Genomic DNA, 135,846 nt, shown 5'->3' with positions numbered 1-135,846 from the left:
CAGGACGACCAGGACAGGGACAGTCTAGCCGGAGCCCGGCGCTGCTGCGTCCCCGAGCCGGTCCCCGAGGGACAGCGCGCACAGGGAGGAGGGGAGGGCGCCCCGCGGCCGCTCACCAGGAAGGCGCACAGCATGTAGAAGCTGATGAAGTAGTAGTAGGCGAAGCTGGTGCCGCACGTGTGCTCCTCCCCGGGGGCGTAGTCCGACTCGGGGTCGCACAGCTTGCCGTAGCTGCAGGCCAGCAGGATCTCCTGCCACGCCTCGCCCGTGGCGCACCTGGGGGACAAGAGCTCCATGGGCCTCTCACTCCCGGCGGCCCCCCGGGAGGCGGCCGGGGTGAGCACAGGCGGGCGGTGCGGGCAGGCTGCCCCTCCAGAGTGGGGGCTCCCCCGCAGCTCTGTGTGAGCTGCCCCCCCACCACCACTCTCGGGACCCAACTGGCAGGAGCTGACTGGGGAAAGGCAGTTTCCTGGATGGAGGGGCAAGATGGGTCCAGGACTCCAGCCAATGGTGGGGAAGCAAGAGGGAAAGGGTGCTGAGCCAGGGAGGCGGGGTCAGAGGTCACTGAGGCCTCACCCTCCAGGTCGACCTATCTCCTGCCTGGGTGAGAGGAGAGGAGGGATCCACAGGACCCTGCTCAGCGCTGGCTGCCTCATTCCGGGCACAGTGCACACGAAGGCAGGGACCACGTGTGCAAAAATGACTTAGAAAGCAGCCCTGGCTGTACGGCGGGGAGCGGCGCTCCCATCGGAAAAGGACAGCAGAGCCTCGGCCCTTCCAGGTGCGGGGCCCCCACGCAGGAAGCCAGCCTGCCTCCCGCAGACTGGAGCAGAGTAAGCCAGGTCAGGAGTCAGGGGTCACAGGTCGCGGTTGGGGCGGTGGGGCCTCCTGCCTGAAGAGCAGCAGCACAGCCTGGGGGAAGGTCTGGAAGTTGTTGTTTCGGTTGATCTGGGTCCCGTCCACCATGGCGATCTTCCCAAACATCTGCAAATCCCAGAGGGCTCTGCTCCGGTACCTGGAAGCGTCTCCCAGCTGACCTCCTCCCCACCGGTGCCCCTATCTCCTCCAAACCCTCCCCAGTTCGGGCCACGTCAGACCCGAAGCCAGATAAATCAGGCTGCAGTCGACCCTTGAGGAATGCTGGGTTAGCGATGCCGACCGCCACGCAGTCGAGACCCCAGTGTAACTTTGGAGCCAGTCCTCGGGCCCTCCATATCCACGGTTCCACAGCCGTGGGTTCAACTGCGCAGCATGGTGGTGCGTATTTATGGAAAAAAGTCACATACCAGCAGACCTGCGCAGTTCAGACCCCTGTTGTTCAAGGGTCAGCTATGGGGAGTGGACCAGTTTTCCTAGCCGCAGGCTGACTTAGGGACTCAGTGTAGGGGGTGGGTGGGCTCCAGGCGAGGGTGGTCTGAGATCCCCCAGCCTCTAGTGGGGGCCTTGGAGAGCAGTCTGGCCCTGATCTGTCTGTCTGCAGGGTCCCTCCTGGGCTGCTTCCCCTAACGCCATCTCCCTCCATTTTGAGCTGAGCCCTGGTCTGCCAGGAGGTACAAGGCAGGGGCCTGGTGGGTGGAGGGTCCAGTCTGCACACTGGCTAGACCTCCCCAGTCGCCCCTCCTGCCCTCTATTCTCCGGAGATCCAGATGCCCCTCCGGCCAGGGCTCACTTGCCCCCCTCCCCGCCCCTCACCTGCATGCCGATGACAGCGTAGATGAAAAAGAGCATGACGATGAGCAGAGCCACGTAGGGCAGGGCCTGTGGGTGAGGGCAGAGCTCAGGGCACGCGCTCCACCTGCCCCGCAGCCCCGCCTCCCAGAGCTCGGCGGGGACCCCACTCCCCGGCACCACCCTGGGCAGCCCCTGCAGGCCCTCCGCCCGCACACCTGGAAGGACTTGATGAAGGTCCAGAGCAACGTGCGCACGCCCTCCGCACGGCTCAGCAGCTTGATCAGCCTCATGACGCGGAACAGGCGGAAAAAGGCGCTGGAGATGCGGGCGCTCTCGTCGGGGTCCTGCGGGGCGCAGCCCCGGGTCAGTCTGGGGCGGGGAGGAAGGGCGTGGCGGGCGGGAGGGGCAGTGTGTGCGGGACTTGTCGCGGTGGGGGGACTTTCAGCCCACCTGGTGGCCCTGCTGGGCACTCGTACTGACCCTCCCTGGGCTCAGGGCCCAGGGCTGGCTCAGCTGGAGGTGGGGTGGGCGGGGCGCCAAGCAGTGCAGTGAGGGGACGGGGATTCGGCCCCTGGGACTGGGCGGCCGGGCCCAGCTCCTGCCCTCCTGGGGCTCCTGCCTCATCTCACCTCCCCACAAGCTGCCCCTGAGCCCAGGACCCTGGCAGCTCTCCTGGCCCTTCCCCTAGTGTCCTCCCAGGGCAAAGTCTTCCAGAAGCTCAGCTCCTCTGTGGCCATCAATTCAGTGGCCACGCCCCACCCTGCCCTGCACACGGCTGTCCTAAGCCAGGAGGCCTCTGCCCATGTGCCAGCGTTAGACACCGGATGACTCTGGCCGGGGAGAGCCCCCTGCCCGGCTTCTGTGCCCCCACACGCTTGGTGCTGGTGGCCTGTCACTAAGGTTCTGTGCCATCCAGTCCTCTCTGGATGTTCCCATCAGCCAGATGCCCCGTCTCCCAGGGCTCCACGAAAGCCACTGCATCCATGCACACTCCAGCACAGAGCCCCCACCCCACCCCAACCCGGACCCTCCGGGGCCTGCTCGAGGAAGGGGCCCTGAGTGCACCCGCCCCATGCAGTCCAGCGGCCAGGCCGCGCATGCACGCTGCAGGGCAGAGCTGGCGGGCGAGCCGGGCAGGCTCATGCAGCCTGGAATTACAACGTTCCCGCAGCCGCCACCCAGGCAATACAGTCCCCCGCTGGAGGCCAGGAAAGTCTGTGGAGAGAGAGAGAGGAGGGGAAGGGAGGGAGGAGAGAGAGGAGGAGGGACACGGTGGGAGGGAGGTGAGGAGAGGCGTCAGAAAGGACAGACCACAGAAGAGTTAAAGAGAGAACAAGACAGAGAGGTGGGAGTAAAGACCCCAGGGGGCTGCAGTCAAGGTCGAGGGTGGGGGTGTGGGAACAGCGACAGGCTGGGGTCAAGGGAGCCAGAAGAGGAGGGGAGACTGGAAATGGGTGGGTCCCTTCTTGCCTCCAAGATGCAGCCCGTGTGTCTGGGGTCTATGACAGTGGGGCTGTTGCAGGGGCCGGGGGACATGGGGAAGTACCTGCTCGTGGTCACAAGGGGAGTCACACCCCATCGCCCTGAGTCCAGGGGTGCTGGCCAGCTCCCTTGTGCCGCTGAGGCCCTTATGGAGGTCCCATCCTCCAGGGGCAAGGCCCTCTGGGGGAGTCCGAGACCCCCCAGTAGATGTGTTTCTGCCCCCAACCTGGGAGCAGGACCAAGGCTTCTATCTCAGGGACCAGGCTCTTAAAGGGCAGGCGTGGGGTTTGTGGGAGCAGCTTTTTTCTCCTGTTTACTCTGAGCTTCTCCCTTGGGCCACGTGTCAGGAGAAGCCCTGGTTCTGGAGTCCTGGGAGGGCCAGTCATTGTTTTATCTTGATTACTTGTGGGGGGACTGGTTCCCACCAAGCAGCGTTCTCCAGGGCAGCTTTTACCTGGATCCCTGGTTCTCAGCCCAGGCTGCATGTCAGAATCACACAAGAGAACTTAAAAACATAGACCTTTGCTGACTCCCCAACGCTGGCCAACTAAGTCAGCTTCTCGGGGCTAGGCCTGGCTTTGCGAGGTGTAAATGCAGCCCGGGGGGTTTAATACGCAGTCAGGGATGACAAGCCGTGTTCCAGATCTGTGCTGCCCGCCTGGCACCAGCAGGCACACGTGGCTATTCGGACTACAGCGAAAATTACATAAACTTAGACATTCATCTCCTCAGCTGCACGGGCCACATTTCAAGTGACCAACAGACACACGTGGCTCGTGGCTACTGCTCTGGACCCAGCAGGACATTTGCATCACTGAAGAAAGTGCCAGCAGTCAGTGCTGCCCAAGCCTGTGCCCTGGTTTACACACAGGAACGAAAATCAGTTTTTAAATTCAAAGACTGAACATGACTTCAGCAAACATCTGCTGTCCCTAAAAATCAGATGGTGACCAACAACACCCTCCAGCCATCCTCCAGCAAAGAAACTGCTCTGATTTATCCCGGCCTCCCCAACACAGACTTCAAACTTCAAGAAGTAACTATTTATAATTTAGGCAGTGGCTGTGCTCTCAGACCCTGGGGCCTTGGGGTGCTGTTCCCCAGCAAAGCCGAGAGTAGTGGAAATGCACACACAGGCCCAGTGGGCACCCTCGTGTGTCCAGAACCCACCCTGCCTCATCGGCCCCGCCCCTCTGGATGGGCTTAGACACAGGTGGAGTTCTGTCTGTCCCCGCCTGTCCTGTGCACAGGGTGAACAGGACCCCAGGCCAGGCCTGCCCCTGACAGCCAGAAGGTGCCGCTCCTTCCGGGCTCAGCCTGTAGGAGCTGAGGGCCCCTTGCACATGGACCCAGTCCTGTACTCTGCTGCTCCCTCACCCCCTTCCTCTCCCACCCCCAAGAGGTTCAGTCCTGCGCTGGCAGAGTCTGAGGTGCTTATCGGTGGGCAGAGGGGAACCCTGACTTTGGGGCTGGGCCTCTCCTGATACCCCCTTGGGCAGACCCACTGGGGCAGGGGTCAGCCCCAGAGTCTGCCCCTCTTTATTGAAAAACACATTCTTTGAGATACGAAATGTGACTTAGCCTGAAGGAATCATGCAGTTGCAAGGTGATTATATTCACCGGAAATAGAAAAGTGAAATATTCAAAGAAGATGGCCACTAATTGTGAGGCCTGTCACTTTAACTTCCAGTGTTAATACCACCTACCAAAAAGACATGAAATAGAGCTGAAGGTTGGAAATTATAAATGGAAGAAAGAAAAAGCGACAATGTGCACATTTCTTCAATATTTCTAGGTGCTTTTGTGTGATTCTCCGTGTAGTTAGGAAAGCCACCGCTATTACTGTATTGCACGATCACTTCATTTTTTTTATTCTTTATTTTTTTTACTTTTGTTTCAAAATTTACTTGATTGTAAGTTTATATTTTTTCTTGTTTCATAATGGCTGTGTTTAACAATCAGCTTACAAAACCCCTTAGAACTCAGCCATTGGGGTACATCTCATCACTGAAGTGCACCTCCCTATCTCTGCCATATTCCTCGCAAATGGTAGCTTTTTTTCCCCCAGCTTTTCTTTTTTTGTAATTGAAATACAGTCAGTTTACAATGTTATCTCAGCTTTTGGTGTACAGCATAATAAAACGTTAGCCTTCTGATGAAAAAGAGTTCCTCTGCACAATCACTTAAAAAACAAGTTACTTGATATTGCTTTTGACTAATTGCACTATATTTTGTGTAACTAACTGATTATTTTAAAAATGAATGAGTAAACTTTGCACTCCCTCTAAGAGGGGAAGGAAAGAAGTCTCTCTAATACAGAGACTCCGTTCACCCCGCAGCACTGACGGCAAACTGGTCCCACACCCTGTGGCCTCGCTGGCTTGAATTCCAAGGGAATCTCAACTCCCAGGCAGTCGTCTGGTCCCCCCCAGGCTTTGGCCGTCACCTCCCTTTGTTTATGGAGCTGCTGCCAGTGCTGGAGACAGAGTGACCCTGGGCTCCGGGCCGAAGTGTCCAGAGACACGCATCCCTACTCTCCAGCGCCCAAACCCCAGCACAAGAGCAAAGTCAGGAGGCTGCCTCCTAGTTTTCCTTCTCTTTGAGACACTAAGTCCCCTTGGATGCCCTCCTTCCCCGTGGCCCTGGGCTGGCGCTCAGCTCATCCCGCCGCTCCCCCCAGAGCCCCTGAGCTCTCCTGCTCCTGCCCGAGTCCAGCCCCACGCTCAGGGTTCCTCCTGCTGCAGGGAGCCAGCCCTCCCCAGGGTGCTGGCTCTCACTCTCTCGCTCAAGGACTTTGCTCCTGCAGTTCCCCCCGCTGACCCCCCACTCCCCACTCCCGGCGCTGGATACTCCCATGAGCCCAGGATGTGCTGTAATTTACTTCTCATTGGCTCTGCACCCTCCCCAACTTCTAGGCTATTTCTCTTTGTGGCAAAACACCTCGAGAGAGCTGTCCGGGCCCACGCTCCGCACTGCCTCTCCTCAGCCCACTGCAGCCGGGCATCCCTTCTCGGGATTCCCGTGAAACTGTTGGTCCCGTGTTGCCGGAACCCAGTCGGTGCACAGCTCCCGCTTCCTCCATGTTCAACACAACCGTCACTCTGTCTCCTGCACGTGCTGGGCTCCTGACTCCGGGACGCCCCTCTCTCAGTCCCCCTGCCTCCATGGCCCATCCCTCCTCAGCCCCCAGTCACCAAACACCGGAGCCCACAGGGCTCAGCCCCTGGACCTCTGCTCTCTAAACACCTCCTTCCCGTAGGGGATCTTACCCACTCCCACGACTAAATGCCAGTTCATTCCTAGAGTCTCAGATTAGATCTCTAGTCTGACCCAGCCTCTGGGCTCCGGGCTCGGAAACCCAAGCCAACTCAGCGCCTCCATCTGGAAGCCTCGAGAGCATCCTAAGTGGTCGCATCCCAAGTGGGACCCTCGGTTTCCACCCCACCTGCACACACAGAAGCTCAGTTTCTTGGGCGAAATCCTTGTCGTCGCCGCTGATTTTTTTCCCCTCTCACCCTAAATCAAGCTCATCAGCAAATACTGTCAGCTCGATGTTCCAAGCAGACCCAGGTGATGACTGCCCCTCACCACTTCTGCTGCTCTGGTCACCTCCGTCCCTCAGCGGGGCCATCGTGGTACCCCCGACCACCCCCCGGGGCGCCCCTAGCGTCCCTACAGCTTGTGCTCAGCGCAGCAGCCAGAAGGGTCCGTTTAGAACTAAGCAAAGACCAGGTTTAAACACTTCCAAGGGCTCTCATCTCGCTCAGGACAAAACCCAAGATCCTAAGCACGGCTTCCAAGGACTGATGTGGTCCAGCCCTGGCCTCTTTCTCTGGGTTCACCTCCATCACTCTCCAGCCCGGCCACCAGGCCTCCTGGAATCCCCAAAGTCTGCCCTCACCCCCTACCTGCGGCAGGGTGGGGCCCAGCACCTGGCAGCCTGTGTCCTGCTTCACGCAGGGCTGAGCTTAAATATCACCTGGACACACCGGTGCATTCCCTTGCACTCTGTCTCCATCACACATACCGGTCGCACCAGCCACGTGTGTCCTTACAGTCTGTTTTTCTGTCCGGTCCCCCCAGACTTTTGCTCACGCGGTACCTCTAGCACAAGGGGGAGGTGCCCAGTAAACGTCTGAGGAGTAGACGGATGGCCGCCTGCCCAACGGGGCCGCCTACCTTGCGTAGGGCTCACCTCCTCCCTTTACCTCCAGAGTAACTTTTTAGAAGTGTAGGGTGTTCAGGGCCCCCCCACTGCCGGCTATGCACAATTCAACACCCCCACCCCCACTTGCCTCTCCAGCTGGACCCCCTTCTCTCCCCGGCACACTCACGTGCTTCTAACCGGAGGGACCTCCCGGCGAGCCCTGAACCTTCTGTTGACTGGGCTCCGGCCTGTGGTGCTTGCACCCTCTTCAGGTGGCGCCACCTCCTTGAAGCCTCCCCTGACCATCTGCCCAGAGAGGACCTCTCCCTTCTACGACGGTGCTGGCCGTGGGCTGCCTGGCCCCTCACTGTGTCCACCGGGAGTCTGAGGTGTCTGCTCTCAGGACCACAGCCCTGCCTTTTCCATCTTTATAACCAAGGGGCTGGGCTGCACGCACAGTGGGTTCCCCACAAGTGTCTGTGGCCTGAACAAGCTCCTCCCCCCGCCCCAGTGGTGGCCCCGCCACCCTGACTCACGTCGATCTCGCTGAGAATGACGTCGATGATGCTGCCGATGACAATCAGGAAGTCAAACACGTTCCAGGGGTCCCCAAAGTATCCCTGGGGGAGGGGACAAGGTGAGCTATGGGGGAAGGGGCTCGGCAGTCAGCAGGGGCAGTCGGCCCCATCTGAGGGATGCAAAACCCCAGGGCCAGGTGGGGTTGGGCCGTGACACCACTGCCCCGTGGCGTTGGGGCCTCACCCACCCCTGCACCTCTGCCCTTGCCTCTGGTCCTCCAGAGCATGAAGTGTTCCTAGGGCAGCATGGCCAGGAAATAGGGCCTGGGGTCCCGGTCCACATGGGGGGCTCTTTCTCCCCACACCCCCACTTGAAGCCCAGTCTGGGCTTGTGGTGCAGACCTGGTGAGGGAGGGGGTGGGAGTGGGCTTGGGAACCCAGGACACAGCAGGATACTTCCCAGCCCTGGGACTGCTCTTCAGAAGCTTAAAAGGAGGAGGGGACACAAAGACTCACAGAAGGGGCAGGGGAAGCGCAGCCTGAGTGGCCTGCAGGCAGGGGTGAGCAGGTGGGGGTGGAAGTGTGGGGTGGGAGGAGGGCCCCAGGGAAAGGCCCCACCCTGTGGGCCCAGGACGCACCCTGGCCTTGAACGCCATGAGCTTGAGGATCATCTCCAGGGTGAAGATGACGGTGAAGGCCACGTTGAGGATGTCTGAGATGTGGTTCATCTGCTCTGACTGGTTGTAGTGCTGGGGGGGCAGAGGGGAGGGGCTGGGGGCTGCTCCCCATCCTGCATGGTGGCTCCCAGAGCCCCCCACCCACCTCTCTTTAGTCTCAGAAAATGAGGAGCATGCTCTGGCTGTGTCGTGTCCAGAGTCCTAGCAGGTCTGACGGCCACGCCCCATCCCTGTGGGGGGTCCATGAGGGGAAGAGGAGACGGTTTCCACCCGATCCTGCAAGCAGGGTTATCCACACACAAGTCTGCTCTGGAAGGACAGGAGGGGCCCTGTAGCAAGGCTCTGTGACAGGCTTACCGAAGCCTTCGGGCACAGGACTAGGAGGGAAGACCCCTGGTTCTAGGCTGGGACCACCACCACCTGCAGGTGGGGCCCTGGCATCACCAGCCTCCTGTACCTGCGCACTGCCTTCATGATGGAGAGGCAGCTGGACCATGACCTTAGCCCCCTCGACCCACCACTCCGACCATCCTGACAACAATGTCCTATGACATCTCCCAGGAATCTCTCACCCTTTTTAAAAGAAAGTTGACAAAAATCCCACTTCTTCCACAGAACCTTCCCAGGCAGTTCAGAAGGATCTAACGCTGCCCCCGCCCCACCCTGTCTAGGCAGAGCTGCCTAATTCTGCTTCCTGGCTCGGCCCAAACTTGAGCTGTGGCTCGTGAGTCTCTGTCTGCTCCGGGCCTGTGGCTCCGTGACTCCCTGTCCAGACGGGGCAGTGCGTGGTCCTGCTGTTGGCTGTGTCTGGGCTCCTGGGCCATAGAGCTCACTGTGCGATTCTATTTATATGGCCCGTAAGGGATCAAATGCTTAATTAAGTCTTGATGACGATGCTTCCGCTCATGACACTGTGTATAAAGTGTGCTCGTCTCCGAAGAGACACCTGTTCTGTGAATAGTAAATCCATTTTTCTTGGGACTGGAGCCAAAATTCCAACCAGCTCCAACATCGAGATTTGCAGTAGCAGAAGGAAAACAGAGAGCACGTTCTACTTCCGACAGGGCCTTCCTCATAGCTGCCTCCTGCTTCCAGAACGTCCACAGTCATGCGTGAGCTTGCATGACCTCCTTAGTAACCTGTTGAGTGCCTGGCCACAGGGCCAGAGACTGCCTCTGCCGCGCACAGCCCCTCTGCCCCGCACAGCCCCTCACCACAGAGTCTGGCCCGTAGCAGGTGCAAGGAGAGTGTGCTGGGGCTACCAGCCTGGAACCTGGCCAGGCCCCGCCCAGGCCCCGCCCAGCCCATCATGTCCCGCCCAGAGCCCCCCACCACCCCCGCTAAGCCCATCATGTCCCGCCCAGGCCCTGCCCGGGCCCCGCCCCGCCCACCATGACCCGCCCCAGGCCCCCGCCCATCCCACCATGACCCGCCCCAGGCTCCGCCCGGGCCCCGCCCATCCCACCATGACCCGCCCCAGGCCCTGCCCGGGCCCCGCCCGTCCAGCGCCTGTCTCGGGTCCTCCCTCACCTGCATGCCCAGGCAGATGGTGTTGAGCATGATGAGGGCAAACATCAGGTACTCGAAGTAGGAGGAGGTGACGACGTACCACACCTGGTACTGGTATGGGTTTTTGGGGATGTAGCACCTCAGGGGGCGGGCCTTCAGGGCGTACTGCACACACTGGCGCTGAGACAGGACATGGCGCGCAGGTCAGCACCCGGAGCCCTTCCCTCCGCCCTCCCCATGCCCAGGTCCATGGGCTGGAGGACCCAGCATTCAGCAGGCCAAGGGCAGCTGTGGCTAAGGGCCCCTGCTGGGCTGTTCAGGGGAAGAGCCCCACCGAGCCACCCACAAGCCATCAGAGCCCATCCCTAGCACGGCTCCCCCGTCCCAGGGGCTCTGGGGATTGTGAAGGTTCCAAGAGGAAACCCCACCTGACCACTGCGTGCTGCTTCAGATGGGAGATGGGTTGGAGGTGGGGCTGGGCATCAGATGGAGGGTGTGGGGTCACCCTGCCCCCGCCTGAGGGCCCTCTTCCCTGCCCCAAGCCTCGGCTGGGCCGGCAGAGGCCTCTGGCAGGCAGTCCAGCAGCTACCTGGTTCTTGTCCAGCTCGCAGTTCTTGTACTCCGTCTCCCCCTGCTCCTGGAAGGTGACGATGACAAAGCCCACGAAGATGTTCATCATGAAGAAGGCAATGAGGATGATGTAGATGATGAAGAAGATGGCCATCTCCACGCGGTGGTTGTACACGGGGCCCTTGTCCTCCTCGTTAGCATCAATGGCCTTGTACAGCAGCCTGGGGAGGGCAGAGGGAAGGCTGGGCTGGGCTGGGTGTTGAGGCGGAGCTAGGCCAGGAAGGGTGGGCTTCATTCCACTGGACATGGAGACCCAAGCCGGCTTTCCAGGCAGTCACGCAATGGGGGAGGAGCTAGGACCCTGCCAGGAGGCTGGACCAGATCCTGGAATGGGACACACCGCGCCCCCCTCATCGCCCAGTCGGGCTCCCCTGCGGGCAGAGAGGCCCACTTCCACTTGAGTCCCCTGGTTGGGCTGTCTCTCGAGGGACCAGTCAGCACACCAGTCCTGCACGCACACCGTGTGGCTTGCTGAGCACCTGCCACATTTGGCAGAGTGTAAGATGGTGTGGGTGGCCCCCTGGTATGGCCCCGACCGAAGCTGGGTGGGCAGGGTCCCAGTCCCCACTCACTCCGGCCATCCCTCGAAGGTGGACACCGTGAAGAGTGACATCATGGCCGAGAGCACGTTGTCGAAGTGGAAGTCGTTGTGTATCCACTGGCGGGGACGCAACTCCACCTGCGTGGGGTCCCCATCCTTGTACACGTAGTAGTAGCCCCTGAGGTGGGGGGGCCCGGTCACCGCACTGTGCACATGGTTCCTCGCCCCACCTGCCCCCCATCCTCCAGGCCCTGAGGGTGAAGGTGCAGGAAAGAGGGGAGGTCTGGACCAGGGTCACCCAAGGGAGGGGTTTCTGTGAGGGTCCTTCCTGGGCCCAGGTTCCTCAGTCCCCCAGTGGGAAGACCACCCTGCCCCTCAGGCCAGCCCCTCCCCATGCAGGGGTCCCTCCGGCATGCACACCTGCACTCCTCCTCTGTCATCTTGGACACGTCATTGCAGCTGAAGAACTTCCCCTGCATCCGGGAGGGAGGAAGGGAGACAGGCTGTCATGGAAACAGGATTGAAAGATGCAGTGGAAGGGAGGAGGGAAGGCAGGGCCTGGGTCTTCCTCTTGGAGGGCGGAGGGCAGCCTGACCATCAAGGCAAGGCCCCAGGACAGCCCACTGGTCCCTCAGCCACCCTGAGGCCCCCGCCGGGCAGACAGCCGGGAGGCGGGGAGCCAGCTCCTTAGAGGACTGAGTGTTTGCTGGGTGCCCCAGGCTGGGCCTGAGGAAGGGAAATACACTGATTTCCAGGTGGAAGTGAAAAGACAAGGTCCCCCAGGAAAGTGAGAGCAGCAGGAGGGCAGCTTCCAGACGCGACACGGGTGACCCCACCCCTGGCAGCTCCCGGGAAGATGAAGGACGCCAGGCCCACTTGCAGGCGCAGAGGGCAGAGGCCCAGCTGCCTGAGGAGCCGGAGCTGCTGGGGCGGGGCGGGCGTGTGTCAGACAGCCCGGCGGGGTGAAGGGGTGGGGGGGAGTAGCAGGGAGGGTGGTGGCAGGGCCGGCAGGTGGGGCCTTCACCCGGGACAGCCAGGAGGACAGCAGGTACTGGTGGTGATGGTGGCCCGCAGAGCCTGGGGGTTGGGGAGGGACATCACCCAGGAGCCCAATTCAGACTCACGACAGCTTCGCCCTAAACCTGTGTGTGCTGGACCTCTGCCTTCACAGTGCAGGGCTCCTTTGCTTAGAAGGGAAATGGGCCAGCTCCTGCCTTGGCCCGAGAGCTGGCACCGGAGCTGGGGAAGTGAGGGCAGGCCAGGGCTCACCTTGAAGAGCTGGACACCGATGCAGGCGAACATGAACTGGAGCAGCGTGGTGACCAGGACGATGTTCCCGATGGTGCGGATGGCCACAAACACGCACTGCACCACGTGCTGCAGAGGGAGGCCAGTCAGCGTGGTCCCCGCCTCGTCACCAGTCCCAGCTTGTGGGGGGCAGAGAGGGGTCCGTGGGCGGCACGGCTGCCCAGCCTCCCCCTCACCCCTGGTGGCTGGGCTGAGATGTCCGGGGTCAGCCCTGGCAGCCCTGTCCCTGCCGGGGTCCTGCCGGGCCCTCTCTCACCTTCAGCCCTTTGGCTCTGTTGATGGCCCGGAGTGGTCGGAGCACTCTCAGTACCCTCAGGATTTTCACCACAGAGATGGTGCTGGACCTGGGGGAGCGGCAGGAGGGTGCTGAGGGCTGCCCTCTCCAGCCCTCCACCTGCCGCCTGCCCCCAGCTCTCCACACTCAGCCCTTCCCTCAAGCTGCCTGTGCTCCTGCCTGGGATAAAGGGGCCCTCCTCCCTGGGCTAGTCTTGCATCACTGTTGTAAGGGTTTCCTCCAGGGCTGCCCCAGACCCCGCCTCTCCCATCAGACGGGAGCGCCTGGACACAGGGGCCATGCTCCCCGTGGGGCAGGGCAGGACCACCTTCTCCCCTCTGCACCCCCTCCTGGTCTGCAGCACACGCCCTACCCACTAAGCCCTGTCACTTCAGTCCAGCTGGGGACAACCCAAGGGACCCTCGACCCCCATCAGTGGCCCCGAGAGACCCTCCCCTTGCGGCTCGGTGCCGACCAACCAGCATTGGTGGGCTCCCCCTCTGGGACCCCGGGCCGCCTCGCTCACTCAAGTCCCATGGAGATGAGGGACACGGCCACCACCAGCAGGTCCAGCATGTTGAAGTAGTTGCGGCAGAAGGAGCCCTTGTGCAGGAAGGCCCCGTAGGTGGTCATCTGGGGAGAGAGGCAGCACCCCGGGGGGGAGGAGACTGGGGACTCTCCTTGCTGGGTCCTCAGCGCACTGCCCCACCCTCTGCTCCTGGCTCTGGGGGCACGGGGACCTCTCCCAGGCAGCAAGGCCATGGGAGCCCTGGGGCTCCTTCCGCACGGAACCATGGCAGGGAGAGCCGCCCCACCCCCTGCAGAGCCGTACAACTGCTCCTCCGCCCCGGAAAGCGTCCTCAGGAGCCAGCTGCGCGCTGGGCATTGCTGGGTCAGGCTGAGCTGCTGTCAGGCGCTGGAAGCCTTGCTCAGGCCTCTGACCCCCTCCTCCTCCACATCCCTGGACCCGCCTTCTCACTCGCCTCTCAGCGTCTTTCACGTGGTCCCTAGTGATCTCCCACGCCCCCGCACAAACACGCAACGCCCTTAAATTCTGGCCAGCTGAAGCCTTTCCTGGCATTCAAGGCCCTGTATGATTTCATCTCAACTTCCCTTTCCAGCTGCTAAACCGAGACCCCCGACTCCCCTGCATGTATGCTATACACCAGCCCAGAGGGGCCACTTTCTCCTCTCTGAGCATGTCCCAAACATTGCTTTACAATGCATTTGTCATTGTCTTGTCCTCCTGAGCGGCCCCTCCTCTCTCTGATGGAGTCCTATCCAACTCCAAGGCCTAAAATCACCACCTTCAGGAAGTCCTCTTGGACCTCAGGGAAGCCACTATCTCCCTCTGATCAACCCTTAAAAATCAAGGCCCTGAAAGAACGGACTGTCCACCTTTCACACTGCAGCCTGCTCCGGGCCTGCTCCCCCTGCCCGGCTCGCCACTCCCCTCCTGGGTCATGGAGGTGAAAGCTGGGGCTACTGGGTCTCTGATCCCCAGTCCCCACCATCGTGGTGTGAACCTAGCGTGTCCACCTTGAGAAACAGGAGTGATGCGCTGTGGACAGGGAGTGGGAGGGTCGGGCGGAGCTGCCAGAAGCCCACCCAGGTCAGCGGTCACTTCTCTGGGGTCCTAGGAGAAGGTCTCTCAGTCACTGGTAACAAAGGCCTGTGAACAAACTGCTGCTCCCGAGTCTACTCCTAGGCTACTGTGCCTTCACTCTGGAGGAAAGTGCCCAACGCTTCACCGACACTGACAGTGCTTCGCTGAGGAGCTCATGGGCTGCAAGTTGACTGTGCTTCATGCCTGCACACGCACCTGCTGGCCCACTCACCTCGGACTATGAGCTGAAACCACTGGTCTCCTGGGCCCCACCAGTCTTTCCCTGCTGCCCTCAGCCATCTTCTTGCTTTTCCCTCCTCCCTGCAACCCAGCCCCTAAGTGAGCAAAGCCTGTGTAACTGGGAGCCACATGTGCTCTGGGTCCCGGCCTGGAGATGCCCCTCACCCAGCCTGTCCCACTGCCTTCACTCACCTTGAGGACAATCTCCACAGTGAAGACAGAGGTGAATGCGATATCAAAATACCCAAGGATCTGGTGGCCAGGCAGAAGTCAGTGAGAAGAAAGGAAGAGTGATGATCTCATCAGGGTCTTCACCCAACCACCATCACCACCATCACCACCACCACTATCATCACCTCCACAATCATCATCACTATCATCACCACCACCACCATCACCATCACAGTCATCATCACAATCATTATCACCACCATCACCACCACCATCATCACCTCCACAATCATCACTATCATCACTACCATCACCATCACCATCACAGTCATCATCACCATCATCATCACCACCATCACCACCACAATCACCTCCACAATCATCACTATCATCACTACCACCACCATCACCATCACAGTCATCATCACCATCATCATCACCACCACCATCACCTCCACAATCATCATCACTATCATCACCTCCACAATCATCATCACTATCATCACCACCACCACCATCACCACCACCATCATCACCTCCACAATCATCATCACTATCATCACCACCACCATCACCATCATCACCACCACCACCACAATCATCATTACCATCATCATCACCACCATCATCACCCCACCATCACCACCACAATCATCATCACCATCACCACCACCATCACCACCACCACAATCATCATCACCATCACCATCATCACCATCAGCAGCAGCAGCAGCATCACCACCACCATCCCCATCCCCACCATTATCACTGCTAAAACCCAGCAACAAGAGCCTGTCTATGCCACATGCTGTGACAACACTGTTCAGAAGGAGTGGGTTGGGCAGTCTTGGCCCTCCCAGGATTTAAACGCTAAACAACTCTGATGCCTACAGTTACACAGAGGATACCACTGAGCCCCGGGCATCAGAGTGAGGTGTGCAGGTGATGGAGGCTTGGAGCGGGGAGGGGTGCTGGGCTGGGTGCTTTCACCTGATTCCTCACGGACTCAGCCCTGATGGGGTCCTCAGCAGCCAGCGCTGCACTGCTGAGCAGGATGAAGAGCAGGATGAAGTTGGTGAACCAGGTGGCGTTGACAATGCGGTGACAGAGGATACGGATCCTGCAGGGATTGGGGGGGAGGGTCAGGGGAGCTGTGAACTGGGCGTTCAGGTCTCACCAGCTTCTGTCCTGCACAGGGACCCTGGAGCCCTCCCACCTGGGTCAGTGGAGAAGGAGAGCCTGCTTCTGGGTGGTCTCCAGCTGGACACGCAGGGCCCTGCCCCACATTCTGTTCCTGCAGCCCTGATCCCATCCCCTAACGAGCCGTCCCCCAACATTCCACTCTGTCCCACGGTTTTGCCACCAGAACAGGACAGGCTGATCGCCATCATGAGGCAGATGGATGGAGCTCCATGAAGACTGTAGTCTGTATTTTAAGGTGTGAACCTGTGAAGCCAGTAAGGCTACAGCCTCACCTGGCTCTCGCCTCCTTGTCCCATCTACAATTGCTCTTGGAAAGGAACCGATATGTGGGACCCCTCTTAGGTGTAAGTGAGGGAAAAGGTTTAAAGGGTTACTTCTCTCAGAGATGCTTGCGTTTTAAATGGGGCATAAGATCTTAAGCTAAAGAAATGACTTTCTCATAGTGTATTGTAGGCCCAGAGAGTAGGGAGAAGGGGGTCTTATCAGAGCAGGAAGCAGCGCTCTCCGACAGCCCCACCAGCCCCTTGCCCGGCAGCCGCGGGCCCACCCACCTGTTGGTGGGGCTGAAGATGAAGAAGGCGCTGGCATCTGGGATGGGCACGGCCTTCTCCTTCAGCTGCAGCTCGGCCAGCGGACGTGGCCGGGGGCTAATTGGGACCTCGGGCTCATCTTCTTCATCATCCCCTGTGGGGAGGGGGAGAGAAATTGGGGTGACTTTCCATGCTTTACTGCTACCCGGCTCCAGTGCTCTGAACCAACTGTGAACCCTCAGTGGCCAACAAGCTATGTGGGGTGCAAGGATGCCAGCAGAGTCCAGCCCAGGGACCTCCCTTCCCGCAGGACACCAGTCTGAGCTGTCCAGACAACTGTTAGGCTCAGGACCCCCCAGAGGTGGGGCCAGGAGCAAGGTGGGGGAGACTTCTGGTGCACCTTTGCTGCCTCAAATACTCACAAGCTGGGGGTGACATGGGGGCCTGGGTTCTGGGCCCAGCTCTGCCCCTGACTTGCACGCCAGGCGGGCCTCCGTCCCTCCCAAGTTCAGCTCCCCAGAATGTGAAATGGACGAGGGGCAGGAGGCTCGTTAAAATAAACAAACTCCAAGATTCTCTCCTGGGCTTGGGTTCTAAAGTCACCCCAAAAGTAGACCATCAGGGAGGAGCTGCCAGTGCCCGGTCTCGGGGAGAAGCAGGTAGGGGTGGGGAGGCAAGGGAGCCCCCAGCCTCGTCTGCTGGGTCTCTCAGGGCCCCGTGAGAGGGAGCTGCCCCAAGTCCTCAGCCCCCGGAAGAGGAGCCAGCGATAGATCGGGCTGGGGACGCTCTCGAGGGTTGGGGCGCCCTGGTCTCTCAGCGCTCACCGTCCCTTGCCTCCCCCCTCCCCCGGGCAGACCTCCGGCTCCCTCCATGAGGCGGCCTGCGCAGGGTCTCAGCTCCCCCAAGAACCCGTTTCTTCCTCACAACGAGCATCCTAATGTGACCCTTCCTGTCCCCCCTGGGCCACCAAGGGCCCAGAGACACAGTGGACGCTTAACTGCAGACACGCTTAATTCTCAGAAGCAGCCCGTCTGCCCTCTCTTTACCCATCATTCGGATTTCCTCTCTCCACACCCGTGTGTCAGCTTCATCGCACTTAGATTTTTTTTTAATTTTATTTTTTCTGTTTGTTTTGGAGGGAGAAGTAATTAAGTTTGTTTGTTTGTTTATTTATTTATTTAACGGAGGTGCTGGGGATCGAACCCAGGATCTCGAGCGTGATAAGCAGGCGCTCTACCGCTGAGCTCTACCTTCCCCTCACTGTGCTTTTATTTTGTCCTAAGCTGGGATTTTTGGAAAGGAGGATAAACATCTTCAGCCCCCTGGGTAAAAGGCTCCTCCACCTGCCCACCCCGCAGCCGCCCCCATCCTCCCCCTTCCCCTTCTCTCCAGCCCTGCCCCCACCCCAGGTCACCACCCTCCCACCTGCACCGCAGCCGCTCCTGCCCACTAGAAGACGCTTGTCAGATAAAAGAGACCAAGATGAACTATCCTGACACCAAACATTCCTTTCTGGCACAGATTCGAAGGAACACTACTGGTCTTGTCTGCAGCAGCTCCGCTCTCCCCAGACTTCACTTTGCAACGTCCTCATCCGTCTTCATGCATTCCACTTCCTGATTGCCTACTCAGTGCCAAACACCGTGCCACTCAGGGCACAAAAAGTCCCTCTGGTGCTTAGGGTCACTGGCACAAAGCCACGCTGCTCAGCCAGTCCCGCAGACAGAAGGGAAACTGCGCCGATGACCGTGGGCTCGGAGGACCCGGGAGTGAGCCCAGCAGGACGGGAGAGCTCTTTGGCACCAGCCTCTCCCAGGCGGCCTTCTAACCCTCACCCAGCCTGGGTGCTGTGCCAAGTGTTCCCTTCCGGGTGCCGACGAAGTGGATTTCTGCTGCGGCCACGGGCTGCGTGTCATTCACCCCCGGCTGTGTCTCCCTCCCGCCCCCAACCTTGTCTCCTTCATCTGGATTCTCCCACAGTGCAAGCCATGCTTCTGCTTATCCCAAATCAGCCCAGCCTCCAGCCCTGCCCATCCCTAGCCCCGCATGGGGGGACGCACTCCCTTCAGTGACCCACGCTGCGTGGCTGGTGGGGCTGTAACAGAAGACGTGTGAGTCTCTGTGCTCCTTGAAGCACACAGCGCGTTGAAGCACACAGCGCGTCACCTCTCGTCTGGGCCATTTCAGTACTCTTCCTACTGGCCTCCCACTGCTACTTTTGACCCAGTGTCTCTGGTCTCCAAGAGCAGCCACAGGAATCATCCTAGAATCACGATTCGGCTGGTGCTGCTATGCTACTTGAAACACTCCAGGGGGCAGGGTAGAGCTTGGTGGTAGAGTGTGCGCCTAGCACGCCCAAGGTTCAATCCCCAGCACCTCCATTAGAAATAAAACCTTATTACCTGCCCTAAAAATTAAAAAAAAAAATTTAAACCGCTCCAAACCCAGCTTTGCCCCAGGCCCTACAGCTCTTGTAAGACCCGCTCCGCACCCACTTCTCTGCCCTCATCTTGAACCACCCCCTCCACGCACACACACAGCCCCGTGCGCCATCAGTAATCACTATAAAATGACAAGCTCTTGTCCCACTCAGGAAATGCTGGCTGAATTACACGAAAATAAAGTACGTGCATTTTTCCATCGTGTGTTTGTGTAGGAGAGGCAGGCAGGCGGCCCATTCACCAGGTGAGGTACACAAAGGATGTCTCTGTGTCCTGATGTCCTCGTGGAGGGTCCAGGGAGGGGACACACGAGACACTTCATCCCGGGGGGAAGTGAACCCCAGCACGCCCTGCTGTGGTCCCAGGATGCTCACCTGGGAAGTCGGCCGAGGGGTAGGGGTCCTTCACCTCATTGACGTTGGACTCAAACTCGTCGATCTTCAGCTGCAGGAAGGAACACGACGAAGTGGAGATGAAAACCAGAGCTGCCGCCCCCAGTACTGAACACTGACTGGGGGCCTGGAGGTGCCGCTCACCTGAGCCTCCCTCCAGCCTGGGGTGGGGGCCGCTATGGTCATTCCCGTTTACAAAGGAGAAGCCAGGCTCTGAAAGGTCAGACAGGCTGCCGGAGCCACCAGGACCCCGGCCTGTCTGAGCCTGCGTGCTGCAGCCCGGACAGTTCTGAGAGGAGAGCCGAGTCCCGCCAGGACCCCCGCCCCCGCCCTCTGGCCGGGACCCCGCCCCTGGTCCGGCTCCTGCCCCTCTGAGCTCTGGTCCTGGAAGGCTGAGCAGGGCCAGGCCGGAACAGGGACAGGCAGGGCGGGGCTAGAAGTGAAGGGAGGCGGTCTGGGCCTCTCAGCGGAACAAGGGGTGTCAAGTGGGAGGGGGCGCCCTGACTGGGTGGGAGGCTGGGACTCACAGGAAGTCTGCGCCTGGACCGGGGCAGCTGTGGCGCTGTTCAAAGGATTCCCTGGGGGGCCGTTGACTTCCCCCAGCACAGCGGGGGAGCTGCCCTCGCCTGGCTGAGACCCAGGCAGACAGCCCCTCTCCTGCCTCCTGCCGCCCCCCAGCACCCTGGGACTCGGCTGCACGGGGGCCTTCCAGAGCCCCCGCCCTGTGCCCACCCTGGAGCGCCCCGCCCTGCCTGCGGCAGGGCTCACCTTGGCTGTGGTGGGGATGCCCTCCCCCTTGGGTTTCTGGTCCAGCTTCTTGGTCAACGTTGTCTTCTCCTCCTCTGACTTGTCCGGGAGCCCCCTGAGGTGGAAAACCAAGAAACCCCAAAGTGGAGGCCTATCCGTCAGGTTCTGGGGGACCCGCTCAGCTGGATGACACCCTCCGCAGACCCTGCCCACGAGGTGGGGGATTCTGTGGAGGGAGGAGCCTGGAGGGAGCAGGACAGCCAGCCTGGCGGGAGGAACAGCGAGGCTCAGCGGTCAGGCCGGCCACACCCCACGTCTGCTGGTCGGAGAGCTGAGTGAAGTTAGCTTTGACCTGGTTCATGGATGTCACCGCATGGGAGCGTGGTTTGGTCCAAGACAGGGCTCAACTCTTGGGAAATGTCTGGACTACAGTGCTGACCTCTCCCTCCCTTCCTCTCCCGTTTTGCCTCCACCAGGCCTGGGCACACCATGCTGGGGGAAGCAGGCGTGAGTCTCGACCCCTCAGTGGGGCTCCCCACTGGTACGGATGCCACCTGGAAGCTGGTTGGAAACGCAGACCCTCCCCCACCCCAGGCCCCCGAATCTGGGTCGGTATTTCCACCAGATCCCTGGTGGTTCCTTCACAGTTAGAGTCTGAGAAACACAGTCTAGACCATCAGTCCTGCGTCTGCTCCTGGGGAGGGTCCCAGGCTGCAGAGGGTTAAAAGGCAAACTCACGGCTGCCAGAGGCTGAGCAGAGGGACTGACACCCCCCAGGACGTACAGATCCTCAGGGGCAAGCCTGGTGGGAAGATTCCTGGACCCTTGACCAGGGAACCGGTCTAGCCTGCCTGGTTCTGCCCTCAGCCCATCTGAGGATCCACTGGCCTCTAGGCCTGTCCCCAGGGACACCTCAGGGGGCTCTGCCATCTGCGCCCTGGGGCAGGTGTCAGTGGCTTGGCGCCCCCCTCACCAGGCCCCAGGGAGGCCCCCGCCCAGAGCTGGACCCAGCCTGCAGGCCCCCCGACCCTGGTGCACCCCACTCACTTGGACATCTTCCTGCGCCTCCGCTCCTCGGCCTTGGCCTTCTGGGCAGAAGTCAGGCTCTCCGCCTCCGCCAGGTTGTCCACGGCGATGGCCAGGAAGACGTTGAGCAGGATGTCTGGGGCGTCCCGCTAAGGAGCTCGGGTGGTGGTGGGGGGAGCCTCTGGGGTGGGGTCCCTCCCTGCCCCCGCTCCGTGGTACAGTCATTGGGGTCCCTCTGCTAAGCAGGCATCGGCCCCCACAGGGCATGGCCAGGTCCCACCCCCGCCCCTCCTCCATCCACTCCTCTCACCTCCGTCTGTTTCCGGATCCTCTGTGCCCGACCCCAACCTCTGGGCCCAGCGGACCCCCATCTTCATGGCTCCCCAGCCGAGCCTGCCCCTCCTGCTCCAGGCTCCCCATCTCTCTGGGGCTGATTGCTCCCACCTGCCAGCAGCCACCCTGCGGGTCCCTAACCCTCCTGCGCCTGCGAGGGCTCGCCCTGCAGCTGTGCCTGTGCTCGCTGCCTGCTGGCCCGCCCCCTGCCCCGCGAGCCGGGGCGCCCCCCCAGCAGAGGGCCGGCCGGCAAGTGGGCACTTAGACCCCGCTTTAAGCCAAGGCCCCTCCTGAGGGGATACAGTTGCCGCAGACGAACAGGATGATGAAGTAGATGGACACGAGCACCCCGGGGTAGGTCGGCCCGCCGTAGGCCAGGATCCCGTTGTACATCACGGAGTTCCAGTCCTCGCCCGTCAGGACCTGGAGGGAGGCAGGAGCGCGGGGACATGGAGGGGCCGGAGAGTCTTCTGCGGGCACCACGTGGTCCAAAAGTCCCCCTGCAGCTCTGCCAGTGCCCCCAGACCTGTCCTCCCTTCCTCCAGGCCCAGGGTGAATGGTCCCTGCTCTCCTGTACCTCTCCCGGGATCAAAAACCCTATTGTTGGCTCTTTGGGGCCATGGAGTTGATCGTGGGGTCACAGCTTCCCTGCGCTCTGTTCCTAATGCTCCCCTGACCAGGCCTGCTGCCATTCCAGCCCCCAGCAAGAATGTGGAATGTCGAATTCCTTGAAAGACATGATGCCTGACCAGCCAGTGGGGTGAACGGAAGAAAGAGGGTGATGTTTCGTGTAGGACCAGCGGTTGCCACACTGCACACTGCCCTTCCCACTGGCCATACCGCCACGATGTCCCCACGAGTACCAGCTCCAGCAGAAAGGAGACTGTCCGCTCTACGCTAAGACGGCTCCGAGGCCCCTCGGGGAGGCCAGCGGGCTCCCTTTAGCAAGCGTGCGCTGAGCCACATCTCCGCGGTGGGAAATGCGTTGTACACCTCCGGGGCTTTTGCAGCCTCGGGGATGGAGAGCCCCCCTGTCTGACCTTGAGCTCAGAGATACCAGTAGCACTTGGGAGAGAAAGCAGGCACCTGGGCTCCCCGCCCACCCAACCCCTTCCTTCATCTCTCCTCCTGTGGGCCAGCACTCTGCTGGGCGCCAGGACAAAGGCAAATAAGACGCACTGGGCACAGCGCCCAGCTTCCGGAGCGTGGAGGAGACAGAAGCAACTATTGCCTGGAGAGGGACAGCGGATGCAAAGCAGCAGATCAGAGAAGGCTTCCTGGAGGAGGTGATGCCCACCCTGCTGTTGAAGGGCAGGAGGCGAATCCAGCGCCCGAGGCACAGCCTACCTGGAAGACGCTGATGAGGGCCTGCGGGAAGTTGTCGAAGTTGCTGCGCCGCACCTCGGTGTCCTCGAAGTCGAACCTGCCCCCAAAGAGCTGCATGCCCAGCAGGGCGAAGATGACGATGAAGAGGAAGAGCAGCAGCAGCAGGGAGGCGATGGAGCGGATGGAGTTGAGCAGGGAGGCCACCAGGTTGCTCAGGGACGTCCAGTACCTGGAGGGGGAGGGTCGCAGTGGAGGGGAGCCCACCTGCCGGGGTTCCTGAGATCTGGGCGGCTCAGGGGAAGGCTGGGGACTTGGGGGACGCAGGGGGAAGGGCCACCTGGATCCCCGCTTTCCTCGCCAGAGCATCTCAACTCCCCTTAATGGGGCAGCCATTTAGCTTCTGGGACCACCAGTAGAGTCAAGACCAGTGAGGGCGAGGACCACTCCTCCCCATGCCCCCTCTCCCTGTGCCCCCATGCCCAGCACAGCCCTGGCCCAGGCAGAGGCTCCAGGAATCAGGTCCTGCACACTCTCCCCCAACCCCTTTCCTCTGCTTCTCCCACTTTTTCCCTAACGGAGGAGCTGGGGATTGAACCCAGGATTGTGCATGCTAAGCACATGCTCTACTACTGAGCTACACCCTCCCCCCACTCCTCCCCTTTCGTCTTCCTTTCCTCCCTCCCTCTCCCTTCCCCCTTCCTTTTCCACACTCCCTTGTCTGGCCATAGCAATGGTGAGAGGAAAGAAAACCACAGAGGAAGGAGGTCAAAGGGGGAAGACACTCTCTCCGCAGAGGGAGAGGGCACTACCAGGAGGGCAGGATGGGCAGAGCGAGCAGGGGGCGCTCCGCTCACTTGGTGATCTTGAAGATCCGGAGGAGGCGGATGCAGCGCAGCACGGAGATGCCCAGGGGCGTCATGGCGCCCGACTCCACCAGCAGGACCTCCAGGATGCCGCTGCACACCACGAAGCAGTCGAAGCGGTTGAAGATGGACATGAAGTACTGGCGCAGGCCCAGCCCGTACATCTTCATCAGCATCTCCACCGTGAACAGGGACAGCAGCACGCGGTTGGCCACGTCTGCAGGCGGCAGCGCAGCCCCGCGTCACGGTCCTGCCCCGCCTGCCTCAGCCAGCCCTCCACGCCGACCCCCTCCCCGCGTCTCCAAGCATCCTCCTTTTCCTACACTTGAGATCCAGCAAAACCTGGCGACCCTTCGCCGTTGAAGGAACACTAATCCAGATTTCTATTTGGCAGGTCCGCCCTCATCACTCCACCAGTCACCAGTGGGCATCTTAACTCCGTGTCCCTGGCCTCCCAGAAGCACCGGGCAGAGCCGACCAGCCTCCTGCTCTTCAGATGTTCTTTTCCCTTGGCTCCCGTGACTCCACAACCTTCTGGGTTTCCCCTGCTTCTCCTGCCCCCGCCCAGACGCACCCTCTTCCTCACGCCCGAGGGCGGAATGTGATCTGTGCACGTGGTACACACTGTCATCTGGGGATCTGGTGACATCTTCTAAGACCACAGCTTCAATTGCCACACCTGCCAACGACTCCAAGAGTCTTCACCCCAGGCCTCTCCACTGAATTCCAGATCTACCTTCTGGCTGCCTCCCCAGTATCTCACTAAGATGTCTCAAAGGCACTTCAAACTCAACAGGCCTCAGACTAAGCTGATGGGTACTGTCCATCTTCCCCCACCCCCCAAATTCCTGGTCATTGACTGTCTCCCCTATTCAGTAAGTGGCACTACCATCCATTTATCTGCATAGGCCAGCAACATCACAGTCATCTCTGACTCTTCTTGGTGGGCAGTGTTCACATCTTATCCACCTTTGGTCACTGACAGTGCTTGGCACTTCCAAGGGGCTCTCAAGAAGATTGGTTGCAAGGAATAAATGAATGGATGGCTGGATGAATGGGCTGGATGGATGGATGGGTGGAAGGATGGATGAAGGGATGGATGGATGGATGGGAGGCTCGGTGGGTGGGTGGACGGACGCACGCGTGCACCTGATCTGCAGCACTGTTTTCTCCTCCCCGTAGAAAACAAGTCTTCTTTTCTAACTATTCTCCTTTTTTCTCTTCCATCGTTTTAAACTGAGCGTCTTTGCACTCTTTTACTAATTCAGGCTCCTGGGTTTGCTAGCTCCTGCTGGTCGTGCTGGATCCCTCTTCCTCAGAGAGGCCCTGTGCTTATCTGGTTTGCAACTGTTTCTCGTGGGCCCATCTTCAGGAGACACCTTTCCCGGCAGGAGTTCTGTCTGCCTCGGGTGGCGAAGCATCCTTACAGAGGGCCACGTTCACCCCTGCTGGGCACCCCAGGGCTTTCTCTCGTCTGCCCCGCACTTTGATGCTCTTCCTGCTCTCAGGGTCCCTGTGCCACGAGGGATGTGCAAGCTGGGCCGTATCCCTACCCAGACACAGGCTGGGCTCCAGTGTTTCCCTGGAGGCGTCTTTCCTTCCTCCCAGGGCCTCCAGAGGGATCACCTCCCAGGTTCCGCCGTGGCCCAGTGGGCAGTGAGACTTCCGCCTCCTCGCCTGGGGCAGCCCTCCCAGGTCCCATGTCAGCGGGCCCCAGGCCCTGTCTCCTGCCCTGTGTGGGCATCCGGACCCCAGCCGCCTCCTTCAGGGTCTAGATCTAGAACGTTCCTGGAGGTAAGCTCACAGGCTCCTGCCTGGGATTCCAGGCGCTCTTCATTTCTGCCACCCGGAGACCTCCTTTGCTTTCTTGAAATACTGTTATTATGGCTCAGGAAGTGTTTGGAGTGGGCAGGCCCAGGTTGGAACTGCCCCCCTTTTGTCTGACTCCACTCCCGGTCACCGTCCCGAGCTCCCCACACAGGGGACGTCTGCCACAGGGATGCGGCTGCCCGACGGGCCTCCCACTAACACGGTCTCTCAAGAACTCACGTCTGATCATGCACTAAGCTTCCTTAGCCTCATGGTGCCTGCAGTTTAAAGTCCTGACTCTTTGCTGAAGTATTTAGGGCCCTCGACGATCAAAGAGATCCCTCTCAGGGACACGCCACCTTCCATGGCTCCTGGGTTCACCAGGCTGTCCTGTGTCTCCACACCTCTGCACCTGCTGCTCCTTCTGGAGTTCCCTCCTCCCTTGACCATCTGGGGCTTGTCTACTTATTCTTTAAGGTCCCCAGAGCGCCAGCATGCCCTCCCCTGTAACCCTTCTCCTGTTACCTTATATTCACCTTCACCATTGCCCCCCTATATTGGCCTGACGTCACTTATTAATATCTGTCTTCTCCTCTGATTAAGGAAGCTCCTTTTTAAATCTGTTTTTCCTTTTTTAAAATTTACAGTGTTGTGTTAGTTTCTGGCATACAGCACAGTGATTCAGTTATATATATAGTGTGTGTGTGTGTGTTCTTTTTCATTACAGATTATTACAAGCCATTGAATGTAGTTCTCTGTGCTCTACAGAAGGACTTTGTTTATCTATTCTGTACATAGTTGTTTGTATTAGCCAATCCCAAACTCCCAATTTATCCCTCCATACCCTGTTTGCCCCCCGGTAACCGTAAGTTTGTTTTCTATGTCTGTGAATCTGTTTCTGTTTTGTAAATAAGTTTATTTGTATCATTTTTTTTTAGATTCCACATATAAGTGACATCATGATATTTGTCTTTCTCTGTCTGGCTCAGTTCTCTTAGTATGATGATCTCCAAGTCCATCCATGTTGCTGCAAATGACATTATCTCATTTTTCATGGCTGAGTAGTATTCCAGTGTGTATATTTAATACATATACACCACATTTTTTGTATGCAGTTGTCTGTCTGTGAAGGAAGCCCCTGAAGGCAAGAGCAGTGCCTTCCCTGACCGTGCGGCCTGAGTTCGGTTTGTGGGCCTTACAGACAGTATACGTGTAGCAAGTGGTTGGTGAAAGTCTGCTGTTTCTGGAGTAGAACTTGGATGTGTGGGGTCCTCAATGACTGGTAATCTGTATGTATGTACAGCCTCTGTGATTGTCATAATTTGCCCAGACACCTGGCGGTCATTGTCCCCGGTGATGCCATGAGAAGGAAAGTCTACCTTCCTGTGGTTTCTAGAAAACAGTGTCAACGTCCAACCACCCTCTTCTGCAAAACCTGAGGCCCGACGGCCGCCTGGGCCGTCAGCCACGTGGCTCACCTTGCAAGTGGGTCAACCAGAGAGGCTGGTGGTGGTGCTCGGAGGCGATGGACAGGGTGTTGAGGGCAACGATCAAGATGACCAGCCAGTAGAAGACCCTGGACTTCACCACGTCGTGGCACTTCCAGCGGAAGATGCGGTTCCACTGCCTCCAGTGACGGCTGAAGACAGGCCGGGAGGACGGAGGCCGAGGCTGCGTTACTCTGAGTCCCCACCTTCCCGAGGCCGCTCTCAGACCAGCTCCGGCCATGGGTAGTCTGACCACCCACCCCTCCCTGAGGCCGGGCACAGAGTGGGGCCCCATACATTTCGATCGTAATTAAACCCACACTGGGAGGCCCCGTTTTGCCCATCATAAAGGCAGTTCTTTGACAAATTGATAACATCTGGTGTTGGGGAGGCGGTGCAGAAAGTGCACCTTCACTGTCAGCGCGACCTCTGCGCAGCGTTTACCGAAGTTTAGAATCCGCGTACCCTTGACCCAGCAAGCTCATTTCTAGGGATCTGCCCGGCAGAGATGTTCACTCACACTTATGCACAGCTGTTCCCTGAAGCCCTGTTTGTATTGCCCTAAACTGGAAAGATTAAACAGACTGTGCCATATTCATATGGCGGAATACTTTACATCCAAAGATATACCAAAAGGTGTGTGAGCGATCACGCCGTACAAAGATGTGGAGGAATCTTAAATGCAGGTCACTGAGTGGAAGAGGCCACTCTGAGACGGCCACACACTGCGTGAGTCCAACTAAATGACATTCTGCAAAAGGCAAGACTATGGAGACAGTAGGAAGGTCAGTGGCTGGCTGCTAGGGTGGGAGGTGGGGGTGAGCAGGCAGAGCGAGGGTTTTTAGGGCCGTGAAAATTCTCCGGGTGTTAGAACAGTAGGTACGTGCCAGTACACATTTGTCTGAACCCACGACACGTAGGACACCGAGAGTGAAACTGGCGTGGCGTGGACACCGGGGTAGGATGCTGTGTCAGTGTGGGTTCATCTGTCATAACAAGTGGTCCATCTGGTGGGGCTGCTGATACTGGGGGTGGCTGTGCATGTTGGGGGGCAGGGGGTACACGGGAGATCTCTGTACTTTCTGAACAATTTTGCCATGAATCTGAAACTGCTCTAAAAAAAGGAAAGTCTTCAGGAAAAAAAAAAAGGTATGTGTGTATAAAGTCGCCCTCAGGAGATAATTTTACATTAAAAATATCAGTGACTAGTTTACATGTGTGTCGTAGTCATTTACCCAAAACCCCTCCTATGTGTCAAGTGCTGTGGTTGGCCCTGCAGTGACGGTGGTTAACATGAGAAACAGCGTCACGTACAAAGAGAAAACAAAAAGGCAACCTGGGTGGGGGTGTATGTGTGTGCGAGCGGGTGCGTGTGCATGTAAGAGAGATGAAAGCCTGGAGGGGCCTGGGAGCGATGCAGATCTAACTGTCACCATGGGTACCTCTTCGAAGGCAGGGAGGACCTTTCTCTTTTCTTTGATGTGTTTCTCTATTGTTGTATCTTTCGAAATCACGGTTATGTATGAGTTTGTAAAAGGCAGCAGCCAACTGGACGGACACCGGGTCCTCTTGAGACAAAGGCGCCAGAGCTTCCAGTGCCCCTGCCTCCAGCCCCCTGCCTGCGATGCTCCCGCCTCCCCGCTTCCTCCTGGAGCGGAGGGTCCCATTACCTGCACGCCTCCCCCAGCTTTCTTCCCTACATGGTATGTAAATAGGTCAGCTACTGAGTGCCCTGTGACTATGCTAAGAGATTGGGAAAGTGACCCAAAAGCCACCCAGGGGAAGGGGACTGGGCTCTCCCTGCAAGTCTCAGGATGCTGGGGCTGGGAGGACGTGAAGCCGGGCAGACACTCACACAAACTGGATGATTTTGTTCAAGCCCGCGATTTCGTACAAGCTCTCCGTGTCTGAGCCGCCTTCATCCAAAGCCAGCTTCCCTGGGGACAGAGAGGTACAGCTGGCCAGGCTTCTAGACCTCTCAGTGTGGACACACCCAGAAAGGGCCCACTGACTGAGGACACCTGTGACAGTGGCCCTGGGTGGGCCTGGACCCCTCCCTCTGTGTCTTCCAGAGCCCGCGTCTGCAGGGAGGGCGGGCTACCAAGGGCAGCCCGGTACTCTGGTGCTTCGTGCGCCGGGAGGGCCCTGGACAGCCAGGCTGCCTCCATCCCCCGGTCCGAGGCTTAGCCTCTAAGGGCGGGGATTTTTCTTGTCTGCACAGCGGCGATGTGCCCCTCCCCGGGCTGCGGGGGCTTGGGTGGGAAGGTGTCTCACTGGGGGGGGGGGGGGGTCCCAGCCCCAACCTTCTTTCAAGTCGTCCACGTCCATGACCTCGCCCTGCGTGATCCAGCTCAGGTAGCCCCGGAGGTCCTCCTCCAGCTGCTGCTTCTCCCGCAGCTTCTGGAAGGTTCCCCTGGACTTGGCCTTCTCCCGTTCCTTGGTGAACTCCCTGCGGTGGGGCGGGCAGGTGGGGGAGAAGGGAGAAGGGAGAAGGGGGAGGATGGAGATTCCGGGGCGAGGGACTGCGTTCTGGGGCTGGACATGCCCCTCCCTCTGGCCTGGTGTCTCCTGGGGTCCCGGGCCCTTCAAGGTGGCTGAGGGGCAGCTCCCCACCAGCTCCCGCTCCAGGAGCGCCTTGAGCCCTGGGGGGCCTCCTCCATTTCTCCTCCTCATCCCGTCTCATTTCTGCCGCCTTGTCTTGGGTGACCTTTAATGGCATCGGGGTTAGTGACACGACCGTCCATCGCCCTAACAGGATCCACTACGTATCCTCCGTGGATTTCCAAGCCGCCCGGATCCTTTGGGCTCCCTGAGCATTTCAGCTCTGCTAACAGACCTAAGGCCCCGGGCAGTGCTCCCGGGCCCAGAAGAAGCCAGGCGGCAGCACCACGCGGACAGGGCCTGGCGGTAAGCGAGGGGTCAGAGCAGCGGAGGCCGCGCTCGGCCCCCAGCGGGGTGGGAACGGAGGCCGGGGGCTCTGCTCGTGTGCCCGACGCCGGCCCCGCCCTCAGAACAGCTTCTTAAAATGTTCCAGATGAAATCGAGGAACCAGTGGCATTAAAATGTAGCTGTTGCAGCGCAAAGACGTGGCGATAGAGAGCGCAAGACGCGTTCCCCCGTCCCCTGGCCGGCAAGGCCCAGCTGCTGGCCTGTCAGCTACCACAGCTCGGAGCTGCAACATTTGAGTAACTGCAATGTGACGAGTGAGTCTACTGGGACGAGTCACCAGCAGGGCTGTCACCGCTGCGCCTTGCTGCCCGCACGCTTCGTGACGGGAGACACTGAATTTCAGTTAGTTAACAAGAACAAAGGCAAGCTCCTCCCACCCGAGTCCACCAAGTCCACGGACCCCTGAGTTCTATGCACAGAGTGTGTGGCAGGACGCTCCTGGGGTGGGGGAGGGCCACCTGTAGGCCGTGACTGTGGCTCGGGTGGGGGCGCCCCAGAGAGGACAGCTCTGGTTCTAGTACCTAGTGCCTGTGATGAGCTGGACTCTGTTTTAAGTACTTCACAGGTATTAACCCATTTAATCCCCGCAACGATCCTGGGAAACAGGTACTGAAATTGTTCCTATTTGACAGATGTGGACCCTGAGGCACAGAGAGGTTGGGTAAGTAGGCAAAGGTCACACAGCCACCAAGCAGTCGTGCAAGGATTTATACTTGGGCCGGCTAGCTCCAGAGATTGTGTGCTCAGTGCCGAGCACCTGCTCACAAACATCCAGGGGCAGGAGGCGGGGGTCTCCAGGGCTTCATGCAGAGGGAGGGTGGATGTGGCGGGGCAGAAGGAAGTGAGGGCGGGAGAGGGCTTGAGGAGAAGGGAGAGGATGAGAGCAGAGGGCTCCCGCCTGCACCTTCTGTCTCCTCCTTGCTAACGGGGAGCGTGCTCTCGGGCGAAGGGGCCCAGGGAGGAGTGAGGGCTCTAAGCCACACATCCCTGCCCTGCTCCTCCTCCCCTTCCTCTGTCTCCCTTCCCTGTCCTCCCCTCCCCACCCCTCCCCCTCCCCTTCCTCCCCCTCCCCCGCTGCCTTTGAGCCCCTTACCCACTCAGGACGCCCAGCACCAGGTTGAGAATGAAGAAGGAGCCCAGCAGAATGAGGGTGACAAAGTAGATCCAGGGCCACTCGTTCCCGATGGCGTCGTTGACCTGGTCCAGACGGAGGTGTGAGTCCCGTCCCAGACCCGAGGGCTTAGGCCCCCTTCTCAAGCCGCCCCACTCACTCCATCTGACCCTGGGGACGAGGAGAGAGGCCATCTGGGTCCAGAGAGGGAACCCTTTCTAGCCTGAGGACCTGGGATGGGGCCCTGCTGACAGGCCACCTGGCCGGGCAGGAATGACCCCTGCCCCTCTCCAAGCACGGGCTCCCTGCCCTGCCTGTGTCTGCAGGCTGTGTCCAGTCAGCTTCCTTACAGCCGAGAGGCTTCCCAGCAGAAGAAACACTAAGAAGTCTGGGCCTGCACTTGGCCGGCTCCTCCAGGAACCACCTCTGTGACCCTGGGCAAGTCACCTACATCTCTGAGCACCGTCCCATTGGCCTCATGAGGGAAGGACGTTAACTTGCTTCTCGCAGGCTTGTCATGGGCAAAGTAACACACGTGACAGTCCCCTAAAATGTTAATAACTGGCCACTGTACTCTGAGCTGACGAAAACCATACTAACCCCGTATATTTGCAAAGCACTTTGCAGTTTTACAGTTCCTACCCCACCCCATAGGCGGGTCACTCTGTGGCTAGGAGCTTGGAGCTGAGTGGGTGGGAGGTCAGTGCTTGGCTCTGATGCTCAGGAGTCCAACAGAGCAAGTTCTGAACCTCTCTGAGCCTCCGTTTCCTTATCTGGAAAATGGGATGAATGCCTTCCGTTGTCAGAGGATGAAGTGAGAAACGCAGCCCAGCTCCTAGTCACGCCGAGTCGTGACGCTGTCCACCAGTAGAGCTTACGCACCACCGACCGTGGGCGGCGCTCCGGTAACTCAGTTAACCCCCCACTAGCCATCATAACTACCCTGCGACACAGCTGGGATTTTTATTTTACAGACGAGGAACCTGGCATCCAACCATATTTCTATGGGAAAGCGGTCTTGCCCAGCAGCAGGAAGAGAGACTCAAAGGGCCCTCCCCGCCAGGAGATCTGAGATTCCCGGCCGTCAGGAGCGAGTCACTCCCAGCCGGGATAAGGGGGAATTTAGGAGCTGAGACCAGGACCCATGGAGCTCCTGGGTCTGTGCGCACACAGCGGGTACCCTGGCCTGCCCAGTGGAGGCTGCGACACCCACCTGGGGCGGGTGGGGAGAGGCAGCGGACCCTCAGTCTGGGGCTGGCAGGCCCCACCCGCTCCCAGCAAGCCGGAGCCTGTGCGGCAGGCCGGGGCCCAGACCCACCCAGTAGAGGACGTCGGTCCAGCCCTCCATGGTGATGCACTGGTACACAGTGAGCATGGAGAAGCCGAAGTTGTCGAAGTGGGTGATGCCGTGGTTGGGGCCCGGCCAGCCGCCCCGGCACTCGCTGCCGTTGATGGTGCAGGGGCGGCCTGAGCCCGTCCGGGCGCAGGGCGACGGCTTCTCATTCTCCACCGTGGCCACGATGTCTGCGGGGAGCAGAGGGCAGGTGAGCACCAGGCGGCAGGCGAGGGGCAGTAACGGGGGAGGGGCCTTGACAGCAGGTGACAGTTGGGAGTGGCGGGACTAGGACGCCTTCGCAGACCTCACAGGACTGCCCCACTCTGAGGGTGTGGTGGAGACGGCGGGGAGGCCGGGCCGAGGGCGTGGACACAGACACGGGTATGGATGCGGGTCAGACATGGATGCCGGCGTCTGCAGCAGCTCAGGCCCAGGGCCTCACTGGAGACGTGGCTTCCGTGGACCACAGCCTCTGAAGCAGGTGTGACATGTCATTTGTACCCACAGAGCTTTGAAACGGGAGGCAGCGGCCTGACAGGGTGGATGTGTGGGCAGGCCCTCGCGCTCGGACCTGGGAGCTCTGTCTGGGAGTCTGCAATGGAGATCTGCCCGGTGCTGGGATGTGCTGGACAGACATCCGGCCTCGGGGTGGGTCTGCTCTTAGGGGTGTCCCCAGCAGGCCTTAGCATCTAGGGTGTGATTTATTACTGTTCCTTTAAAACAAATTAATAAATTAATATTATGACACTGCTCTTCATTCTAATACTGTAAACATTAATGGACAAAATATATACAAACAAACAAAAAAACCTCTTGAGGATCTTCAGTCACTTTTGAGAGTGTGGAGAGGTCCTGGGGGCAAACAGCTTGAGAGCCGCTAGCTTAGAAGGCTTAGCTCGAGCTCATCTGGGCCCCGACGTAGGTCACCTCTGACCATGAGCCCCCTGGGCCTCGGGTGCTGGGTCCGGTTCAGACCCTACTCTGTGGGCCTTGGACTAAAGCTGAAACCGTGGCTCCGAGGCAAGTAAAGACTGAAATTCAGGCTGATCCTGAGTCTGCATCTCAGCCCACAAGAGGCCAGAAAGCCCGAAGGCACCAGACTTACCCGGGGCTGTGCTGCCCAGGCCCCCGCCCGCTCTCCCCTTGACCACTGACCCCGGCAGACCTGTTGTTCCTCCGATCTCCCTTATCCAGGAGGAACCCACTCCCAAGGTCAGCAGGTGTGGGAAGTAACGACCTGGTTCTGGGGCTTCTCCATTCCTGGGGCGACCCCTCTCAAGACGTCCCAGCCCCTGCCGACGGCCGGCCCCGCAAGCTCACCCGTCCCGATGAAGTAGCAGGTCTTGTGCATCTTGCCCTTGAAGAGCTCCAGCCCGATGATGGCATAGATGATGACCATGAAGAGGACCAGCAGGGCGATGTGGAACAGGGGTAGCATGGCCTTGAAGATGGAGTTGAGGACCACCTGCAGGCCTGCGGGGCAGGGAGGGGGAGAAATAGGGCTCATCTCCCCTCTTGGTCTCGTGACCCCACACCCCGTCCCGAGAGGGCTGTGGGACACCAAAGTAGGAGGGGGCCCAGAACTGGCACAAGGAGGCAGCTTAGGGCAGAGGGAGGGAGACTGCCACCCACTTGGCACCCCGGACACCAGCCGCAGGGGCCTGAGCACGCGGAAGGCTCTCAGCGCCTTGACATCCAGGCCGGCTCCCTTGCTGCTCATCGGGGCCGTGTTGCTCTGGATAATGTTAACCTGCTCCAGGATCACGGTGAAGACCCTACGGCGGAAAGAGGGAGAGAACACAGCCCAGCGGCCAGCTAAGCCACTGCCCAGGGGTCAGGGACCCTGGGTCCCGTCTGTGCTCAAGGAACCTGTGGAAAGACCTGGGGAAGCGGGGCAGGCACGGTTCCTCAGCCGCTAGCTCTGATTTGGTGATGTCTGTCTGGGGAATTTTAGGAGAGATGCCAAGGCCGTGTTCAGACTCAGTGGAAAGAAGGTCCCTATGTGATGCCCACTCTGGGCCCTCAAGCGGGGTGAGGTATGTGAGCCCCGGCGCCGACAGTCAGGCCTCCGGGCTGCGTGCACCCGGCTGGGCCGGCAGTTCCGGCAGAAACCATCAGGAGGAAGCCTGGAGCAGGTGTTCTCTGCAGGCGCTCCTCCCACCGAGCTTCAGACAAAACCCTTTGTTGTCTTCCCTGCTCTCAGTTTACTCAAACTGCCGTTATCTTTGAAGTCCACCTCAAATCCTTCCTTGTGAGTCCTTCCGTGGACAACCGGAAGCCTGGGCCGCACCGCGTGTGAGACAGCGGGGCGCCATGCGGCTCTGTTCTGCACACGCTCGCCCTGGACTCCAGCCAGGGCAGTTCACCGAGCGCAGAGGCTGACTCCCAGAATCCTTTGGCTTCCCCCTTGTTCTGAGTCGTTAGCAGATAATCAGTATAATTTTTTATTAACTAGAAGGGCAGCATCGTGGGTAAGACAGTAACCTCTGGAGCAAGAGAGCCTGCGTGTAAATCCTGGTACCGCTCCTGGCCAGCGGTGCGACCACAGACAGGCTGCTTGACTTCTCTGAGCCTTAGCTTCCTTAAATGGAGAGAATAAGAGGCTTGTGGGAGAATTAAATGCGATGGCACAGGTAACACGCGTAGCGAGTGCTTGATAAACGCTGCTGTTATAATTAGGTGGTGGTTACTGAATGCACGAATGCGCTCAGTCATATCCTCCCCCTCAGAATCACATGCTGACACCCTGACTCGCGGGACCTCAGAATGTGACTGTATTTGGAACTTCAAAGAGGTGCTAGGTGGAAACGAGGCTGTTAAGGTGGCCCTAATTCAATCTGACTGGTGTCCTTGCAAGAAGAGGAAGTTCGGACACACACAGAGACGCCAGGGGTGTGTATGCAGGGAGGAAGGGCCACGTGGGGACACAGAGAGAAGGCTGTCGGCAAGCCAATGAGAAGGGCCTCAGGAGAAGCCAGAGCTGGGGGCACCTCAGCCTTGGACTTCCAGACTCCAGAACAGGCAGAAAAGCCACTTCTGTTGTTTCAGGGCCCAGACTGGCATTTTGCTGGCGGCCTGAGCAGGCGAGTGCAGGCTATGAAATGAACGTTCTCATGAACCCAGATCACAGGTGCTCAGCAGGGGTCCATGGAGCAAATGAACAGGTGAAAATAAAGGCTGAGAAATTCATGAACGTCCAGCCACTGCTGGCCACGGGACCCCCCTCCACATTTCCCATTTTGCGTGATGTGAAAAGGATAAGGACGTGCAGTGCCGGGCCCAGCTGGGCGGGCGTGACCTGCCTGGCGGCCGCGCTCTCACCCACACCACTGCTCCTGGGGGTGGCCCCACCCGAGGCCCCTCCACTGCGGGCAGTGGTGGGCCCGGCGCCAGGCCCCTCCTTCCCCTGGGCCCCCCGACAGCCCCGCTGGGCTCAAAGCCCCCACGCCCGGGCCTCACCCCAGGAAGACGATGATGAAGTCCAGCACGTTCCAGCCGCTGCGCAGGTAGGCGTCCTGGTGGAACAGGAAGCCGTAAGCGATGATCTTCATGGCGGCCTCGATGGAGAAGACGATGAGGAAGAAGTACTCCAGCTTCTCCTGCGGGCGGGTTGGGGGGAGGTCACACCACGGCTCAGCTGCCGTTCCCCAGACCCGCTGCCTCAGGGCCTCCGCTCCTGCAGTTCCACCGCGGGATCCACACGCGTCCCTACATGGCCAGCCCCCTCCCCACAACAGCGTCCATCACAAGGCCTCCACCACCAGCCATATCATGTGTTCCCCTTCCCATTTTGTCTTTTTTTCTAACTAATTAGTTTTTTAAATTTATTTAACGGACGTACTGGGGACTGAACCCAGGACCTCACGTGTGCTGAGCACGTGCTCTGCCACTGAGCTGCACCCTCCTCCCCTCCGCCCTCACTTTGTCTTCTAAGCACTTATCCTGAGCTAAAAATGCCGTATGTGTTTTATCCAGTTCATTTCCTCTCTCCCCAACTAGAGTACAAACTTCGTGAAGGATTTTTGTGTGTATTTTTCTGAAGCCACTTCCAAGGCCTAGAATTGGACGAATAGATGAACAGTCTGGGCAACGAACGTGAAGACCCCGGCGGCTCCTGCTTGGGCGCTGCTGAAAGGCAGTTGCACGTGTTGAAATTTAGGGGGTCATTCTGGCTTACCATGAGTTACCTTGATTTCCATGCTAACTGAGCACAGCCTGTCTGTGGCCCATCAAACATACGCTCTACATCTGCCTAAATTGTTAAACGAAAGGGCGCATTGAGCAGAAGAACGCCCCTGTTCAAGATTAAGTGCCTCTTCTCCCGGGACGCCAATGCCGGTGCTCCCTGGACGGTAACACCCCCTTCCCAGGTGCCGAGGCCCTGCTGACTCGGGGTATACGTGCTGATTTGTGTGTGTCCTGTTTTGAACCCTTGAAGGAGTGTATCCCTGACTTGGTAACGCTCTTTGTTCTGACAAGATATAAAATTGTGCTGAAAACCCTGCTTCTCCGGAGCAGCTCCTCAGAGTTGTCTGGGAAGCAGGCTTCCAGGCTAGTCCTCAGTTTGGCTCAAATAGAACTCTTTTCTATTCTTAATATAGATTGTTGACAATATTCGTTGACAGCATCTTTCTTCTCCCACATCCCGAGGACAGACGGTATGAGATGGGGGGATCCTGGGGACTCCAGATGGCCCTCCCTGGCTGGGCAGGGTCTTGCCTTCCCCTCATTTCTCTGTACCTCCCCTGGCCCTCCCGCCCTCCCACACCAGCTGCCTGTAGGCAGCCACTTAGGTCAAGCACCATGCTTGGGGGGGCCTCTGTGTGCGGAGGAGGCCCTGCAGATCAGAGGCCGAGAGATTCAGCTCAGCACCCTCTGCAGAAGGACTTGCCGACCCCTCCAGGCCCTTCCCTGCACCCGGGTCCTTCGGTTACCCCATCCCTGGCCTGGTCACATTTCTCTCTCCTCTGGGCCCAGAAGAAAGCTATTTCTACAGAGCAGGTCACTCTATCATGGCTGCAGGCTGACACCACTGTCCTTGCAGCCTTCCCAGCCCTGGCCTGGGGCTTCTGAGAGCTCTGCACTGCCCCCTAGGCCTCCCTAGACAGGCCCATCCTCCTGGACCAGGCTGCACCCTGCACGACTCCAGGAGCACCTGCAGAGAAGGGGGCCAGAGTCCTCCGGAACTGACCCACAAGGAGGCCCGAGCCCCACAAACCAAACCTGCTGTCTCCATCAGTCACCAGCGCCATCAGTCACTGCGAAAGCCCGCCCAGCCAGGCCTCTCCACCAGCGCACCCTGGAGCCATCACTGGCTATGATGACTGATGACTCAGAAGAGAATTTACTTTTGCTTCCAAGTGGGCGGGTGTGGGAGGCGAGGGACGAGGTCTCCAATGGCTCATGAACACGGCTCTGGTCCCGGAAACCTCCCAGCGTGGTACTCAGAGAACTTCCCTGAAAGCATGATTTCCCCTTCTATGTGGAGGGGAAACTGAGGCCTGGACGGACTAAGACTGCCTTCCTTAACCTCCTCCCTCATCCCCTCTACCAGCTTGTAATCCCAGGGCTTTCTCCTTCCTGAAAACTAATGTGGGATTGAGCAGCCAAGACACACTGTTCCACTGAAGGGCCCGTGTAGGGACTGTGGCCGACTCGCCACGAGGCGGGAACTGGGGACACTCGCCCCACCAGAGCAGCTGCCCAGGGCAGTCGGGGGCGGGGGGAGCACAGGGAGCAGAGTGAAGTCGAGCCAGCGTTTAAATCTGCAAGCGGCTGCCACCCCAGGGGCAAGGCGGAAGGGGGGCTGCGGGGAGGGAAAACGCGCCCGAAATAGCTGCCGCGCTCACAGGCCGCGGCCGCCCTGCCCTGGGAGGGCCGCCCGCACCTGCCCCTGCCTGTCCTGCTGCCCGGGCCCGGGGGGGTGCTGGCCGCGGGCCTCAGAGGGGCTCGCTCAGGTCCCAGAGCTCCAAGGCCCCGCTCTCCCTCCCCCTCCCCCAGCCCGGCCCAGGACCACCAGGGGTCGTAACACCCCGCCCCAGGCCCCCGCGTGTGCACGCGGCACGGGCCCTCCCAGGCGGGAAGGCGGAGGGACGTGTCCCTTCCTGCGTCATAGGACCAGTGCCATCGGCGTCACCTGGGGCCCCAAGCCCCTGCAGCCTGGCCTGCCTTTCACGGGTATTTCACTGTCTACTTTCTCTCAGATCCCAACTCCAACGTCACCTTATCGCAGGGGTCCCCCAGTCCCCTCCCTTCCCCCGTCTGTCTTCTTTCCTGGCTCAAGGTTTTTGTTAGCACTGCTCGCCACACTGTGTTTCCCTTTCTTGTGACTGTCTCCCCGACCTGAACAGTCAGATGCCGTGTCACCTGCGTCTGGAGCCATGCCGGCCACGTGGGTGTCTGCCGCTCTCTCGGTTGTCACCCTGTTGTCACTCTGAGATGAGCGACGTATAGGCTCTGAGAAGCAGCACCTGTGAACTGTCATAGCCACGTGCCATGACCTCGGAGCACGCAGGTGGACCACAGACCAGTGTGGGCTCAGGAAAGCCACATGGCAAGTCCCCCACACACAGGCTGTGTGGAAGGACCACCGGGCAGCTCACAGCTGGCCGGGATTTAAAAGCAACAAACTGGTCTTTCCTCACAGGTCGTCTGGGAAGCTCTGCTCTAGAGCACACCAGACTGCCCCGCACACAGTAGGTGCTCAAGAAATGTTTGTTGAATGAATAAACAAAGGAAACTTCAATCTCTGCTGCTGCATACTTCAAAGGCAGGTGCAGCCTCACGACCTCTGTTCCCGAAAAGGGATACTAGACTCCAGGCTGACACCAGAGCAGGGGAGACCGTGTCTGCCCCTCGCCCCCTGGCCCCCTGACCTCAGAGGAGGACCACGAGCCCGTCTGGCTGTGCGGTGATGGCTCCGACACCAGCTCCCCACAAGGATGGGCCTCAGTCACCCGACGTCCCTCCACAGACAGGCCTGTCACTGGGGCTCTGGGTCCGCTCTTGGCTGGAGGTGAGCCTGGTGTGGGACCTTGACCCACAGAACTTGCACCTGCTCCTGGGGCCATGGGAGCCAGACTCTCCCAAAGTCCTGGGCTGAAAAAAGCAGGGCTCAGACTGCAGCCCCCTCCCACTGTCTCCATTTTTGGGCCAAGTCCTCCCTCTCCCAGGGGCGGCCATCCTGATCCGGGCTGCTCCCCTGCCCTGGTAGGCCCCGAGCTCTGTGGGGAGGTGGGGGAGTGGGCTGGGCTCCCCTCCTCAGGGGCCTTGTCTGCCTCCATCTCCCTGTCAGGCCACAGAGGGGCCGTGCCACCCCCTTCGCCCCCACTCCTGCCCAGGCACTGCGGCCTGGACTCCAGTGTTCCAACCCCTTCCAAGGCCCGTTGGAGTCCACAGAAAGGCCCTCACAGGCTGGTCTGGGGCAGGGCTGACAGGAGGCAGAGCAGCTGGGGTCACAGGCTCTCCAGGAAAGTGGCCCCCCCATCCCTGGGGCCCAAAGCTCCTTCCTCGGGGTCAAGCACTGTGACCTCTGAGGACATAAATCTTACTGGAGGGGACACAGCGCTGGACTCGTATTTGCTGACTTTTCCAGGCACATCGGCTTCAATGAGCCAAAGTGGATTCGGCTGAAGGAGAGGGGTCGGTGCTTGTAGGGGCTCAGGCTTGGTGGTGGGGGGAGAACGTGGGGTCCCCACAGCCGTGCGTGAAGCCGGCTGGTGGGCGTCGCTGCTGGAAGATGCTTCACAGTGTGGACGACTGCCTCCCTCCTGGCCCCCTCCCCGTCTCATCCCTTAAGTAGATGAGACTTTATTTCCTAAAGCTCGAAGGTGGGAAGTGGGGTGGAAGAGAGAGGCCACCTCACCAGCCAAACGGAGACTGTGCCCAGGGCTCAGAGGTTCAAGCACAGAGCGGCCTGGATCCTGCTTCCCCACAGGGCCCTGACGACGCGGCGAGCCTGTGAGGGGCCCTGGGGACCCCGAGAGAGCAGGCCCAGCCTTGCCAAGGGTCCTCGCTTCCTCAGGCTCCTTCAGAGGGCAGCCTGGGGGCACCACGTGACTGGACGATCCGGCCCTGACCGGGGTGGACGGAGGCGCTAGGGGCGGGGTGCGGAGCCGGGTGGCAGGCGGCACGGAGCTCGCTGTGCAGCCGCGACCGAAGTTCTCTCCGTCCCAGGTGGAGATGGGCTTGGAACCCAAGAAAAGGTGGTTTCTAGGAAGACGATGGTGCTTCTCGGGCCCTGAGCTGTGGGCTGGGTCCCTCCCCACTCTGCTATCCCTCCTCCTTGGCACGAGGGAGGCGGGCTTTGGAGGGGCCAGGCGCCGGCCCCCCTGCAGCACTCAGTGAGCGGGGGCTTGGGGAAGCCAGCCTGGTGCCCCGTGGCCACACTGTCCCCACGTGTCCAGGGCCCTGGTATCTGTCTCCACGACCACCTCAGCCTCCAGGTTTGGAACATGACCCGAGGGAGTGAGGGAAGTGGCTATATTTACCCTGGTGAACTCTCACCCAAATAGACAGGTCTGAGAGGGTCTCCCCGACACCCCGCCTCCCCCACCCCTCTCCCCACGCGGAGAACCGGCTCCCACGGGTCCGGGCGGCCAGGCTGTCTAGCCACAGGAGCCAGCGGAGCTGAGTAACAGAGGAGATTGTGCACGGGGTGGGTGCTGACAGGGGACGAGCGGAGGGCAGGGCGCCCACCCAGGAGAGGGCGGGAGACGGGCTCTCGGGCAATCCTAATGCTCACAGCCATGGTTTACCAATCACGCCTTACGTGCCAGGTCCTGCTCTGGCCGCATACACACATGTAATCCTCAAAGGGACCCTGCAAGGGGGGCACTCATCATTTCACAGACAAGGAACGGGATCTCACAGGATCCAGGATCACACAGCTAGCAAGTGGCAGAGCCGAAGCATGAATCCAGGTTCTGTGGTCTCAGCCACCAGGACATGCTGGAGGGGGAGAGAGGGCCCCCGGGGACGCCTGGATGTCAGCTCCTGCCCCGCCTCCGGGCCTAAACTCTGCGGGACTGGGCTGTGGGCTGGGAGGCAGGGAGGGCAGGGGGAACGGAATGACTACTTGGGCGTCCTCGTGCTCCAGGCCGGACACGATTTCCGTGCGCCCGTCGACACGACAATGCTGGAGGACAGCCCGTGCTCTCGGGCACAGTGGGAGCACCGAGGCTCAGAGGCTTCAGAAAGCTGCCGGCCAAAGTCCAGCTCGGAGGCGGTTTTGGCTGCTACGACTCCCACGAGAATGAACAGCTTGGGCCAAGCGCTCAGGGCGTCTTCGAAGGCTTTGTCCTCTATGCCAGTGTCCACCCCGTTCCTGGGGTGCAGGGTGCAGATTAGAGGTGGGGGGTGCCGAGTCCCCACGGTGGGAGGGGGCAGGCTCCAAGCCGGGGCTCAAAGCCAGGCTTTCCTTTCACTTTGCCAGACCTGTGTCTGGTGGCCCCGGCTTGGACGCCTTGGCCGTGCAGGTCCCGGTCTCTGAAGGGCAGGGCCAGAGATGGGGTCCTTCTGAGAGGAGGCGGCGTGGGCTGTGGCCCCAGCAGTCAGCGGGCACACTCTGGACCCTATAAAAAGACAGCTGCCCTGGATGCCAGGGGCTTAGGCGGCAGCAACTTGAGCCCCAGGAATGTGCAGGGGCTGTGGGTCTGCTGCCTGGGTGGGGGCAGGGGGCAGGAGGGGGGAGGGGGGCCAGGACCAGCAAGCCTTGCCCTGTGTTGCCAGCAGTACCAAGGCCAACTTGCCCTGTGTTACCAAAAATCACCCAGGACTTGGAAATCACGCACAGGGAGGGCGCCACGTCCTTACAACGTCCTGTTGGAGCGTTTTATAACGGACCTCGCAAGGATTCTTTCGCTGTCTGGAGCAGGGTTTCTCGGCCTCAGCCAGACCCACGTTTGGGTGGGATGGCTCTCTGCTGGTGGGAGGGGCTGGCCTGTGCGTCGTGGGGCAGGAACCAGCATGCCTGGCCTCTGCTCGCTGGGGTGGACATGCTGGTAATGCGGGCACGGTCGGGACACATTTCCGCCAACTTCCAGACGTCGCCAAAGGTGCCTCTCTCCCCTGCCCTGAAAACCACTGACTTGGGGGCTGTAATTTTGTTTGACCCTCGGGATTCTGCCCTATAGAAACACAAATGGCGTCTGCCTGACAGAAACCGTCCGTCACCACCACCCTGACGACACACTCTCACCGTCCTGCAGGACACAGCCAGCTCAGTGTCTCGCATGGCAATCCTAGCCAGTCGTTTCTTCTCCAGATTCACATACTCTGTTCCTCGAATTCTCTTTGAACCAGCTTGGCCCTCCTACTTGCTCTCCTACGAGTTGAATGAGCCTTTGTCCTCCTTGCAGATTTGAATCAGAGTCATGTTTTTACTTTTTGAGAACCGCACTTTGACTCAGGATCGTTTGGTGAAATGGTAGCGAAGGCGGCCAAAGCGGTTGCTTCCAGCCTGAGCCCGGAACTGGAAGCCCTGACCACTGCCACTGTTGTTTTCCACGTGGGTCCCCTCAGCTGGCCCAGGCTGGAATGGAGATCCTCCCGACAGGACGCAGTCAGGGGTCCCCCCCAGGAGCAGGGCTCCTTCAGGCCTCAGGGAGCAGGTGGGCCTTCAAGGGGCTGGGCTGAACTTGCAGGATCCCGGTCTGGGCTGGCGGCCAGCACCCTGACTTCTGGTCTTGGCTTCCAGCTGCCCTTGCGCATCTCCCTGCCCTTCTGCTGGCCCCCGTGGCAGCTCAGGGCCTATCTCATCCTCCTGCCTCTCTGACAGACGGTGCCCTTTGTGGCCTGGGTCCCCCAGCCCTCACTATGCTGGGAGAACTCCGGGGCGGGTTGTCAGGCACCGACTCTGCAGGCCTGAAGCAGCCTCCTCCCCTGGGCCAGTGCAGTCGTGCCTAGAGGCCGGGGCGGGATCTCTGAATGTGGGTTCTGGGTGGGCAGCGAGTCCACAGTCAGGGGGAGGCAGGATCACAGCGAGGCCAGGCACCTGCTGTCCTGGGACCTCCCCCCCCACCAGCCACTCCCCAGGGAAGCTGAGAACCCTCGCCTCTTGTGGCCCCTTCTGATGTCCAGAGGGCCACACCCAGTGCCCCACTAAGGACACAGGTCTGCCCGCAGGGCCCGCCGGGCATGCGCGGCGACTTAAGCTCGCTGTGCCTGCACTTACTCATCTGGAAAAATAAGAAAAATAACAGCGCCTGCCCTGCGGGTCTGTCGTGGGCCCTGACGGGATCGTGCGTCGAAAGCCTTAGAGAGGTACCTGGCTCAGGGCGGGAGCCCGAAGGTGCTGGCTGTTGATGGCGGCGGTGATGATGGTAAGCGGCTGGAGGGTGGGTGGGGGGCCCTTCAGGTAAGTCGGATGCTGGGAGGGGAGAAGACGAAGGGGCAGAGAGATCGGGACAGTGGTGGGGGGGGTGAAGAGGAGTTTTGTCTGAAGCGATCCTTCGGTCATAGCTATTAGGGGTTATACCCTTTGACTCTAGAGCAACCCGGGGTCTCTGTGACCAGGGGCTTTGTGGCTGGGGAGCCCACCCCGAGGCACTGTGACGCGTGTGCCATAAAATTCCTTGGGTCAGTGGGCAAGGCAGCACACCTCACACGGTCTCGGCTCATCCAGAATCCTCTCTGATGTTCACAATGTTGTCCCCATTTTACAAATGCAGGAACTGAGGGCACAGAGACGCTGAGTAACTCGCACAAGATCACACCGCTGTAGCTCCAGGACCCATTCTCTTAGCCACCAACTGCTTCTGTAGCCCGGCCAACTTCAGGGTCCATGTCCGCTGCTCCAAGAAGTCACAGCCCTCTCCTGGCCGTCCTCTGACCCGCTGCGTCTCCCCGGGACTCCTGGTCCCCTCTGGGCCTCAGTTTCCCCTTCTGTTCTGACCCTGGGCTTCCCCAGGGACACAGAGCAGGCAGTCAGGGGACAACCCCAGCTCAGTCCCTCACCCTCGGTGAGGGCAGGGGAGGAGGAGGAGGGCGGGAGAAAAGTCCCCAGGGGGCCCCGCCTCCCAGGGAAGCTCCCCTCCGCGGCAGCGGTCAGGGCGTCCCCCCCACGAGCGAGGGCACCAGCTGCCCCGGGGCAGCCCAGCAGGCCCTGTGGGAAGGCTTTCTTGCTCCCTGAACACCCCCTCATCCCAGCTAGTCTGGAGTCATCCGAAGTGAGGAAATGTCTGACCCCCATGCTCAGACCTGCAGGTCCACTCGCCCGGCAGACACAGGCCCCAGCACATGTGCCACCCGGGGCTGACCTCACTCTGCCCCTCCTCCCCCAGCCCAGCCTGCTCCTCCCCAGGAGCGCTGTCTCGGAAAGTGATGTCGCCATGTGCTCCGTCACCCACTCTGAAACCCGAGTGTCACCCTCTCCTTCTCCCTCCTCTCCCCAACGCTCAGTCCCCACACCCGGCGGGCACCAGGTCCATGGACTGCCCGCTGCTAAATCCCAACGTTGCCCTCTTATCCATCTTCACTGTCACCCGGGCCTCAGCTCTGCTCCCCCATTTCATGTCTGGGCACTTGAGAGGCCTCCTCCCCCTCCCCCTCCTTTCCACCCCACCGTCCCCCCAACCCACACTCCACGCGGTGGCCTGAGAGATTGTCTAAATCCCAACTCATCTCCATCTCTTGGCCCCGGCCCTTTGCACATGTGGTCCCCTGGGCCCTCCTCCTGCAGGGCTGTGACAGCCTCTCCTCCATGCCCAACCTTCCTCCAAGACCTGCCCATCACTGGCAGGCCCAGCACAGAGGGAAGTTCCAGCCCTGTTCACAGTGAGTGTCACTAAAGGCGCTAAAAAGCCCCCCTCTGGTAGCCTCCTGCGATGGGTTTAAGTTGCCTCTTTAATGCTGTGTGGGGAAGGGCAGACCCTCCTGGCACCTCCTCGGGATCCAGCCATGCCCCAGCCATGCCCCAGCCGGAGGCGGGGACTGAGCAGGCACCGCCCTTCACACAGCCCTGCTGCTTCCACCCAAGGGTATGCAGCCTAACTGCAGGAGACTCTGGGCACCGGAAAGGGGCCGGCTGAGGCTGGGCCCCACAGAGCCCACCTGCACGGGCTGCGGTGCGGTCAGCCCAGGGTGGGTGCAGCCACCAAAGAGCACGTGTGCCCAACCCTGACCCTCCCAGGACCGTGCTCGGGCCCTACCAGGCGGCCCAGGAGGCAGGGGCTCAGCGGAGAGTCTGTCTTTTGAGGCAAAGGCGGGGTGGGAGGTGGTAGAAGCCGTGAGCTGTGCGCCCAGCTCCTGGTCCATGCGCCCTGTCCCCATCGGACTTCACTTACAAAACTTGGATTCAAGATGCAGTTATCTGACACTTTGATACCACGGCCACGGAGCATTGGCCCCAAGCACACACGGGACCCTCTTGTAGCCGGGACTGGTGGGACGACCCGGGTCCCCCTGCCCCGTGAAGCCATCCCTGTCCTTGTCCTCTAGGATCAGGGAGCTGCCCTGACCCCATGTCTCGCTCAGGTCCCCTCCAGGACGATATTCCAGTGCCCCCCCTTGCCCACTCCTACTTCATTTTAGCTCCTCATTTGGCTGACTGGATTAATTAAGCTGCGAAGATGAGGACCACGTCTGTTCGCCAGTGAGGCCCTGCGCGCGCCAGGGCTGTAAGAGGCGTCCATAAATACTCAGTAAGCGGTGTGCGCCTGGGGGCCCCTGGCCTCCCTCCGAGGCCTACGAAGCAGCCAGCAGAAGGCTGGAGACCACCCCCTCCCTCCTGCCCGAAGCCGCTCACTTCCTTCGTGCTGGTTTTCGTGGAGATGAACACATAACTGACAAGTGGGAGTGGGGAGGCTGCCGCGAGCAGCTGGCCGTGGGACCTTGTGTGTCGCTCTCCCTCTCTGGGCTCCACACATAGGCTCCCCCGCTGGTTGCAATAGCCCGTCCAGCTCTGACTTCGACCTGAGAGTCGCTGCTTTGGGCAGGTTTCCCATCAGGTCTGCCTGTCCCAGGGAGTGCATCCCCCTCTCTCCACGAGAATGTACCCAGGACTTTGTAGCTCAGCCCACGGGCTGAAGGCCAGCGCACAGCCCTGCTTCAAAGTGTTAGAGCGGCCGTTTGCTTTAAGGTGGGAGACGACTCAGCCACTGAGGGATGATTCAATACCCTCCAGGAGGGTGGCGTTCCTTTCCAAAATAGTCAACGTCTTAAGGAGCTGAAATGGAACTGAGGCCCCGAAATATGAAACCCTAAAGGGTGGGGTGGACCCAGGGTCCCCCTGGAATCCAGAGCGTAGAGAAGTGAGCAGCCTTGCGGGGCTGGGGCTCTGCAGCCCCACCACCCCGCCAGCCCCGCCGCCCAGGACGGGCCCACGTCAGAGCTCACTCTGCTTCCACACTTGGCTCCAAGTCTTTCCACTTATAGCCTGGCACTCACTCAGAACCCCAGCCTCTCACCACCTCAAGATAGAGCCCCATGGAAACCAGCATAAAGTGGAGGCAGAGATAAATGCCGTCCTTTCGGGCGGCTGCTGGCCCCCTTCCTCCCACCCTGCAGAGTCAGTGCAGGAAAAAGCCGCTGCCATGGCGGCTCCACCATCCTGGCCCCACGGAAGCCTGGGCGCGAGATGCCCACTGCTGTCTCTAGGGGCTTGAGGCACGTCAGCACAGCGGAAACAGGCCGGGTGTCACAGTCAGAGGCCTGCGCCTGAGACCCTGTGTGAAGACGTGGTTGTGGGGTGACCCTGGGCAGGGGACCCAACCCCCTAAACCTCAGTTTCCTTGCCTTGCAATTGGTCTAATCCTGGGACTGACTTCACAGGGGTTGTTACAGGGAGAGAAAAAGACAACGATGAGGAAAACTTAGCGCAGAACCTGGCATCTAACAAGCGCCGGAAGAACTTCGAGCGTTTTATCAGTTCTCTGGCTCTCAGCTCAGTCAGTCTTTCCCCCTCTCTAAGCCTCAGTTTTCTCATCCGCAAAGCAGCGTGCGGTGGGAGGAGGCGGGTCAGCCTGACTCTGGAAAGCCCTCTCTGGCTCTGGCACTTTACGGCCTGGGTACGTGCTGCTGGGGACACACATACTCTCTTGGGACCCCTCCATCGAACTCTCCCGGAAGGCCAGCTCCGTGGAAGCAGCTTTCTTCCCGATTACACTCCGGGAAGGGGAATCAGCATTCAGCCTCCACCGCTGGCCTCACTCAGCCTCAGTTCGCACGTCTGTCGAATGGGACTGCTTTAGGGGCTGTACCGAAGGTGACATGCGCTTAGTCTCCACGAGCTCAGCGCCGTGCCTGGCACAGCGGGCCCTCGCTCAGTGCTGGCTGCTCATACGATGAGTCCAGCCTGGGAAGGTTAGGTTTACCTGCAGAGCCCTAAGCCGCTCAGCCAGCCCTGCTGGCGGTGGGACGCGGGGTCTGTATCCTCAGGGGCTGAACTCCAGCATCATCCACCGTGTGCAGCCCCCCAAGGAGCCTTCCGCAGCCCAGGCCGCAGGAGGATGGGAAGGTCCATCTTACCAGGCCGAGGTTCAGAGTGTTGTTGTCATCCTCCGGCATGGGCAGGTACACGGCCAGCGCCACACAGTTGGCAAAGATGGTGAGTAAGATGATGGTCTCGAAGGGTCTGGTGCAGGGTTAAGGAGAGCCCTCGAGTGAGGCGGGGTTTGCAGGGTTAAAGGGAAGATCTCTGAGGGTCTGCAGTGACTCCAGTGCCAGGCTGAGGGGCCGGCACGCTCTCCGCAGGGCACAGGCCCCGGCTCCGCAGGGCACCTGCCTCCCTCTCCCCCGTAAGAGGGGACATCCACTGAGACACCTGGGGACCGCGGAGCTCTGACTCCCGGCTGAGGGCTACTCAGGGACTCTTTTTTTTAAGTTGAAGCTTGGTTGATTTAGTGTTGCGTCAGTTTCAGGTGTACAGCACAGTGACTCAGTTATGCATACATATATATATATTCTTTTTCAGATTCTTTTCCACCATAGGGTATTACAAGACACTGAATACAGTTCCCTGTGCTGCACAGCAGGACCTTGTTTATCTATTTTATGTGCAGTAGCGTGTATCTGCAAATCACAAACAAATTTATCCCTCCCCGCCCTTTCCCCTTTGGTAACCATGTCTGTTTTCTATGTCTGTGAGTCTGTTTCTGTTTGTAAATAAGTTCATTTGTGCCTTTTTTTTTTAGATTCCACATATAAGTGATATCATATGATATTTGCCTTTCTCTGACTTCATATGATTATCTCTAGGTCCATCCACGTTGCTGCAGATGGCATTATTTCATTCGTTTTTATGCCTGAGTAATATTCCCCTGTATATATACACCACATCTTCTTTAGCCAGTCGTCTGTCGCTGGACATTTAGGTTGTTCCCACGTCTTGGCTGTTGTATATAGTGCTGCTTTGAGCATTGGGGTGCGTGTATCTTTTTGAATTAGAGTTTTCTCTGGATATACGCCCAGGAGTGGGATTGCTGGATCACATGGTAAGTCTATTTTTAGTTTTTTAAGGAACCTCCATACTGTTCTCCACAGTGGTCACACCAATCTACACTCCCACCAACCATGTAGAAGGGTTAAAGGGGCCAGGGAGTCCTAACCCTCCCCTCTAAGCACCTGCCCCCTCACACCCCGACCCACCGCCACTCCCCCCATGCCCGAGGAGCCAAGCACAGACAGCCCGCAGGGCCCTCGAAGAAACGGGAAGGGAGGCTGTGGCCGGTGCGGGCTGGGCTCAGCACCCACCCGGCGGGTCGGAGCACGGGACATGAGGGGTGAAACCTGGACTCTGCAGCCTGAGGCCCGGACTGTGACCGACCGAATCAGAGCCCCAGAGCCGTGTGCCCACCTCTCAGGCCCCTGCCAGCCCTTTTGCGGTGCAGCCCCAGGCTCCCTGCGCTTGCTGGTGAGCAGCGTGGCCGCCTGGGGATGCGGGCCGTTAGAGGCCGGTGTGGAAGGAGTTGAGGGGCGGGGGAGGCAGGGCCGGGCCACCCCGGGCTGCCCCCACTCGGCCCGTGCGCTCCTGGTCCTCTTGTTCCTCACTCTCCTTTCTTCTCAGGAGCAGCTGGTGGGAGCCTGGTCCTCCAAACCCTTCAGAAATATTTCAAATATCCCGGATCGGCTCTCTCAGAACCCACTTGACAGCAGCCTCCCGCCCCTCAGCAGCGCCTTCCTCCTTTCCCCAAATAATCCGGAAATATTCATCGTTCTTCCCCCAGAGCTAATGCCGCCTCAGAGAGGGATTCAAGCCCCAGTCCCTGGGGCGGTCCGTCCTAGCCAGGCTGGCTCTTCACAGCAGAGCCTGGTTCAAGCCCATCTCTCCACCAGCCCATGCCCAGAGGGGACCACCACCCCTCAAAGCTCTCACCCCCTCCCATCAGAGGGGACTTTCCCAAAGGCAGGCCCACCGTCTCGTGTCCCATGTCACACGGAGGCTGAGCGGGGCCCCTGACTCTGGGGACTGGGAATTTGGGCACTCCTTCCAGCAGCCCCAAGAAATGTGCCAGCACCTTCCAGAGACACCCCACAGGCACCCGGGCTGCCTCCAGGACCTGGGCCTCACGCTCAGCCCTGAAGGCCCGCCAGCCCCCTCCCCTCACCCCCGGGCCCGAGGGCTTCCTCCCCAAGGGCGCCTGACTCCAGCTGCAAGTCCCTTCTCCGGACCCCAAAGCCTCTGATCTGTGACCACCCCTCTCCCGTGACCCCCAGCCCTGAGGCCCCTTGGCCCTGAAGGATACTCCCATGACCCCCAGCCCTGAGGCCCCTCGGCCCTGAAGGATACTTCCACTCCACGACGCTGATGCAGGCTTTCCTCACGGGGTTCTCGAGGGTCAGACAGAACAAGGCCCGGGGCGGCCTGGGCAGGACCTCGGGAACAGGCTTCTTGGGCTGTTTCTTCCTCAGGCCCTCATCCTGGGGCGAGGGTGGCTCCATGGCTCTCCGGTGTACCCTCACACTCCCCTGCTCCCCCAGCCTCTGCCCTCTCCTCCCTGCGTCCCCAGTGCCCCTGCCTCGGGGACTGGGCGGGGGAGCCACTGGGCAAGCCTGCCCTGCTGAGCCAGCCGGGGCGGGGATCACTCTCCCTGCTCCCTGTGAGTAAAATTAGCCTCCGCTGGCTCCCTGCTGCCCGGCCTGAGCTCCTGAGGCCAGACAGCTGTCACCCTCCCCAGCCCAGCCAGTGACATCCCAGTGTGGCCCGAGGAGGCTGGGGGTGGGGGACTTGTATGCAGGCCTGGGTTGGGGCAGAGGGGGACAGGATGAAAGGGTCAGTCCTTGGGCAACAGAGAGTTCAGGAAGAGATCTGGAGCCTCAAGCTTCAGGGTAGCTCCTTGGTGCCAAGATTAGTCCCCCGCGCCCACCCCAGGACACTGTCCAGCAGAGGCGCTGGGTGGCCCAGTTCAGTACCCTGCCCCATCTCAGTACCTGCAAGACTCCTCCCACCCTCACTCCACCCCCACACGCGGGTGGGAGGCACCTTAACCCTGGGCACAGCAGCCCCACCGGCCCGGTGACTGCGGGTTTTGATCCCTCCTCCCCCCACCTCCCACCTCCAGCTGTGCAAGGGGCGGGTCTATCTCTGGGGCTCTGTCCCCTCCCCACATGGTCCCTGGCATGCACTAAGCTCTCGGTAAATGTTAGTCGAGTGCATGCGCTAACAGAACACCTCCCACACCCTGGAAGCAAGCCCTCTGAGGTGGAGTGGGAATGAGGAAGGGGCACCAGGGAAGGGAGCCTGGACCACGACCCAAGAATCACAAATCTCAGCACAGCTTTATTTAGTCCCTTGGTGCAACACAGTGCCAACATACCCATGTGGTCCCCACGCCCACAGAGTACAGTCTGAGGGGGAAAAACGCAGTCCTCACCCAACCTGGAGGGGGGAAAGAAGGAAAAGGCCACAAGGCAGGGTGAGGGGTGTGGGAGTGCCTTCCATTAAGGAAACCAGAGGGCACCACCAACGCACACGCTCCGCCTCCCCCGCGGTGTCTGTGGTTGATCTGGGCTGAGTGGGAGGCGTTCTGGCCTTGCCTCGCCCTCGTGGCTCCTCTGGTGGGCGGGGTGGCAAGCAAGCGTCCCAGAGAAGACGCTGGTGTCTGAGGCCATCTCGTGGAGACCGGGGCGTGCCATGCGGACCAAAGCAGGCTCGCTCCCTAGGGACTCCCCGGTGGCCACGGTGGACTGAGCAAGGCCACCACGGCCAGTGGACACACGAGGACCTGGGCTCCGACCTTCCCTGGCTGCACCTGAGCCTGAACTTGAGCTCCGGGTGGCCGGCCTGGAGGGGGCGCGGCGCGCACCGGCGCTTCCCCAGGCGCGCGCCCTCGCTGCCCCCAGCGGGCGGCTCCGGTCTCTCTCGTGGCCCTCGTTACCCCGCCCTGCCCCGCCGCCCCAGCTGGAAGAGACGAAGTCTGGGTGGCAGTGGCGGCGGGAGGGCGTCGCAGACGCGGAAGCGCCGCACCGCGCGGGCCCCAGCCCGTCAGTGGCTGCATTCCTCCGACTCGAAGAAGGGCGAGGAGGAGCAGCAGGAGGGCTCGGAGGAGTCGGGCGCCAGCGAGGCGGCCGCCGGGGGCTCGCCGGGGCCGGGGCGGTCGGGCCGCGGGCCGGCGGGCGGCGCGCCGTCGGGGGCGGCGCTCAGCAGCTCCTGCAGGTACTTGATGTAGCGGATGGCGGCGCGCAGGGTCTCCACCTTGCTGAGCCGCTTCTCCGCCAGGGCGCCGGGGAGGTGGCCGCGGAGGCGCGCGTAGCCCTCGTTGACGCAGCGGACGCGCTGGCGCTCGCGCTCGTTGCGCTTCTGGATGAAGGCGGGCTCGAAGGGGTAGTCGCAGACGCCCAGGGCGCCGGGGAAGGGTGCGCAGGGGAGCACGCCCGCGTAGGCGTCGTAGTAGGGCGGCTCGGCGGCGCCCGGGTACAGCAGGAAGGGCACGGCGTCCAGCGGCTCGGCGCGGGCCAGCGGCGCCGGCCGCGGAGGGGGCCCGACGGCCAGCGGCAGGCAGCCGGGGGGCCCCGCGGGCCGGCGGTCCACCAGCGCCCGGCAGAAGTCGTCGTTCATGATGCCGCTGGGAGCCGCAGCCGGAACGAGACCCCGAATCGCCCCCGCTCGGGGTCTTCGCGCCCTGACTGCGCGGCGAGTCACATCGCCAGCCGCGGCGCTGGGTCCCCGGACTCGTCAGGGCTTCTCTTCGCTCTGGCGGGAGGCGGCCGAGGAACGCCTAACGCGAGCCATCGGGGCGGACTGTGCGGACAGTGAAGCAGCTCAGCGGGCACCTCTCCAAGCCGGCCGGGATGCGGGACGTCCGGATGCAGAGCTGGGCCTCCGCCGGGGCCGGGCCCTCCCACGGCGCTAACCCTGCGGCTCCGGGGGGCCCTGCGCCTGGTGGTGGTCCTCGCGGCCCTCGGGATCCCCAGGCAGCTAGGAGGGCGCCGGCCCGGGAGAGGGTCCCGGGGAACCGTCTCTAAAGAGGACAGTGAACACATCAATTAGGAAAGTCTCGTACTGTGGGCTCCTTGTGCCACCCCCACCCTCCAGGGCGACTGCGAGCATCCAGAGGGGAGGAGGTGGGCTGCAGCCGAAGACGGTAGAGCTGGGCCGGGTTCAGACCCTGCGTTACCCCCAGGGCTTGGGTGACCTCTCTGAGGCACGGTTTCTACCTACGGAGATGATGGAAACATCCCTTCGGGAGATTAACAACGTATGGGCATCACATGAGAAAAATGTTCCCCAAGACGCGCCCTGCAGGGCCGGCCGTGTGCAAGCGCCCAGCGGAGCGGTTCCCTTTGAGCACGAGGATACATCTGGCCACTGACGCCTCCCAGGGCCTCACACCTAGAGGCTCAGAGCCTGCTCACTGAGTTAGCAGGAGGGACCCCAGGGGCAGCCTGGCTGCAACCAAGGCTCTGACTCTTTATGGAAGGAAATGCATCTTTGATTCAAGAAACCCACGTGTGATCAGGACTTCCGAAGCTCTCCACCCGTCGAGAGGCACCGCCAGTGTGCTCTGTGTCCCAGTCCCCGTGGGGCCGGGAGCCACCCTCTCCACCATCCTGGCACTTAGCACCAGTGCCCATCCTTCCCCGTCTGTGTGCCCAGAGCCTGCAGGCCGTAGATTCTGCACGAGTACTTGCTGAGTAACTGAGAGGGAGGACGAGGCAGAACGCGGGCTTGTCGGGGCAAGACTGAGATACACAGCCTTTCCCAGACTCCAGCATACTGTTGTTTTAGAAAAGAACTGGCCTGGGTTGAATTTCGGTGCCATGAATCCTCCTCACCCGTGGTTATCGGACTCAACGTAGCAGCCATTCCCTCTAGGAGGTCTCTCTGATCTGCCCCCTCTCTGTGTGTCCACAGGGTCCTGTAAATGCCACTCTAGCACGTGTCACACTGCTCTGTGTGCCGTCCTCATGGAAGACCTCAGCTTCACTGGGTGAGTGGGTGCTGCATCCCACGTGGAGAGTGGTGGGCAGCTTGGACGCTGGGCCAGGCCTTCCACGAGACAGAGAGGGGCTGGCTCTGTTCCCCACAGGGGGAAGTCTGTGACGCACTCAGATTCCTGAGAGTCTCCTGCACCTTCTTGTCTTCATCCCTTATCCGGCCCGGGTCTGTTCCCAGCTGGCTCTGACCCCCGTTCTGAACTGACACCAGGAAAAGTCAACAGTACTCTGAGCATCTGCTCTCGAAACTGGGAGCGAGTGTATGAGGCGCCAGGTCAAATTCGCATACCCCTCCCCCGCTCCACAGCCTTCAAGGGCTCCCCTTTGAAGGGACAGTGCCTTCAAGGGAAGGTTCTAGAAGCTCTCTTCCAAACAGACCCTCGGCTCCATCAGGACCAGTCTCTGCTGACACTCCGCCCGTTCCTGACTTTACACCTCAGTTCACACGGACAGGTCGCGGGGCCCTCCCCAGGTCCAGAGGTCTCCAGCCCCAGTGCGCACCCTCAAGTCCGTGCGCCTGCGTCTCCGGCCGGGCTGTGAGCCACCAGAGGCCAGCGCTTTCTCTTAGGTAGTGCCCCTCAGTCCCTCTCCCAGCACTTGGCACGGAATGGGTGCCGCTTGACGAAAATGTGAGATGGACTGTCCTCTCCCACGCGATCCCTGTCTATTCATATTCGACTTAATTATTTAAATGTAAGTTGATAGAGGTCAGTTTATTTGCATCTAATGGCAATGTTAATAAATACGACATCCTATCTGTTGGTGTTGATCCAATATTGGATACGTATGTATGTTCCTCACGTGCTACTTACATTTTTTCGTAAGACTATCAGAAAAGTGTGCCCAAGCAAGACGACCTCACAGCCTGCGCGTGTAGTTCTCGAACTGGTTCTCTCTCTGCCGTTAGCAAAGGACTGAGAAGCCGGCAGCGAGCTCAGGTGAGGCCCCGGAAGCAGGTGAGCTGTGGTCTGCGCTGTCTTCCACTGGCTGCTTTACCTGGGGAGGAGCCGAGGACACCGTGCGGCAGGTTATCCTCAGGGGGTACGAGAGCACGGTTTTACCGCGGGCGTCTGTGCACCGGACAGCTCTGGGCACTGGGATGGGGCGGTGAGCAGGGCATAGTAGTGAAATAATCATAATGGCAGGTAAAGCTGTCACTCATTTCTCTTCATGCTCAGGCACTGTGCCAAGTGCTTTATGTGATCACACATTTAATTCCTACACCCTTCTCAGGAGGTAGGTGTTAATTTCACCTGGTTTTACAGGTGAGAAAACTGAGGCTCATAAACGTTAAATTACTAGCCCACGTTTCTACAGTGAGTGATCTCGTGAGCCAATACATCCTGATCCCCCTCCTTTCCTTCCCCCACCCTGTTCCCCCAGTGTTTCTCTTGGAGCTTCACATTTGAACCACAAGTTCAGAGGGGCTTGTGCTGACCTAACACACGTGTCTTATTAAATTGATTCCTGTTGGAGGGGCTGTTCCACTGCAGATTCAAGTCATCACGCTGAGCTCCTGCTCTGGTGAGAGAGGTACGGAGAGTCACCTGGGTGGTCCTTGGGAAGGTAACGTCCCCTGAAAAATGCTCTCTGGAGGATGGCCATGGACTTCTGTTGTTGAGAGTCAAGCACTGGGAGCCGTACCCCCAGGATCCTGCCGAGGAGCCCCCTCTCCCGAGCTTAGAAAACCCGAGTGCTGGGATCCTCCTCATCAGAGATCCGCAGACCTGGGCAGGATCCGACCAGCAGCAGAGAACCAGTCCGGGTCTCCGCTCCCCACTGGGAGGAACCAGTTGTGGACAGCGCCACCGTGTGGCGATGAGAAGCAATGGCAGTAGCTTATTGCATAAATTCCAGGTCTGACTCCCTGTAACTCCCCTCCTGGGGACTGAGTGAGTCCCCAGGTCTTTTAGAAAATTCAGGGTAAGGGAGGACCCCCAACAAAGAGCCATGGGGTTTTCTATTAACATCTACTACCACCCTGAGAGGGTGGATCAATTCATGTCACTTAAACTTTCATTACATACAGATACATAAAAGATGCATAATTAAATGTATTTTGTTACTTGTTTTGAACAACCAAAAACAGCAGGTTGTATCAGCCTTAAGCAACTTACTAGCTGAAAGTGTGGTTCTGAAATTGTGAATTGTGCTTGAGGGCGTCCCCCACCCAAGTGAGCCTGGCGGGGACTACTGAAGGAAGGAGCTGGATCAACACGTGGGTTGGTTTCAGCAGCCACAGAACAGCAACTGTGGGCAACATGCTTCCCCTTTATAAGGGGCCTGGTTCCTCGCCTACCCGGCGCTCCTTGCCGTCTGCACCCCCCACCCCTGCTTCTTCCTCAGCTCTGTCCCCTCCAGGAATGGAACAGGCACACGCGGTGGGAGGTCCCCAAAGCTCACTGCACGATGCAGTGACACCAGCCTCCCTTTGTGACCACGACGTGTGCACAGCCACACCCCACACAGTCAGATACTGCCCAAGGAACTTCATGACCTCCAGTCCGACTTGCAACAGAGAGGGTAAGAACGTTGCCAGCCCGCTCCTGGGCTTCCTTCCTAAAGCCCTGCTGCTTCTGACTCTATCATGTAGGATTTGCTCCCCCTCCCATCCCGCCCAATTGTTAGCTCCTTGTCGCTGTCACAGACAGCCTGAGGGTCCAACTGCCCACACCCCCGCCCCCAGCCCCAGTGCACATCATTATAACTCCTGGGCGCAGTAGGCAGACCCCAGGCCCTCCCCCTCCTAGGTGTCCAGTGTCACCCAGCCTCGTCTCCCCCGTTCCCCGGCCCCACGCTCTCCGTGGCCCAGGCAGCCGAAGGGCCCCCTGCTCGCCCTTCCTGACACCGCCCCCCACCCAGGCTGTAAACTGCAAGAGCAAGATGCTTTGCCTTTGAAACACACGGTACCTGCTCCATAAACGATTGTTGATTGACACCACGTATTCTGGGGAGGGCTGCGCCATCTTTATCAGGCAAAGGGGCTCCCGAACGTGAGTAGGCTGGACCATTTACGGAGCAGACAACATCATTCTACCTCTCTAGCTCCCCTCACTGTCTTCAGCGGGACTGGGGCCAGAGCTGGGGGAGTCTGAGGTCAGAAACTGGCTGAATGTGTCACTTCAAACCCAGAACGTGGCTCAGAAGTGGCTTTGGGAGAAGTGAGCTATGATCCCTTGCTTCTCCTTCCACTCAGGGAGCCCGACAGCCTACATCACGGAGACGGGGCTTGTTGGCACCTTCATGAAGACTTCTTTTCAGAGCCTGCCCTACCCCTGCCGCCCCAAACTGGGAGAATTTGTAAGGAAACAGGGACTACGGGACGGCAGAACACATGGGCTTCAGCCATCCCCTGCCTCCAGGAAAGGTGGCCACTGTATTCTTTCCCCAAAGGGCCCCCTGGCCAAATGCTTTGAGAAATGCAGCCCCTTTCTTCCTTCCCTGGAGCCCAGGGTGCACTGGCTTCCGCGAGAAAGCCCTGCGGGAAAGAAGCTGCTTGCGTGTAACCCAGAAGCCCCCAAGTGGACCTCAGAGCACTTTTTGTTGGTCTCAAGCCTACTAACATCAAATAGAATACATTGCAGGGAATGCTACTTTAAAGTCTGCGGGACAAGCAAATGCTTTTTCTTTTTTCAATAAGAAAGGTCACAGTCCCCCTCGGGAGTCTACCTTGTGGCCTGTAACTGTTTCTAGGAGGATGACCTGACCAGTCCCGCCGTATGCGTGTCCAGCGCCCCCACGTAAACTCATCAGTCGTTTCGAATCTCCGTGATGCCGCCCTGGATCTGACCCAGGAGAAGGGGCAGTCGGGCCCGGCAACCACGGGCCCACAGAGTGCCCATGGGGGCTGGAGACCGATGCCTCCTCCTCCAGGCAGCTACAGGGCTTGGGCGGCTGGGTTGGGCCTCCCCACCCCGCTGGCCCCGCCACGAGGGAGGCATTGCTATTCGTGGGCCTCCGCCCGGAGCCCGCCTAGACCCTCTCACCGCCCTCAGTGCTGTACCGCCTGCTGTGGGATTTGCCCCCAGGCCACTTCCAGAGAGAGGAGCCCGGAGAGCTTCAACCCAGTGACCTAGCCAGATGCTCAAACACGGGGGGGCTCGGCTGGGACTCTGGAAGGAGGGGAACGGCCTGGAGAAGGAAGGCTGGCGTGGATCAGGTGACCCCCGATGCCTGGCCTTGCTTGGTGCTCTGTGCTCCCGTCTCGTGTAACCCTCACACCTGTTTACAGATGAGGAACTCGAGGCTCAGAGAGGCTGGGAGAGCCACTCAGGGTCACACAGCCGAGCCGCAGCTCAGCTGTTCGGGGTGGTGCACGATGACCTTCTCGGCCAGGCAGGGCTGCCCAACCTTTTGGCGAGAGCCCTGATCTTTACAGGATTTCCTGGGAGCCAGAGGCGGGAGAGGGGCTTGGTCCCTCCTTGGTTCCTACAACACTGGGGTGTCACAGGAAGGCAATTCCAGAGGCCGCTGCCCTTGGTCCCCGGGAAGCATATCAGGCTCCTCAGAGCACCTCGCAGGCTGGGGAGCCCTGTGTGAGAGGCAGCCCCACAAATGGGAGGCACGGCTCTAGGCCAGACTCTCCCGGACCGGATCAAGGCTCTGCCCTTACAGACGGAGGGACCTCAGGCCGTGCTGATGCTGCAAACCTCAGTGTCCGCGCCTGCAAAATGAGGGCAATGATACCTCCCTCAGAGGCTGTTGGAAAGGTAAGAGGAATGGATGTGAGTCATGTGGTCCTTGTAGGAACAGAATCCTGGGGAGCTGGCGTGGCCAGTACGGCTGGGGTAGTGCTGGAAATAACCCCTGAGGCTTCAAGATCCTGGGACATGGCTCTGACAGGCCCACATCAGCAGGTGTCACCCCCAACATGGCATCTGGACACAGCACTGATGCCCACGCTCAGCGGCTGCCAGAGCCACATCTGTCCTGGTGGACGGCTGGAGGGGAAATTCTGCACACAAGGGCCTGGCTCTTTCCTCACACCTCTGAAGGACTAGGGTGACCAGTTCACACAGTTCTCCAAATAAGCTGAATGTGATCAGCATGCATCCCAGCACCTGCAGAACTAGCCGCCAGGCATCTCCTGAGCTCCGTCCTGCGGCCCCGCTATGGGTGGGGCGCAGCAGAGGGCCACCTGGACTGCACGTAAGTGGCAGAGCCCACCTCGCACCTCCGCTCTAAGTGTGCTCGGGAACCCTCATACAGCCCTGGGATGTCAGCATCCCATGTCGCAGGTGAGGAGATGGAGACACAGAGAGGGTAAGCAACCTGCCCAAGGTAACACAGCTGGTACAGGCATTGATGAGATGCATATCCATGCACTGGGGCTCCTGAATGAGCACTGCTCGCTGTATACACAGACTGAGAGAAAAAAAGCCAAAGGAGGGGAGGAGAAGGGAGAGACACCAGCGTGAGGGGGAGGAAAGTGTCCCGTCTCAGCCGCCCCCGCCCCCGCCCTGACTCCCAGAGCTGGGCCGCGGAGGCGGCCGTCCTGCCCCATCTGCTCAGGTCAGTTTGACGACCAAGTGGAAACGTTTGTATGACCACTCTGTGAGCTGTAAAGTTCTAAGTACAAGAGGATCGCAGTGATCTGTTTCTGCGGTTGCCGCTGTGAAAGAAGGAGCCCCCGCTCGGGTGCCATCCTCTCCAGTGCGAAGGGTGGGAGCCGAGGGCCGCGCAGCTTCCGCACGCGTCCTCTCCAGCCTGCAGTGCGCTTTGGGGAAATTCATTCCCGCGTTCGCCACCAAGGGACCTGCTGGGTTTACCTTCAGAAACTGACGCACTGGCTCGCAGCCACTGAGTGCCTGGGATTCTGAGCCTGCTTGGACCGGAGAGCTGACTTTCACGTGGGACCTCCTCCAGGTCAGGCGCGCTCCTCAGTGACCCTCATGTGCACGCACAGCCATGGATTCCTCACAGGAAGGTGGGGACTATTATTATCCTTGTGACAGATAGGAAAGCTGAGGCCCAGAGAGGTCAAGTAACTTTCCCAAGGCCACACAGCTGATGGCACTTGAAAGACACTGGTGTACACTTTGGGACTGGCCAGGAATTCTCCTCTGTCCAGGAATGAGTCTTTCTGAACAGCCCAAGAGAATGAGTAAAACTGAGATTCAGGAGGCAGGCTGCTCGGGACGTTGCTCCCACTGCTTCACCCCGACCCTTTCCTCCCCCCACCCCCGCTGTCAGTTACACAGAAATGGGGAGGAAGAGGCTACTAGCTTAGGAGCCAAGACATCAGGACACTTGGCCCAAAGCCACCGATAAGCGCTAATGTGGCTCAGAGAATAAAACGTTACCATGACGTGGCCCCTCGCCGGACTTCAGAGAGAGCGTGGGTAGAAATAGCTCAAAGGCATCCAAAGCCTCCATGGGGGTGGGGGTGGGAGTGCCTGAGGGGGCACTGAGGAAGGGAAGGCAAAGGCAGGACCCTGGTTGGAATGTCGGTTGGGAGCCCAGTGTCCAGCCCGCCTCCCGCTGGAGGGAGGCACGTGGCTGTCCGAACGCCCCTCCTGTGACTTCGGTTGCTGCCTGCACCGGGCGTGCGCCCCAGGGTGGTTCCCAACTCTTGGGAATAATCGGTGCTAATTTCAAAGGTAAAAAAAGAGAAAGGAAAGTCACCCTGCGGGAAGGCAGGGGCAGCCCAAACCAGGAGAGTCTGCAGAAGGCAGCACCTTTGACAGGGAAACGGGCCACGTCTGAGCCTCCCCAGGTGCAGACCAGTCGCTCAGAGCTGGTTCATGGGCTGAGGGGCAGACGGGCGCCTCTGCCCTCCTGGGCGCCCACCGGGCCATCGCATGGCATCGCCCCCTGCGCTCCTGCCAGGGCCCAGCACCGACCTCAGACAGAGAACTGTGCTTGGAACCCAGGTCACCACCAACTTGGGGACCAGAGGACGGAGGCTCTAGCTCCCTTTGCCCCAAAGGGACGCTCCCTTCCATGTGTCTCATGGGGAGAGCCCTCAGGGCCACAGAGCAAAAGTCTGAGGTTTCCCGAGGCCCCTCCTGACCACCCATCGACTCAGAGCATTTGTGGATGGGAAGTGACTCCCGGCCACAGGTCTTCCAGAACACGAGGTCGCCTGGGTCTGCAGGAGGGAGGAAAGTGAACTCACGCTGCTCACACACAGATCTCCCTGGATCATCGCGGGTCCCCACGAGGAAGGAGGCTTCAGCCATGTCACAGGGAGGAACCGGGCTGGCGGAGCCCAGGTCTGGGGCCAGGGGACAGCAGCCCCCAGGTCCCCCTCCCGTGTGTGCAGCTGCCCCAGGCTTCTGCCATCTGCTCCCTCAGGCTGTTACCACGTCTCAGAGAGCTCCCTGCATCTTGGCGAAAGGTGGCTTACTCCAGGGGTCTGGAGTCAGCACGGCTGAGGGTCGTGGAGTTGCCAGTTCCCCACTGCAGGACTGCGAGCAAGCCCCCTCACCCTTGCCACTCTGTGCTGGGGGCAGAGGGGGCACCAGCGCCCATGCCCTGGGGGAGACCTCCCAGGGAAGCAGCCTGGCTGCTGCCGGACCAGCCCTGCCACAAACGCCGGCTCCGGACACACCCCACCCGCCCGCGTCCAGAGCACTGCTGTGCCGGGAAGCTCTCACCGGCAGTTCACGGCCCGGAACCTGCCTGCCTCGCCTGGTGCTGCGGGGCCTCGGCGGTCCGCCACCCTCCTGCTCTCCACTGTCTCTCCCCGCGCCCAGCTCAGCCCCGGCCCAGCACCCCCCGCCTTCTCTCCCTCAGCCTGGGGCGCTCCCCTCCCCCAGCACCAGCCCTCTCATCGCCTGTCCCAGTCCTACCCCTCCTTCCAGGACCATCGGGACCTCTTCCTGTGCACAATGCCCCCTGCCCTCTCCTGTTCTTTCTCTTTCTTCCCCGAATCCCCAAGCCTGAGAGTTTGGGAACACTCTCCCCAGTGCCCTCTGGCATGCTGTTCACCTGCCATCTGTGGGCATCGTGGTCCCTCAGGAGAGGGGACCCAACAGGTGCCCAAGCTTGTGGTCACATGTGAGTGTCACCAAGCTGACCAGAGAGGGTCACTGCTCTCACAGGCCACGTCTTGTGTGTCTAATGTCTGTGACGGACGGAGCAGCTATACACAGGTTCTGGGCCTGAAATGTGAAACGTTTCTATCCAGACGCCTCCTGTGGGAGCAGGTAAAGCATGGGCCCTAAATGGGAGGAAACAGCAGGCTTTCATGGGGACAGACCTTGGCTGACTTGACAGGGAGGGAGGCCACTAGCCGCTGGGCCTGCCCTGTGCTCGCAACTAATTTAATCCCCTTGGGGTAAATTCTTACCCCATTTTGCAGATGGGGAAACTGAGGCTCGGAGAGCTTCCGTGGGCTCCGGTGAGCTCTCTTTTCTAGTAAACAGCAGGACTGAGGAAACAGCAGGCGCGTTTATTTCTGTAGCACTGGCTCTGCGCTGGGTGCCAGCGTGAGCTCTGGGCTCACTCGCTCCTCATGACGGATCGGCAAGGCCGATACCGCTGAACAGGTGGTGAGAGAGACCCCACAAGCCAGGGGCCTGCGGTCACACAGCTCCGACCTGCCGGGGCTGGGATGTGACCCCGGCCGCCAGCTCCGGAGGCCATGCCCCGACCACGGCCCTGCAGCCCCCGCAAGCCCACTCCCACGTCAGACACAGCACCAGACTCCCCCTGTCCTCAGCCTTCACACTTAGCTCCTTTCCAGGAAGCCTCCCCCTCTGATCTCCACCCAGAAAATCCACGCTTTCGTCGCTGGATGCTGGCAGGGGTGGGAACCCGGCCACACCCAGGGACAGTGGGCTCCCAGAGGGCAAGTCCTCGGAAAGATCCCCCATTGGTGGCAATGCCCTTGGCTGCATGGCTAACCTCGCCTTCTCCCCTCAGAGGTGGGAGCTGTCACCCCACCTGCAGGTGGCTGCCTCTGTTTCCTTTCCCTCTGCAGCCGACCAAGCCCTGACCACACAGCGCTCCTGGCCTTGCTCCCCAAGGCCTGCCGTTGGCCTCACCCTTTCAGGACACTTCCCTGGGCCGCCACCTCCGCAGTTACCTCTCCTGGGCTGTTCCTCCTGTGCTGCGGCTCCGCCCCACGACTGTGACCCGGGGGCCTCCGGGAGGACCAGCCCGAGGCCCCGCCGAGCCCGCTGCGTCCTCCACAGCCTCTGGCCAGCTTCCCGCCCGGCACAGGAACCAGGTACACTTCACCTGATTAAGCTTCAAACGGCGACACACCCAGAAGGGGAGGGGGGAGGGCGGGGTGGGGGCTTCTCTGATCTGGGATGGGCTCCGAGGAGGAGACAGGGCCACCCTGGCCTCAGGTGATTGGCTCCTGCTCCGAGCAAGGCACCTGCAGCTCCGGCCGGAGCCCAGGGCGAGTGGAGATGCTGTCCTCCCGGGCTGCCCAGCCGGGGCCGAGGCGGGATGCACAGGGACCCATGTAGGGAGGCTGGAAAGCCTCCGGAATGGGTGTCTATGCGGCAGGAGGACTTGCGCCGGAGCCCAGGGAGTGCCTCGTGGCCGCGCAGGGTGGAGGCCCAGGAGGACACGGGTCTCCTAACGGTGGGGAAGCCCTGACGGCTGGGGGCAGACAGCCCTCTCTCTGGAGCAGCTTTGGGTGTTGGGGCTGTCGGGTGATCGCTGGGTTCTCCTGGGGCTGAACTGGGAACCAGGACAGGGGCCATGCCTCTCCAGGGCTGGGGAGGGCGCCGCACAGCCAGCAGGGCAAGGGGCTGCCGGGCACCAGCGCTGGAGGGGCCCTCGGGGGTCTCCAGGCCACCCTCCTGGGTGGTCAGCTGAGAGGGAAGGGTTGGCCAGTTTAGCCTGAGCAGCGAGAGCCCAGCCCTGTCTGGCGAAGCTTGCTGATCCAGGGGACGCAGCTGGAAGGTCCTGTGTTCTGGACCCTTCTTTGTCACCTCACCCTGGGGGGGGGGTTCCTCATGGCTTCCTTGTAGACAGAAGGCACGTGGAGTGGGCTGGGGCCCACAGCATCCCTTCAGCAGTGGTGGGGACACGCCTGCCATGTGGGCACGCACCACACCCAACGGCTTTATGCCCACTCCCCACGTGCGATGAGGGGCTGTTCTCGTTTCTCAGCTGAGGAGACAAAGATTAGTTTGCCCAATCCACGCAGCTGGGAGGGTCAGTGCTGGGCCTGGACCCAGGCAGTCTGGCCCGGTGTCCCCGTGCCTGGCCTCTGCACAATAAATCCCTCCTGTCTGGGAGAGTCCAGGGTTTCTGGGTGAGGTCTGTTTGGAGCCTGGTCTGAGCCTCCCTGCACCATCGAGCCAGCGGAGCCTTGGCAAGACCCTCCTCGGTGCTTTGTCTCCCAACTGGACCATCTAGGGGTTACGTAGGCCACAGGCATCAGAGCTGATGGTACCCCAGAAACCAGGGTCCCAAAGTGGCAGCTCCTGCCCAGATTTCTGCTGCTTCTGAGAACCGCTTGACTCAGGGCTTCCCTAACATCTTCCCTCACGTATACCCCCTTCCCCTTTACTTGTCCTTCACATTAATACCCACTAACTCATGCAGTTTATGTGCTAATTACGTATTGTTCTAATGCACATTAACGTAATCACATAACTACTAGAATAGGAAGCCTTCTTCCGGGTACCACCTGAGGTCGCCTCGCGTGTGTGGACCACACGTTGAGAAAAAACGGGCTGGCTTCTAGTCCTCACTGTCCATCAGGAGAAGCTGAGGCTTAGAGAGAAGCTGCGTCCGGTCACGTGGGGGGAGCAGCAGGGCCAGGGCGGGGACCCGGCACCTGGCACCCACCCTGAGGCAGGGGCAGCACCCTCGGGTCAGCCTGCCTCCAGGCCGGCTCCCTGCTCAGCTCCACACTTGGGAACCGGGAGCCCCCGCCCCCACCGCCAGGAAATTCAGGGCAGAACTTCCACACAGTGGGATCTGGCTGAGAGGTCAGGGTTCCTGGGGTCCTCCGGGCCCCAATCTCAAGGAGGAGGATGTCCGCATGGCGTCTACCGAAGCCTGCCTCGCTGGGTGGGGTTTGGCTGTTACAGCGTAAGGCAGATGTGAGTTAGAACAGCCAGGCGCAGTGAGTGCGAGGGTTGTTTTAGACACGGTAACAATTCATTCCTTACTCGACCCAGAGCAGCAGTGGGGAAAGGAGGCTGTCAGACGCACTCACAGCCTGCCCCCGGAGAGGCAGAGCTGCCGGCCGGAGCTCGCGCTCGCCACCGCCCCACCTGCTCTCCGTGGTGGAGGGCGGCCCCCTCCACCTGATGAGTGTCTGCGGCAGCCCGCCCGGCCATGGCACCATCACGGGCGGAGAGACTGGCTCGGACACAAAGGGGCTGGGAGGCATCGGGAAGCCAGGTCCATCCTGCCTTCAGGCCGGCACTGCCCTGCCTGCTCCCTGGCCCCTGGGAGTTGCCTGAGCCGGACAGCTGGTGCCCAGGGCTGGACACAGCAGCCAGACCCAGGCATCCCTGCCCCACTCCTCAGTCACCTCTTCAAGCTGTGCTCCCTCTTCAGGGCCCCCGGCAGGGCAGTGACCGGTGGGAGCCAGTGAGAAGGCGGCCAGCTCCTGCCAGGGCCTCCCGTCAAGGACACAGAGCCTCACTGGCACCTTTGGCCAACACCCTGACCCCTGGGGGAGCACATGTTTGGCGGCCCGTTGACACCCCCTCAAGGGGCTGCAGAGGCCCCACCACTTCATTAAAGGCCAGAGGGGCAGGCAGACAATGGCCTCAGCCCTCAGGCCTTAGGAAAGGGGGCGCTGTGGACAGCTTGGCAGAGACGTGACATGATCAGGGTAAAGCGGGCTCCCCAGTGCTCCTCACGAGAACCCCAGCAGCCCCGTGACAAACGATGAGCTGGGGTGTCGGGGCACAGAGGACACAGACCCCAGCTCCCTGGAGGTCAAGTTGGTGAGACTTTGTGAGCAACTGGACGTGGGAACCACAATCCAGGGTAGAATCAAGAATCAAATGACCTCCAGGTTTCTGGCCTGATCACCGTGCGGAGTGGTGGTACCTCCAACAGAAATAAAGGACGGGAAGAGAAGTCACCTTCTGGGCAAGGATGAGTTTATTTGTGGACCTGCCAGTCTGGACGGGCTCTGTGGCACCCGGAGGGAGGGTCCAGCTGAGAGCCAAGTGGAGAGTCTGGAGCTCAGGGGTCCGATTTGGGCTGGGGATGAAGGTTCTAGAATGAACGCCAGGAAACCCCAAAAGAGCCTCAGGGAGAGAACTCAGACATTAAATAAATTCTGGCTCAAGCTGAGAACAGACCCCTAAGGATCTCAGTGTCAGACCAGCAGGGGGGCAGGAAGGCAAGAGACCGGGACAGACCTGGGTCTGTCAGTTATGGTCACCGGCGACCTTGCTGCGGGAGCGTGGGGGAAGGGCTGAGTGAAAGGGGTCTGGGGACAGGGAGACCTGCTGTAGCCAGAGGCGAGCATGGAGCCCGCAGGCGGGCCTTTCAGGGCAGGGACTTGAGCATGTTGACAGGCTGGGAGGGACCGGGAAGGGGGACGGGGCTGAAGAGGTGAGGGTGGTCTCAGGAAGAGGGGACGGGTGGGCTGGCTTTGAACAGGAGGGACATGCCATCTCAAAGATCAAAGCAAAGGAGTCAAGATGGCAGGAAGGAAAACCTGCAGACGAGGGTAAAGAAGTTGAGAGATCTCATCTCACGGCCTTGATTTTCTTGAAGCAGCGAGGCGAGATTCCCCACAGCGGCGGCGGCGGCGGCGGCGGCGGCGGGCGGGGGAGACACAGGAAGCCTGCCTGGGACTAAAGGCCCCGGGAGGCATGGGAGATGGGGCGGGGACCGTGAGCGCAGGGGCCCTGCTCAGTCCTGTGAGCAGAGCTGAGTCGCCCAAGGTGGGGCAGGGAAGTCAGGCCAGGCTAGGGGCCCCAGCTGGGGTCTCAGGCAGAGAAACAAATGAGAACGAGGAGGTGGAGCCGGCCCGGTGGGGACAGAGGAAGGGGCTCCGGGAGCAGGCCCCTCCCTCTCCACCCGACACATGTCACTTCCCTCCAGGCCCCGAGGGGTGCGCACTGGCCTCAGGCTGTAGGGACCAACCCCACCAGTTTTCCCAGGTGAGACCAACCCTTTGCACAACAGTGTGGCCGATGCGCATGGACACAAACTGGGCTCCTGAATATGACGCCAGAATCGACTTCACAGCCGAGGTGGGAGGAAGGGGCCTGCTCTCCGCTGCACTGGCTCAGGCGCCATTCGCCACAAGACAGCGAGGCACTCGGGAGCGAGTCTGAAGCCAGTTTCTGTGTGAAGTCAAAGCGCCCTGAGAGGCTGGGCTCCTGGCTGAGCCCCTGTGGAAAGGAGGCAGTCACCCCTCACCGCTCACGTTCCCTCATTTTCACACACCAGGCTTCTTTACTGCGCCTACAGCGCACGACTCAGACCACAGCCTCAAGGTGGCCAAAGACAGGCCGGCTTTCTTGCAAGACGCCACCAAGACTCAGAGAAGCCCTGTGCTTGCGGTTCCCCCAGGCAGTGCGGTTTTGAGGGATGACCTGTAAGTTTTAGACACCAACTTCTGGACTGGTTACTCCTGATAAGCTAACACATCTGTCTGCCCACTTCTGGAAAGCCTTGATTTTATCTGCCTCTCAAGTTAGAGCATCTGCACCATGGAGGGACAACAAGGCCCACGAGGTGCCCAACACAGCCGGGCAGAGAGCAGAGGGGGACCAGCACCGGCTCCCCTGCCCAGCCCCCGCCGGCAGCGTGTGGGCCTCCCAGGACTTCACAAGCTCATGCTGGCTTGCTCGGAGCCCCAGTCCACCAGGCCCCTCTCCGCTGTGTGCCTCCCTTGCCTCCGATGCCAATCCAACGTCTCTGCTCCTCCTGGAAATCCCATCGCCCTGCCACCCCTCCCACACCCTTCAGCACCCGCACTTGGCCCTGAACTCGGGGCACACTTTGCAAAGTAAAATGCCCACCTCACCAAGAAGCCGGCCTGGGGCTCCACGCAGAGGTTCTGGACACACTGATTTGGACAAACCCAATGGGCAGAGACTCCATCAGATCCAACTGGGCGCCCCAGGTCCCTGTTTCTGCCCGGGTCCTGGACGCACCCCGCACCACCACACTTTCGGGAGGGATGGAGCCCACCTGGGGCTGGGCTCCCCGGGGGCCCTTCTCCCTGCAGCGCTTTTCCCAGGCTGCCCCCACCCCTCTCTGAGCACCTGCTGGTTTTCATTTGGGGAATCAGACGAGCTTTGCAGCGAGCACCGTTTTGTGAGGTTGTAGGACATCAATGTCAGACGCTGTTCAGAGTTTCAGGAGACCCACACAAAGATGAAATGCAAATAAACTCAGGGTCGGCCCCTGCCCTCCGTGGGCGCTGCCACAGCCCCCTGGACCGTCCAGGCCCCGCCCCTCTGCCTGGACCCAACAAGGACAATGCTTTCATCCCCTCTCTGGGTCCCGTGCTCACTGGGTCACTTGTAAAACACTCGGTTCTCTAAGTCTCGTGACGTCTGCAAAGTGAGAAGAATGACAGTTTAATGGTGCCTCCTTGATTTACAGACAAGGAGAGGACGACCTTTCTCCGCGCACCGGTACGAGGAAGCTCAAGGACAGGTGGTGATCCGAGAGCAGGAACCCAGGTGCTCAGAGCACAGCCTCAGGGGCCCACCAGGGGCCCGGCAACTGCAGGCCGGGGGCGGGGGCGGGGGCACCACCCGGCTTCTGGAGTGGAGCCGGGGCCAGGCGGCAGAGTAGGCAAGGGCATGGAACGGCGTCCAGGTGTGACCCCACGGGGCCGTCCTGAGGGCTAGAGTGAGGCTGAGCTGGGAGGGTGGCAGGGGGAAGCTCCTGTCCTGAGACCGCCCCCCAGCCCCTCCTGCCCTGTCATCACCTTCCCTCCACCCAAAGACCACCTGAGCAGGCAAACCAGAGACCATGGACCCTCATTCTTCCTGAACTAACCAGCCAAGCATGACGTTTCTAAAGAGAAGGCGAAAGAAAAATGTCTGGGGCTTTTGGAGGGAAGCCCCTTCTAAAGGGAAGGCGGCCCCGAGGGGAAGGAGAGGCCCCAGCTCCGCCCAGCCGGGAGGCGGGCCGCTGCGGCCTGCGGTCCTCGCTGTGACCGTGACCTGGCCGCACCGCCGTCTAGCTGAGCATCTTGTGCCGATCGAAGACCGTCTTGCGCTGCTCCTGCACCTGCAGCTTCCACCGCTGTTGAGCGCCCTCCACACGCTCCAGGACTGTGTTCGCCCGGGGCCCGAAGGAGGCCGAGGCCGCCGCAGAACGAGTGTCCTGTCCGGGAAGAAAAAGAAGAGGTTTGGTACCTCAAGCCCGGGTGAAAATGCTGGGAGAGCAGCCCCAAAGTCTGGCCTCCCGCCACCTTGGAGGTGGACCTCCCCGAGGGCCCAGCAAGCACTGTGCACCTGGCACTGGCGGCTCAGGACCCCGGACTCTGCAGGACAGGCCTGCCCCTCCCTGGGGCCTGGGAAGGGGGTGCCCTGTCAGGCCTCCCCTGGCCAGCATGGAGGATCCTGTGGTTTGAGGAAATGGACCCAGCGCCCCCAGGGAGGCACCAGGCTCAGAACTCCAGGGCCCTGCCAGCCACTGCCCGGGGCCAGCAGGGACACCTCTGGGACCTGCCCGGGGCTGGGACCCCCCAGCTCACTCCCTGCCCCCTGGGAGGAGGGAGCCCGGCAGGGACAGAGCTGGGGCCTGCCCTTCACGGCTCCGGCCACTCTCGCAACACCCCAGGCTAACTCAGTTCCTCCCCCTGTTCCCCTCCCCTGGCTGGAAGGCAGCATCTTCCCTAATTACCACTTCTCTGCCTCGGAAGCTCAGAGCCCGTGCGTTTCCTGCGGACCCGAAGCTGATCTCTGGGGGGAATCAGCCGAGGGCCGGGCCCGCAGCCCGCGGGGATTTCCTCCCCAGCTCTCGGGGCCTCTCATCTCCTGCCACACGTCTCTTAAGGGATTAGCACACCTCTCTAAACCCAGAGTCGCCCAGTAAATGCAACTCCACTTCTCATGCCCCGAGCTGGCACGGCTTCTGTCACCAGGCAGCTGCCTGGCTAGGGAGATGGGAGGGGTGGCCAGGGGAGAGGAGGCAGGGGAGGGGAGGCCGAGGGCTGGCTGCCCCAGGTGAGTTAGAGACGGACACTGCCCCCCGGAGCCTGCTGCCTGGGCCCGGAGGAAGCCACTGGGCCAGGCTAGGTGAGGACCACAGCAAACCCGGAGAGGCAGCGCCGGGTGGGGCCACGCTCCCTCGGGGCCAGGAAGCCTGGGTCTACGCCTGGGCTCTGGAGGCACCTTCTCCTGGTCTTGGCCACTGAGCAGCTGTGTGACCCTGACAAGCGACTTTAATTCTCCAAGCTTCAATTTAATAAAGCCTGTCTTCTTAGACTTTTTTGACCACTCTGTCGGCAGAAATTTCATTCACCTGATGACTGAGCTTACACACGGTTTCACACAACACTTGGTGTGACGCACTCGGACATTCTCTGCTCCGTCCCATTTTTTCCCAACGCTGGTCAAGACTTGCTACCTTGATTTCATGCCCTAATGGGTGATGACCCACACTTTCAAACAACAGGAGACAAGTGCGGCCAGGTTAAGTCCAGAAGCATCCGTGAGTGAAGTCCTTAGGACACCGGCTGTCACAGACGGAGCCCACCAAGTGTTTTGCTTCCACAGTGGAAAGGACACCTTGGAATCACACAAACCTGGCTTTGCCTCTGGGCTCTGACACCCACCGGGACAGGACCCCGGGCAGGTCACCGTCCTCTGAGCCTGCTTCCCTCCACAGACAGCGCCTAAAGGAGCAGCTCCCGAGGGGTGACGAGTGCAAAGCGTTCAGGGGCGCCTGGCGGAAGGCAAGCGCACATTTCACAGCAGCAACCGTGAGGACCAGACCCAGCTCTGGGACTCCCAGGCAGGGTCGGGAGAGCTGGCCGCCTGCTGCCGGCGGGGGGAGGCCTTTGAAAGGTCACCTCCCTCCAGGTCCGTTCCTGACGGCGTCTTGAAGGGAAGGCAGAGGAAGCCGGGAGCCGCACATTAAGGGAACACGTGGAAATTCACAGCGTTACCACAGCATCACTTGTCTTCCCTTCATGTAAAGTCTTGACAAACAGCTCCTAAGTCAGGGAAGCGGCGCCTGAGAGGCTCCGCGCTTCCAGGGCTAATAGTCTGATTAACGGGTATTAGACCCACATCTGCTCTAGAGACGCCCAGAGGGGCCTCCCAGCTCTGCAGCGGGAAATACCACACGTTCAACCCTCTTCCCTCTGAGGCCAGGCCTCAGGCAGTGAGGACAGGGGAGGCAAGCCTGGGTCCCACGGGCCAGCAGGACCATGTCACTGGGCACCAGGGGCTCACCGGCGCCTCACTCGGCTTGTTCCCAGGTTCCCGAGACTGGCGTGGGGCAGCGGTGTTCCCATCTGCAGACGAGGGAACCGAGGCTCTGGGAGATGAATCACTCGCTGCCCAAGGTCACACAGCTGCTCAGGGGCTGAGCCAGGATCCGAACCCATGTCTCCCAAGTCTGGCTTTCAAGGCCCTGGGCTGGCAGGACCGCACGTCCAGCCTCGCCTCCCCTGCTCTCCTGGACTCCCTGCTGCCCCGTCTGCCCAGCCGCCCTCTTCTCCCCAGTCCTCTCCTGTCCCCAGCAGCCACCACATCATCCCTGCTGCACACCCCTCTCCCGACCCCGACCCCGTCTGGTGGGCTGCGATACTGGGGGACCCGGCAGAGTGCAGGCCCACGCAGTGAGGGGCAGACACACCCAGCGCCTCACAGAAACCCTTCCTTCTCCCTCTTCAAAGGGGCCCAGACCTTCACATCTAACGCTCTGTTTGCCATTTCTGCCCAGCAAACACGCTGGCTTCCTCCTTTCAAAGGGCGTCTGAGCCCAGGGATTAGCCCTAATGCTGCTGGAATCCCGGGGGAGGCCGCGCCCGGCGCTCAGGCCCACCGAGGCCCGCGGAGCCTTCAAAGGGAGCGAGCCTTTCATCCCCTCCACCCCTTCCTCTCTGTCCTCCCACCCCAGGCAGGAGCTCCTGGCTGCAGGAGCTGGGGGGACGGAGCCAAGGGGCCCCCGTCCCGGGACGTGATCAACCCCCGGATCTCACCTTTGATACCTGACTTCTCGGGCCAGGGAGGGGAGCCTCTCCTCAAGGTCACTGCGTTGCACAGGCCTAGAACCTGACTTCCTTCCTCTGGGGTGGAAGCTTAGCCCCCGCCCCGGGAGGACTCCAACCTTCTCAAGGTGAGCACTCTCACGACCACAGTGAACCCAGGGACACAGCCTCAGCCTGCTTCTGCTCTGCCCAGCAGAGGCCACAGGGCCTCCTCTCCTGGCCTCAGGCCCAGGCTCCCCACGGGCACTGCTCGGGGTGGCAGGTGCCCGCACTGTCTCTGTTCCATTTAGCCGCAGCGCCTGAGCGGCCACTCTCCCCCTACCCCCCACCCCTGCTCTCTGAGGGGCCCAGCTGCCTGGAAGTCCTCTCCTACATGACACCAGGAGGACTAAGTCCCCAGCGCCTGTCTGGTAAGGAGCCCCCAGCACCCAGCTTCCCCCCGCCGGACCCTGCGCACCCCCGGCTATGGCTCTGCCTGGGGCTCAGACCCCACAGGGGACCCTAGGTCTGTGCACCTACACAGGGCACCTGCAGGACCTGAGTACAGCAGGAGGAAGAAAAACAGGGAGGGGATGAGTGGAGCGAGGGGTGGCACCCAGGGTCCATAGCCAGGAGGCAGGAGACGCGAGGCCATGCCCTGCCCAGGAGCCTCGAATTCCAGGGACCAGCAGAGCCGTGTAATCATCGCCATCTCTCAGTCACTCCCCAGGCAGCACTGCAATTAGCACATCCCCTAATCGCCCAGCGCTCATCAGCGCCACTCCTCCCCCAGCAGGGCTGCTATTACAGCACATTAATAACCAGGTTGGCGCTCGAGGCTTCCTCCTGGACACAGACCACCCAACTGCCGGCTCCACCACCTCCCAGCCCCGGCCCCACCTCTGGCCAAACACGTTGGCAGGAGGCTGGGGCAGGCTGGAGCGGTCCCGGAAGGCACCACGAGGGGACACGGACAGGCTCGGCCCCCCTTACTCCCTGGCCTCACACAGGCTGGGCAGCTTCACGCTGAGGTCTGAGCCCCAGATCCTCCTCTCAGTGGGAATCCGCTTCCCCCAGCTCCAGCCCAGTGTGAGGTGCTCGCAGTGGTGACTGACCCACTCTCCACCTTACCAGGGAGCCCGCCTGCCCCCGGCTCGACCGGGTCACCTGCAGGAAGACCCCCTCTCACGGTGTTAAAGCTCCCTCGCAGCTCCGGGCTGCGGTCCTGAGAATCAGGGTGGGCCGAGCTCTCTTCTGCGAACACTGGAAGGCTTCCTGAGTCTGGATTTTGTTTTTCTTTCAAGCTAAACACCTCTCAGTCTCTTCAACCACTTCTCTCCGGGCCTGGTCAGGCCGTCCACCACCAGATGCCCCTTTGTACGCAAGCTGGTCCAGCAGTCCCTCCCCTCTGGCCCTCCCTCCCTCCAGGGATAAACTCAGGGCCATCTTCTAGCAGCAGGGAGGCGTGCCCGTGCCCTCTGCACCTTGGCGCAGCCCGCCCCCGGGGCAGGAAGCGTCCTGAGCCACACCTGCCTGCAGATACTTTGGGGTGACCTTCCTCACTCACGTGGGCAGCACACATGGCGGCTACGCAGGTCAGGACCCCCAGCACGGTCACCGTCACTGCTCTGGGGGCCGCTACACAGCACACATCACCTCTCACTCCCACAGAGAGCTGCTCCCATCTCCTCTGGCCGGCCCTGGGCTTCCCCTGCAGGGTGTCCCAGACTCGCCAGGTGCCCTCTCCAAGTCCACCGCCACCCTGACACTGAGGCCTGAGCTCCTACGTGTGGCTGACTGGCAGGCTCACTTCCCCTCTGCCAGAAACGCAGTGTGACAGGAAGACGTATCCCCAACCTGTGCACCGAGGCTGCCTGACACCGGATCAGGGAAAACTCAGGGCCACCCTCTGCTGCGTCTGGGCGTGCAAAGCGCAGCTCCCCGCTAAGGACACACTGGACGCTGTGCACAGGCGGAGGGACCGGCGGGACCGCACCCGGAGCCCAGTACCTCGTTCTCCTCCTCGTTGTGCAGTCGCTCGGTGTAGGCATCCGGCTTTCGAATCAGAGGGTCCACCAGCATCAGAAAGGCCATGTAGAGCAGGAGGGCACCCACCACTGACAGGTAGATGACGATGATGACCTGCGGAGAGACCTCGCTCATCATGTGCACCAACGCCGCCGCTCCTCCCCGGTGCGGTCCACCTTCAACAGTGCCGTGGCCTCAAGTGCTGCGTGGGGAAGGGCCAGGAGCCCCTGCGGGCGCAGAGGAGAAGCTGGGCAGGGCAGGGATGCCGGCTCCACAGGTACTGACGGCCCCTGATGGAGGGGGCCCCGCAACAGCCACCAGTTCTCTGGCAGCATGAAGATGACCGGTGATGAAGGGAGAGGCCTGGGTCCTGACACACCAGGACCCCAGGGCTGGAGAGCAGGGGAAGGGAACCTACCCAGCCAGACGGCGGGGAAGCGATCGGACCAGTCAGAGCGGGAAGAACCCAGCCCGACTGAAGGCAAGATGCAGTGGAAGCTTCAGTCTGGACCACGCAGATTAGGCCAGGGGCAGAAAGACAACTTCTCAAACTTCTTACCTACTTGGAGAGCCTCACAAGCTGGAGTCCTTTTTGTTTTACAGTAAAGATAGAGTTAAGGAGGCTAATTCATTGTTTCTCAATGTGGGTGCTACAGGGACCTTAGGCAGAACTCCCCAAGACGTTAGCCGGTCAGATACCAGGGCCACAGAGGCAGCTCAGCCCATCTTCAAATGTCCCCTGGGGGGCTGACACTCACCTGATGCAGACCCCCCAGGCCACATCACCCTCGGTCCCAAGGCTACCACGTGGTGGATGTGGCTTGAGCTCAGATTTGAGGACCACACCTCAAATGCCCTTCCTGCGCCCCAAAACCTGGCCATCCCTGGCTTCCAATCCTAGCCTGGCGTGTACACTGACTGTGACGGGGGATGAGCTCAGTCCACAGCCAAGTCCAGCTGGACCAGCTCCCTCCCTGACTGGGGCAGCTCTAGACAGGGTAAAGGTAAAGACCTCTTGCCTGTACCCCAGCAGGGAAGAGGGGATGGGGACGGAGTCTCTAACAGGCGGAAGTTGGGGGCATCTCTCAGAGAGAAGGACCAGAGGGAAACTGGGGGATTGATTAGGAAGTGTGTACAATGAGGGCCCCAGGTCGGGAAGCCCCTTCCCAGTCAAACAGGGAGAGGCGACATTTGGCTTGAATTTAAGGCCTTGGGCACCTGGTCCCGAGGATGGGGCCATGGATCAAGCTCAGAGAGGGAGAAGGGGCAGTGGTGGGGTGGGTGCACGAGCAGCCGTGCCCACCGTGAAGTGGGGGAAGAGCACCACAGGACAGGCTCGCTGGTCCAGGCAGGGAGGACAGTGGTCCTCACCCCTCCTCCAAATGAGCCCAGCCTGAAAGGGAGGCCTGATGGTGGATGCAGTGGTGTTGCTGACAGTCCTTTACTGATGCTACCTGCAGGCTCTTCACAGGACACAGCGAAACAAGCTTAAAGGCTGGACCAGGAAGGGCTTATGTTCAAACTCAGCAAGTGCAGCCTGGATCACAATGGCTAGAGTCTGGACTAGGAGAGCAGGGTGGGCTGGGGACAAGTTGGCTAGAGGCCGTCATCCGGCAAGCCCTGCCTGGAGGCTGAGGAAGGGACCAGACCTCTCCCCATTCCCACTCCGTGCCGGGGGCCACTCTACCACTTGCCCAGAATTCACCCGATGATCCACAGATCAAGGTTCAATGAAAAGTAAAGGGAGCGGGTATGGCTCATCCCGACAGCCCCACAGCTCTGAAGAGCCTCTCCTGGGGTCTGGGGTCACTCGGGGAGCTTAACTAGACTGGAGGTTCCCGAGAGCAGGTGCCTCTTCTCCCAGCATCCGCTTGGCACCCAGGGATGTCCACTGAATGAACTGAAGGAGAGAGGGGGAAGAGCGAACGGGAAAAGTGGAGGGAAGTGGTCTCCAGCACTCTCCCAGGTCCCTCTGCAAGTGTGCTGGCGTCAGAGGGGAGAGAGGCTCCAAGAGGGGGTGAGGAGGGGGTCCCTGCGCTGTGACCAGGCCAGCCTTGGAGACAGCCCCACAGCCACATGGAAGGCTAGCTTGAAGCAGGCTGCTTGAAGCAAGACGGTAGGAGACGGGGAGGGGCCTCCAGGGTGGGCGGGGCCTCCCTTGTGGGCGGGGCTCCGGGCGGGGGCGGGGCCCAGGGGCACCTTGATGGTGGTGGTGCTCCGCTCCTCATACTTGCACTCGCATAGCAGGCAGTAGGCCTCCACGTCATGGCCGGGCACTGGCATGGGCTCCACCACGTGCAGGCAGTTGCTGCAAGACAGAGGGCTGTGGGGTCGGCAGGGGCTCCCCAGGGAAGAGAGGGTCTCTGAAGGGCTAGGCTGGCAGAACCCCTTTCCCAACCCGCAGCCTCACAGCATCGCCCCCGCCCGTCAGAAAGGCTCCACAGGGCAGGTGCCGACACTGTAAATGCCCACGTCCCCCAGGTCCTGCCCTCGGTTGCCCTCTCCCTGGGGGCTCCTCCCCTCAAAGAGTCAAGGCAGAAGCTGATGTGTCCTAGACGAGAACCCCTGGTCAGGACCCCTCTTCCACTCCTATTTGACTCACCACGTGAGTGTCCACCCCACCACCCCCAGGCCCATACACGGCTCTGGGGTCTGTCCTGGGGCAGAAGCACCTCCACCAGCACCTCCTCCAACCAGGTCAAGCCTGGAACCAACTCTGACCCTGTCGTCCTCTCACCCATGAATCCAGCCAACACCAGGACTTTGCCTCCTAAAGCATTTCTGAAACCCACCTCCGTCTTCTCTCCCACTGCTGTCTCAGCCAAGCCCTGCCACCAAGACCCGGTGCCCTGGGCCTGTCTCTCCTCTGGGAGCTGCAGTGGTTGCACCAGGTGACCCTCCAGGCCCTCCCAGCTCTAACTCAATCCCTGACATCCCTCTGGCCTGGGGCTGGGTTTCCAGCAGAGGCGGGATGGCGTGTCCTCCCCTGAAGGTCCAGCATGTGGCAGGTGTGATTCTACCTGAACCTCTGATGACCCAGGTCCAGCCTGAGCACGTGGCTCCCAGCTCTAAAAAAAATGCTGCACCTGGGCAGGGGTCAACGGAAGGGCCAGGTCCACACCCTGCACTGGGACACCACTTCTGGGTCCCCCCTCTCCAGGAGCCTCTACACACCTCCCGAGGCCCAGATTCCTCCCTGCATTTGGAGGGTCGCTCTGGTGTGCCAGTGGGACGTGTGGGTTCCCCACGAGGCAAGGTAGGGGGTTGGGGGCAGCTGGGAGGGGCCAACCTGAGGCCTTCAGATGGGATCCTGTGACCGGGGGTAAAGGACAGCAAGCGAGGAGCTGGAATATCTCTGCTGTGCCTGGCTCCCCCAAACGCTGACTTCTCAGGGGAAGGAGGTGAACCACAGCCTGAGAGGGCCGGGCAAGACTCGTCTCTGCGGGCATCCTTACTTGGGTTTTCAGGCCTTACTCTGACCCAAGGGCAGAGACAGTGCTGGCTGGTGCCTGTGGGGTGTAGCCTTATTATCTGGAGTGGGCTTGAAACAGTCTATTAATGTATTTCCTAACCCTATTTGAACTGTAACCACAAGATAACAAGAGGTCACATAATAACCAAACAGTGGAAACAACCCAAATGCCTATCAGCTGAAGAGTGGATAAACAAAAGGTGGTAGAGCCATATAACAGAATATTATGCAGCTATGAAAAGGAACAAAATACTATTACATGCTCCAACTGGGATGAACCTTGAAGACATTAAGCTCACTGGAAGAAGCCAATCACAAAGGACCACGTATGGTGTGATTCTATTTACATGAAATGTCCAGAAGAGACAAAATGAGAGACAGAAAGCAGACTGGTGACTGCCAGGGCGGGGAATTGAGGGACGGGCAGTGACTGTGTCATCATGGAACTTCTTTTTGGAGTGATTAAAATGTTCTAAAATTGATTGTGGTAATAACTGTGCAATTTTGTGAATATACTATAGCCCATTGAATTATAGATGTAAAATGGGTAAATTTTATGATTACATGAGTTACAGCTCAATAAAGCTGATATTAAAAAAGGAAGAAAAGATAACAGGAGGTCACAGGGACTCTCCCATGACTCCACATCTTAGGGCTTCATGTCTCCATCAGGACCGGCAGAGACAGAGGGAGCCCGCCCAGCGCCGTGGGGAAGCCCGAGCGTCTGGGGCTGTGCTGTAAGTGGGGCTGTGCTGTAAGTCGGCCGATGACGACCTTGGTGGCCTCCAGGAAGGCATGAGAGTATGCAGCGCTACTGAAACCAGCAATACTTCCACAGCTCTCACTCCTGCCAGGAGCTGCTCTAGCGCTACTCTTACTTGTACATGCATCGCGTGTGCGCGCACACACACGCTAATACTCAAAACACTGCCACCACTTTATAGAGGAGGAAACGGAAACACACTGGGGATTAAGTAACTGCCTCAGAGTGAGCAAGCAGCAAAGCTGGATGTGAAGCCAGGCAGGCTGGGTCCAGAGTCTGTGCCTCTAACCAACTGGCTCAGACCATCTCCGAGTTGGACGGGCTCAAAGTCCCAAGCGCTGCTCTGGGCCAAGTGCATCACTGTCACCTATTTAAGAAAAAGTTACTGCCGTGCCCCACTTCCCACGAAGTCACTGAATCCAAACCTGGAGGGGAGGGGATCTGATGCACAGCACGGTGGCTGTAGTTCATAATACTGTATCATACACTTGAAAGTTGCTCAGAGTAGGTCATGAACGTTCTCGCCCGCCTACACACACACGGTACTTATGTGAGGCGATGGACGTGTTAACCTTATTTCACAACACGTGTATCCAGTCATCATGCTGTCCATCTGAGCCTCACACAAGGTTCTCTGTCTGGTTTCTCTCAAGCTGGGGAAAACAACAACAACAAAAAGAACCCCAGAATCACGAGGGAGGAGGCGCTGGGATTTTCTGTATTTTCTCGAAGCCCACCTGGTGGTCCTGACGCACAGCCAAGTGGAGGTGATGCTGGCCTGTCCCCCCCCGCACCGCTCCCTCATGTGAGGTCACGGCTTTCACCGCGACCTGACCCAGGCACCACCCCGTCTGTGCTCAGTCCTCCAAGGTGAGGGGCCCCAGCTCTGGAGACACTCTGGTCAGAAATGCCTCCTCAACTCACGCTTAAATCTGTTTCCCAGAAGCTCTCAGCCTACACCAAATTCACACAGTGTCCCTACCTCAGAGCATGCCAGCCCCTCTCCCATCTTTTCAGGCATGTGTGTCCCCAAATCTTCTCCTCTTCAGAATATAGCTCCTTAAACCATTCCTTCCAGGACTACATACTGAAACTTCCCTTCAACAAGCTGGTCTCCTTTCTCTTAATGAACTTTTGATTACTTCTCTCTTTTTTAAAGGCATCCAGAAATGAATTCTAGACTCCAGAAGCAGTGCTGGGGTTATAGCTCTGTGGTAGAGCATATGCTTAGCATGCATAAGGTCCTGGGTTCAATCCCCAGTACTTCCATTAAAAAAAAAAAAAACACTTCATCAAGTCTTGAAAAAAATTTTCCAGGAGTATAATTTAAATTCTCTTTGGGTCTCCATCTCTGCAGTTATAAAGCGGGGACACAACTAATCCCACTACCTTACAAGGTGGTTATGAGACTGGCACCGAATGACCCATGTAACAGATCTTTGCAAAAGTGTACAAGTAAGCAAAGGATCCCACAGTATGTGGCCTTAATACCTACCTCTCTCAACTTCTGCGCTACCATCTTGCATATATTGATAGACACCTGAATCAAAGCAAACTAACAAAATCCACTCCTCTGACCAGGAACCCCTCAGCTGGAATTAAAGACATCTGGAACCTGTTTCCTGTTTCCAGCTGCGTGTGTGACCAGGGACAAAACATTCCTTTGTAAAGTTCTCCATGGAAATGGGAGAGCAGGCTTACTCTCCAGGGGCCCAAGAACCCCAGCTGACCCCTACAATTTCAAGGGCCAGCCTGGGCAACACCTTACCAGTCCTTCTGCGACACATTCTGGTTGTAAATGTGTCCGCTGACGTTTCTATATGGCGGACAGGTGCACTTGCACCGGATGTCTTCAGAACTCTGCAGGAGAAAGTACAGAACAGGTAAGCAGGGCCCTCGGGGGCAGGCTCCAGCAGGGCTCTCAACGCTCAATTCCCTGTGAGCGCTCCTGACCCTCCCCCAACCTCAAGTTCAGCAGAAACGACTTCTGCAGGAAGGATGCTACACCAAAGGGTCCTCAAGAAACAGTCCAGAGGAGATAAATGAGACTCAGAGCAAGCTGCCCAGGGCTGCCACTCCCTGGCAGGGGGATCCGGGGAGATACAAGCACGGTGACAGTCCTCTACCCTGGGCCTCACACTTGTGTGGTATCTGGGTCTAGCAGCCTTGGTGGCTAGCCTCCTCCCCCAACTCCACCTCCAACTTCCTGGGTAAAGGGTGGGGGTGAACCAGAAAAAAATGGGTATTTCCATGGAAACACGCAAGCAACCCCTCTGAAGTTCTCTCTCTCTGGGCCAGAGATAACAACACAAATATTTTCATTCCAGTCAGGAATTCCCCAGAGGGACTGGAAGCAAACCCTGACTCAGTCTGATTCAAAACCTTGGTGACCTCCAGAATCTCGCTCGAATTCCAGAGACCTACCCAAACCCAGCTCTGGGCCATCTGCCCCTAAAGAATGGGAGTTATCTCCAGTCTAGCATGGAGTTACAGCACAGAGGTGGGTCTCCTCAACACCAGCAACTTGCACCAGCGTAGACATTACACGCACAGGGCACTGCCACTCCTAACATCACTGGGTGCCGGGAGGAGAGCAGTAGGTACTGTAACCACCACCCCTTCTCATCCAGGCGCACCAGCAGGTATGAGAACTTGGACAACTTCCGCAACACAGAACCCTGGCTGGAATTCCGCCTCTGGCGTGTCTGATCCAGGCCTGTGCCCCGCAGACCACCCCTCTCCAGGCCCTGCTCTTTGGGAAGCCCGCAGCCCAGGGCCGAGAGAACACGCCCCAGAACAGCCCACAGGGGAGTGAGGGGCCGGCCCGAAGCAGCAGACCCCACCCTGGGAGCCCGGGCGCAGGCACGGTGGTCGCGCACGGGAGCTCCCGGCTCCCCTCCCTCACCTTGTTGGCTTGGGCTGGGGGCACCAGCAGACTCCCGACCACCGCCACCAAACACAGGAGCTTCATGCTTCTCAGGCGTTGGGGGCCAGCAAGATCGCGCACCTGGAAAAGAAATACGAAGGCGGAGAAAGCCAGGTGGTCACGCGGCACGTTGGGCCCTGGATGCGTCCCGTCCGGGCACGGGAAAGGGGTGGTGGCTGGGTCCAGGGTCTAGGGCCCTCCAAGCCCAGTCCGCGAAAGCCGCTCCCCTCCTTCCCCGGCCTCCGGCTCCCGCAGCCCACGTGGCGCTCCGGACAGCAGGGCCTCCTGGGCGGGGCGGTGGGCCTCGGGTCCCCTTGACGACACCGGGCTGCGACCCCCGCCGCGCGTCCCTCAGCCCTCCGCCATCGTCGCCCACAGCTCCTCCCACTCGGGCCAAGAAGGACTTGAGGCCCGGAGTCTCGGAGCCCGGACCCACGGTCAGGCCGCGGACCCCCGCCCCCAGGGCCCCCGCGCCCCCCGCACCCCTCCCCAAACGCGCGTCGGCTAACCTGCGAGGCCCCACCGTGGCAGTACTAGACTCGGCTGGCCCCGCCCCCCGCTTCTATTGGCTGCTGCGGCGGCCGCTCAGCGTTACACTACTGTCGCCAAGGCAACAAGGCCCGCCTCCGCCTGGGCGCACGGGCTCCGCGCAAGGGAGCGGGAGGCAATTCTCAACCCGAACAAACAGGAAAAGGGAGCAACAGCCAAGCGAACGAGAAAGCGGGAGGGTCTGGCCCCCTTGTGGCCGCCGGATCCTACTGCCCAGCTCGCTCCTCCTGTAAAATCTGGAGTTTTGAAGGGGCCCCAAGCTGTTACACCTTGCCGATTTAAAGAGAAAGCACTTGGTAAACAATAAGCAGTAATAATTGTATTGATAAAGGCAGATTTAAGGGCTCTGTCCTCATTCGCAATCTGGATATGTTATTTGGGGTCGCATCTTTGCTGCAGAGGGGGTCCCTCCCCTCCCCACTCCCCTCTTCCCCTCCCTCCTCTCCCCCCAGGAGGAGGAACTGGGCGGCGAGGGGCGGGCCGGGCCCATGAAGGGTGCGCCCCGCATTCCCTAGCCTGGTCCCCTACCCGGGTGCTGGTTCCGGACCCGGCAGATGTGGGCAAGTGTGCAGTGGGCGGGGAGTTCCGGGCTGCTGAAGGGGGTGGTGAACTTGTTACAGCTGCGAAGGAAAGAGGGGCCAAAGCAGCATCTCCAGCCGTGAGGGAAGCGTAAATTAAAACAACAAGGTAGCCCTACAAACCGTTAGAATGGCTAACTTTTTTTTAAAGGTGGGGAGGGTATAAGTCAGTGGTAGAGTGCATGCTTAGGTCCTGGGTTCAATCCCCAGTACCTCCATTGATAAATAAATAAACTTAATTACCTCCCCCACAAAAATTAAAAAACAAAAATAAAAGGAAAAAAAATTTAAAAGAAAACAGTGACAACACCACGTGTTAGCCAGGAATTGAAGAGCCTGGGCTGCTCAGAGCTTCCCAGTGGGAGCATGAAATGGCAGAGCCCTTTGGAAGAGAGTTTGCCATTTCCTTTAAACATTAGACCTGGGGCTGTCGTGTGACTTGGGCTATTGTGCTCCTGGACATTTAGCCTAGAGAAATGACATGTTCACAAAAACCTGTACAGAAAAGTTTCTAGCAGCTTTATTGAAAATAGTCAAAACCTTGAAACATCGCAGGTGTCCTTCAGCGGGAGAATGGATGTGTAAACTGCATTACATCCCCACCGTGAACTGCTACTCAGCAGCAGAGGAAAGAACCTCTGAGGCCTGCAGCAGCCTGGCTGGATCGCCAGGGAACTTGCTGAATACAAAAACCACTCCCAAAGCAGCACATACCATATGCTTCCATTTATATAACATTCTTGAAGTGGCAAAATTGTAGAAACGAGAACAGATTAGTGGTTTCCAAGTGTTAAGGAGGGCGTGCTGGTGGGAGGCAGGCAGGTGTAACTATGAAAGGGGGACATGAGGAAGCCTTGCAGTGATGAAATGCTGTGTTTTGGTGGCCTCAAGTTGATATGTTGGTTGTGATATTGCACTAATGTTTTATAAGATGCTATAATGGGGGCAATGAGCATAGGTGATCTTTGTATATTGTTTCCTACAATGATACGCGAATCTATACTTATCTCAAAATAGAAAGCTTAGTATTTTAAAAGCCTACTTGAATTAGTCAGGATGCTAACTGTATTAAAAATCTAACTCGAGTGTGTTTAAGTTATTAAGCCACACCATATAAAACGCCAGTATTTGACTGATTTTTGACATACAAAAATGATGGTTTCATGTGGTTCAACACAAAGCAAGAGGAATGTATTAGCTCACATAACTGGGAAGTCCACGTGTAGAACCAGCTTCAGGCACGGCTGGATCCAATAGATAAGCTGGTGTCCTTAGGGCTCTGTCACTTTCTCCACCTCTGGCTGTGCTTTCCTCTGTGAACTGGGTCATTTCACACAGTTGAAAAGAAGCTGCTCACCACCTCAGGCCTACGTCTTCATGGCTTGTGGACTCCAAAGGAAAAGTGACCTGTGGTAGCACACACGTGGCCAATCTCAGGGCTGACTCTAATTGGCCATGCTTGGGTCACAGATTGATGCATCAGCCAATCAGGGTGGCCAGGGTGGCGGCTAACTCTGACTGGCCAGCCTGGTTCGTGTGCCCACCTCTGATTAACTCCCATCAGGACCAATGGGATGTGAAGCAGGCAGAATGACAGATGTCTGCTCTCACCTGAGTGACGGACAGATGGATGGACGGGGGGCAGTAGATGATAGATAAAGAAATGACAAATGTACAAATGTTTCTGTTCATTGTTTGCTTGTTTTTCACAGGGGTGAGTAAGGAAAGAACAATGAATAGTTATTTTACTTCAAAAGTAAATTTCCCTGGGGGGAGGGTAAAGCTCAGAGGCAGAGTGAGTGTTCAGCATGCACCAGGTCCTAGGTTCAATCCCCAGCACCTCCATGAGGTAAATAAAATTTTTAAAAAGTATACTTCCCTGTTTAAATTTTCTTCTTTATGAACATGGGTCCCCTCTGAATTTCACTTTCCCCAGCCATAAGGCAAGGGCACTAACTACACAGTTACTTCACAAAGTGTGGTGTGAGTATTTGAGATGATTCTACATGCATGTGGAAGAATATTTTTCACCTTAATAGACTGTATTTTTTTATTTTTTAAACTCTCACATTGAGTTATAACTTACATACAATAAAGTGCACAAATCTTAGTTGAGCAGTCCAGCGAATTTTTACCTAGGTGTACGCTTGTGTGTATAAACAATTTTCAGGTCCCCAGAGAGCTCTGTACCAGAACAGTGGGAGACGCCCTCTACTGGGTGGTCTGTTCCATTTCAGGGACACGTTGGGAGGACAGCAATGTGTTGAGAGCACAGTGGGCAGGGTGCTGAAGACCTCAAAACCCTGCTACAGGAGGAAGAGCTGTAGAAATGGGGCATCGTCCTGGGAAAGAGGAATCTCGGGAGTGTGCCGCTGTCTTGGACCACCTGAGGGCTGTCAGGTGGAAGAGGAACAGAATTTGTAGTGTGCAACTCGAAAAGGTGGGTGCCACAGAGAAAGCTTTCAGGTGAGCATCAGGCAGGGTGTTTAACCAGGTCGTCTGGAGATGGAATGAATAGCCTCACTGTTTTTAGACACTGTTTTGCTGTCATTGAGGCGTTCACACATCTTTCAATGGTCACTTGCTGAAACTCATTCAGAGGAAATTTAGGCATCTGACGAAACGTTTGATGAATGACTCTAAGTTCCCTTTTAACTCAGAGATCCCGTGAGTCTGTGTGATCTTGGACTCCTTGGAACCTCAGCTCTGCATCTATAAAATTGAGGACGGATTGAGGATTCTTCCACACTGAACAGATTCACTGAGCTGCTCCCCAAGGGAGCCCAGATGATGAGTTAGGTATGTTCCCAGTCGTGGACTGTGACTCAGGCAGGGCAATTAGGATGCTTTTGTTGTAGGCAATGGAAATGGATTGCTAACCAAAAGGATATAGGAGTTTGTTGGAAAGAAGTAGAAGATCCATATAACCTAAGAAACGGCTGAAGAACAGGACATGAAGAGGGCAAAAAGTAGGGCGACTTCTCATGGGATGCCGCAGGGCTACCTGACAGTGGACGGGTTTCCCCCGGTCCTCAGGCAGGATGCAAAGTCCAGGAGAGGGACTCAGTCCTGGGGACCACCAAGGTCTCACATGTGCCCCTTGGCAAGAAAGGTCAGCCCAAGGTCATCCCCCGAATTGAAATCAGAGGCCATTACCAGAGAAGGGACAATCAAGTGTCCTGGAGGTTTGCCTCCCCTTCTCTCCCACTGAGAGCTCAAGGGAGCATTTGATACATTTCATCAGGACTCATCTTCAATCTGTTCTAATTTATCTTTAGAAGTGAAAAATACATCCATCAGGATGTTTGAGTTTCTACCAGCAGCACATGTGACCCCTCTCGGCCGTGGAGGGTGTTGCCAGCAAGCTGGGGAACACGACTCCCTGGGGAGACACACAGGCTGGGGGACTCGCCATCCACCGGCGGGTGTCGGGTGCCTGCTGAGTGTCCAGCGCTGTGCTGGACACCGAGACTCCTTCAGCCAGGGCAAAAATGGAAAGGTCACATATTTGCTCCTGATAGACCCAAAGGGCAAGTGCAGTGGGTGGGGCTCCCCGGGGTGGGCCGCCCAGGAGGACGCCTTTCAGGCCCGGGCCCCGCCCCACTCCTGGGTGGCCTCCAATCCCCGCCTCGCACCTGCGAGGCTCCGCCCACGGCTAAACAGCTGGGGTCCTCTGGGGAGGTGGCGCCCCCAGAATAAGGACAGTTCTGTCCCGGGCCAGCAGCTGTCACCTGAGAAAGACTGAGATGCCCCCACCAGGCGACAAGGCGTGTTGTGCCCAGACGGGCAGGGCTCGGATTCCGCCCCGAGGTAATTAACCCGGGAAAAATGTGACAAATCCCCGGGCCCTGCCCGGCAGCGGCGGCTCAACCCTAGGCCTTCCCGACAGGCAGTCTGGCAGGCTGGGGGTGGGGGAAGCTGGGGTGGGCGGAGCTGGGGGCGGGGGTCCCCTCCCTTTTCTGGAGCGGTCGGGGGGCTTGCAAGGTCCCGCGGGGGTCCCTGGTTCCAGCCCTGGCCCCCTGCCCACCCGGACACCCAAGTCGGAAAGTGAGCCGCGCCCAGCGGGGGCCCCTGGCCGGGCTCTGGCCCCGCCCGGTTTCCTGAGCCCGAGGATTCCGCAGGTCCTGCTGATCCCCGGGGGACACGGCAGCACAGAGACACTAATCCGTTGTTTTCACGCGAAATCAATTCACCCGGGATGGCTCTCGCCATTCCCTGCGCACCTCGAGTTGCTTCTGTCGCCCAGGGATTGGTGGTTTTATAGGCTCGCAGCTCACTTTTGCGGGGCCGCAGGACCGAACCCCGGAGGCGCTGGAGGACCTGACTCCAATCTAGGAGCTGCCACCTCTCCAGATGTTCCAGATCACAGCCTCTCTCTGGTCTCAGTTCTCTCACCTGTTCAGGGGGCTAAACCAGACCCGAGGCACCTCCCTGCCTTGTAAGGATGAAAGGGAGACCCCACTAGTGATGGAGAGTTAAAGCCCGTCAGGATGGAGAGGTTTCTTCTGCCCTGAATGTCACCCCGCTCCCGGGCACACCTGCTCATTTCATTTTCCAAAGAGTCTGTAAGGTGGGGGGGGACCGCGCGGAAGAGGGCTTCGTGGCAGGGGGGCCTGGGGGGCAGCTTTCTGAAGGCCGCCTGCGGTCAGACCCTGGGGGAGACTGATTAGAGGAGGAGGCCCCATGACAGACAGGGAAACTGAGGCCCCACAGCACACGTGACCTGCCTGAGGGGCCCAGATGCCTCCTCCCACCTCCACCCGCAGGAGGGGTGACTGCCAGGATTGGGGCCATCTCCCCAGGGGTTCATGGATTTGTTTCCTGCTTTGAAAGCATTTTCAACTCCTCCGGTAGAGCCGGCCTCTGACCCTCTGTCCTCACACTGGGGGGACAGGAGGTTTCAGGGCTGAAGAGTGTCCCTGGTGTGGGACTCAGCAGGGTGAGAGCGTCAGGCCCCAAGCATTCGAGTCAGTTTACAGCTTGCTGTTAATAGAGGCCATTAATCACAGCCAACTGCAGCTGGCCAGCCAGCCCCAGACGGGCCAGCAGGAGGACACGGGGAGGGCCTCCTTAGCGACCCCGAGGCCCGAAACCCCTTCCCGGGAAGGAGGCAGCAGTGATGACACCAGCACATACAACTGATGTCCCCCATCTTTGCAGCCACTGAGGCTCCGGAAGGTCCCAACCTGAGTAGAATGCCTAACAGGGCCTGGCACACATTAGGTGCTTACTGAACACTTTAAAAAGTCCTCTGGGAGGCTTTGCCCCCAAACATCAGGAAAGAGGGAGGGAGAGGCTGTCGTGGTTTCAGCTGCCAACCGGATGGTGGGAACCAGCTGCAGCTGGTACCCCAAGGAGGGCGAGGCGGCCGCTTAGGGCAGGCCGGATTTCCCCCTGCAAGGGGGCAGCGGAGTGGGCGCCGGCTGGGCCAGCAGGCTCAAGATGGTAGCTTCATGTCTCTGTCGATGAAAATGATGAAAATGAGTTTATTTGACCAAACCGTGACTATAGCCCAGAAGACAGCCTCTCAGTTAACTGAGGAGCTGCTCCAGAGAAGCATGGTTTTCAGGACAGTTTTATGTCCTGTCAGAACAAAGAACATTGACAAGTCAGGGACACACTTCTTCAAGGTTTCAAGAAAAAAACAAAACAAAACCGACAGATCAGCACGTAACACAGGAGTCAGCGTGGCCTTGCTGGAAAGGGAGTCTTGCCGCTGAAGGAGAACCTGCGCTGGCGTCCCACGAAGGAAGGCATTTAATCTTTATTTTTAACGTGAACATCCTTCTGGTCAATGCGCCCTTTTCTTTAATAATGAAGGTAGATGTACATGCATGTTGAATAGGCCACAAACAGGCTGTCCTAGTTAGCACGGAATTCACGTTAACTCACGCGTAAGCCACAATGACGTCCCCAGACCTCAGTGTGTGGATGCGTCCGGTACCATTCCACAGCTTGCTTCTCTTTCTGTGCCCTCTGCGGCCCACACTGCGCTGAGTCCAGGGCATCCCTAATGCCTCTGACTGGAGACTCTGTACCTCTTGGATATATGAGGGTCAAGACCAGGACTCGGGAGCAAGGCATGTACAGCTCGGTGGTAGAACGCATGCTTAGCACACACAAGGACCTGGGTTCAATCCCCAGTACCTCCACTAAAAATAAATAAAACAAATAAAACTAAAAGTTCACAGACACAGAAAACTTATGGTTACCAGAGGGGAAAGGGGGTGTGAAGGGATAAATTGGGAGTTCGAGATTTGCAGATACACACTAGTACATATAAAATAGACAAATTTCTTCTGTAGAGCATGGGGAACTATATTCAATATCTTGTAGTCACCTATGATGAAAAAGAATATAAAAACAAACATCCGTGCGTACATGTATGACTGAAACATGATGCTGTGCACCAGACATTGACACAACATTGTAAACTGACTAGACTTCAATTTTTAAAACTTTCATTTATGACACACACACCAAAAAAAAAAAGTAAAATAAAAAACTCCTGGACTCAGGTGGCCCACCCTGCGAGGCCTCCCGACAGAGTCCTAGATAGCTCAATGCGGAGACGGTAGGAAGGCCAGCCATCCTGTTCCAGAATGTTCTACCCCAGCTAGACTGTGCCCTAGAGCCGACCACGGAGACTTCAGGACCCAACATGCTGTCAGGCCCCTAAAGGTCTAAACTGAAGGAAGTGTCTGCTGTCTTTTGCCAACTACTCATTTTAATGTTTGAGCCTAGAATAGGAGCAGGTGAACAGAAGTTCGGGAAAGGACTGGAGACCTTGATGGCATCTCTGGCCTGCGTGCGTGTGGACTTGCCCCACGCCAGCCACTCTGCTGCATGCTGTTCAAGTGCCATCTCACTTACAGCGCCCAGCCACCCTGCAACGCGGGTGTTATTTCATCCTCCTTTTGCAAGTGTGGAAACCGAGGTGTGGAAAGGTTAAATTATTTGATCAAGGTCCTGGAGCGAGGAAGTGGCGGAACTGGTTTCCTGCCCAGACTGTCCGGCTCCAGGGGCCTTGCTTTTAACCACCCAGAGAGGATGGGCCTGGGGAGAAGCTTCCAGCAGGCGGTTGTCAGACGCAGACCTTGTCCACCCAACTCACCCCTCCAGCCGGGTGTGTGCAGCCCTCCCTGGACAGGAGAGGCCCAGACGACCTCTGGAGGCCCTTCAGATGGACAGGTCTCACCCTCTGCCAAGAGATTTCCTCACTCCCTGACCTCACTTGCTGTTTTTCTTTCTGCACCATCCACAGGCTGGCCTGGGCCTCCTGATGGATGTCAGCTGTCGTTGTGGGACCAGCAGAGGAGGGTGTAAACTCCTGCGAGATCAGGGTGCTGACGGACGAGGCAGCCGCCATAAAAAAGATCACTTGACTGCCCTCTCCATTTCACAGTCACAAGGGCCAAGCGGGGCCCTCTCCGCTCCCAGCCACCTGGCCTCCCTCCCTGTGACCCAGGCCTTCTTGCTTCCAAATGACCCTCCTCTCACAGCTGCTGTTTCCATACTTTCTGGTCAGACCCTCCATGTTAGCCCCCCGTCATGGGATCTCAGCCTACACCGAGGGCGCGAGGGTTAAGAGGCCCCCTGCCCCTCCTCCTGCCACTGAAAGCTCTTCTCAAACATCTCCGTCTGAGGGGACTCTGCCCTCTTCTTCTTTTTTTGTTGAAGTGCAGTCAGTTTACAAGGTTGTGTCAACTTCTGGTGAACAGCACGGTGCTTCAGTCATACATGGACATACATATATTCCTTTTCATATTCTATTTTACCATAAGTTACTACAAGATGTTGAATATAGTTGCCTGTGCTCTACAGAAGAAACTTGTTGTTTATCTATTTTATGAATATAGTTAGTATCTGTAAACCTCGATCTCCCAAATTACCCTTTCATACCCTCTCACACCCTGGTAACCATAAGTTTGTGTTCTATGTCTGTGAGTCTGTTTCTGTTTTATAAATAAGTTCATTTGTGTCTTTTTTTTTTAAGATTCCATACTTGAGTGACATCATACGGTATTTTTCTTTCTCTTTCTGTCTTACTTCATTTAGAATGACAATCTCCAGATCCATCCACATTGCTGCAAATGGCATCGTTTTATTCTTTTTTATGGCCGAGTAGTATTCCATTGTATAAATATACCACAGCTTCTTTATCCAGTCGTCTGTCAGTGGACATGCAGGTTGTGTCCATGTCTTGGCTGTTGTAAGTAGTGCTGCTGTGAATATTGGGGAGCATGTATCATTTCGAATTAGAGTTCTCTCCAGATATACGCCCAGGAGTGGGATCGCTGGATCATAGGGTAAGTCTAATTTTAGTTTTTTGAGGCATCTCCATACTGTTCTCCCTAGTGGCTGCACCAAACTGCATTCCCACCAGCAGTGTAGGAGGGCTCCCTTTTCTCCACACCCTCCCCAGCCACACGCTCCTTGTCAACATGTCTCAGTGGTCACGAAGTTCCAGGGCCAGGGCCCGTGGTGAGGCGGGCTTTCTGGGGGCAGACTTCCAGGGATTTGCTGCGGTGCATGCAGGGACTTAGCGTACCGGTTCATCTAGCCCAGGGGTCTGCAGAGGACCCCAGGTGACGATTTTGTCAGGCCAGATGAACTCTGTTGCACCCACTCAATCTGCTGTTGTAACAAAAGCAGCTGAGAGGTCAGGGAAGTGGAAAGGTCTGGCTGTCTTACCGACAGCTCCGGACTCGGCCTGGGGCCCTAGTGGCTGGCAGAAGGTGACTTAGGGGTGGGGCACTCAGGCTGGGGCAGTCAGCATCTGGCCAAGGTACACCCAGGGCCCTCACAACCGGGGGCCTTGCCTCACCCACTCCCCAGGGATCCTGAGGAGACAGAGGCCTTTGCGGGGCACTGACCAAGGGCCCGGGCTGCTATCCTGGAAGCAGCCCAGAGTGGGGCCCTGAGGAGCTGACCAGTGTAGTGAGTCCTTCTGACCTGCTCAGACAGCGTTCTCCCTTACAGGAGCCCCTCCACCCCCAGCGCCTTTTCATTGACTAACACCCTCGTCTGCAGCTGCCAGGCTGATGCACTTGGATGAAAACCCAAAACAGAGGGGTGGGTCTAGCCCAGTGGTAGGGGGCGTGCTTAGCGTATGCGGGGTCCTGCGTTCAATCCCCGGCACCTCCATTAAGAAAAAAAAAAAGCAAATGCTCCTTAGGCCGAATGTGCCTGGCAAGGGGCTTCCCATCTGGAAGTCCCTGCTGGGGACAGGCCTGGAGGAATCATCTCAGACAGGACCAGTCCGCTTCCTCTGGGGCACCTCTGACCATTCCACCCCTGAGCCCTGCACATGCTGTTCTCGCTCCCCGGAACACTCTTCCTCCATCTTCTCTTCCCTTAGCTAAATCCTGCTCATCCTGTCACTTTCTCCAGGAAGTCTCCTCGGATTGTCTAATCTTGAAGTCGGGTTGGGGTCGCCCCATGTGCTCCCACGGAGCCCTGGCAGACCCCGACATCGACCTTTACCTCGCTTCGTCGTCATCACGGGCTCACCTGGATCCTCTGCTGGAATGAGGGAGACTGAGCACTCTGAAGGCAGGGACCCTGGCTCCCAGCACACAGCGGCTGCTCAGCGGATGTCTACCAAACGGACACCCAAATCTCACCCACATCCCTGGGCAGAGCTTTCCTGGAGCTCTTGTGGGCACAAGTGTGTCCTTCGCTGCCCAAGAAGTCTGAAGGGCAGGGATCCTGTTACCCCAAAGCTGGGTTCACCTCTTGGTGCGTGTGGAGACAAAAGCACGAAGCTCGGGGAAGTAAGGAGAACACGGAGATCCTTCCCAAAGCTGCGTCTCCCCGCACGGCAGGGTGGGGGGGTTTTAGGCTAAGGGCACGTTCGTGCAGGGGCTTGGGCGGCAGGCAGAGTCTAAGCTTCACTGGACTGAAGTCCCGCGGCTCAGGGAAGGCCAACATCCCTCCTCCCCGAGGTCCCGGCTGACCTGGGGGTTGAGCCTTCAGGCCAGTCTTTCCCCTTGAAGCAGAGCTGGAGTCTTCACAGCTGATGTGTTGTCCTGTTGTTACCTCTCTTGTCTGATGACCGTTGTCCTCTTGTTCCCCTAAGATCATACTCCTGAGAGCTGTCCTAGGCAGGCGTTGGGACCCGCCTTAGGTCCCAGAGTGGCTTAGGCCAAAAATGGCTCCTCTTATGTCAAAACTCCATGCCTGGCTCTCTCTCCCCGTGGACCCCTACCCTATCTGCTCACAGTCCTTTCTGTGGTAACAGGACAGCTCGTTTCCGTGAACTGACGTCTGAGCGCAAGTCCAGTTGTCGGGACAGAGGCGGGCACCTAGTCTTGGTGGTCGTCGTGTGGGGAGGGAGGTGGCTGGGCGGACACTTTCCTGGACTCGGCCTGGAAGCACGGCTTCCTGTCACCTCTGGAGCAGTCTGAGGGGTTTTCTTTTCTAAAATTTAAAGATTTTTCTTTTTTATTGACGTGTAGTTGGTTTGTAATGTTAGTTCCAGGTGCACAGTAAGTGATTCAGTTCTGTGTATACACATATTTTTCTTTTCAGACTCTTTTCCATTACATGTTGTTGCAAGACATTGAACGTAGCTCCCTGTGCTTTACCGTGGGACCCTGTTCGCCTGCTCGACGTGCAGCGCTGTGCAGCTGCTAATCGCAAGCTCCCGCTCTATCCGCCCCCAGAAAGGGGGGCTCCTGCGCCTGGAAGCAAGGCTTCCTGCCTCCGTCTGCTTGAGGGAGCGCCCTGTCACCGCCCTGCCACTCGGTTTCCCCCTTACACGTAGGTTACTTTGTTCATGGTGTGTGTGTGCTGGTGGTGGGTCTGCGTCAGTGAAGGAACCCTCAGGAGAGCGAACGTTTACCCCTGCAGTAGTTTGAAGTGTTTTTTTTGAAAGGGGAGTTTCCAAGCTCACATGTTCTTCAAGAGAACTGGGTTTAGGAACTTCCAGGGGGCACCAGGCTGATGGTCCAATCTCCCGCAGTGGAGGGAGGGACAGATGGGTGTTGTAGAGCTGGCAACCTGGGCTGCTGGTCGCAGAAAATCAGGTCCACCAGCCTCCAGGAATTTGAATCCCTCCCCGCTGCCCGGCTCCTGCCATGTTCCTCGTCCCCCGTGTCATGCCCACCGCACGGTGGCCCTGCTCCAGGCTGACTGGTGACCACCTGGTGGGCTGAGGCCCCAGAGAGGCTGCGGCAGCTTCACGTGGTGGGAGAGGTGGACAGAAAGGCTGGGGAGCAGGAAGGAGAGAGCTTCCAACTGTTCTAAATGCTTCTCTTCTCCATGCCAGCCTCTCCTCACGTCTTTGGAAAGCCTGTCTGATGCCTTTCACCTCTTCTTTGGGGCGAGCTGTCAGGGCCACAGTCGGTCACAGTCCCTGGGCAGTGCTGGCCTGTGACGGAGGGGGCGGGAGTGGCCACCTCTTTTGAGTTCAGGGGCCTGTGCCTTTGAGGGGATAACCTCTGAGGGATTCTCGGAGGCAGCTCAGCCGGGCTGTGGTGACCAGCAAGGCCTGTTGACGGGACATTGAAAATAGATTGCAGACAAATACATCATTCTCTTTCTACTCCTGGCCCTCTGCTCTCTCACCCCAGGGGCCCTGGAGACAGGGGCTGGGCTCCCCCAGATTCCTGAGGCCCCAGGTCTCCCCAGCCCCCTACCCTCAGAGACCTGCCCTCACTACTCTGACTCCAGGCTGCTCCCAGGCCCTCTCACCTGTCCTCCCCAGAGGGTGTCCCTGGCAGAAAAGCTGACGAAGCAATTAATAGGCTGGGCAGCTCATTAAACGCCAGCGCTAAGAGGTGTTAAATCTGCTCAGGCGGGTGAAGGGCAGCCGCCTGTAGGTCACTCAGGAGGGAAGGTGGCCTGGACCAGCCCACTCCCACCATTACTGGCCCCCTCAGCCCCTCACAGAGTAAACACGCGATAGGCTTAGTCAGCCAGGGTTTCTGCCTTCAGGCTCCCTTCTCCTGGCAAAACACTGAGGCCGAGTGATTCCTGGACCGAGCCCAGGATGGCTGCGGAGGGGACAAGCCCAGGGGGAAGGAGGCAGCGGCCTCTCCTCGCGGAGCACACAGGGCCTGTGATGGTGTGTGTGGCAGAGAGGGGGACGGGGCACACTGCCTGGCGCGTGTGTGATGCTGGAATGGTGGCGGGGCGCGGGCTGGAACTGAGTCCAGGGGAATTAACCAGATGAGGGTTCTGGCAGAGAAGGGCCTGCACAAGCTTTGAAGAATGGAGCTTGGCAGAGACAAAGTGACCCCGATTCAGGGCAGTTAAGTGACCTCGAGACGGGGCTCAAAGGCAGCAGGGGGACCTTGGGTTGGAAGGACTAGGCGAGGTCCTCAGAGGTGTGCTGCAAGGACACCAGGCCTCCCCAGGTCAGACCCAGGGGCAGGAGAGGCACCCCATTTCAGGAGGCATGCACTGTCTGAAGGCCGAGCTGCCTGGTACCGTCATGCGTGTGTACGTGTGTACGTGTGTATGCGCGTTTGCATGTGCGTGTGTTGGCATGTGTGTGTTCAGATGCAGGCCTTCAACCTTGGTGCCCAGGGAGGAGCAAGCCCCCAGCTCCTGTGTCTGAAGTGAAGCCCGCCCCCACCATGCAGCGAACCGTGTCGTAGGTGGGCTGCACCCACACTCCGTCCTATTGGGAAAAGCCTGCTTCCTGCCGTGGGTCCGTCCCCCTCCCCCAGCCACCCCACCTCCCGTCAGCCCTCCCTCTCTTGGCCCTGGGACTCCGCGGGATGCTGGCTTCCTTCTTCCACATCCCTGCCCCTGGCCTCCATCCCGCTTCTCCAGGCCCCTTTGTTCGTGGCTGCAGCCCCCCGACCCCCCACCTCAGTCCTTTGGCCCTGGAGTAGAAGTGCCGGGGAGGAGTGGAGCCGGTGGGCAGGAGGTCCGGCTTGGGGGCACAACCGGTGCAGCGATGGGCAAGGTGCCCAGGTTTCACCGTCCTTCATCAGGTGTGGCTGAGCTGGTCCCATTGACAAATAAGACACGTGAATTCTGCCCCTGGAGCTTCCAGTCTAGTGGAACAGACCAACACTTGAAATAACCACCCAACAGGTAACGACAAACAGTGACAAGCCCTCAACCGCATCCGTCTGCCTGCAGGCGCGTCTAGACTGACCACCGCCTCGGTCTCCATGCCCCGCGGCCCAGGCCGCCCCACCTCTACTGGACTGTTGCAGGGCCGCTCGCATCCACTCGTTTCCCTTCAGTCTGTTCACAACCCAGTGGCCAGAGTGGTCCTTCCAAAACACACGCCAGACCCTGTGACCCTCTGCTCAGATCACCGCCGCACTTCCCACCCTGGTCGGCGAAAAATGCCGGTCATCCCACAGCCTGCGGCCCAGTGAAGGGTGAGCCCCTGCCTCACTGATACAGTTTCCTCCACTCCCCTGTGTCCAGTCACTCCAGGCTCACAGCCTCCAGGTAGTCAAAGTGGTATTAAACCTGAGCCTGTCTGATTCGAGAGTCCATTGCCCTTCCACTGGGATCAGTGTCATGTGAGGGAACAGATGCTCCAAAAGTTCGAGACTAGGCTCTGCTCACACGCCTAGGAAGTTACACCCACAGTTATCTGCATAATTGCAAGTCAGCGGACAGACCCCCTCCCACTGTTCTAGATCATGGATGTCCACCAGCACAGACCACGAAGCAACAGGGCTGGCGGTTCACGTCCGTCCCACCATCCTGAATTCTCCTGGATTTTTTTTTCTATTCAGCTTGTGAGCTTGGTCCTTTTAGCCTAAGGTCATTTTAAACTAGTCTCCAAAGGTCAACCAGGAGATGGCATTCATGGAAGGGCAATTTTTCTTACCCCCATAATTTTTGTAAGTAAAGTGGAGGGTGGCCCCCAGGAGGTCTGAGATCACATCTTCTGCTCCCAGCCCCCTGCAGACGGGTAAGTCCGGGCCAGGTTCGGGGGAAGCCAGCCTTCACTGTATTGTCAGTGGAATCATCCTTGGAGAGCAGAGGAAAGCCCACCAGACAAAGACCCCTGGAAGGCAGAGTGTGTGCTTAGCAGGCATGAGGTCCTGGGTTCAACCCCCAGTCCTTCCATTAACAATAAAAAGGGGGGGACCCAAGAGGCCAGGGCACCATCCCCCAATGCTGTGGGTCAGATCAAGCTCATGTAAGGAGGAAAACGGGCAAGAGGCCCCTGCAGAGCTTTCTCCAGCAGGGAGACGGGCACCAGGGCTGCTGTCCCCAGGGTGGACACAATCTGGGCTTCAGGTCGGCAGGCTCCTGGCTCCGTGCAGCCACCATGCCGGCGCCCTGTGGGGAGTCCCTCCAGGAGCCCACATCCATCACCAGGCAGCAAAGCCCTTTTCCGCCATGGGCATTAATGAAATCCAGCCGGCTCCTGCCAATCTCCCGGGAGCAAGTATCTGACGACCTGGGCTGGCAGGTGGTCCCCTGGGATGCGGTCGATGGGGACCCTGGGGTGCCTTCCAAAATTAACTGTGGGGACAGCCGGAGGTGTGAGCATTTTAGAAAAAGGGCAGGGAGGTGCTGTGCAGCTCTGGGTCCTGGAATCACTTGCTGGTGCCGGCTGGGCATTTGGAAGGAGCAGTTCCGGAAGGTGGCACTGAGCCAGCAGAACAAAGGGCCCTGCCACCTCCCCTCTTGGCTGGCACCAGGGCCGCTCCTCTGCAGGGCTCCCTTTTCTCTTCATCTTTTCTTGGGGGTTGAGGGGTTTCTCTTCCTCTCTCTTCCTCCCTTTCTTTCTTTTCCTTCGGCCATTTCCGGGTCCTAGGAGGAAGTCCCGTAGGGGCAGTTGGACAGCCTCAAAGGCGAGCAGACTGGGTCTCCATTTTGTACATGGAGAAACCCCTGTTTTGAGGGGGCAAAGAGGCATGTCTGCCTGGCTCCCTCCCCACCTCTGACACGGAGTCGTTCAGGACTCCCCTCACCTCTCAGTGTTTCAGGTCCCCTCTGCAAAATGGGGACAGCACTCCCCCTCGCAGGACAGCTGGGAGCTTAGAGATGCCTACACGTGCAAGAGCCCGAGGTGGCAGCTGGCACTACGCTGGGCACTTGGCCACTGTCCGAGCCAAGACTTCAGGCCCACCTGGCCCTCCACCGCCGCTGGACTCTGAGGGCAGCACACACCTCCCAGAATGTCGGGCTCCATCTTTGCAAACTACATCAAACGTTTATTTGGAGCCATGTTTGGGAAATTAACTGCGTGGGGACAGAGTAAAGTGAGAATATTTGCAGGAGGTTAAAGGAAAGACGTTTGTGTCCAGCACTCAGACCTCCCGGGCTTGGGTCCCCCACCTGCGTGGAGATGAGCGCGCCCCTCGGGCCTCACCAAGCCACTCGGAAAGCGCGACTCAGACTCTCACGTTGCGGCGACAGGAGTCCCCCTGTACCCCGTGGTTACTTCCTGCTGTTGCTCCAGGATTTGTGTCTGAGAATAGTTCATCACCTGAGGGAGTTTCAACACTTTGCAGCTCTGATCTGGGTTGCGGGCTGAGCTCCTGGTCAGCAGAGAAGCTGGTGTTGGTGCTGACCTTGCTCCCTTTGCGTCTTCAGATGTCAGCCAACCCTCCTCTCCAACCCGAAGCGGGCGTGTGGCTGGCTCCGGCGGGAACATGCAGCTAGGACAGCCCGCCCCTCAAACTTTAGCCCCTCACCTGGAGGCTGTGACCCGTCTCGCCTCTAACGCTTGCTTCCCGTCGCGGGGGATGCTCTCCGGGACCCGCTCTGTTGGGAAGCTCACGGGCCCCTTGGTCTGCAACCCGTCTCCTCCCTCCAGTTTCTCACACAGAACCCTGACGGGCGTCTTTCCCCTGCCTTCCCGTCTTCACACCTACGGAGGGGTCCCCAGCGTGCCCTCCTGAAAGCAAGCCGAGGGGGTGGGGACCTGTCCCCACCCCAGTTAGAGGTGGGGGGGTTACTTGTAGACCCTCTGGGGGGGGTGGTTATTCATCCATCCAGTGTGCCAAGCACTGCGCTCCCTCCCCTCAGTAAACAAGACAGAACCTCTCTCATGGGGTTTGCATTTCAGCTGGGGAGGGAGCCAGTAAACAAGACGGGGGGGGGGGATCAATGCGGGGCAGAAAGCACAGCTGGCTGGGCCATCAGAGGGGGACGTGGAGGCCCTGGACAGGCGCGGAGTGAGTGAGCCTCGCTGCCTCCGCCGTGGAAACGGCGACGTCGTGGTGCCCAGGGCCCCGCTCAGCTGCCCACGGTGGGTGCTCAGAACCCGCTCGTCTCCATCCCTGTCTATCCCAGAGAGCTGGCATCAGCGCTGACCACAGCAGTGACACACACGGCTGACTGCTGACCCGCCATGCAGATTAAGTCTCCCCATTCAGACTGGAGCTCTCTGAGTATGGGGGCCGTGACTTCCCCATGGTGCATGCAAGGCAGGGGCTGCACCCCCAGCGGAGGAGGACCCACCCCCTCCAACCCGAGGGCAGAACAGTCTCCTCTCCAGGCCCCTGGGACGGTCTTGTCCTTGGGGTTTCTTAAGCAGAGGACTGACAGCCACCTTTCCTCCATGCCTGGGTCTCCCAAGGACCTGAGTACCCGGCTAGCCCCGACCCAGCTCCCCACCGGCCCTCGGGCTGGCTCCTGCTACGGTGTTCTGCTCTGGCACGGCACCCCAGGGCCAAGACGCTGGGCAGGGATGGGGTTTCAGCCTGATCTCTGCCACCAGCTGAGTGTGGCCAGGCTGCTGGGAATCAGGGAAGCTGGTGCCAGACGGAGGACAGCTGACCACGAGGAAGGAGCCATGCTGCCCTTGCAGTCCAAGGCAGGGGGCTGCGTCGTGCCACCTCACCCCCCGGGTCCTGGTCCCAGCCAGCCGGCAGCATGGGGCCGGGGTTGAGCCATGCCCTGCTCTGCGTTTCACCTTCCACTGGGGTAAACCAGTCCACAGCCTGCAGCTTTCCCTGCGGGCGTGTCCGGGCTTAGGCACAGGGGTGGGGAGCCCCGGGCTGATGTGGGAGACATAGCCCCTCGCCTGGGGAGCCCCGGTTTCATGGGAGAGCCAGGTCCTGACTTCAGGGATTTTTCCGCTGAAATGAGCCTGCACACAACACCCAGGAGCTCCTTCTAAAATACAAACTGACTATTTCGTTGCCTAAAAATCCCTCATGGCTCCTCACCCACTCCATGGCAAGCCACCAAAGTCACTGCAGCATGGGGTGAAGCTGGCAGTGGTGGTGGGCCTGCTGGCGAGGGGCTGTTGTGGCCCAGAGGCTCCTTGGAGGGCGAACGCGCACCTGTGTTTCAGCAGAACTTTTTGCTCAAAGGGGATGTGTTCTCGTAGGGCAGGAAGGGGGCCGGGTAGAAACCATCTTCTGACTACCTGCCAACCGCAGGGGCTGTGGGGCCTGGGGAGCTGTCAGACATGGAGGGGCACGCTGGGCCCTGGGGGATCCCCAGCTTGGGGGGAGAGGGCATGTGCCCCTGACCGTCCTGAGAGGTGACACCAGGTGAATCGATGCGGTCACAGGGGTCTGTCACTCAGTGCGGGGCTCACAGGAAGGCAGGAGAGTCTTCCTGCAGACAGGAGGGGGAGGAACTGGGGACAAGAGGCCAGCGGGTCTGAGTTGGAAGGACAAACCAGGAAGTCGGGAGGGGAGAGGATGTTGGTCGGTGGAGAGGCCTTGGATGCCTCCAGAAGCTTCGATTTGGTGCAAACAGGCTCCCTGTGTGGCTGGAGTTCCCACAGGGCTCAGCGTGTAAGACCAGAGTCTGAGCTTCGCTGCCCGTGGGCTTCCAGGCAGCTTTAGACCTCGTTCCCGGGTCCCCACCCTGTCTGCCTCAGGTCCCCCCAGACCCTCAGCTCCCTACCGCCTTCTAGACCCAGCTTCTCCACCCGAGCAGACGGCATTCAGCTTTGCACAGAGCTGTGACCTGACAGAGGAGGAGGGTGCGGGTGGGGTCTCCAGGCCGCCCCCACCATCCTGCCAGCACAGAGGCCCCGCCCCCAGGAGAGACGGCATGCAGAGAGGAGGCCATGACAGCGCCACAGTCTCCTCCCGCGACGCCTGGCACTCGGCTGGGCTGCCAGGGACCCCGTGAGCGGGGCAGCTGTGCTGACGGTGGGACCAGCACACGTGGGTGGGGCAGGGCCCCCTGCGGGGTGGGGGCTGTTCCCTCACCCGCCCCACGTCATCTCTGGTGAGTTGTCCACGTGGTCTTGGAGAAATCACTGATGGGAGTGAAAGAAAAGGACACTCATCGCCCACTTTTAGGCATAAATAGTGTTCGTTCCTGATTCATGCTGCTGGCTGGGCACCAAGAATCAGCTGTTTGCCCGCCCTATAGGGGCCTGGGAACAGGGCAACTATGGGCCAGCGTTCCGTGTCCACGGCTGACTGTCTTAAGAGGTTCAATGTGCACATTTATAACGTGTTACTCATATTCTGCCCTGTTTGCTCATTTCTTTCTTTAAAAAATGCCAGAAGGCTCAGAAACTGCAAACGGCTGGGCGCTTCTCAACTTCCGACAAGCGCCGCTAAGCCTTCCAAGGATGAGGTCTGGGGGCAAAAGCATGCAGCCAGGAAGCCGGGGAAACGGATCACATCCACTGCTTGCCATGTGGAACGTCTGGGCCGGGAGGCAGACGTCACAGGCTCAGGCCGCCCGCCCTGCAACCTCCTGGGTCACCTGGCTGCGGAACGCGGGGCCCACGTTCACAGCTCTCAGCCTCAGCGTCCTTCTCTGCAAGGCGGACAGACTGCTTCCACCTCCGATGTGGCTGTGGGCAAATGAGGCGACCCAGGTGGTGGGTGTCCACGGCAACGCGGGGAGCCCAGTGACCATGGGCGTGCAGGCCAGCGTCTCGGTAAGATGCCGGCTATGGGACAACCAGGCTCACAGGCAGCGTGGGCTCAGTCCTGTTGGCAAGAGCAGTTTCTCCTCCTCCTCCCGGCCCGATCGACGCCTCCACAGAGCGGCTCTCCAGAATGACTTAGTGGTCGGCGGTCTCCCCACAGTGGAGGTGAACCTGGCTGATTCGCTGGGTGCCCTTGGCAGGTCCTGCTCCTCTCCCGGCCTCCTCCATGCCCCTCTCTGAACAGGAGGAAGTCGGGTTAGATCCACAGGAGACACAGAGGGCAAACGGGCGGTGGCCAGAGGGGAGGGCGGCGGGGCCAGGGGATGCAAAGTAGTTGAAGGGGTGAGGAGGTACCAGTCTCCAGCTGTAAAGTAAAAAGCCACAGGATGTAGAATGCAGCATAAGAAGGACGGTCAACAGGATTGTGAGTGACAGCTTTGAGGACAGATGACTTTGTGGTGAGTGTTTCATAACGTGTGCAAATGTCGTTCACCTCAGGCTGACATCCTATTGCACGTCAACTATGTTTCACTTAAAGAAAAAGTGGAGGTTAAGAGCTAATACATCCAAAGGCTCAGAACAAGGTCCGGCCTGCCGTGCGCTCTGCAGGGGTCCGTCGAGGCTGCGCTGTTGAGCCGAAGCTGTTGGATGCACCCAAAGCTCTGTCCAGCCCTGACCCTCTGGGAGGCTCTACCTGTGCCCGGAGACAGAGGCCTCTGAGACCCATCCCCACCGGGACCCTGGGCAGGGGCTCTGCCCACCGCTCCCTCCTGCGACCCTCAGGTCGGCGGGGCCAGCTGGGCAGGGCCCTCACACAGGAGCGGATTGGGCCCTGACTCGAGTTTCTCTGCTGCTGAGAGCCAGCTTCATAAGCATGAAATTGCCCTGGGGTCCCTGAGGCCCTCATCCCTGTGAGGCCACAGGGGATGCATTACACGCAGCGGGTGGGAAAGACGTGAACTGAGGCTGACCGGCGGGCTGGACTGGAGCGTGGGAGGGGCACCAGCCAGCGGGCAGCTGTGTATGCGTGTCGGGGGTGGCTGGGTCCCGGGAGCCCCCAGGGAAGCCAGAGTGGGGCAGGGGAAGGGTGTCCACCCCCACCTCGTGCTCACAGCCCACCTTCCTGGGAAGGAGGGTCTGACTGCAGTCCTGTGTTCAACCCCAGGCCCACGAATGGCCCTGAATCCTGATGCGGTCTCCACGGGGCTGCATGTGGCCCCTTCCTTTAAGGAGAGTCCACTCTGTTGGTGACTCTGTGTGTGTGTGTGTGTGTGTGTGTGTGTGTGTGTGTTTGCACACGCATGTGAATGTCTCTCATCAGAACCACGTGCTCCCAGCCCATCCGCCTGGACCCCAGCAGGAGCAGAGAGAGCCTGTCCCGTGGAGAGCGCCCACCGCCCTTGCCTCGCTGGAGAAGGACCTTTTCACGCCAACGCAGGGGCAGGGGCAGCCTGCAAGTGAGTTCACATGCTCTCCTGAGTCACGTGAAGTCACCCGGCTTCCCAGGTCCACGGGCCTGGCCCTGGGAACCCTCTCAGCAAGTCGCAGGACGCCAGAAGGGTCGAGAAGGCCAGGACCTCAGAGATCATCCCGCTCAACCCAAGCCACGGGCAGCAAGAGGGCCCCTTACGGGCCTGAGGTCCCAGCGCCTGCTGTGCGAGGCTGTTCCCGCTGACGGGGGCAGGAGAGCGTTATTAAACCGTGATCCTTTCTCTCCCCGAGTCACTGAGCCTTCTTGCAAGGCTCAGAGGAGAACGGGTAACACCCACAGGCCCCTGCCCAAAGCTCGTGGTTGCGGATCCCCCCTCATCAAGGATGGCGGGGCCTTGCTCCTTGACATCCCAAAGGAAAAGTCTCTCAGGCAGTGCAATGAGGCTCATGACAGGGAGAGATGGGTTCTCCACGGGCTATAATCTGGGCTCTGGGAAAGATCACTGGAGAATGATCAGAAGCCCCTGTCACTGGCTTGAGTGGTAGCCAAGGAATTCCTAGAAGGGCGGGGCTGGGGGTTGGGACCGGGACCCTCCCTCACCCTGCTCTTACCCACTGCCAACTACAGGGAGCAGCGCCAGTGTCTGGCCCAGGACCCTTCATGCGACTGAAGATTCTCACCTCCACGCGGCAGCTGCACCTGCAAGGCACAGCCACGTATTACTGGGCGCTCCTTCGGCAGAGGATGAAGGATTAAGGACCGAGAGCAGAGGGTGAGTGAAGACCATCGGCCGTCTCGTAAGAGTCCTGAAACTTCCACCTCACCTCAGTGAGACGGCTCCATGTATGGGACAGGCCAGAGTGGACAGGCACTCCTGATGAGGTCTGGCGGCCACTGGAGGCCTCAGGGGAGAGTCTACCAGCCACCTGGGGGCCAGCAGAGGCACCTGAGATGCTAAGGGTCCGTATTGGGCCCTGCTCACAGCCTCCCTTACCCCCGGGACGACACAGCATTGGGTCCCGGAGGCCCCCTGCAGTAGGGCTCCCAGCCCCCCGGAAGAAAGAACACCTTGGGGTGGCTGGTCCACCTTCCTGGGAGCTGGACGCTTGCCTCTCAGTTCCACCCTCCTCTGACCCCTTTCCTACCAGGCTGCAGAGTGGGTTTTGAAAAATGAGAATTGGATCTCATCACCCCTCCAGCTTAGGATACAGATCAAATTTCTTCAGTGGTTTCCAAAGCCACCCACGCGTCCAAGCTCTCCTCCCTCTGCTCTTTCCTGCTCTCCCAACTTCAGCTCCCCTGACTGTCAGCTGTGGGGGCCGGGGGCCTGCCTGGGCTTCCCTGTGTATCCCCAGGTGCTAGACCCACGGGCCCGCGGAGGGGGTGTTCAACACATATTTGTCGAATAAATGAAACACCATACTCTGACACCCAGAGCTAGAAACACACAGGGGCACATGCACACACACCGAGTGTGAGCGGTCAGACTCCTGCCCTCCTGGAGCGCGGGCAGAGATAATGCTGATGGAATTGACAGTGTACTGACAGGGACGTGTAAATTCCTCTGCTTGAAGGAACCTTTGGCCCCACTGCCCTTCTCCTCTGCCTGAATCCTTGATCAAGCCTTGCTTATTGGTGGCAACAAACCAGTTCTCTGTTCTCAAGGAGAGAGCAGGGGCTCTCCCAAGCAGAGCAGGCAGCCATATCACTTTAGCTCCTCTGGGCCAGCCTGCCCTCCGCTCCTCTGGAGGCAATCTGTCACCGGCTGTCCTACCCCCGATTCCCACCTTCCGTGCACTCATCCTCAAACACCCAGCCATCTGCCCTGCCCCCTCAGCCCCCCGCCCAGCTGGCCAGGATACCCCTTCTGTCTGGAGAAAGCTCGCCTCCTCCTGTGAGCCCTCTTGGCCTCCCACCCTGCCCCACACTCTCCAGTGGCAGAGCCTTCAGGATCACTCCCTCTTGTCTGTCGGGCTGTGACTAGCTTCTCGAGTTTGGGTCTGTGTGGTACTTTGGATTGTGACTCCCAAGAGGGCGGCGGCTTTACATGTCCAAGTGACTTATGGTGCCAAGGGTCCCAAGGGATCGGCTCAGCTGAAGAATTAAGGCTTTGGATGGTGAGAACATCCCCGCTAAGAGGGTTCGTATGAATGAGGCAGTGGGGAGCGGGCTTAACGAAGCCAGTCTGGCTAAGAACTTAAAGCTCTGCGAGGAGTTGGGTGAGACCCTGCCACAGGACCCTTCTGTCCCTGACCCCCCAGGAGGCAAGGGCATGAACCCCCTGGGGCCCTATCCCGCCAAGCCCTGGCTGGAGGAGGAGGAGGGAGGGGCTGAGTGGGAGGGGCAGAGGGAGGCTGACGAGTCTGCTGTGACCTACATCTGCTCCCAGCTCCTCCCGTCCCCAGCAGTCCATTCAGAGCCTCGGGCAGCGCGCAGCAGCTGGACGCGGGAGGAGGGAGCCACGGGAGGCGGGAGGCCGACTGTGTACCCAGGTGAGTGGGCCCCGTACACCTGGCTGCCCACCCAGCGGGGGCAGGGCAGGGATGGAGAGGCTGGAATACTGAGGAGGGGGTGGGCAGAGGGCGTGAAACCCGCCGGGGGCGCTCCTTGGGTGGCTGCTCACGCCCGGGTGCAGGGACATCCCCTCCAGTGGCGCCGGGATACTGGAAGGAGAGCCGCAGGGAGTCCGATCGGGTGGTTCTGTCCTGGCTCTGATTGTCTCAGCACCGCTTGGGTGGAAATGATGGCCAGGTTAAAAATCTGACAAGCTGTCGGGACAAGGACCTGAGGTCTGGGACTCGCTACGTCTTGATGAACAGCACAGTCCAAAGAATTGAGAGAACCCCTGTTTGTCTCTTCCTGCCCTAACTCCTGCTGGTGGCGGAGCCGCAGGCCGCAGGTCCGCTGGACGACACAGCAGGTGTGGCAGGGGTGGCGGGCTGTGGGGCCTGGAGGGCGACCAGGGGACTCCTGTGGGACTGGGCTGAAGTGAGGACACGGGTTGCTGCTTGGCGCAGAGAAGAATTAGGATTCTTTCCAATGTGCAGAGAGCATTTGTCTCCTCCCCACGGCCCCCACCCACGCCCGCCGCCAGTGGAGACCACCACCCCCTAGTCTCCAGCAGACAGCCTCTCGCCCTTTGGCTTTGGCTTCGTCCGCAATCTAGCTCATTCCCAAAGAGATGGAGGTAGGGCGGGAGGGTGAGGTGGCTCCACGTGGGCCCCTAAGTCCCCACGGTGGCTCTGCTCTCTCCCTTCTCAGCTGGGACCCGGAGCAGGAGGCTGCAAGGAGAGGCGGGCAGAGGATTACACTTCTCCGTGCGTGACAAACAGCCAAGTAAGTAACGGAGAGCTGGTGCATTGGTGATGGAGCTGTGGAGGTGAAGATGCTGACTAAGACGTCTGTGTGGACCGCTCCAGGGTGGAGACCGTGTGCAGGCGCGGGCGTGGCGGTGGGACAGAGCCCCTCCCCAGCCGCAGCCAGCTGGGTTCCCCTCCATCCCTCCTGGCCCTCCCCGGCGACTCCCCGCTGAGCGGCGGCTGTGGCCCATGACCGCTCCAGAACGCCGCGGCTGGCGCGCCGTGGCATTCCAGCGCGCTGGGGGGCGGTGGCCGGGCTGCAGAGGGGACGCCCTGGGGCCAGAGGGCCAGTGGGTGGGCAGTTGTGAAATGGAAGAGCGTCACTTGGAGGGAGGAATGTGCCTTGTCGTGTGATTCTATATTGAGGGCTCTTGGGCAGGAAGTGGCGTCCCCCAAGTGGAACCCCTTGGCCGCGGGCCAGTCGCACAGGGGGTGGGCCTGCTGGCAGTCCTTTCAAGACATCCCCTCCCCACTCAACCCACCGGTCTCCTCAAGGCTCTCATCCTAGCCCAGAGCCAAGCCCCCACCTCCCTCCCCTGGTGGCACGCCCACTGGCCATGATGGATGGATGTCATTGAGAGGAAGCTGGGGGGAGATGGTGGTGGTGGTTAGGAAAGGCCGCTTGTTTACCTGACATTATTACTCACTGGCTTCGGAGGCAGGCGGATGGATTTATAGAGATCCCTTCAGCCTGGGCTTAGAAGATCTTGAAGCAGCAAGTCGGGGATTCTTGCCTGCAGACCTGGTGATCTGGGTCCCAGACTGGATGGGGGTTGGGGGTAGACAGACTGCTGCTGGTCCTGCTGTGGAATCTCGGAGGTGGGGGAGGAGCCAGGCGTCCCAGGGGAAGTCAAGGGGCCAGGTGGTTAAACAGCCAGAAGAATCCTGACGCTGGGGATTTGCTTTCCTGACATGGGGAGAGGCTGTGTCCCACCCTCTGAGTGACCACCGGGCCTGGGGTCCCACCACGAGGCTAGGCCACCAGCACAGCTCGTGGCTCAGCCCTACAGTTTCTTTTGTCCGGAAAAGGTGCCAAGTGGGCAGCGTCCTACCCCGCCCTGGTCTCCGGGAGGTTGGTTTCCCTGGACCAGGGAACTCTGGGACGCCAAGGTACCGTTCGCCCGGGTGAGGCGGCTCCCAGGGCGGCAGCTCCAGCCGGCTCCCACTCCAGAGTGGCGGAGGCCCCAGCACGTGGGAGGGGTGGGGTCTTCCTGAGCAATTCTGTCTTCTGTTCTCAGCAGATCCGTCACCCTCCTCAGCAGCCAAAGACGAGCCAGCAGGATGGCAGGTGAGAGGGGGGCCCCCTTCTCCCTGCCAGCCCTGACCTGTGCCCCACCGGGCGGGGAGGAGGGGAGGGGTTCCTCCCACAGAGTCTGGGAGCACACCCCTCCCTCTGCCTCTTGAGTTTCGGCTTTGGGTTTCCATTTGTTTTCCTGAACTCAGGGTGCAGAGCCCCCCACAGGGGTCCTGGTTGCCACCCAGGACTCATTTTCACTCCCTTTTCCCCAGCTTCCCCCCCATGACACTCCCACGGTCTCCCCAGGGCACCCCTGCCCGCTTCCCAGGCGCTGTGTTCACACTGCGGGAAGACCACTGCCACACTGTGCTAGAAAATCCCAAAGCACTGCCCATGGTGCCAGTCCTGCCCGACAGTGGGAGAGCCGAGGGAGCCTGCCCCGCGGGTGAGAGGCCCGTGCTCCACTGCGTGGGGGCCCATCTCCCTTCCTTCCGCCTCCCCCAGGCAAGCCCCTCAAGAAGCCCTCCATGCCGGGGGTGAGCATCCGGCAGCTGGTGGAGGACGTCCCTGAAGGGTGCAGCCTGCCGGACTTTGAGCAGAAGCCTGTCACCCTGGCTCTCCTGGAGGGTGAGACCCGGAGGGGAGTGGGAGGGGTGGCGGGTCCCTGCGCCAACACCTCCGCAGAGGGGTGCCAGCACACCCGGGAATAAGCACTTGGGAGCAAGGAAGGGGAGCGGGGAGGGTGGTGGGCTGTGTGTGCCCCCCGCCCCCAGGGAGCTGCTGCAGAGACACCTTCAGCACTGAGCTAACTGGGGCTCCCTGCCCTGGCCGCCCAGAGCGCCCTGCCCCAGGGGCTCACAGGCAGGCTAGGAGCCCCTCCAGAAGGCCACCTGAGCAAGGTGCCCAGGGAAGGGTTGGGAACAGGACCTGCGGGAGGGTGCAGGTTAGTGTTCCTTCCACCACACAGGTCCCTGCAGCGGATTTCCCCTGAGAAAAATGCTGGCCCCTTATGTGTGTAAATCTAAGTCCCCCTGACAGTCACGAGAAACTGTGTCTCTTGCCACAGGGGTGGGGGGCCCTTGGGTCTTTACTCCAAACCCTTCCCTTCTGAGATGTTTCCAGCTGGCGTCTGGGGGTCCTTGAGGGGGGCAGCCCCAGGCATTCAGGCCAAGGACAGAGTTCAGACTCTCCCTTGAGGCTGGAAACCTGCGTCTCAGAACCAGCCCCTTTGGGCATCACAGCCAGGCCTTTCCGAGGTCGCCGTTCTCCCTAGAGAGTGGACGCAGGACCCACAAAAGGCTCGACCTTCCCCGTCTTGGGACAGTCCGTAAGGCCCCTTATCCCCACCTCCCGCCCCAGCCCTCTCCCATCCCCCAGACACTCCACCTGCGTGTGGCTCCCTCTGCGAGCCCAGGCTCGGAGCAGGCAAGCCAGGTGAGAGCCGACCTCTGGGTGCCTGGAGACAGCTGCCCCCCTGCATCGGATGAGCCCTGGGGTCGCGGGGACCAAGGCCAGACCCCCTTCTTGGAACGGGCAGTTGAAGTGCCTGCAGCAGGGAAGATATTGTCAATCCTCCTCCAACCCGTCAATCTCCACAGGAAAAAACGCCATCTTTCGGGCCGTGGTCTGTGGGGAGCCCAGACCCGAGGTGAGCTGGCAGTGCTCCAAAGGTGACCTCAGTAATTCCAGCAAGTACCAGATCTCGTCCACCCCCGGCAGCAAGGAGCACGTGCTGCAGGTAAGAACTGCGTTTCTTCCCTGGACGGGGTTCAGCCTGTCCTTTCCTGTCCCCTAGAAGGTCTCCAGTCCCCAGGGGAGTAAGATATACCCCAGCTGGGGCTGAGTGGACTCCAGGCTGCCGAGCCAGCTGTGCGCGGGCGAGCTGATAGAACACCTGGAACTGCGCTCGAGCTCTGGAGCCGGGCGCCTGTGTTAGAGCCCCAGGCCCAGCGTCCCGGCCTTGGAAGGTCACTCACGTCTCTGTTCTCCTGTCGGCACATCTGTCAGTGGGGGTAATGGCAGCACCTCCTTTATGGGGTTTTACGAGCACTAAAGGTTTATGCAAAGTGCCCAGCCGGTGCCTGAGCTGCTGGTAGTGCGCGGTCGCCGCTGGTCGGTCTCGGCAGCATTTACACCAGTCCCCAATTGCCTGCGGTGCGCTAGCCCTGGGCCGGTCATCCGGCATGGGCTGTGCACTGCGATCTCGCCCATCCGCTGCTTTGGGGGCACTATGAGCCTCGCGGCGTACGTAAAGGGACTACGGTTCAGTGAGCTCCGGCAGCCGGCCCACGGTGCAGGACAGGGGCGGTGTTCAGTCCCTGGTCCATCTCACCGTGTGCAGCCGGATCCCTCTGCCACCCGCGCTGCCCCTGGCGGCAGAGTCGGTCTGTCCTCCGCTGTCCTGATCCAGGTGTTCGGGCTGGGCTCTGCTTTCCCGGGGAAGGCTGTGTCTTGTTCATCTTATAACCCAGTCATGTCCAGTGAGCGGAGGAGGGGGGAGGACTAGCCCTGTTCCCCTGCCCTTGGCCTCCCTGCAGATCAACAAGCTGACGGGTGACGACATGGACCTGTACCGCTGCACAGCAGTGAACGCGTACGGGGAGGCCATGTGCTCGGCGAGGCTCACGGTCATAGAAGGTGTGCTTGCCCCCTCTCCCCCGGGGAGAGCCCTGAGCGGAATCAGGCCACGCTGCGGGTGGGGCAGGGGGCGGGGAGGGCCACAGCTGTCGAGCCGCGCCCGCTGCGGAGCCGTGGGCTTCATCCGCCACACGCTCCCGCTGCACGTGGTTGAGCGGGTTCCCGCTCGCGGGCGCCCCCTGCAGATGCTCTGAAGGATATTCTCTTCGCGCCGAGAAACGAGGTCAGGGCCTGGAACTTTCCAGTCCCGCTTTGCCAGCTGACTCAGGGGGCTTCGTTTCCTTCTCTTGGCCCCAGCGTCTCCGCCACACACAGGCTGTTTTGTGCAGGTCTGCATCAGACGGGACAAACAGAGCACACAAAGGCCAAATCGGTTGTGCTTTTGGTTTTTTGTTTTTTGTTTTTTGTTTTTTTTTGGTTTGCACGGTGTTTCCAAAATTTTAAATTAATTATCGGCAAGTAATTGAAGGTAAACGTCTCTTGGAAAGCAGCTCTTCTCTCTCAATTGGTTACACTTTTGCCCACAAGTAATAGGATCCCTCCTCCAAGTAGCCCAAGAAGCAAAGCCACCAGCTGTGGGAACAGGTCCTGGGGTTCGCCCAGGGTTCCAGCCACGGTCGGGGCTGTTGCTGGACAGCCAGACCCTCTCCGTCCCATGGCTCTGCTGCATTTAGGGGTTGGTTCTGAACCTTGTCTTCACGGGACAACTGCAGCAGACCCAAACTGAACCCACATTCAAGCAGAAGAGGCAGAGAAGCACCCCCAGGTATATCTGGCCCTTTTATCAAGAAAGCAGAGGCTAATATAAAATTGTACATCAATTATCCTTCAATAAAAAAAGAAACTTACAACTGAAAAAATAGATGCAGCTCCAGCAGGTGCCGTTTCCCAGAAGGAGCATGAAACTCATATTGTTCTGTACAAAGCAAATCCTTCTTTGTTCTTCAGCAAAAGTTTCAAGGTTTTAGGAAAACTATGTTAGGGAACTTCCTCCTGGAGACAGAAGCACGTGCACTTTGTCTCCTGAAGGAAACCAACGCAAAAGTCAAACGGGTCGTCTGTGGCAAAATAGGGTTCTGAAATGAGACCATGATTTACAATATCCATTTATTTTAGTTATTCTTGCTCTTTTACAAAATGTGAACATATGATTTTTAAAAATAAAAAAGGAAGGAAGCAGACACTTCCACAGACACTCTTTTCACACCTCATTGGCCAGAACAGTGTCACAGGGCCACTCCCAGTTGCCAGGGAAGCCAGAAAGGCCAGTGGGCAGCCTTCCAGCCTCTGCGGGGGTCATGTCTGGTGATGGCGGGCCTATGCCCTGAAGTGGGAGCTCTCAGGTGGGGGGAAGGCCAGCTGCCCCTTCAGATGCCAGTCAGCTTGTGGTCATCAGCGGTCACTCCCCCCATTCACGCAACCCTCCGGCCCTGTAGACATGGGAGTGTGCCACCCCAACATGAGATGGTGATCAGGTCAGCCCCTCTGTGGGCACACTCTGGGGGACCAGAGCTTACGGTGGACAGACCCTTGGCCCTGTGCTCCCTCTTGCTGGGCCACGCTGGCCTTAGAGGGGCGTGGGGCGGTCAGCGCCCAGACTCAGTGGGCTCTCAGAGACCATCGATGTGTTCTGCTTCTTTTCCTGGCTGTCCACATTCACGCCCTCCTTTCCTCCCGATGCTCCAGTTGGCTTTCGGAAGAATCGGAAGAGGCAAAAGGAGCCCCAAGAGGGTAGGTAGAGGCTGTCAGAAATCTCTGTGTGGTCGTTGGGGGGATGGGCTGCTCCCTGCCGGGTGCTCCCCACCTGGCCAAGCCCTCACAGGTGCTTCACGGGCCACCACCCGCCCACAGGAGCTCCCCTTTCAAAAGCTCGGCCATCAGCCATGGACTTCGCGCCCTCCCTCCAGCCCCTTCTCAACCCACCCTGCGTTAGCCCCGAGGAATCCCACCCTGGGACGGGGGCCTCACTCCTCTTCCTTTTCTAGACCTCAAGAAGGAGCTGATGGATTTCCGGAAGATGCTGAAAAAGAGGTGGGTCTGGGCCTGTCTGTGGGGAGTTGGGAGGCCCCCCCGCTGTACGCTGGGCTCCCTTCTCCTCCACCCCCAACACATGCTGGGGACTGACTTCTGGTGGTGGATGGGAGGAACTGGGCTGGAGCTCGGGATCCAGCTCTCCACTTTTAAGCTCTGTATCCTCAACTTAATCATTTCCCCTCCCTAGGTCCTGACTTATTCATCTGTAAAATGGGGTACTTCACTAGAACAGCAATTCAAAAAAATTTTTAGAGCAACAGAACAACTTCCCCCCAAAGACACCTTGCCCTGAGATCCAGGAGTCTCTCCTGGGAAAGCAGGGGCTTTGTGGTTAGGCCCAGCCCGCCCATCTCTGGGTCCTTCCAGACCCCGCAGTGGTCAGTCTTTGTGCCCCTTTCTTCCAACGCAGAGGGGCAGCTCCCCACCACCCCTGGGGGCGCCAGGCCCGGGTGAGAAGCTCCTAGGGCCCCGCTTCCTCTGACCTGCCGACCCCGCTCCCCAGGGCCCCGTCTCCCGTCCACGAGAAGGTGGACCTAGAGCAGGTGTGGCAGCTGCTGATGACGGCGGACCGGAAGGACTATGAGAAGATCTGCCTCAAGTACGGCATCGTGGACTTCCGCGGCATGCTGCGCCGGCTGCAGCAGATGCACAAGGAGCGAGAGGAGAAGCTGGCACCGGTACCTGCCCCGCCCGCGCCGCACCTGCACCTGGGGGGAGGCGCTCGCGGCTGGAGCCCAGCGTCGTGTCCGCTAAGGACCCACGTCCTGGTTCCGATACTTCCTAAAATCTGGGGCTTTGGAAAAGTTAGGGCCTCCAGGTTGTGGTTTCCTTACTTGTGAGATGGATGCTACAGGTACCCGCTGGGTAGGGTAATCGAGAGGTTGAATAAGACGATGTACTTAGCGCACTTAGCCTAATAAAGGCTTCCTGGCCGCTGCCACCATCATCGTCATTGTCCATCACCGTCACCCGACCTTGGGTACCTGTCATTTCTAAAGGCTTCCAGAGAAGGGAGCTCCAGCCTCTGACATACTGTGTAGGGAGTTCTTCCCTGTGTCTAATCTAACCATAGTAAAAGTCTAATTTTCTTTTCCCCTGGAAACACAAAACAGCTTGTTTTCATTATCCCGAAAATAGCAATGTTATCAGCTTGAAGGTGGTTCATCCAACCTCCCACCCAGGGGCTTGGCTTCCCTCATCCGGGCTCTCCCACCTGCTTTGACGCCGGACCCGCCTCCCGCGTGTAAACCAGGCACATGCTGCTCAGCAGGGCTGCTGGGGGCTGGGGGCTGAGGATTGGAAGAGGGCACTCAGAGGGCTCGCCTGGTGGGTCTGTCTTCCCCAGTACCTCAATGCCATCCTCAACCTGAGACACATCACAGTTAACAAGGAGGGCGTCGCGATATTTGACCTGGAGCTGGATCTCAAGAGTCCCAAGAGCAAGATTTACCTCTATAAGGTGAGGCTGGAGGGGCCACGGGGGGCTCTGACAGGGCTGCTGCTGGTCCGGGAGAGGAACTGTGGGGGCAGCAGAGAACACGGGAGGTGAGCCCTGCCTCCCAGCAAGTTCCTGCTTGGGGTCAGGTCAAACCCTGGTGAAGGCAGTCCACAGAGACCTCCGACCTCTCACTGAGCAGCTAGGCTCTCCAGCCAGGGCACGGAGTCAAAAGAGGGTTCTGAGAAGTGCACCTTTACCACCTGAGCTGTCTCTCGAGACACGGCCCTGCATGGGCTCCAGGGGTCATTACATGTCAGCCAGGTGGGGGACGGGAAGGGGTCCGGGGTGGGGGAGGGCAGCAGCAAAGTATAACGCTGTCCTGTGGTCGGACTCATCCAGGTTGCACCACTTCCTGGCTGTGTGACCTCAGCAAAATGCTCACCTTCCCTGTGCCTCGGCACCCTGGTAGGGGACATGAGGATGACACAGGTCCTATCTCCTGGAGTATGGAGATGAGAAATGAGAAATGCCTGATTCGCTCCTCCCCTCAGTCCCCGCCTTGCCACACTGCGCCCCCATCCCCATCCCCACTCCCTTGCTCTAGCTGCTCCCTCTGCTGCCCCGCTCTGCCCCGACGTCCACGTGGCTGACTCACTTCCCAGACACTCGTGCAGGGCTGTTGTGCCCCCGTGCCATCCCGGCACTTCTGGACCCACAGCCTCCTTCCTCTCTCTTCATCCCCCAGCTTCATCTCTGTCTGACACACGTTGTATTATGCACTTACTCATGACTTTTGCTATTTCCCTGTCTCCCCGTAGAACTGTAGCTCCCGGAGGGCAGGACTCTGTTTTATTCACTGATGTGTCCCAGGTCCCTCAAACAGCACCGGGCACACAGCAGGCAGCTAAGTGTTAGCTATCATTAATACAGATCTTCCTCGACCTACGGTGGGGGTACATCCTGAGAAACCCTTTGTAAGTCAAAACTACGTTCAATACACCTAGTCTACCAAACCCCATAGCTCAGCCTAGTGACCGTCGCCGCGCTCGGAGCACTCACATTAGCCTGTGCTGGGCAGAGTCGCCCAACAGAAAGCCTGCTTCATCATAGAGTTGAGTGTCTCCTGGAATTTATTGATTACCACACCGAAAGTGGAAACCAGGCGGTTGTCTGGTACGGAGTGGTTCCACGTCCATCGGTGGTTTGCCCCGTGAGCGCGGGGCTGACCGGGGCTGGGGCTGAGGCTGCCCAGCGCCACGACCGCTAGCCTGGGAAAGACCGAAATTCCAGACTCCAAGTACGGTTTCTACTGAATGTGTATCGCTTTCGCACCGTCGTAAAGTCAAAACAGCACAAGCTAAACCATCGTTAAGTCAGGGACCATCTGTCCGTATTCAGCAAGAAGCCGGTCTGTCCCGGCTCAGCTAAAGTGGGTGTGTGCAGACTGCTGGGATTGCGGCGCCTTGAAGGTGGCGGGTAGTTCACTTGCTCCTCATGAGTGGAAGCGCCGGGCCCCCTGGCCACTGCTGCCGCCTCCCTGCCCCCGCTAACCTCTCAGGGCCGCTGGGTAGCAGCTCCACTCCGGCTGCCGGCTCAGCGATCTCCGGTGTCTCTTGCATAACGCTGGCAGATTACTTCCTCCTGGGTGAGAGTCATGGATATTCCTACAGCATTTATTTCCCTCCACTGCACGCTCAGGGCCCTGCTCCCCGCCCCCAGCGCCCCGCCCCTCCACGGTTCAGGCAGTGTTGTTCAGTGCCTGGGCCAGTGGGGAAGACTGCTGCCTGTGGGCAGGTAGGATGGGGGCAGGAGGCGCTGCAGACTCACGGAGGCCCTGGTCGCCTCTCCTCTCCCGGCCTCAGGATGGCAAGATGGTCCCCTATGGCTTCGACAACCAGACCAAGCACTGTCTGCGGCATCTGGGGAGGCACTACCAATTCCAGATCCGGGACCTACGGCCTGAGGACGCTGGCATTTACCAGGTTAGGGTGGAGGATGCTGAGGTCTTCTCCACGGAGCTGGAGGCCAGCGGTGAGTGGTCTGCCCGGCAGGAGTCTGAGTGAGGGGCTCGTGTCAATGCCATGGAGGTGCGGGGAGAACGTGGCCTGGCCCCCTTGCAGTCGGGGAGAGGAACACGTACCCAGATGGCTAGATTGTGATGATTCCTTTTCCAAGTCTTGGTCCGAGGTCCGTGCTCCTTGGTGCTGGGCTGGGCTCCACCGAGTCTGTCTCAGACGGAGAGCACCCGGGTCACAGACCACCTGCAAAAACCCTTCACTCTCAGGCCAAATCCAACTAATTCCACAACTTCTAGAGCCTCACTCCTCGCCAGCGTGGGGCCTGCTCTCCCACAACCCACCAGCAAGAGTGTCCACTGGGTCGGGCACCCTGGTGCCCGTGCAGGCCCCATCCCCCCCTGCCGCCCCGCCCCTTCTGCTCCAAGCCCCGCCCCCAGCACCTGCCAGCCCCAGGGCCTTGGAGGGAGGAGAGGCGGGTGGGGGGTGGGGAGCGCTTCCCGAAGGCAGATGAAGAACTCGGCTCAGTCAAGGCTGAGGAAGAGGGAGAGGGGAGACCTCCAGCAGGCCTGGCTGCGGGACGGCGCTTTGAAATGCCTGGAAACAGCTTGATGTGGGGAAAGGAACAGGGGCTTTGGGGCCAGCCAGCCCCAGGGGCGAATTCCAGCTGGACCACCTCTTAGCTGGGCAAGACTGGGGCAAGCTGCTTAACTTTGAAAGCCTCCATTTTCTTACCTGTGAAAGGGAAACACTCACACCTGCCCCGAGTGCTGGTGAGGATTAACCAGACGACAGATGTGAAGCCCTGTGCTCAGAGCGCTGGCTTCCTTCCTGTGCCTACCTGGCCCCCAGATAGAACGTTCAGATTTAGAACGACAGGCTTCCAGGCCCAGAGGCTCACTCTTCATAACCTAATTATAACTCCTCATTTTATGTGTGGGAAATTGATACCTGGGGTGAGGAGTGACCTGTCCAAGGTGACACAGGGACCTGTGGCTAAGCTGGTCTGAGCCAGGGATTCTGAGCTCCCAGCCCCGCTGTGTCAGGTCACACGGTGTCCTGCCACCCGGCTGACCCCCCGGTCCTGCTCCCCCCACAGACATCCCCCTCAGAGTGGTGGTTCCGCTGGCGGACGCCCGCTGTGAGGAGCACGGGGATGCGGTCTTCGAGTGCACGCTCTCCAGCCCCTGCCCCAGCGCCGCCTGGAGTTTCCAGCACCGGCCGCTCCGGCTCAGTGACAAGTACGAGGTGTTCGTGTCCTCTGATGGCCTGACCCACCGGCTGGTGGTGAGAGGCGCCCGCTTCGCAGACATGGGCCTCTATTCCCTGGGCACCAAGCTCCACGCCTCCAGCGCCTGGCTGGTGGTTGAAGGTGAGCAGGCCGCCGTGGCCTTCTCTGCCAAGGCCAGGCCTCGGGGCTGCGGAGGGTGGAGGAAGGCCAGGGCGGCGGCTTCTGTTGTCAGTCCCTTGATTTGGTGACTCCTTCACTCTCAGAGAGCAAGGAAGGCTCCTTGGATCTAATCCTGTCCCACTGCAGTGCCGGCTCCTCACGGCCAGCCCACCCCTGCACAGCGTGTCCGTGCCACCGGGCCTCAGATTACTCCGGGGGGCGTGGGACAGTGCCCAGGTCCAGGATGGATGGGAAACCCCGGGTCAGGCCGAAGAAAACTTACACTCCTAGGGTTCTCGGTTCAAGGTGACCCCAGGAAACTATAAATCAGTTGGACATTTGTAAGCCAGGCAGTGGGGCAAGCTGATTTTTAAAAACCATGCAATTGCTTGTTGCAAATGACTTTTGGTTTCTGTATTTTCTCCTTAAGCCCTCACCAACCACCTGGCGGGGGGTGGGGTGAACTGCAGGTTCAGGACAAGGGCAGTGGTGGTGGGCTTCACCCACCAAGGAGCTGGCGCAGTCTGGCCACCTCCAGAGACAGCTTGCTTCTCTCCCGGGGAAACCGAGGGTCACACAAGGCCAGAGGTGCCTTGGCCTGACTTAACAGGTATTTTCTCTTGTCTCTCTCTGGGGGCGCTGACCTCTCACCAAAGCTGGGAAGGATAAAAGCCTTCTGGCCGCAAGCGCTGACCGCCAGCTGCAGGCACAGGGAGCCCAGACCCCAGAAGATTCCAGGAGCGTCCGAGGCGAGGAGGGGAGACCCAGAGAGCACGACCCCATGGGGGTCTCCCTCCAGGCACCCAGGCTGGCGTCCGGGCGCACAGCCAGCCCAGACAGAGGTGGCCTGGGTGGGCACGGCTTCTCCCTGATGGAGGTCGAGGAGGCAGCTGACTCAGCCTGGGGCCCTGGGCAGGCAAGAGAGGGCTTCCTGGAAGAAGAGGGCAGAGTCACTCCTCTTAGGGAAGATCAGCTCCATAGAGAGGAAGGTGGGGCCGGGAGCCTTCCAGGGGCTCCCCGTCTGCAGAGGGAGGGCCTGGGATCAGGGCTGGGCCTCCCGGAAGGGCAGCAGCAAGATGCTAGCAGAGACAGAGAAGGGGACAGATATGCTGGCATGGCGGAAAGCTGGGAGGCAGGGTCTGGGCATCCTCAGGTGGGAGGACAGGGGCACAGCGGGGAAGGGAAGGAGCCCAGACAGGACCATGGGAGCCGACTGGATGGGCATGGCCTAGAGCGGCCCTGGGGCGCTCAGCTGGGACCTGGGATGGGAGCGCAGGCCCTGCGGGGATCCCAGGCTGATCCCTTGGGGTCTTGGTCAGGAGGGGAAGGGACGGAGAGGATTCTGCAGGGGGACAGCCTGGATGAGATGGAGGGAAGGGGTAGTCTGAGCGGGAAAGTGGGCAGAGGAGCCTCGAGGGCAGCCTGGGGCAGCGGGACTGGCCTGGGGGAAGCTGGAGGCAGTGGCTGGGAGGGCTCACTGCAGGAGGCAGGTGCTGGGGGCCCAGGGGCTCCCAAGGGCTGGGAAATGGGCCTACAGGGGCTCAGGGGAAGGGCAGGCCGGGAGACGGCAGGGGCCTCTGGTGAGGCTGGGGAAGATTCTAGAAGCCCCCAGCATTCTCAAGCCTGGACAGCTGGTGATGGCTCAGGGGGGCCAGGAGGAGTGGGATCTGGTCCTGCTGGTTGGCAAGTGGCCTCCGGGGCGCCTGGAGGGACAGAATCTGACAAGGGCTCTGGTTACAGGCATGGGTCGCTGGTGCTCGGAGGAATGTGGCCTGGAAACCAGGATGGTTACGGTCCTGGCAGAAGCGGGTCTGAGGGACTTTCCAGTCTCCAGAGTGGCTCAGGTGGCCCTGACGGAGGGCCGGAGGGTGAAGCAGGGCTGCGTGCAGGGGCCAGGGCTGTATCCGGAGGCGGTGGGGACACCGGCCCTGTGCGAGGGCATCGTCCCGATGGTGGTCTGGGGAGTCCCGGGACAGCAGGCTCTGTGGGTAGAGGTGGCCTCGGGTCCCCTGTCACTGTGGGGACTGCTGGGGAGGGCCATGGGCATGCAGGAGCTGAACCAGGGGGCTCTAGAAGAGGACGGCCTTGGAGTCGGGATGCAGATCATGGGGGCCTCGGAGCCTCCAGAGAAGGAGGCCACAAAGACGGCCCTGGGGGCCCAGGGCCTCTGAGCACAGCAGGTAGAGTGAGTGATGGGGACGGGGCCTCTAGAGCGGGCTCTGGCTACCGGGACGATGCCAGGCTCCCCAAGGCACTGGCTTCTCACGCTGGGACGCCTTCCGAGAGCTGGGGGGCTTCTGGGTCAGGCAAAGTGCTGGGTTATGGGGATGGATCAGGAATTCCAGGACCTCAGCAAATAGGAGGCGAAACAGCTTATGGAGGAAGGTCAAGGGGTCTTGGGCCTGAGGGGAGGGAGCCAAGCAGTGAAGCAGGCTTTAGAGATGGTTCGGGGGGTCTCAGAGGGATGGGGTCAGGGGGTGAGGCTGGTTACAGGGATGGTTTAGGGGGTTCTGGGGAAGTGGGGTTAGGGGGTGAGGCAGGGTATAAGGGTGGTTCGGGGGGTCTTAGAGGAATGGGATCAGGGGGTGAGGCTGGTTACAGGGATGGTTTAGGGGGTTCTGGGGAAGTGGGGTCAGGGGGTGAGGCTGGTTACAGGGATGGTTTAGGGGGTTCTGGGGAAGTGGGGTTAGGGGGTGAGGCAGGGTATACGGGTGGTTCGGGGTGTCTTAGAGGAATGGGGTCAGGGGGTGAGGCTGGTTACAGGGATGGTTTAGGGGGTTCTGGGGAAGTGGGGTCAGGGGGTGAGGCTGGTTACAGGGATGGTTTAGGGGGTTCTGGGGAAGTGGGGTTAGGGGGTGAGGCAGGGTATAAGGGTGGTTCGGGGGGTCTTAGAGGAATGGGGTCAAGGGGTGAGGCTGGTTACAGGGATGGTTTAGGGGGTTCTGGGGAAGTGGGGTCAGGGGGTGAGGCTGGTTACAGGGATGGTTTAGGGGGTTCTGGGGAAGTGGGGTTAGGGGGTGAGGCAGGGTATAAGGGTGGTTCGGGGGGTCTTAGAGGAATGGGGTCAAGGGGAGAGGCTGGTTACAGGGATGGTTTAGGGGGTTCTGGGGAAGTGGGGTCAGGGGGTGAGGCTGGTTACAGGGATGGTTTAGGGGGTTCTGGGGAAGTGGGGTTAGGGGGTGAGGCAGGGTATAAGGGTGGTTCGGGGGGTCTTAGAGGAATGGGGTCAAGGGGTGAGGCTGGTTACAGGGATGGTTTAGGGGGTTCTGGGGAAGTGGGGTCAGGGGGTGAGGCTGGTTACAGGGATGGTTTAGGGGGTTCTGGGGAAGTGGGGTTAGGGGGTGAGGCAGGGTATAAGGGTGGTTCGGGGGGTCTTAGAGGAATGGGGTCAAGGGGTGAGGCTGGTTACAGGGATGGTTTAGGGGGTTCTGGGGAAGTGGGGTCAGGGGGTGAGGCTGGTTACAGGGATGGTTTAGGGGGTTCTGGGGAAGTGGGGTCAGGGGGTGAGGCTGGTTACAGGGATGGTTTAGGGGGTTCTGGGGAAGTGGGGTTAGGGGGTGAGGCAGGGTATAAGGGTGGTTCGGGGGGTCTTAGAGGAATGGGGTCAGGGGGTGAGGCTGGTTACAGGGATGGTTTAGGGGGTTCTGGGGAAGTGGGGTCAGGGGGTGAGGCTGGTTACAGGGATGGTTTAGGGGGTTCTGGGGAAGTGGGGTTAGGGGGTGAGGCAGGGTATAAGGGTGGTTCGGGGGGTCTTAGAGGAATGGGGTCAAGGGGTGAGGCTGGTTACAGGGATGGCTTAGGGGGTTCTGGGGAAGTGGGGTTAGGGGGTGAGGCAGGGTATAAGGGTGGTTCGGGGGGTCTTAGAGGAATGGGGTCAGGGGGTGAGGCTGGTTACAGGGATGGTTTAGGGGGTTCTGGGGAAGTGGGGTTAGGGGGTGAGGCAGGGTATAAGGATGGTTCAGGGGGTCTTAGAGGAATGCGGTCAGGGTGTGAGGCTGGTTACAGGGATGGTTTAGGGGGTTCTGGGGAAGTGGGGTCAGGGGGTGAGGCTGGTTACAGGGATGGTTTAGGGGGTTCTGGGGAAGTGGGGTTAGGGGGTGAGGCAGGGTATAAGGGTGGTTCGGGGGGTCTTAGAGGAATGGGGTCAAGGGGTGAGGCTGGTTACAGGGATGGTTTAGGGGGTTCTGGGGAAGTGGGGTTAGGGGGTGAGGCAGGGTATAAGGGTGGTTCGGGGGGTCTTAGAGGAATGGGGTCAGGGGGTGAGGCTGGTTACAGGGATGGTTTAGGGGGTTCTGGGGAAGTGGGGTCAGGGGATGAGGCTGGTTACAGGGATGGTTTAGGGGGTTCTGGGGAAGTGGGGTTAGGGGGTGAGGCAGGGTATAAGGGTGGTTTGGGGGGTCCTAGAGGAATGGGGTCAGGGGGTGAGGCTGGTTACAGGGATGGTTTAGGGGGTTCTGGGGAAGTGGGGTCAGGGGGTGAGGCTGGTTACAGGGATGGTTTAGGGGGTTCTGGGGAAGTGGGGTTAGGGGGTGAGGCAGGGTATAAGGGTGGTTCGGGGGGTCTTAGAGGAATGGGGTCAGGGGGTGAGGCTGGTTACAGGGATGGTTTAGGGGGTTCTGGGGAAGTGGGGTCAGGGGGTGAGGCTGGTTACAGGGATGGTTTAGGGGGTTCTGGGGAAGTGGGGTTAGGGGGTGAGGCAGGGTATAAGGGTGGTTCGGGGGGTCCTAGAGGAATGGGGTCAGGGGGTGAGGCTGGTTACAGGGATGGTTTAGGGGGTTCTGGGGAAGTGGGGTCAGGGAGTGAGGCTGGTTACAGGGATGGTTTAGGGGGTTCTGGGGAAGTGGGGTTAGGGGGTGAGGCAGGGTATAAGGGTGTTTCGGGGGGTCTTAGAGGAATGGGGTCAAGGGGTGAGGCTGGTTACAGGGATGGTTTAGGGGGTTCTGGGGAAGTGGGGTTAGGGGGTGAGGCAGGGTATAAGGGTGGTTCGGGGGGTCCTAGAGAAATGGGGTCAGGGGGTGAGGCTGGTTACAGGGATGGTTTAGGGGGTTCTGGGGAAGTGGGGTCAGGGGGTGAGGCTGGTTACAGGGATGGTTTAGGGGGTTCTGGGGAAGTGGGGTTAGGGGGTGAGGCAGGGTATAAGTGTGGTTCGGGGGGTCCTAGAGGAATGGGGTCAGGGGGTGAGGCTGGTTACAGGGATGGTTTAGGGGGTTCTGGGGAAGTGGGGTCAGGGGGTGAGGCAGGGTATAAGGATGGGTCAGGGGGTGAGGCTGGTTACAGGGATGGTTTAGGGGGTTCTGGGGAAGTGGGGTTAGGGGGTGAGGCAGGGTATAAGGATGGTTCAGGGGGTCTTAGAGGAATGGGGTCAGGGGGTGAGGCTGGTTACAGGGATGGTTTAGGGGGTTCTGGGGAAGTGGGGTTAGGGGGTGAGGCAGGGTATAAGGGTGGTTCGGGGGGTCTTAGAGGAATAGGGTCAGGGGGTGAGGCTGGTTACAGAGATGGTTTAGGGGGTTCTGGGGACATAGGGGCAGGGGGTGAGGCAGGTTACAGGGATGGATCAGGGGGTCTTAGAGGAATAGGGTCAGGGAGTAAAGGAGGTTATAGGGGAGACTCGAGAGGATCTGGGGGGAAAGGCCCAGGGGGTGAGATGGGCTGCAGAGATGGTTCAGGGAGGTTTGGAGTAACAGACTCACTGGCTGGAATGGGACATGAGGGTGGACCCAGAGGTCAAGAACCCAGGGGGCACCAGCCAGGATACTGGTCAGCATCGGAGGGGTCTTATGGTGGCACAGGCCCCAAGGATGGTCCAGAGAGGGGCAGTGGGACGGAGCTTATGGGAGGGGCAGGTGCTGGGCTGGGCTCCAGGAAGGCTGGAACAGTGGACACCGCTGATGGCACAGCACAGGGGGACGGCCCCAAGGGCCTGGGGATGCAGGGCACTCACGGAGGACCACAGGCTCTTTTAGATGGGCAGGGCTCTGTGAGTGGCTTGGGGGCCTCTGGCTCCTCGGGCAGCCCTGAGGCGCTGGGGGCTATTGGCTCTGAGGGACAGTCAGGCATCAGAGGGCGGCAGAAGGGCTCTGGGCTCCGAGAGTCCCCTGGGAACAGAGAGGCTCCCAGTGAGAAGGGCAGGGCTGCAGGCCGTGCAAGGGGTGTGGGAGCTTCTGGGTTTCCTGATGGTCCGGGGGCAGTGCAGGGCAAGACCTGGGCAGGGACCGCTGCTCTGGAATCCCAGCGTGACCCTGACTTCTGGGAAGCAGGGCCAGGGGCAGCAGACGGGGGTCCAGCAACTGGCCAGGGTGGGTTGGCACCTCAGGGTCTTGAGACCACACCCCTGGGAGGCAGGAGGTTTGGGGCAGGGTGGGGGGGCTCAGCAGGTGCAGGCCAGGGTCTAGACAGCGGCCAGATGCCCAGGAAAATGGGCGAATCAATGCTAGGGTCTGCTGATGGGCGTGGGATCAGCGACTCTTGGGGCCCAGGCTGGGAAGACCAGGGGTCTGGCCAAGGCAGCACGGGTGCCAGGGGTGGGCCCCCAGGCTCCAGGGTTTCAAGCTCCCGGCAAGAGGAAGATGCCACTTTTGGGGGGTCCCGTGAAGGGCCTGAGGGTTCTGGGGGCTGGGGTGGGCAAAGCCCAGGGTTTCTGGATGGCAAAGCTTCTGGTCTGGGACGGGGCAGGGCTAGCGGCCCAGGGGACGCAGGTGTCCCAAGAAGGGGGGCTTCTGCGGAGGGGGAGAATGACCCCACTCAGAAGCCTGGGAGTCTGGGGCGCCAGGGAGCCAGGGAGGGCCTAGGTGGTCTCCTTGGCAGAAAAGACTCTGCAGACAGATCAGGGGGGATCCAGGGGCCTGGCTCGCAGCTGGAAAAAGGACAGAGGGGAGGAAGGGGGTCCCTAGTGGGGCAGGCATCCCTGGAGGCTGAGGATGACAGAGCCCAAGGTCCAGGTGCCCTAAAGGAGCACGAGGGCCACGGAGCAGAGGAGTCTGGTGGGCCAGAAAGGAGGCCCGGCCCATTCAGGAGTAGGACTCAGACGTGGTCGAGGGTCGAGGTTGGACCAGCAACGAGAGGCCTGGAGCAGCTGCCTGGAGGAGAGGACGTGGGGTGCCCGGGGGAGCCCCCGAGCCATGCTGGCAGCAGGAGAGGCGGCAAAGAGGGCGGATTGGACGCCCATGGCCAGAGAAGCGATGCCGCCCGCAGTCCCAGATCCAGACACAAGCCTGGCGCTGGTGGTTTCTCCGAGGAGGCTCAAGGTAGGTGTCGCTCCAGGGACACTCTCTGGACACTGGGGTGCCTGGGCCGGTCCCTAACCTTCCTCCAGCCCCAGGAGTTTGCCCCCATCAGTGCTTCCCATTGCCAGTGCTCATTTCCCAATTTAGGAAGCAGCCTCTTCCTCCTGTGCAGGTGGGATCCCGGCTGCGGGGCTCAACGCCCTCCTGGGTGTCTGTCTGTCTTGATACCCTATGTCCAAAGCACTGAGTTGTTGAACTAACTCTCCGAGGGTTACCCAGACTTCCCTCTGTGTGACTCCAAGGCCCGTCACTTACCTTGCACCCCAGATCTCCAGTACCAGCCTAGGCCCTGCAGAGAAAAATGGGCGGTCTGGCCCTGCTGGCACTGGCTGAGCCCAGGTGGCAGGACATATGGCCTCCCAGGGTGCTGCACAGGCCGTGGCCTAGGAGGCTGGGCCATGGGGAATCCCTGAGTACCTGGCCCCGACTCTCCCCTGTGTCTCCCCAGGCACCGCAGGCCACTTCTCCCAGGGCCTGGCTGACACGGAGGTGCAGCAGGGGGAGGACGCCGTGCTCTCCTGCACCCTCACCCGTGACCTGGGGCCTGGAGCCTGGTTTAAGGATGGTGTCAAGGTACTGCCCCCGGCTTCACGGACCAGTTTGCGGGCTGGGATGGTGAAGCAGAGGAGGGGAGGGGAGGGGAGGGGCTTTGCAACCAAGAGCTTTCATTCCTTGTTGTACCAACACACCTACTCGGGGAGAAGCTTAAATAGCCAACAACTTGGTGTGCTTAAAATAAAAAGTGGATTTTAAAATGGGTGGGTACCCCACTCACTCCTCCTTAAACACACCCCTTGCCCACCCTCTACCATCCAAACTGCCTTCCTGTCCCAGCCCCCACTGAGCTCTACCTGTCCTTCAAGGTCCTGTACAAATGCCATCTTCTCAGCCCAGCCAGACGGGCTCTTCTCTCTCTGAGCAGCCCCCTTCTAGTCGTCATCTCAGGAGGGTGTACATCACAGTGCTTCAGAGCACAGCTGGACCTGGCTGACCCCAGCTCGGCCATTAACCACTGACATGGCCTCTGGTTTCCCCATCTGTGAAATGGGTCGACTCAGAGTACCTGCTTCATCAGGTCACTGGAACCATTAATGAGGCACTGAACACAGGCCAGGGGGGTGGTGGTTGGCACCAGCCTGACACATGATGAGCGGTCAGTCCTTTCCCTCAATTGCATCAGTAAAGGCCCAGGCTGGTGGCAGGAGCAGCTGGACGGGGTGGGATGACCAGCTCCTCTGTGTCCTTGTAACAGCTCAGCACCCAGGACGGAGTCATCTTTGAGCAGGATGGGCTCGCGCACAGGCTCCTCATCGCCCACGTGCAGGGGACCCAGGCCGGGAGGTACTCCTTCGTGGCCGGCAACCAGCAGAGTGAGGCCACACTGACCGTCCGCGGTAAGGCCAAGCCCTGCCCTGTCCTGCCAGGTGGCCTCTTTGCCAGGCAACATCCTCCACTTCTAAACCCTGAGTGTGTCTTAGGCCTGCAGCCCGTGTCAGATGGCACCCTCAGTCTGAGGGGGTGGTTTTAAAAGCAGCCCGAACGCTGCCCACCCGTCGTCTGCGCGTCCTCGGGAAGGCCCAGCCCTGGCCCCTCCTGCTGCAGACGAAGCCCCTGGGCTACCCTTGTCAGTCCTCATGAGGTGGGGAGGGGGCTTCCTCCTCTGGGCCCCTCCATCCCCACCCCCAGGCACCCGCTGCCAGCCGTCTCCGACTCTCGTGCCCCGTCCTCTTGCCAGGCCCCCCGATCATCGCTCCAGATGTGACAGAGAAGCTGAGGGAGCCACTGGTGGTCAAGGCGGGGAAGCCAGCGACCATGAAGGTCCCCTTCCAGAGCCGCCTCCCGGTTCAGGCCACCTGGAGGAAGGACGGGGCTGAGGTGGCAGGCGGCGGCAGCAGAGGGGCCCAGGTGGTCGTGGGGGACAGCTTCACACGGCTGTGCCTCCCCAGCGCCGACAGGAAGGACCGAGGCCAGTACAGCGTGACGCTGAGGAGCGAGGGCGGCTCTGTGCAGGCCGAGCTCACCCTGCAAGTCCTAGGTGCCAGCCCAACCCCGTTTCTAGCCCCATTCCCAGCCCGGGCCAAGCCCTCCCCAGCAGTGAGGCAGGCCCTGGATGGGGGGCGGTCCCTGGCTCTGACCCTCACCTGCATGCTGTTTAAGATCCAGACATATCCCTGCCTCCCCGCCTCTCTCCAGACTGGGTAGGAAGAGGTAGTTTAGATAGATAAAGGGCCAGGCTCCTGCCACGGGGAGATTTCCCTGCAGCTAACACACCAGGCCCTGGGGCGGTCACCGGGGTGGGTGGTGGGACCCAGCCCTGAGCTAAGCCAGTGAGGTGGGGCTGCCTGTGGCCAGAGGGGACTGCCTGTGTGGTGGGCCTGGGCTCGGGGCTGGTGTATTCCTCATCAACCCCACCCTGGCTGGAGAAGCGGGGCATGAGTCAGCGGTGGAGACCAGGGTCGCTTCTAGGTAATGCCCATCTAGGCCTCTACCCCCGGGCAGGCTCGTCCACTGATGGGGGAGTCAAGCATTGCTTCTCTGTGGCTCCTCTGACCCCATCTCTTTCTCCTCCTCTCGGGGGTCCCCAGACAAGCCCCAGCCCCCGCAGGGCCCCCTGGAAGTACAAGATTGCCACGGGGCTGGCGTCTGCCTCCGCTGGCAGCCCCCAAGGGACGACGGGGGCCAGGCCCTAGAGCACTACGTGGTGGAGAGGCAGCAGGCCGGCCGGAGCACTTGGCTGAAGCTGGGCGAGACCCCAGCAGACAGCACCACATTCACGGACACCCACGCGGAGCAGGGCAAGAAGTACACCTTCCGCGTGCGGGCTGTGACGGCGGAGGGGCCCGGGGAGGCCCTGCAGTCCAAGGAGGTGCTGGTGGCTCCCGAGGGTGAGCACAGGCTGGGACCGGGGCAAGGGCACTGCGGGGCCCCCCACGGTGCCCGGAGGCCAGGCTGGTCTGCCGAGAGGCTGCGCGACTCGAGGCCGCCCGTCGGAGGGCACCGTGAGACGCCTTACCCCAGCCCCACCGGGCCCCGGCGGCCGGAGCAGCCGGCCTGACGCGTGGGGCCTCCTCCCGGCTGTGGCTCCGTGGGGTGGCGGCGGACCAGCGGAGCCACTCTCTCAGGACCCTGGGCGGGCCTGGCATCATCCTCCAGCAGATGACCCCGGCTGGAGTGTCTCCTAGGGGACCGGGCTGAGGGACCTCAGGGTGGGCCCTAGACCCCTGGCCACGTGCTTCCCTGTTTCTGTCACTCCTGCCCCCAAACTGCAGGCCGGCTCAGGCCCCTGACACTGCCCAGGAAGGGACCGTGTGTAGCCGGCCCGCTCCTCCCCAGGACCTCCCTGGGAGCTGGCGCCTCACCCAGCCTCAGGCCGACCAGCACCTTCTCTGCCCCCAGCTCTTCCCGGGCCCCCGTCCCCACCGGCCATCCTGTCAGCCTCCAGCCAGAGCATCACACTGTCGTGGACGGCGCCGCGGGGCCCAGGCAGCTCCCACATCCTGGGCTACCTCATCGAGAAACGCAAGAAGGGAAGTAACACCTGGACGGCCGTGAACCAGCAACCGGTGCCTGGTGAGCCTCACCCCGGCCTCCAGGGCCTCCCTGGACTGCGGCTCGGGTCCCCCTGAAAGCATGAGCCAGATCACTCTAGTACAGGGGTCTCGCCTGCGCTGATGCGCCCCGGGGGCATTCAGCAGTGTGCAGCAATTCTGGGCTGACCGAAGACCAGAAAGATGGGGGTGGCCTCTCATGTGAAGGGGCCGGGATGCAGTGGCCCATCCCCCAACACGGGGGGCGGCAACCCCCGCCTCTCCCCGCACAAGAATGTCAGTGACAGCGGGGGTGGGAGACCCTGGTTTAACACAGTCCCAGGATGGAAGCCAGGGAACCCCTGGACCCTCTCCTCCACCCCGGGCAGCTCCCTCTTCTGCCTAATCTGAGCTTCCTTGTCCATACACTAGGGGAGGGGGGTGTCCCTGCGCCACTATGTAGATCCCAAGGAACCACCTTCTGAGACCAGAACAAACTCAGAAAAGCCCAAGTCCAGGTTAGCAGGAGAAAGAAGGGGCTCGGGCGCCGGGCAGGCTGGGCGGGCGCCGGGCGGGGCCTCTCATGGCCTCACATCTCCGCAAAGAGGGAAGGGGACTGGGGGCGCTCTTCCAACAGCTCTAGGGCAGAGAGAGCCAGAGGGATTAAGGCGCTTGCCCGAGACATCCCAGCAAGTCCGTGGCAGAGCCAGACAGGGATCCCAGCCCTGAGACCCTGGGTGGCAGCCCTCTCCCCGCGCAGAGAACAGAGCCACGCCGGCCCCACCAGGGCGGGACTGACGTGGTGCTCCTTCCACAGAGAAGAAGTGGACGGTGGCGGACCTGCGGCAGGGCTGTCAGTACGAGTTCCGGGTCACGGCCGTGGCTCCCTCTGGCCTCGGACAGCCTGGGCCCCCATCAGAGGCCGTCTTCGCTCGGGACCCCATGAGTGAGTGGAGCGCCCACCCAGGAGAGGGCGGTGGTGGTGTGAGCCGGGGACAGCTCTAAGCCAGTGGGAGGGGACGGGAGGCCCCCGGCCAGGACCAGTCCCTGAGGAAGCGTCAGGAGGGCTGCGAGGTAAATGTGGAAGGGCCCTGCAGCATAGCTTAGGGGCCCGGGGAGGTTTCAGCCGCTACACTGAGATCAGACAGGCCGGGGGCCCCACAGTGGGAATTCCAAGCGCCCCTCCCTAGATGACTCCACTCACTCGGTCCCAGTCCTGGGAGCATCCACTCACCCCAGTGAGAGGTCGTCACCCCACGGGGAGGGGTGTCATGGGAGAGCCTCACCACCCATTCTGTGTCCACGGAGTGACTGCTCGTCACCTGCCGGGGGCTGGCATCGTGCCGAGACCCAGGTGAATCCTTCAGGAACTTCTGGTTTAGAGCAGCACCGCCCTGCCCATTGTCTGGGGAACACCAGGCACCCAGAGGCACCGCAGGTGTGGCGAGGGCAGCAGGGACAGCAGAGGAGGTCCGCGGTCAACACGGCCCTGACAGGTCCTACAGTAAAGAAACCTCCCCAATTTTGTTTGATCCAAATTTCCCAAATGTGAGCAGAGAATACCTTTCCACAAACACACCTATCAAAGCCTCCCTCCAAGGCAAATGGGGCTCCGTGCACCCCTCCTCTCTGCCTGAGTGACCAGCCAGTCACTCAGGGGTGGGGATGCAGCCCATTCCTGGGCCTCATGAACCAGCCTGGGGGTGTCCTCCCATGTCAGCCAGGCCCTGGGGAAGAGGCCGTGGGCCCTGGAGAGACCCGGGGGCCTGGGGGCCGGGCAGGTGGATCCCCAGGTTTGGAGCCCAGAGCCCTGGACCCTGTGCAGTGTACAGAGCCATTTACACACATCAGCCCTCTGTCCTGAGCCCTTGGAGGGGGGGGGGCTGCACAGCGATCGTTGCCATTCTAAGGTAAAGAGCACAAAGTATGGACTGAGTGCCCACAAGGCAGTCTAGGCTAGGAGCTTACAGCTCAGGACAAAAAGATACAGAATTCTAGTCTTCAAGGATCTTCGAACCTAAGGACTTACTGACTCATCAGCTAAAATCCCAGATTTCAGGAATTACAGAAGGGCAGTTAGGGGAAGGGGGCTGGCAGGCTGGCAAATGAGTGGAAGGAGTTAGGGAAGGCTTCCTGGAGGAGGTGAGCTGGGATGGGGGGTGTAGACCACGGAAGATCCTGGGGACGGAGGAAGGATCTGGGTCCAGGCAGGTGCATCAGGGAAGTCCAGAGCAAGACCAGTCCCTGAGTAAAAGGAATCCCCAGCCGCCCACAGAAACCAGCGAGTGTCCAGAGGGGCTCTAGGCCTCTCGGCGCCACTCCCAACACCCGCGGTGCCCGGCAGGACCCCCTGGGCCTGTGAGGGATCTCCAGGTCATAGACACGTCCCACACCAGCATCACCCTGAGCTGGGCCCGGCCGGACACACAGGATGGAGATGAAGCCCAGGGCTACGTGGTGGAGCTGTGCGGTTCGGACAGCCTTCAGTGGAGCCCGTGCCACACGGGCACCGTGCCTGGACCCACCTACACAGCCCGAGGGCTTCGGCCCCGAGAGGGCTACTTCGTGCGGGTGACAGCAGTTAATGACGGGGGCCGCGGCCAGCCCATGACCCTGGACACCGTAGTGCAGGCCATGCCTGTTACTGGTGAGTGCCACCTCCCTGCGCCTTTCTGGGGAGGAGCCTCTGAGCAGCACCCGTGGGCTGGCCGAGCCCAGATCCCCCTCCCTGGCTTAGTGAAGTGTCAGGGGGTAGGATCTGGGCAGTGGGCAAGTCAAGTCCTTTTCAGGGGAGATGCATTTTCATTATAACTCATTACAGTCATGCAAGGTCAATACTGTCCCCAGTTTACAGACAAGGAAACTGAGGTCGGAGGTCCTTTGCCCTGGGGCTCACCACTGGTACGTGGCAGAGCAGGGTTTGAGCCAGGTGGCTGAGCCCAGAGCCCAGGCTCCAGGCCTCTGTGCTGCTTCGCAAGCGCGGCCTGAGCAGGCCAGGCCGCCCTCAGCCTGCGCGCTCAGGCCAGAGCAGAAGGCGCCACAGCCCTGTCACTGGGAGGGGGGCCGCCCTTGCCCTGGGGCCCTCATTGCTGGAACAGCTGCCCTGTGTTTGGCCAAGCTGACACTGGGCCATCCTAACAGACCCCAGTTGTCCCTGCGACACTTGGGGGAGACATACCTGCAGTGAAGCTCTCCCTGGTCTGCTGTCCAGAGCCTGGAGCCTGGTTCTGGCTCTGCCCCTGACTCCAGGGGTCCCATGGGTAGTTGCCTCACCCACCAAGTGTAAGAGTTGGCCTGGTTTCTCACCGTCCTCCTCCGCTCCGGCCTGACCCGAGGCTTTCCCTGACCTGCTCCTTCTTGGACCCCTCCCACTCCTGTGCTCAGCTCCCCGCGGTCCCCTCCAGCCCTGTCTCCAGTTCCCATGGAGCCCCCGTCCGTCATCGCCAGGCTGGCTGGGCGCCCCCTCCAGCCCTGCCTGGTTGGTGACCGGGGGCTGGGGCTCACCTGTACCAGGAGGTGATGAGCCGTCCTGCGTGTTTCAGTCTGTCCCAAGTTCCTCATGGACGCCACCATGAAGGACTCGATGACGGTCAGAGCTGGGGACACTGTTCGCGTGCCTGTCTACTTTGAGGTGAGCATACCTAGTGGGCTGGGGTGGGGGCTGGCTCGGCTGTGTGGTTCTCCTTTCTTCCCGGTTGGTTCCCTCTGGCCCCGAGTCAGTGACCTGGGCTTGTGCTGGAAATCAGGCAGGTGAGGAAGGGAGGAGGGAGTCCTCCGGGCAGGGGCAGCCCTCCCCTGGCCGCTGGGGAGCCATTCTGCTGGCATCTGTGACTCCCTCTGGTGGTAGCCTCCAGTACTGCACCTCTAAACCTTGGCCCCCAGGGGCCGGGGCAATGCCCTTGGACTTCAGGGTGCATGTTGTGTGCACACCTGGCCTGCGTCTGGCTCAGGAGAGTCCTCAGGCAGCGCCACCGGTCTCTGTACGTGTAGTAGAGCAGCCCAGCGTGTGGTGAGACGCACAGGTGGCCTGGATTCAAACTCTGATGTCACACTCACAAGCTGTGTGTCTTTGGACAAGTATCTTAACCTCTCTGTGTTCCGACATCCTCATCTGTCAAATGGGGGTAATAATAGTAACTTATCTCAAAGGCTTGTTCTGAGGATTCAAGGAATTAAAACTTGAAAGCACATAAACAGTGCTGGGCAGATGGCAAGTGGCCGTGCGTCTTACCCACCATCGTTACTATTACTGCTGTTGTTGTTGTTAAAATCTCCACCACCACCATCATCAACATCTGTGCAGAAAGCTCATAGGTGGCAGAGCCAGAAGCACACCCACATCTAACCCTAAATTACATGTCCTTAAATATTAGACCATAAAAATGCCAATGGTCATGATGACAAAAATATTTAAGACACACCGAGCATTTGCTCTGTCTCGGGCCCTGTTCTCTGTGTTCCCCATATATTGGTAACTTCTTGAGTCCTCAGACAATCCTGTGGGTAAGTCACCGTCACCATCCCCATGTGACTAGTGTGCCCATTGCCGAGGGTCTCATGGGAGTTGGTGGCACAGACATCAGGCAGCTGGACTGGCCCCCAACCCTGGTCAGGGTCAGGCCACCACACTCTCCCGCCTGGACTACTGCAGGGACCCCAAGCCATCCCCACTTGAGCCTGGGCACCGGGGTGGTCAGCACTCCCTCCCCATGAGTCGTCCCCACTCCCATCAGGTCCTCAGCCCCCCACCCTGGCCACGTGAATCTAGATCTGACTCTGACTTCCTGTTCCAACCTTACAACAGCAGCTCATGGCTCAGAGGGGGAATCCAGACATCTGTATGTGACATGCGGGGCCCTTAACATTGTTGCCAACACCCCTGTCCAGCGGCCTCCCCTATCCTGCCACCCAACCATGCCCACCTGTCCGCCAGTTTTTCTCTGAACAGGCACCCCCTCCCCACCCCCCACCCAGGGCTCTGCCAGATCACCTCCTCCCTGAACGCTCTGTTCTCACTTACACCTCACCCAGCTCAAACTCCCCTCCTCACCCCTCCCTCCCCCGTTTCCCAGGCCAACCCCTTGCCGGAGGTGACCTGGCTAAAGGATGGCTTGCCCTTGCCTAAAAGAAGCGTGACCTCCACCAAGGATGGCCTCACCCAGCTCCTGGTCCCCGTGGCCAGCCTCGCGGACAGCGGCCTCTACACTGTGGTACTGAGGAGCCTGCGGGGGGAGGAGGCCACCTACAGCTTCCGCCTCACGGTGGCAGGTGAGGCAGGTCTGGGCTGGGGCTGGACACTGGCCGGGCCACCCCCGGGGGCCGGCCACAGGTCTCAGCGGTCCACCCGGCCTGGGAGGGCCCTTCCTGTGTGCCTGAAGGGAGGAAGGGGGAGGGCCCAGGGAGAGTCCAGGGGATCACTGTTCTGCCCCACGCCCTCCCCGGACTCCACTTGTTCCTCACTTGGGGTCAGTGAGTGCAGATGGTCACCACCACCACATCGCTCGAGACAGCAGTGGGGAGAACGGTCTGTGGTCCTCACCCGGGGTGCAGGTTATGTCTCCCAGCCCCCTCCCCGGAGGGGTTTCTCGAACGCAGATATGAGGAACACCACCTGGTTTTCCGAAAGCCCCCACTCTGTCCTTGTCCTGGGGCATCGAACTTAGGAGCCAAAGTGAATTAAAATTAGTCTTTTGGGAGGTTTCCCATCCTCCAGCGGTAGCCACAGACCCCTGGCCCAGCTCTCTCTGGCTCTGGCCGCCTGCCTGGCAAGGCCGCATCTCCAGAGCCCTGGGAGACGCGGGACCGGGGTGGGCCTCGGGGACACCGGCGGGGCCAGGCGGGGGGCTGCGCGGTCGGGTGCGCTGCCGCCCCAGCCCGCCCCTCTCTGTGCCCGCAGCGCGCCCGCGGCCGCCGGGGCCCATCGTCCTGCGGGCCGGCGCGCTGGGCTCGGTGACGGCCGAGTGGGCGCCGTCCCCCGACGAGGCGGAGGCAGGGGCCGCGCCGCTGCACTACTCGGTGCTGCTGCGCTCGTCGGCCGACGCGCGCTGGCGCCCCGCGGCCGAGCGCCTGCACACCTGCCGCTTCACCCTGGTGGACCTCGTCCCGGGCCACGAGTACCACTTCCGCGTGGTGGCCAGCAACGAGCTGGGCGCCAGCGAGCCCTCGGACACGCGCCAGCCCTGGGTCGTCCCGCGGCCGCCGCCAGGTGAGCGCGGCGCGGAGGGCGGGGTGGGGGGGAGCGAAGGAGAGGGGGCGGCCTCTCGCTCTTCCCATCCCCATCCCCGGGGCGGGCCCGCCCACCCGCCGGCTTCCCCCTCGTCCCCCGCGTCCCCCGCGCGCGGTGGTGCCTCCGCCGGGAGAGCGCCCAGGGCCCGTGGGTCTGCGGGACTTGGGTGGCCTCTCAAGTCAGCGGCAGGTGGGGAGAAGTTAGTATTTCTCCAAAAACAGTCTTTTACCGTAGAACAGATGCAGAACTTGAAAGCAGTCACCAGAAAAAGCAGGTCGTAAAACCAGAGGCACGATTTCATTTTTCCAAAATGTAAAAATGTCTGCAAGGTTCCACCCCGAAATGTTAGCCCCGGTTGTCGGTGGGCGGGTAGATTGTGCTTGGCTTTGATTCCTCCTCCTGATTTCCTATTTGTTCCAAATGTATCCACAGTGAATATGTGTTAGCTTGTAGTACAGGAAAAAAAATACAAAATGTATTTTAAGAAAAGGGGAAAAAATGGGTTGAGCAGCCTTGGGGGACACGTTTGCAGGTGAGACGTGGCGGGAGGCCCAGGCGGTGCCCGCGTCTACCAGCAGCTTCCCGCCCGGACGCACCTTCTCACCTTCTGACCTTCCTCCCTGCGTCTCCCCCGCAGACAAGTTCACGGTGAAGGTTCCCAGCTACCGCGAGCCAGACCTGAGCCAGAAGCCCCGCTTCCTGGTGGGCCTGCGGACCCACCTGCTGCCCCTGGGCTGCGAGTGCTGCATGACCTGCGCAGTGCAGGGCTGGCCCCGGCCCCGCGTCACCTGGTTCAAGAACGACCAGAGCCTGGCAGGGAACCCCGCCGTGTACAGCACCGACGTGCTGGGCGTCTGCTCCCTGGTCATCCCCAGCGTCTCCGCTGCGGACAGCGGCGAGTACAAGGCAGTGGCCGAGAACCCTCTGGGCCAGGCTGTCAGCACCGCCAAGCTCATCGTTGTAGGTGAGGTGCTGTCTCGCAGGGGCGAGCTGGCTGGGGGAGGGGGGAGGGGAGCCCCAGGAGCAGCCCGGCCTGCCTTCCGGGAGCCATCAAGGGACCCGTCCCCTCTAGAGTGATGGGCTGGGATCGGGACAGCAGGGACCTCCGCCTGGCTCTCCGCGGACTCTGTTATGTAACCTCTGTCCCAGAGGGGCCTTGGCTTGCCCGTCTGTGCAGCCCAGTGACAGATCACTGGTGAGCAGCTCTTGGCTCAAGGGCTCCGTGTCCCCCAGCTAAGCTTCCCCGTGCGGCCTTGCTGCCCAGTTCAAGTGGGAGACAAGAGGCTTTTCTGCATTAAAGCTCATAACTACGCCCAGAGACAGACGCCTAGTGCCCCACAGCCACCTTGGTTCTCTCACTGGTGGTCCCCTTTTCAGGAAAGCAAATTGCATATGTTAATAAGGTAACATTTCCCCCCAATGACAACTTATACTTTAAATAGCAAAAAAAAAAAAAAAAGAAAGAAAGAAAGAAAAGAAAAGTCCTAAACATTTTAAAAGATTCAGAATTGACCTTGGTGCAGAAATGGCCCTTTCAGCCCTGGAAGGAACATCTTGTCTCTCTGGGGCATCCACAAAGTGCCCAGCCCATGAGCATACCTGGTGTTTGGGATGGTCAGGGTTGCCTGAGGGGACAGGGAAGAACCTTGTCTGGAGGTGGAGAGCACGTGGTGGCTGTGGATGGATCTGAACACCCTGGTTGGTCAAGCCACCCCCACCCTACCCCCAGCCCGCCTGACCCCCTGCAGTGTCACATTGACCTTTGCTCTGTATCTTTGCAGAATCTAACCCCTAGCCCCGCCTCCCCCTGCAATGGCCTCGCCCAGCCCCGCAGCCCTGAAGATCCCTGAAACGTCACTCCTGACACCACGCTGAAAGGATGGAGGACGCTGGCAGTTCCCAGAGCCCCAGGGAGACCGGAGTCAGGGGCTCCTGGGGAAGCCACGCCAGGAGGGCACGGAGTTTTGGGGAAGAGAAAGAAGGAGGGGACACTCAGTGTCCCAGCCCCGGGCTAAGTCACTGAGCCGAACGGCAGCGAACCTCCCGCCTGGGGGCTCCGGTGGGCCGGAGTGTGTCTGCAGGAAGGAGGCCGAGTCCTGGTCTCCCCAGGCTGGGCCCCGAAGGGAGGGTGGGGAGGGCTGGGCCAGCGTGACTGTAGCGGGGGTGGGGTGAGGGCGGGGCCTGTGTGTGGGAAGGCTGCTCTCCGCGCTTCTCCTCATTAAAGCATTGGCTGCCTCGAGCAAATCATCGCGTGTCAATCTGGGGTTAGTCGCTGGAGGAAAGGGCCTTTGTACCAGCTCCCGCTGGGAGGGTGCGTGGGTTCCGTCTCGGCGAAGAGCTGGGTGGAAGTGGGCTCTTCCTCTGCAGCCCAGGCCTGCGCAGTCAGTTCCTTGGGTGGGGAAGCTGAGGGGATC

General features: G+C 59.9%; 4 protein-coding genes and 3 long non-coding RNA genes across 14 annotated transcripts in view; 2 read left to right on the top strand and 5 right to left on the bottom strand.

The window, feature by feature from the left end:
• Positions 1-50,729, bottom strand: part of CACNA1S (calcium voltage-gated channel subunit alpha1 S) — a 59,498-nt gene extending 8,769 nt beyond the window's left edge. Inside the window, exons 1-33 of one of the 3 annotated variants that reach the window (XM_074351540.1) lie at positions 50,053-50,729; positions 47,793-47,898; positions 35,787-35,926; positions 33,960-34,102; positions 33,648-33,800; positions 32,310-32,515; positions 30,974-31,077; positions 29,235-29,380; positions 28,787-28,868; positions 26,923-27,083; positions 23,627-23,852; positions 22,794-23,001; positions 21,749-21,869; positions 21,135-21,249; positions 20,109-20,202; positions 19,323-19,392; positions 16,529-16,661; positions 15,765-15,894; positions 14,796-14,855; positions 13,284-13,390; positions 12,740-12,827; positions 12,445-12,552; positions 11,596-11,648; positions 11,207-11,353; positions 10,594-10,795; positions 10,026-10,184; positions 8,457-8,567; positions 7,837-7,920; positions 2,830-2,886; positions 1,887-2,015; positions 1,693-1,758; positions 893-984; positions 117-276 (exon numbers count right to left, since the gene is read on the bottom strand). In XM_074351540.1, the coding sequence (XP_074207641.1) occupies positions 117-276; positions 893-984; positions 1,693-1,758; positions 1,887-2,015; positions 2,830-2,886; positions 7,837-7,920; positions 8,457-8,567; positions 10,026-10,184; positions 10,594-10,795; positions 11,207-11,353; positions 11,596-11,648; positions 12,445-12,552; positions 12,740-12,827; positions 13,284-13,390; positions 14,796-14,855; positions 15,765-15,894; positions 16,529-16,661; positions 19,323-19,392; positions 20,109-20,202; positions 21,135-21,249; positions 21,749-21,869; positions 22,794-23,001; positions 23,627-23,852; positions 26,923-27,083; positions 28,787-28,868; positions 29,235-29,380; positions 30,974-31,077; positions 32,310-32,515; positions 33,648-33,800; positions 33,960-34,102; positions 35,787-35,926; positions 47,793-47,898; positions 50,053-50,204 (4,113 nt within the window). In that variant the 5' untranslated portion in view covers positions 50,205-50,729. Of the gene's footprint in view, positions 1-116; positions 277-892; positions 985-1,692; positions 1,759-1,886; positions 2,016-2,829; positions 2,887-7,836; positions 7,921-8,456; positions 8,568-10,025; positions 10,185-10,593; positions 10,796-11,206; positions 11,354-11,595; positions 11,649-12,444; positions 12,553-12,739; positions 12,828-13,283; positions 13,391-14,795; positions 14,856-15,764; positions 15,895-16,528; positions 16,662-19,322; positions 19,393-20,108; positions 20,203-21,134; positions 21,250-21,748; positions 21,870-22,793; positions 23,002-23,626; positions 23,853-26,922; positions 27,084-28,786; positions 28,869-29,234; positions 29,381-30,973; positions 31,078-32,309; positions 32,516-33,647; positions 33,801-33,959; positions 34,103-35,786; positions 35,927-47,792; positions 47,899-50,052 lie in introns of those variants that run through there. The other 2 variants (XM_074351542.1, XM_074351543.1) reach the window with 2 other exon arrangements.
• A 966-nt stretch (positions 50,730-51,695) lies between these two features.
• Positions 51,696-52,320, bottom strand: ASCL5 (achaete-scute family bHLH transcription factor 5). Its single transcript, XM_074351539.1, has one exon. The coding sequence runs from the start codon at positions 52,318-52,320 to the stop codon at positions 51,748-51,750; it is 573 nt and encodes a 190-aa protein (XP_074207640.1). The 3' UTR covers positions 51,696-51,747.
• A 15,840-nt stretch (positions 52,321-68,160) lies between these two features.
• Positions 68,161-81,576, bottom strand: TMEM9 (transmembrane protein 9). Of its 2 annotated transcripts, XM_074351538.1 has the most exons (6): positions 81,450-81,576; positions 80,920-81,021; positions 79,783-79,874; positions 75,979-76,087; positions 73,762-73,893; positions 68,161-68,933 (listed from the first exon to the last, which is right to left on the bottom strand). In XM_074351538.1, the coding sequence occupies exons 2-6, from the start codon at positions 80,983-80,985 to the stop codon at positions 68,787-68,789; spliced, it is 546 nt and encodes a 181-aa protein (XP_074207639.1). In that variant the 5' UTR covers positions 80,986-81,021; positions 81,450-81,576; the 3' UTR covers positions 68,161-68,786. The 2 variants fall into 2 exon arrangements, with proteins under 2 accessions (XP_074207639.1, XP_010954567.1); XM_010956265.2 differs by lacking the exon at positions 81,450-81,576 and having other exon boundaries at positions 80,920-81,440.
• A 4,130-nt stretch (positions 81,577-85,706) lies between these two features.
• Positions 85,707-92,631, top strand: LOC141574739 (uncharacterized). Its single transcript, XR_012501753.1, has 3 exons — positions 85,707-85,877; positions 90,126-90,376; positions 91,461-92,631. It is a non-coding gene; the product is annotated as an uncharacterized LOC141574739 (long non-coding RNA).
• Positions 92,632-99,855: 7,224 nt separating this feature from the next.
• On the bottom strand, positions 99,856-103,203 carry LOC123617204 (uncharacterized). Its single transcript, XR_006725333.2, has 3 exons — positions 103,111-103,203; positions 102,898-102,985; positions 99,856-101,218 (listed from the first exon to the last, which is right to left on the bottom strand). It is a non-coding gene; the product is annotated as an uncharacterized LOC123617204 (long non-coding RNA).
• Positions 103,204-104,639: 1,436 nt separating this feature from the next.
• On the top strand, positions 104,640-135,595 carry IGFN1 (immunoglobulin like and fibronectin type III domain containing 1). 5 transcript variants are annotated; one of them, XM_074351533.1, is made up of 26 exons: positions 104,640-104,778; positions 105,011-105,206; positions 105,548-105,622; positions 106,887-106,933; positions 107,387-107,509; positions 108,481-108,620; positions 109,420-109,519; positions 111,206-111,250; positions 111,505-111,550; positions 112,056-112,230; positions 112,899-113,012; positions 114,854-115,022; positions 116,106-116,378; positions 117,053-123,640; positions 124,128-124,252; positions 124,932-125,073; positions 125,415-125,714; positions 126,265-126,564; positions 127,076-127,249; positions 128,024-128,152; positions 129,551-129,853; positions 130,749-130,837; positions 132,279-132,474; positions 133,103-133,411; positions 134,070-134,396; positions 135,214-135,595. In XM_074351533.1, the coding sequence occupies exons 4-26, from the start codon at positions 106,927-106,929 to the stop codon at positions 135,225-135,227; spliced, it is 10,188 nt and encodes a 3,395-aa protein (XP_074207634.1). In that variant the 5' UTR covers positions 104,640-104,778; positions 105,011-105,206; positions 105,548-105,622; positions 106,887-106,926; the 3' UTR covers positions 135,228-135,595. The 5 variants fall into 5 exon arrangements, with proteins under 5 accessions (XP_074207634.1, XP_074207633.1, XP_074207637.1 ...); XM_074351532.1 differs by having other exon boundaries at positions 106,884-106,933; XM_074351534.1 differs by having other exon boundaries at positions 104,709-104,778; positions 105,038-105,206; positions 106,884-106,933.
• Positions 114,290-116,097, bottom strand: LOC141574738 (uncharacterized). The gene is made up of 2 exons (XR_012501752.1): positions 115,132-116,097; positions 114,290-115,046 (listed from the first exon to the last, which is right to left on the bottom strand). It is a non-coding gene; the product is annotated as an uncharacterized LOC141574738 (long non-coding RNA).
• Positions 135,596-135,846: the final 251 nt, after the last annotated feature.

The sequence above is a fragment of the Camelus bactrianus genome, chromosome 23 (genome assembly GCF_048773025.1).
Source record: "Camelus bactrianus isolate YW-2024 breed Bactrian camel chromosome 23, ASM4877302v1, whole genome shotgun sequence".
Classification (NCBI taxonomy): Eukaryota; Metazoa; Chordata; class Mammalia; order Artiodactyla; family Camelidae; genus Camelus; species Camelus bactrianus.
The sequence above is the reverse complement of the archived record's forward strand: the minus strand, read 5'-3'. Positions and strand labels throughout refer to the sequence as shown.

Bases quoted from the DNA above. Each gene is read 5' to 3' on its own strand.
- ASCL5 (XM_074351539.1), bottom strand. From the start codon at position 52,320: ATGAACGACGACTTCTGCCGGGCGCTGGTGGACCGCCGGCCCGCGGGG.
- TMEM9 (XM_074351538.1), bottom strand. From the start codon at position 80,985: ATGAAGCTCCTGTGTTTGGTGGCGGTGGTCGGGAGTCTGCTGGTGCCC. The intron at 76,088-79,782 runs GTAAGGTGTTGC...TCTGTCTTGCAG, and splicing joins AATGTGTCGCAGAAGGACTG to CAACTGCCTGCACGTGGTGG. The intron at 68,934-73,761 runs GTACTGGGCTCC...CTTCCCGGACAG, and splicing joins ACAACGAGGAGGAGAACGAG to GACACTCGTTCTGCGGCGGC.
- IGFN1 (XM_074351533.1), top strand. The intron at 111,551-112,055 runs GTGGGTCTGGGC...CCCGCTCCCCAG, and splicing joins CGGAAGATGCTGAAAAAGAG to GGCCCCGTCTCCCGTCCACG. The intron at 116,379-117,052 runs GTGAGCAGGCCG...CTCTCACCAAAG, and splicing joins CGCCTGGCTGGTGGTTGAAG to CTGGGAAGGATAAAAGCCTT.